Source organism: Lactuca saligna, chromosome 4 (genome assembly GCF_052625555.1).
Source record: "Lactuca saligna cultivar CGN05327 chromosome 4, ASM5262555v1, whole genome shotgun sequence".
NCBI classification, from domain to species: Eukaryota; Viridiplantae; Streptophyta; class Magnoliopsida; order Asterales; family Asteraceae; genus Lactuca; species Lactuca saligna.
Genome location: NC_136420.1, coordinates 282,352,565 through 282,496,743, shown reverse-complemented (window position 1 = coordinate 282,496,743; position 144,179 = coordinate 282,352,565). Strand labels below are relative to the sequence as shown.

At 35.8% G+C, this 144,179-nt stretch overlaps 2 protein-coding genes across 2 annotated transcripts; both read left to right on the top strand.

Annotated features, from left to right (window-relative positions):
• The first annotated feature begins 65,604 nt into the window (after positions 1-65,604).
• On the top strand, positions 65,605-66,030 carry LOC145040709 (uncharacterized). Its single transcript, XM_078988615.1, has one exon. The coding sequence runs from the start codon at positions 65,605-65,607 to the stop codon at positions 66,028-66,030; it is 426 nt and encodes a 141-aa protein (XP_078844741.1).
• A 1,111-nt stretch (positions 66,031-67,141) lies between these two features.
• Positions 67,142-68,152, top strand: LOC145043677 (tRNA-methyltransferase non-catalytic subunit trm6MTase subunit). Its single transcript, XM_078992398.1, has one exon. The coding sequence runs from the start codon at positions 67,255-67,257 to the stop codon at positions 67,987-67,989; it is 735 nt and encodes a 244-aa protein (XP_078848524.1). The 5' UTR covers positions 67,142-67,254; the 3' UTR covers positions 67,990-68,152.
• Positions 68,153-144,179: the final 76,027 nt, after the last annotated feature.

The following is a 144,179-nucleotide window of genomic DNA, read 5'->3' as shown; positions in this document are numbered from 1 at the left end:
TATTAAAACATTGAGAGGGTAAGCGGTGACACTTAGTGAGTTCAATAAAAGATACAATATAACGTTAATTCATATATATACTTCAATATGGCAGAAGTAAAGAGGAACAAGGAACAACAAAGGCATATGTGAATCATGTGACAAACTTTCCATATTAATCAATGACTTGGTTCAAAGATCTACAATCAATGGGACATCCCAATTTCCAAACTTGATATACATCAATAAAGTTTTGGCCCAAATGGCACATAAGACATATAATTTCTTATTAACATTTTGGTAGATTTCAGGCTTATAGCCCTATCTAACCATTTGCCAATACCATAGAATAGAAGTCATTCTCTTACGGAGACATGCTCTACATGGTCAGAGGCTACATACCAGTACCACCATGAATCTAAGTCCTTTCACTGATCACATGGTCAAAGTTATAAGTTTGCTATCATAAATAGCAGAAATAAAATAACACGGGAAAATAACCCGGAATAACACTGAAAAGCACATAGCACATATAGCACATAACATAAAATTGTACCTATATATTGAAACTCACATTGAAATAACCGGGCTCTGCAAAGGTAGAACTTCAAACCGTAAAGATAAATTTCTCGGGCTTCTCGGGCACTTCGGGGTGTGTTTCGGGTGTTAAAAATAATACCGGGGCTTCAGGGGATGTCAAAATAGTGAAAATATTGAAAAAGGGGTAAAAAGTAGCAATTTTCCAAAATTAATCGTGAAGGCTCGTAGCCTTCTATTTATAGGAGGAGAGATGTGAGGGTCGGCCGAAGGAAGGGAGAGTCATTGGACACGCGGCAGCGAGGGAGTGAGCCACGAAGCAACGTCGGATGCAAGACATGGAAGCGAACTCGGACACGAGGCACCTGGTGCGAGGCGCGTCGGACGAGCATTGGACCGCTGTTCGGACGAATCGGATGGCAATGCGTCATCGGCTGGGTCTTCGGCTCGGACACGTGGCGCACATGACTCACCGAAATCGGCCTTATCCTTGCGAGCTCAAATCTTCTAAAATCCATAACTTTCGCATACGGGCTCTGTTTTTGTCATTCTTTATATGCACGCGTAGGTAAAATTATGCTCTAAAACTTTCGTTTAGACTTTGTTGGCCAATTTTGAATTTAATTTTAATATTAATATTTTTAACTGACCGGGACAAAAAAATCCGTTAAAAATTCATAACTTCTTCATCCGACGTCCGTTTTTGTCAGACTTTTTACCGTTGTACTCCTTTTGACGAGACTTTTGATTCTCGTTTAGGTTGTGTCGGTTAAATATCGCTCGATCTTTATTTCGGGTTTTTAGCTGTCTATTGCTGTTCCGAAACCTAGAAAAACCATAACTTCCTCATACAAAGTCAGATTTAAAAGTTCTTTATATGAAAGTTTATTATTTTAACGAGTTCTACAACTTTCATTTAGATCACTAAGGCTAAAAATTAGTTTATCAGGAACTCACTTTTTACGCAACATAGTGTTTGTCGGTTTTATTGCGGATCTTCGATTGGTCATAACTTCTTCGTTATAACTCGGATTTCAACGAGGTTTTCGCCTATACTTTTCAAACGAGATTTTTTACAACTTTATATAATAAAATTTTAGTTATTTCATAGTTTATATTTTCGCTAAATTTCACTATTTGACATTTAAATGGAATCTCATAAGACTTCCAATACTTTTTGAATGAGTCTAAGCATAGGTTTACTTCATTTCTAGTAAAAACATCTGTTAGAACTCAATATTCAAATTCACATAATATTTTGGAATTTTATTCACTTTTATAATTTACAATACACGATAACTAAACGTGTATGTTACAATTTCTAGCTCAACTACAAGTGCACAACAATAAGAATGTCAACCAAACACGATAGGTTATCAACCTCAGGTCGCATGTTAGTGATAACTAAAAGGTTTATTATAGATTGACTCCTGAAACTCTCAATATCTATAATGTAACACCCCATTTATTAAATATATAAAATTAATGAATGTATAGTAGCCCTAAAATCACTAATTATATAGCAAGGTGTTGGTCTCGAGGATCAAATTGGCATAATTTAGAAGTTAGGGGTTGAAAGTGTAACTTCTGGATTGGGTTTGTAAATATTTATGAAGGTAGGGACTACTTGGTAAATTATTCGGACATAACTTGAAAGGATTTTGAAGACTTAGGGCAATTTGGGTAATTTCATATTTAATTTGAAAGAAAAAGAGGTGGAATGGTTGGATATGTCATAAGTGAGATATTGGGTGTTAAAAGGGTAACTTCTGAACTGGCTTTGCAAAGAAATTCGTAAATAGAGGGTTGTTTGTTAAGTATTGTACTTGATTTGAAAGGAATTTCAGAGGGAAGGGTTTAAATGGTAAAATAGAGGATGAATTTCAATGAGAAGGTGAAGGGACGACCATTTGTAACATTATGGAAATACGTTATATGGGGCTCGGGGTGTATAAACCCGTCACTCCCATCCAAACCCTAACCCTAGCTATGTTTTCCAGCCACCATCTACACCTCTTCAACTCCCGACGCTGCACCACCCTTACGCCACCCTTCACCATCTGTGCTGCCACAGTTTTTGGTGTCGGAAAGACTGCCATCTCTACCGTGAGTTGTTGTCACTGTCAACACCACTGCTATTGTTCCATTCCCTGATGCTGAGAACAGTCGAGAGAGGACTGCCATACGCGATGCTTTCCGCTACCGCCACCCTACTCCCTCTCGTTCTCTGATCTTTATATCCACTATCGGTGATGACGAGAACCGACAGATAGGACCGTCGTGGGAGCTAGGTCTGTTGTCTGCCTTCTTGTGTCTGTTGTCATCTATACGGTTCGTGCTAGCCACTCTGTTTTCCCTCTGCCATCATCTTCCACTGTTACATCACAAACCGCCGCTCTTCCCATCGTTGATGTCGATCCAAGCGCCGTTGTTGCCGTATGTTCCACCACTGTCGCCATCGGTCACCACAGGTGGGTGGTTTGGGTTTGTTTTTCGATCAAAGGATGAGTATCATGCTTCTACTACAGATGTACATACTGTGTGTGCCTAGTTTGGCTGGAAGTCGCAAGAACAGCCACCAACACCACCGCGAAGTGGTGGATACTACCATGCATCACCGTGTGTGTGTCTTAATGAGTGTGTGTGTGTGTGTGTGTGTGTTTATTAGAGACTTATTATAAAATGTAACTAGAAAATTGAATAATGAAAAGAAACTCTAACCACCACCGGCCGCCGTGTCGGGTGGTGGTGTTCCTTGTTGGTGTTTTAACTCGTTTGGGATGCTTGGACAAAATGGTCCTAATAAAACCCTAATAGGCCCAATGAAACCCTAATGGGCCTAGTGAATCCCTAATTGACCTAAAAGCCCAAACATGTGACTAATGGGCCTAGTGAAACCCTAATAGTTCTAGTGAAACCCTAATGGGCCTAATGAATCCTTATGGATCTAAGGACTTAACTTTTGGGCCTATTGGGATATGATTGGGTTGGAAACCCTAATTAGGTTTTAGAAAACCCTAATTTTGGAATCATGTGCTTGGACTTATCAGGACCCACATTTTGGGCCAGTGGAATTAGACTATGTATTAAGCCCAATCACACCATATGATTTATCTAGTAGAGTGGTGGACTTAATGGATTAAGTCCTTAATGGGTTAAGTGAGAAACACTTAACCCTAATTGTCATTTTATATGAAACCCTAATTTCACTTAGGCCTTGAGTTGGGCCTTTCCATTAGGGTTTGGTAATTGGAGTATTAATGGGTCATCCAAGAATAATCATATGGACTGGAATATGTTGATGGGCTTTAGGGCAATGCCTATATGAGGGTTTGGGCCTAATTTGGAAAATTGGACCATAAATGGACCAAAGTTTGGGCCTTTATGATTATGAGATATTGGGTCATTTGAAATGCCAAATGTTTGGACCAGACTAAATGGTTGTGCCTTAGAATAAGACCGTGTAAAGTTTTGGGCCTAATTTGGAAAATTGGGCCATATGTTGGGCTTTGATTAACAGTTGGACCTGTAGGCCTTTGGATTGGTGGAACTCATTAAGCTTCGTGCATACGGTTTTCAGTTTTGGTTTCAGGTACTTTGTTTTCAAAGGAAAGGAGTCGGCTCGATCGCAGGGCATCACACTACGTTTTCCACACATGAGATCTTTGGGATTACACTCAGATATTATTTCATGATAACATGTTTGACTATTAACACTTTGGTTTTGACATGTGATGTTGTTATGGATGTTTTATTTCTAATGCTTTTATAATAACTTATTTAAAAATGACATTTTTTGCTTCGAATTTTGGGATTTTACATAAAAGACTCCGACTAACTTCTTGACATATGAGTTTTCTCTCAACGGACATTCCTTGATGATCTTAAAACAAATATTCAAAAGTTCATGTAGATTCCCAACAAGAAAACACTTCATAGAATTGGTCTCAGTTTATCTTTTATTTTGACGAAAACATCACAACTCCAATTCTAAATGTGCTAAAGTAAGTAAAAATTATTACTCCACATTTCACGAGGTGTTATAAACCTACTTTGTATGAAATAAGTTTCAAGACACGACTTGTAGTAACTAGAGCATGGCCCTAAAACTTAATTGGAAATGAAGTATGACTCATCTCTTGAATGAACCATTTCAACAATATCTGACTCCTCTTCTTAGTCATATAACTACACTAAGATGTTCTTTGAGGATCAATTGTGATATATTTCCATAATCATTAAGATGGTCACAAAACATGATGCTAAAGTATTTCTCCTTTCCTTTTAGATTTGAGAAACTTTTATCTTTCTACCTAATTGATTCTTCAATTCATTACGCTACTCTTTGAATCTTTTCAAAGTATTAGAATTATGTTTAATCTTATAAACACCACCATATTTACTAAAACATTAGTAAATCATGACGAATAGAATTATCGTAGTTAGTGGTGAATCTTGATAGTCTATATCAACATGTACTAGATCCATCAATCTTCACTTGCCTCTCATAAGCATGGGATGAATGAATTGGTTATAATTTTCCAATGAACAAGATTCGCATACACTATACAATGTGAATTGTAGAACACCAAGTATCTGTCCAGTTGATAAGATTTCCTTTCACATGGTCAATTATGACAATACCACAAGTGATATCATACGAATCGAATCCACAATTAATACTAATATTATTAGAAATGTAATCAACACTTTCATACATTTTATTTTCAAGGAAGTATAAACTAATGCAACTAGATAAACCAAAATTTCATTTTTTATTGAAAATAAATGAAATATTGGAAATTGTCCTTACAACGCATAAAATGAAAAACTATGTTTCTAGACACCTCCTAAGAGTAATAGAAATCTATTAAATTTTCCTAACTCCTAAGTAGTAGCTCCAAATTCTAATCATTAAGACATGTGACTGAAGTCCATTTCTCATGATCAAATTTAGCTCACCTTGTTCAAGCTTCCTTGTTTTCTCTTAGCTTCATTAATACCATCAAAACATGATCATTGCATCATGTATTAAGACTCTATGCATAGGAACTTAATAATGTATGTACCTAAAATAGAGTCATTCAAATTGACTTTACCATCTCTGACATCTTTAAGGTACTTTGGGCAGCTTCGCAACCAATGTCCCTTCAATTGGCAGTAGAGACAAATGGAATCTTTGGGGTTGACATATGGAATGATCCTCGAAACATTTTTTCTCTTTACCATATGATCAAACGGTTTGACCTTGGATGACCGCTTTCCATTTGGAAGAGAAATCTTTTTAGACCACCATTGTCACCATTGTTAATGTCCATAGAAACCTTGGATTTAGACCCAATAAGCATCTATACTTTAGATGTGCTCTTAAGAATTTCTAATTTAGCAACAACTAACATTTGGGCCAGATCAGATCAATTAAGGTCATGCTGATATTCCTCATATAAAATTTATAAATGAATCGATCATATGACTTTGGAAGCGAAAAAAAATAACCAAATCAGTGGCTTGCTTCCTTGGGAAAACGCCATCCATTCCCCCTCTAATTTGTCAATTCACAATTTCCCTTTTCATAACATACGTACATGCAAAATTTTCATCTTGATGTTTAAAATCCAATAAGGTTTGAGTAGTTTTGTATATTTTATCTTGAGGAAAACGTGACATTGGGTGAGTCACTAGAGTAGGCGGTGGAAGATTTGAAGAGAGATGATATTCACTTCCATCATTTCCTAAGGAAGAGAAAACAATTTCACATTGACTTGAAATTGGAAGACAATCTCTTGAAGATGAGGAAAAACATTTCCATAAGAATTAGAAACACCATAATTTTACTATTTTTATCTTCATAAGAAATCTAAAGTGGGAATGGAGAGAATTCAAGTTGGTTGATTTTAATTCTTACTTATTAACCCAAAAATTAAATTAAGGTTAGGATCCATAACTTTGTTTCAAACTTTAAAGAGGGATGTCCTAATCAAATTTGAATCAATTTTAGGTAGGTAAGGCCTTTACTAATTTCAATCTTATGAAACTCCTAGATCTTTAGAGATTCATTGAAATTTATCAATGACATGTTTAATATTGGATTATGCTCTCACTTTTGTGACTAGGATGCCAAGGATCACAAACGGGATGTGAATAACCATGTAAACCCACTTGACAACCTCGATGTCATTTATCATCTTACATTGATATGTCGGTTAACCACGCACGGTTGATCAACAATGAAAATTTTCATGATTCTTATCATATCTCTTTATAGTCCCTATTAGTGTGTTAGTTAACCACACATGCTCCACTAATGACATATAAAGCATGATGTGAATTTTTCATGGATTAGCATACTTTTTATATTTTTTGTAAAGTAACTATGAGCAGGATTTTATAATGGACTGTTTAGTTTCTTTATATCTTTATACTTATTAATGATATTGTGCCCTATCAAATCAATTCGGCTAACTACCGTCCACCATACAAGAGAGTAGTGTGTGAGAATGGATACCTAATGTGGTCATTTTATATGCCGCTTCCTTTAACTCCCCTTATAGTGTGGTTTCGTGAATGAGACGTACTAGCGATTTGACTGACTTGTCTTATACATACAATATATTAAACTTTTAATTATATATAGTAGAAGGTATATTTTGAAACATTTAAAATCTACAAGGTTTAATCTTTGAATTATATAAATTAAAATTTTAATTTAATTAAATTTAAACCAATTTATGGATTTAATATTTGTCTTCTAATTAATCATTTAATTAAATTATAATAAGATCCATAAGGATAATATTAATTAATTTTATAATCCATAATCATTTAGTCAAATGATATTTCCTAACATTTAGCATTTTATTTAATTATCTTCTGTATGCAAAATTCGGATTTGGCATATATTAAAAGAGATAATTACCAAATAACAACAAATAAAACAAATTAGGCAAAAAAAATCCATAATACTAGAATTGGAAGTGCTCATGTTGTGAGAGGCAGATGCTCATGACGTGACAAACTGTTTTTCACAAAAATCGACTTTGTTCAATTCATCCATTATATAAACAACGTAAGACACACAAAGGCTATGATACCACTGATGGGTTTTATAAATTTCAATAATTATGTGCTTGTGGAGTTTCACTTAAAAATCAAGGGCAGATGCAACCTAAAGGATCTATGTCTTTAACACTTTGAATGTAACATGCTATGAACAACAAAATAATTTTAACCCTACTGAAAACTTAGTATAATAGAATACATTAACTAGAGTTACATATCTTTGATTTGTTGTTGTAAACAAATCACTTCAAACTCCTTAAAGAAAACCTTAGAAAGCAAGCACCTGAAATCCCGTGCATCTAATGTCTCACACCCAAAACCCTAGAAACCCTAGAATGAAAATGAGAGAGAGAAGAGACAAAGAATTTTCGTTCATATGATTCTTCGAAGGAGTCATACGAAAATTCTAGCCCAATGGGTCTTTATATAGCTGTTGGATATCCCTAAGAAACCCTAGATAATCACAACCCATAAATAGGTAATTATCTAGTTTCCTAATTATCTATTTGAAGCATTCTAGATAACCCTAATAGGGTATCAAAACTATCCAAGCATGCATGTTTCTAGAATCTCTCTCTTGTTCAATTACAAAGCAACCATTTTACAATTAATTAATCCCAATTGATCCAAAATTAATTCTAATCAATTAATAATTAATTTTAGTTAATTTCTTATTAATTTATTAACCATATAAATTAACAAATCAATTATATAACAATTGATCTCATGTTAATTTATTAATTACATAAAAAAAATTAACATATCAATTATCTATTTTCAATTTATATATTAAAAACATAACATATTAACAGATTATTTATCTTTCTTTCTCTTATTATCATTTCTAGCTATTTCATGTTATGAGGGAAACCCCAAAAGAACTTTGCTAATAATTCAAGATTATACTAATTTTGTTATTGGATTAGACACCTAATCCTATATATATATATATATATATATATATATATATATATATATATATATATATATGTATGTATGTATGTATATATAATGTGACTCAAATCTTCGGGAGGTCTTCTAGACTGTTGCTTCAGAAAAGATCTGAGGACACGGAGCAAAGCCATTAGAACTCCCCAGGGACTGTGTCCCGGTAACAAGCTTCATGATCAAGTTAGATCGGTTGGTAGATATGAGATGGTTCTCCCTAGTTGGAGAGAACCATATTTTGGTGATGGGGAAATGTATGGGCATGGTGGCTACAGGTGGAGAGTAGTGGAAAGAGCCCCATCTATAGAGGAGGGGCTATTCACTTTATAGGGGGAAATTTGGTCAATGGGAATTAGGTTAGGCCTTATGCCAGCCCAATTTAGGCCCAGCTAGCAAGGAGTTGGGAAAGGCCACCTAGAAGTGTCAGGCGAGGGTCGGGTGGCATGTACCAGACAAGACTGGCAGGCAGGCGCCCGACAAGGCTGGCAGGCATGCACCAGGAAAGGTTGGTGGGTGCACACCAGGAAAAGCTTGCAATGGACTATTAGGAAGGGCGAGTAGGAGAGCTTCAGACAAGGATGGCATGCAAGAGCTATTTGGTCCATGCTAATGGACCTAACATCATCAAGTCCCCCCCATCCGATGTGATTGGTATGCAACCAATCACATTGGACTAGACACTATTGCATAGTGTTAGCGGACAAGCGCCAGTGGAGGTTAGCACAACAGAGTTGTATACGCCATGCTAATAGACATAACATCATCAAGTCCCCCCAGTTCGATGTGATATGTATGAGACGAATCACATTGGCGTGGACACTACTACTATAGGTAGGGTATATATATATATATATATATATATATATATATATATATATATATATATATATATATATATATATATATATATATATATATATATAGCAAGGTTGTTTCCGCGAGCCAGGCAACAGAGTTGCTAAGGAATAAGCGGTGAGGCTATACGTAGGGAATATACAACGAGACTGTTGTCGAGAGCCAAACAATAGAGATGATGAGGGATAGGCAGTGAGGCTATTGGTCAGGGTTGCACAGCAAGACAGTTGCCGAAAAAAAGGCAACAAATATGTTGAGGGGTTGTAGGCAGTAGGATTGTTATAATGATAGTATTCTTGTTAAAAGGTAACCTTTCATAGTAATGTCAGAAACACCTTATTGATCATTTCAAGCACAGGAAAGCTATGTTGATTATAAGAGAAGAAACACCAAATATAGCACTAAGCTTGACATAAGCTTATGATGCACGACTTACAGTGCATGGAAATGCATGACTTATATCGTGCGAACTAGATTTGGGTTTAGAGCGTTGCGTGCAAAGGATCAAGCTTGGCATCCAGCGATCGTGAACACATCACGTGGGAGAGCATCAGGTGGAATAAATCAAGTTTGTCAGCCATCACTCATGAAAACATCATGCAGGAGAGCATCACGTGGAACAAATCAGGCTTAGCAGTAGGTGTTCGAGAAAGCATCACACATAATAGCATTGCATAGTACAGATCAGGCTTAGCAGCTAGCGATCATGAAGACATCATGCGGGAAAACATCACGTGGAATCATATAGGAAAAGGTTGCGAGCATCCGATCCTTGTTGGTGGAGTCGAGATAAGAAGCCAATCGACTCAAGGCAAAGTTTCTCAACCTTGAAGGCGGAGCTTGTCGATATAATGGAGTCAGGATGAGAAGTCAAACGACTCAAGGCAATGGTTCTAAACCTTTTAGGCGAAGCTTGCCGCTATAATGGAGTCAGGTCAAAAAGGCAAGCAACTCAAGGCAAAGGTTTTGAAACTTGCAGGTGGAGCTTGCCGCTATAACGGAGTCAGGATGAGAAGCTAAGCGACTTAAGGCAAAGGTTTTGAACCTTGTAGGCATAGCTTTCCGCTATAATGGAGTCGGGATGATAAGCCAAATGACTCAAGGCAAAGGTTATGAACCATGTAGGTGTAGCTTGCCGCTATAATGGAGTCGGGTTGAGAAGCCAGGCGACTCAAGGCAAAAGTAATGAACATTATGAACCTTTAGCAAAAGTAGGGGTAGCAGCTTGCAATCTATGTGCTTGGCCCAGGTGATCTGTTCGAGCTAAAGTGTAATGACACACGATGCTTTGTTGCATCATTAGTTGTAGTGATGTTTGATGCCTTAACTTTTTGGCGGTTTGTCGAGAGCTATGAAGTGAGGCTTCAAAGTTGGATAGTGGATTTACTGTTAAGAGGTGTGTAGCAGGACTGTTGTCAAGAGTTAAGCATTAAGGCCAATGAGGGCTAGGAAGTAAGGCTACTGGGAGTATTTCAACACAGCTACTAGGATGCACATAATGGCTACTGAGAGCTTGGTGGAGAGGCTGCTAAGAGTTGGGCAGTAAGGCTACCAAGAGTTGGTCAACATGGTTGTCGTCCGGAGTTAAACTACGAGGTTTCTCATTCAATCTAGAATACTAATGTCACCTTAGGAATGCACTATCATATACAATTTCATCTCATTATGAAGTTCAACACCTGTCTCAAATAGAAATAACACTTCTGCATGGTGTTGTGTCAACCCTTCTACTCCCCCTTTTTAGGAAAGGTGAAGAATTAGAACGATGAAAGTATGATATTGGCTTGTGCTTGCATATTTGGTCCTCATTCATTTATAAATGCCATTGTAAACAATAAAGTAAGTTATCAGCTTCGTAGTATGTAAAGAATAGTAAGATAAATAAATGATAATGGCATTTAAAGGGTATAAGCATGCAACTTTGGGATTTGTTCACAACCTGCGATTTTGTTTAAGCTTGTAAGGCAAACTACTTGTATATTAAATAAAATTCTTGAGTAGCATGCGATCAATAATTAAGCATCAAAGATGGCGAAACGGTTTGATTAATATGAAGGTTATTTTCCTGTTTAGGTATCAAAATATGGAGCATCCATTCATGTCGAAATAGATGTTGTAATGAAAAAGATTTTCTACAATGTATAGTAGGTTAGTATTTGTTACATAGATACCTCAACTCCTGATGGAAAATGCATGTCACGATTATAATAACAGAGTCTTAGTTAAATATTTTAGATTTACTGAATAGTAATATTATATAGATATATGGTATTGATTTACTTGATCAAAAGAGTGATAGGTAAACCTTGCATTCAGAATACGCCGATGTGTGTCTGATGTCAGTTTTTAGTTTGAGCCTTTTTATCACAATCATTTTTCGAAACTCCTCGCGAGTAGTAGTCGTACACTACTCTTCTTCCTCTTTTTCTTGAAGCGTCGAGTGGTCTAGGCTTCAATGCATCTTCTAATTTTGAATTTGTTGGGTAAAATGGCAGAATTCGAGCATCGCATGGTTGATTTTTCTTTTGCAAACTGAGCTCAAGTATCACATGTGTGGTCCACCCCTTTTTCTTATCAATTTTGGAGAAAACTGATATTGCCATATTTATACATATTTTTAGGCAATATTTATTTACAATTTTACTAATAATTTGGTTATTTGCATAAAATATTGGTACTTATAGGCTTATATTATATTTTGCAGCCAAATAGAAGCATTTTCGAAGAGAGGGATTAAAGTTGACAAAACATGGAACTTTGGAGGCTTGAAGGAAAGAAGAATAAAAAAACTCAGCAAACACGTACTCACGACGTGAGTAATTATTGGCTCACTATGTGAGTGGTGTATTCTAGAAGATATGCACCGAATGAAAGAAGAGTCCTTGTCGAATACGTTAATCTCGCACTCACGACGTGAGGCTTATTGGCTCACAACGTGAGATTTGAAAAATCGGAAATTATATAAACCTTTGTCCATTACGATTTAAAAAACTTTTTGGCTACTTGGAGGGTTCCAGGAGACGAATTTGAGAGGAGAAGAAGGTCTCGAATAAGGTTTTAACACCAAAGGAGAAGGAAGTTCTTAATTCGTTCTTTCGTTTGGTACTTTAATCATGTCTTTACTTTGATTTGTTCTAGTTTGATTTTGAGTATGAGTAGCTGAATTTAGTTACTCCTGTTTAGCTAGATGAAACTTTAACTTATGGTTTAGCTAATTTATTATGGATTTGATTAGTTGGTAGTAAGCTTGTGTTTGATTGTTAATTCCTAGCATGCTAATATTTGATTCTTTAGTTACTTGAATTCATGTTCTGTGTAGCTTAGTGCTAATTAACTTACATGAACTTGATACCTAGTAATTTAGTAAACACTAAATTGCTAGAGCTAGGATCAACCAAACCTTAGAAAAGTAATTGAAGTAATTAAATTTAGCTTTGTTAGAGAGCATATGTTATGACCATAATTATGTTTGCCTAATAAATCTTACATAGCTTATTCAAAACCATAACTAATTATGTGTTTGATTGTGTGACCATGCATAGTTTTATATGAATGAGTTCATTATTGGTAAATTTAGACCTAAATTACTAATATAATATTAAATTAGATAACCAACTTTGATAATCCATAATAGTTAGCTAACCAGAAAGAAGAAGTGGAATCGAACTAAACAGGAATATTTTTAGTATTGATTGAATTTGTGTTAAAGAATTAAGTTCATCTAAACTTTCACAATTAGATAAATTCCATTTCTTTGTTAATAATTAGGTTAATTTAGTAGTAGATAAATTAATTAGTCAAAACTGTTTCCTGTGATCGACACCCAACTTACCCGACTATTCTATAATTTGACTAGGTACACTTCCTAGGTGCAATTTAGTTAGTTAAGTTAGTTAGGTTATAAATATAAAATTAGGTGTAGCTATTTGCACGCATGAAAAACACAATTCAACAACCGTATCTCCCCCCTTCTTTTTTATGATTTGTCATAAGGATGCTAAAGATAAGAAGGACACCGGTGATTTGCGATGGAGAGCTCCTCGTCGAAGGGTGTTGACTATAAAGAGATCGGTAGAACGCGGCGGTGCAGATATGCTTAGTCACCGGCTAAAGATGTTTGGTGACTAGAGTTAACTCTGATAATGTTGAAAACATTAAAGTTGTCGTTTACAGAGGTTCTTGTAGCGAAGATGAAAAGGTCAAATAGCGGATAGAGAAGGTGTTAAATTGGAAGTGATGTTGCCAATGATGGTTTCCGACATCAAAGGAGCTATTGCTACCAATCGACGAGTGGGGAAGAAGATACATTTTGGAACTAGTGGTTGACAGGTAGTGGTTTGTATCTAGTCACCGATTGTGAATCAAGAAATCGAAGCCGGCGGGCACAATTGGAGATGCTTTGTTAGAGTTGTCACCTAGAGACAATCGGTGATGTCATAGATTCAGTTGTCGGTGTCGAACAGGAAGCAGGTGACCGGCAGTCTCTACTGGTGGCAGAAATAGAGGTCGTAGTCAGCGTGATCGGTATCTCAGAGGTGTCATGTTGGAGTCATCATCTGCCAACTTGAGGTGACATGTGATGGAATGGTTAAGGTTGTTGCAGGTGACTCGAGAAAAAGGGGGTTGACGATGTTGGTATGGTTCTAGTTGGCGTGGAAAAGAGAAGACAGGCGGCTGAGAGAGATTTAAGATGTGAAGCATGATTGCTTCTGACTGGAGAAATCCCAAAGAAAGCAGGTGTCGTGTTCCAAGAAGGGAATGAGTTAGTTGGGGCATATCTTGGTCTTGTCTTTTTCTGTCATCTCCATTTTTTCAAAATGTGGGACCTATATGCATTTTGATGTTATACCCTATGTAGATGGTAGATTAGTTGCTTTCACGTTTTTTGTCGGCTTTTGAGAGAAAAAAACAACTTGCATCATTCTTTTTTTTAAACCATTTGTTGAAAATAGGGAGTTGTAGAGTGATAGGGTAGGTACAAATTTTGATGTTGAGTTTCACGATTGATCTGATGTATCTTGTTAAAAGATAAACGATTTTTTGGTGGTTTTGTGAAATGTACATGTATCACATCATTGTTTAAAAAATGATGCGACTCAAATCTCCGAGAGGACTTCTAGATAGCTGCTTTAGCCAAGATCTGAAGACACATAACAAAGCCATTAGAACCATCCCAAGGACTGTGCCACGGAACCAGGTTCCAACTATCAAGTTAGATGGGTTGGTAGATATGAGATGATTCTTCTTAACCAGAGAGAACTATCTTGTAGTGATGGGGAAATGTATGGGCATGGTGGTTAAAGGTGGAGAGTAGTGGAAGACCCACCTCCCCTCCATGGAGGAGGTACTATTCATTTTATAGGGGATAGTTAGGTCAAAGGAAATTAGGTCAGGATTTGGGCCAGTCCACTTCAAGCCCAGCTAGCAAAGAGCTAGGCAAGGCTCCCCGAAGGGGCCAAACAAACAGCAAGTGCGATTGGGAGGCGCATACCAGACAAGGTTGGAAGCAGGTGCTAAAAAATGTTGGCAGGAACACACCAGGCAAGGTTGGCAGGCGTGCACCAGGAAAAGCTAACAAATAAGTGCCAGACAAGGCTAGCAAGATAACATCAAGCAACGTTGGCAAGGGATCGCCATACAGAACTGGCTGGAGAGCGCCAGCCAAGGCTGGCACGCTAGAGTTGTCTGGGCCATGCTAATGGACCTAAAATCATCAATATATATATATATATATATATATATATATATATATATATATATATATATAATAACTGTTTTGAGGGATTTTACAAAAAAAAAAAGTCGCACCAGTGAAATCAAGAGATGGGGCATGGTCAATGTTTAAAAAAAACAGTTTGAATCGGTTGGACTGAGAACCGGAGAAGAAAGCAGTTCAACTAGTATCGGTTTTATGTTTATTTCTAAAACGGAATAAAGGGTCTTATTTTCAGGAAAAAAAAACAGTTGAACCGGTTAAATTAAATAAAAAAAATAAAAAAAAATCATTTTGCATAACAAACTTTGGTGTTTTTTCACATCTATTTAAATTTCTTTAAATAAAAATAAATGATAAAAGTTATGAAGTTTTTTATTGCGTTTATATTCATCAAATCTATATTTTGTTTATGTATTATATTTCATTTTCGTGTTTATGTACATGGATTAATGTAAACTTCATGATTATTTGTTCTTAATGTATTTATATTTATCTACAACTTCTATTTGTGTGTGTATTTATATATAGAAAAATAAGAAAAAAAATAAAAATTATAAAAACCTACTGAACCGTCGATCAAACCAATTAAACCGATTGAATTGAAGCTGGAATCGATCACCATCTACCGGTTTTTCAAAAAAAAAAAAAAAACAATTTTTAAAATGAGAAATTAAATACAATCCTATCTTTTTTTCCTATGTATGATCATGCCTAGTTAAATAGTAAAATGTATAACATTTAATAATTATTTAATAAAATTTAATGATATTTTAAAATATTAATATAATACATTATATTAATATAATACATTATATCATTATATCATTAAAATATTAATATAATACATTATTTAATAAAATTTAATGATATTTTAAAATATTTTAAAATATTAATATAATACATTATATCATTAAAATGGATAGAAGAATTGATAGAAAAAAAAAATAATATATATTTAATTTCTCTTTTAAAATCATTGGATGGGATAACCTTCTAAAATTGGTCGTTTTCCCCGCTATGCACCCTCCATTCTATGGGACGATGTTTGGCTAGAGTGATACGCGAGGGACTTTATTTCCGTAAAATTAAAATATAAAAAAAAAATGTTAATTTATGAATGTGTGTGGTGTCAGGTCAGGGATGTTGGCGTGTTCCCTTAAATCCGTACTACAGTACTACTAGCTTTGCGTCAAACTTTCTTCCATTAATTCCCCCCTCTTCTTTATACAAGTTATATATTATTATCATTATTTATAAGTATTCACACTAAATTTACTTTTCTACAAACAACTAATTCATATAAAATATCAGTAATATTGGCTACGTTTTATAATATATTTATATATGGAAAAGTTCAATAAAGAACAATTATTATTTAAGGAACCAATGAACCTATTTAAAACGTCGAAATTTAAAGCGACTAAAGGTAAAAATGAAAGGTTGTAAATTATTATAATGGACGACACATGTATTGGATTATAACAAAACTCACTTATACTTGTGTGTCCATGTGCGTGCGATCAACGGTAAAATGAAGGGTTGTAAATTTTTTTCAATATTTAAGTTTTTTTTATATAAAAAAAAACTAATTATACCAAAAATATTAATTTTTTGTACTCTATTAATAAACATCAACACCGGTTAAAAAAAATCCTCGAACAGTGTAGATTCACACTGTGAATCTAAACTGTAAATATTTCAAATTTTAACATTCACACTGTGAATCTGATTTATTATTATACATAATGTGAATCTGAGAAAGTTTACAATGTGAATCTGAACAGGTTTACAATATAAATCTGAAAAAATTCACAATGTGAATCTAAACTGAAATATCGTTTTTTTTTTAATATGAATATGAATCTATGTTTAAAAAGTACAAAAAAAAAATATGAATTTTATATATTTATTAATTTTTTTCTATAAAAAATAGATATTAATTTTTTTCATTAAAGAAAATGAAGTGGGTTTTTTTCGAAAAAAAAAAGTTCGTTTTTTATATATCATCATGGATCTGTATGGAAAAATGACGAAAAATCGAGAACAACGGTATATTCGGTTTTTTTTTTATATATAAAAAACATGACCTAAAAAAAATTTAAACAAAAAAAAGTGGTGCGCTTATTTGTAAATGGTGGATTTTTTGGTATAAGTTGCTTCCAATGTAAAAGTGAACATTTATTTTCTTGGTCGTTGATCGTTATGAATTCAAATGCTCACGATTGGTTGTTTTGTTCATTGGTTAATTGTGATTCTCTATTGTACTCACCTCATTTATATATACATAATATTTTAGTTATCGAATGAATGATCAACAATGAACGATAATTTTTTAATAAACGTTGTTTTGTATCAAAGATTATATCTATTAACGTTGTTTTATATCAAAGATTCTATCAATATTGATTGTGTGGTTTTAGAAGCGTATAATTAGAAAATATACAAAGTTACCCAATTGGTTTCTAGCGTTATTTATAAAAAAAAAAAAAAAAAAAAAAAAAAAAAAAAAAAAATCATGTATTCCTTTTTATTTTTTTTAACAGTAGTGGGATTAAACACACCATACTAAAACCTAGCCGGGAAAATAAAAATGTCAAAACAAGAACATTAAGAAATAACAATATTTGGGTTTTGAAACTAACCCACCCAATTAATAGAAAACTCTGAACACCTACGATTAACCCGAAGATACGATCGAGTGACAATGTTGTTCGCCAATCTCCACTTTTTTTTGTAGCAAATAGGAAATTATTTCTACAATTCCAAATAACCGAACACCACTTCTAACCAATTTTTAAGAAACGTAATGTAAATACAAAGCCGAAAATGATGAAATCCAGTCTTCAAGAGAGGTCAAAACTGAAATAGAAAGATTTCAATATTATCTATACTAATAAATAAGTAGTTTTTTTATTATGTATCATTATATTAGATATTTTAATTAATATATTGACACTTGTTAATCTATTAGTTCTTTATTTTAAATTTATTAGACATCATCATTAATGTGATGTTATTTGTCAATGTATTTATTCTTTATTTTAAATTTTAAATTTATATTATTGTTTTCATTAATTCACAAATAAAAAATATCTAATATATATTAAAAAATAATTTTACATATTTATTTGAATCAACGATTATAATTTCATATAAGTAATAAAAACATCTCTAAATTAATAATTTATTTAAAAATTGATTAATAATTTTGAGTTTTACTATAAAAGTTTAATTAATTTATAACCGTGATTCCCACAGGTTTATATATATATATATATATATATATATATATATATATATATATATATATATATATATATATATATATATATATATAGATAGATAGATAGATAGAAAAACTCAGTAGAAAACTATAATTATTGGTTCTCGAACGAACCAAATATTTTTTTCAAGTTCTAGAGCTTATTCTTTATCGAAAAAAAATTAAAAATATCAAGAATTCATAACTTAACATTGTGAATGTTAAACATATTTTTCAGATTCACCGTGTGAACTTAAATTCACATCGAAAAAAAATTAAAAATATCAAAATCCATAACTTAACATTGTGAATGTTAAACATATTTTTTAGATTCACCGTGTGAATTTAGATTCACCGTGTGAATTTAGATTCACGTTGTGAATTTGATGAATTTTTTTTTTATCAAATTTGATATCATAAGAAAATGATACAAAGTTATGAATTTCTGTATTTTTAGTTTTTTTTTTTATAAAAAATAAGTTCTAAAAGTTGAAACAAATATTGGTTACTTGGTTAATTATGGTTCTCTATTGAACCTCACCCTATATATATATATATATATATATATATATGAGTAAATTACTGAAATCGTCCTTGTGGTTTTGTTAAAATTGCATATTTGGTCCCTAATTTTTATTTTGCACTCGGATCGTCCCTGTGATTTGATTTTGTTGCATTTTTCATCCTTGTGGTTTGGTCAAATTACATGTTTGGTCCCTAATTTTATGTATGTAAGGGACGAAAAACGCAACAAAATCAAACCACATGGACGAAAAATGCAACAAAATCAAACCACAGGGACGATCCGAGTGCAAAAGAAAAGTTAGGGACAAAATGTGCAATTTTAACCAAACCATAGGGACGATTTCAGTAATTTACTCTCTCTCTCTCTCTCTCTATATATATATATATATATATATATATATGTGTGTGTGTGTGTGTGTGTGTGTATTGAACAACAGAATGTATTAAAAAACTTGCCAAGGCTCTTGAACAAAGAAGTTACAAAAAATAGTTTAGAGGAGTTAGAGAAACATCATTGAGACCAATCAAGCAAATTGAAATTTAACTTATGATTAATCCAAGTGAAAACGAAAGATTGTATGTCATGCGTCATCTTCGGAGGGTTAACTCTCGTGTGCTTAAAGATAATTCGGTTGTTGGCTCTCGATATTAACCATAAAGTCAAATAAATAAAAGAACCTATTAAAAGAATCATGTAAAACTCCATATTTCAACCTAAAATAGTAAATTATTTTAGAACATCATCAAATCATAGTAACAAATTGTTACACCCCGATTTCCTAGGTGCGAAATTTGAGGGTTTCATGCATATTATACGACCTACTCGACGAGTTGGTTGCTCTAACTTGTCGTGTAGGAGTGGATCTGCCCGCGTGGATTTTAAAGCATACTCGACGAGTTCGAGGGCCCAACCTGAGGAGTTGAGGTTGTATAGTGAAAACCCTAATTTCCGGGTTTTACACCCTATTTAAAGAATCTATAAACCATTGTTGCCTTCCTGATCATCATTTCAACCAGTGAAAACCTTAGATCGAGCTTAGTACCTTCTTGTGTGTGTTTGAGAGCTTAAAAGGTTATTCTTGAGGAGTTTTGCAAAGAGACTTGAAGATTGAGAAGCTTGGATCAAGAAAAAGGTTGTAGATCCATCATCTCTTGTGAATTGACGACCAAAATGAGGTATAAAGCTAATACCTTGACTTCTTTATGCTTAGATCTTCTTTTGGGAGTGTTTATGACAAATTTTTGGGAAATTATGGAGTCACTCTCGGGTTTGAACTTGTCATAAGGACATGGTTTCAGATCTGGACTCCTCTAGGTCCCCATAGTTATAAAGTCATAAATTTTATCAAGCTTTGGTCCTTCTCCATACTCTAGACCTTTCTTGAGCTTAGTTTTGGGTGTTTTAACCTTATGAGGCCTTGCATGCATGTGAAGTTAGCAACTTTATGTGGTAACTTAATCCTAGGAGGTTGGATCTAAAGTTTGGAGCATTGGAATCGACTGGAATGAGCTTAATGTGGAATGTCTAAAGAACTCGATGAGTTGGGCATCCAACTCGACGAGTTGAGTCGGGTTTCCCGCTTTTTGGATTCCGAGTGAACTCGACGAGTTGGTTAGGGTTCTCCCCGATATTCTGGACTCTGTGTAAACTCGACGAATTGGCGAGACAACTCGACGAGTTGACTTGAATTTTCCCAACTTTTATGAGAACAGAAGGAACTCGACGAGTCGCATAAATGCACTCGACGAGTTGAGTCAACTGGGACTGTTGACTTGAGTGTTGACTTTTGTTGACTCTTTAGGGTTTTGGTCTAGCTATGAACTTTGGAGGCCATGAAGGGGTAAAATACTCTTTTCCCTTTTTCTAAGATTATTAGAGAGACTTAACCAACATTTGAGGATTTTTGGTATCAGATTCTAATTAGAGATATATATATATGAAATATGTTAGGCAGAGTCTAGACCAGTAGTTCGAGTGCAGGATATACTTGCTGTACTTTGCGAGGCGAGTCTTCTCACTATACTTACTTAAGTGGTAATACTGTATGAGTAGAGATTCTTATCTGGGTTATTGACCGGAGGGTCTTATGTTCTTATACCGAGTTATGTGATATTATGCATTCTGTCTTTGTGATTTATGTTATGTATTATCTGTGCCTTATTGAGTTAGGACCAGAGGGTCCAACCCAAGCTGTGAGATCGGATGGTCTTCACTAAGATACAAGACTGGAGGATCCAACCCGAGCTGTGAGACCGGAGGGTCTTCAGTGAGATACTATTGGATTAGTGTCTAAGCCCATAACTATATTTGGTATGTACTTGACTCGATTGTGCATGGTCCTTCTGGATTACCTTCACCAAAGCAACTTGACAAGGTTATTTAAGAGAGAGAGAGAGAGAGAGAGAGAGAGATAGAGAGAGAGAGAGAGATAGAGAGAGAGAGAGAAAGAGAAGATATTATGATTTATTAATATATTATAAGAATAATATATTAAAGGAGAAATCATATTATTTAATTAATATTGGTCATAAATTAATTAGGAATTAATTTGGTGACTAAAAGAGATTAATTGAATAAAGGAGCTTAAACTGTCAAATGTGTGATAGTTGAGTTTTGGGCTGGGAAACCTAATGGACTAAGGGGGAACGAAATTATTATGGGGATCCATCATATTTTCATCCATAGGCCTTATTCCAGAAGGTTTCAGGGGTTGCTTGGTGACTAAGTTGTCCATTAGGGTTTAGACTGAAACCCTAGCAGCCTACAGTATAAATAAAGACCCTTGCTTGCAATTTTCAGCACTTTTGACTCCAAGAGAAACCCTAGGGTCGATTTTAGCATCCTCCATCCTCTCTCCTAATTGCCTTCTTGCTTGTGTGGTGTTTGTGAGCCATTAGAGGAGTTACACTTGTGACTCTAAGCTCAATACCAAGAAGAATCAAAGGATTTCAAGCCAATTGAAAGAGGTAATCACTTAGATATGTTCTTATAGTGTTAATTTCGAATTATGCATGCTAGATCTAGGGTTACAAGTCTTGGATGAATTACATGTACAATAGAGAAGCCTAGATCCAAGCTTTAGGATTTTGCATGAGCACATAGGATGTTCTTTTGCATTAAAATCATCAGATACAAGACTGGAGGGGCCAACCCGAGCTGAGAGACCGAAGGTTCTTCACTAAGACACTTGACCGGAGGGTCTTTATTAAGATATAGCCATAAGAGGATAATTATTTGTTTGTGGTATTTTGGGAAATCACTAAGCTCCATGCTTACCGTGTTGAGTTTAATGTGTTTCAGGTACATCTGTTGATCCTGAGAAGGTGAAGGCATAATTGTACACATCTGTCGGCTTATGGAGATTTGAGGATTTTGGGACACTCTGATGTTGTTTTACAATAACTTACAATTTATGTGATGACTTGAATTTATGAGTAATATTTAAGAACTAAAAATGAAAATTTTGTTTTGAAATTTAAGGTGTTAGAATTTGGTATTAGAGCCTTGGTTTGAGGAATTCCGACACACTTTCGGGTATGCCTGGACTCAAACTTAGGAGTTGATAACTTTTCAAAAGAAAAGAACTTTTCATCACATTGTTTTCCAAGGAGAGTATAGAGTTTTGAAAGCGGAACTGAAGCTGTGTGTACAATCAGCCAGAGCCTGAGCGGTGATTTCCCAAAATACCCTTACTTGATCATGTATTGTTATTATTGATTTGATAGAACTGCATGCTAGTCTAGGGCTAGAGATCTGCTCAAAATTGCATGCTAGTGTGCCTGCTTAGGAGAGATGCCTTATTGTCTGTTATGTGAGCTAGTGGTGTTGTATATGTATGATTAGAGATCTCTGAGGAGTTGAGAGATAGGATTGCCTGAGTTCGATGATGCCTTTTGTGATGTGGATAAACCGGTTGGAGTTGTATACCAGAGTGGTTCATGTGTTGGCAGGGGTTCCTTGATGCCCGAATGCTACTTTCTTTGTGCTTTGTGGAGCTCACGAGTGATGTGAGTTAGCTAGAGTAGCTAATTGACATTGCGAGGAGTCCTTCAACAGCTGATGGTAGAGAAGTGTGAGAACCTAGGAGAGCCTAGGGAGTAATTTCAGTCTGATGAGTGCGTTGTTTAAAGGTGATTATTTGCTGGAGAGCGAGCATGTGGAATGGGATTGGTTGATCGAGAAGGTTAAGCAGCTACATAGGAAATCTGGGACGATCCGTGTGGAAAGTATGGGTAGATGTGGAAGGTAGTATGGGCCTGTGCTACTGAAAGCAAATGACCCATACTCAAAACAAGGAGAATTCTAGAGGTTTTAAGTAGCAGGATGAGGGAAAATAACATGGTTTGGGTACCATGATTCATAGATGAGTGTGTTTCGTCTTTACCGATTATCCCGCTGTGGTTTTCTAGGCTAAGAGTGGATATGGTGAATTATGGGGCCAGAGGGCCATGTCGGTCATGCTTAAATTGATTATACCTTGCGATAAAATTGAGTTTAGGCCTCGAAGGATTTAGCTGGTGAAGTGTCAGTTGGAGTTGCAGGGCTCAAATAGGAAGTTGATATATGATGCGTTGTAGAGGATTTCCGTCTGAGTTGAGTGATCGACCGATGGTTTGGGAAGGCAATTTCTATGACGATGATTATATTATTCCCATTTTCCATTTTGGAATGATGGGTGAGTGAGGAGAGATGGAAGCTTTCCACAACACCGATCAATTAGTAAAATGCCAAAATTACAATTAGATTTAACTAAGCTTTTATAAAATGCTTAATAAGATAACAACCACATAAACACATGATCACATAAGTTCAAGTTTTAAAAGTAAATAAAAAATATTGATTTCTAAGACATAAGACATTATATTTTGAAACTTTTAACCAATTGTAGCATCATTAGGACATTATACTTCGAAAAATATATGAGATCATATCTTATTCTATAAATTAAGAAAAAATGGGCTAAATGGAACAAAAACCAACATACTTTCATTAATTTGTTTATTATGACATCATACTTTCATTTCTTCCTATTACAACATTCTAATTTAAAATCTAACCAATTATTATAAGAATGTCATCCAAATACAAACTATATTGTCCCAATAATATAAAATTTGAAAAGTACAATGCTATAGTTGTGTAGATTTTTTAAACATAAGAACATGTTGCTATTTCTTGCATATTCCTTTAGTTTCTTACCTTTTCTTTCTTGAGTACGACCATGTAGAAAGGATTGCACCAACATATTACAGTTCAAATATATGTCAAAATTCAGATACTGATTACTAACTTGTAGTCTCTTTATAATCTAACAGTTACGTGCACCCAATTCCCATTTTCTCCTTTCACCAATACCTTAAGTATTGTAGTAACAAAATATAATTACAAAATAGTAGAACCAAACATAGATACATGAATACAATACATATTTGGTAAAGACACCTATAAAGATTTGTAACGCCACCAGAAACATTCTTTTTAGAGAAGTGTGACTCATCCAAATTTGACCACGACTTGAAAAGGTTACATGTAAGAATCTTGTGTTCGGACAAGCTTGAATTTAATATTAGAATATCGATTTTCCATGTGACAGCACATGCATCCCTTTACAGGGCCTACACGTATTGTCAATGACTGACCAACAGAGAAACCTTCGAGTATTTACCATCAGGGTGAGCCATTTCTTACATAGCTGTAGGTGTAACCATGATAGGCATTAAAATCTTGAAGAAATTGTTGTGGTCATATATTATCTTGCTTAAATCAATAAGTATATGTGTTTCAAACCTATTTTTGTATAAAAGAATTCAAGACTAATGATATAAGGATAGAACTAAATGAAGTGAAGAAATGACTTACAATATTTTTGACAAATCATTTCGATTTTCCATAAGATTCCATTGAGCTTCTGCACCCGATGCATAATAATCATAGATCATCTTGGGTAACTTTTATTTTTCAAGTGCTTCATATTCCATCACATTGGTAATCTCCATATTTGAAGCAAAAGAAAACTCGCTGAAAAATGAAGTATAAGGTCAATTTGGAGAAGTGTAACAATTTTTATTTCAACTTATCATTCATATATTAAATTTACAAAGTAAATATTACATGGAACAATACAGATAAAAAAATTAGTACCTCATGCTCTTGAATCAATCAACTATAACCCTTAATCAAAATCTTCAACCCTGTCAACATTTCAGCTATCACAACCAAAGCAGGCAGTGACGACTCTTGCTTCTCCTCCATAAAGCCGATAACAACGGTTAGCATAAATCTTGGATTTTTTTGTTTCAATGGTGTAGTTGATGGGGAAATTAATATCAATTTTGAGTTGAAATGAGTAAACGACCCCATTTGAAAGTGATAAATTGATTAATCATAATTTTTCTCGAAATTGAAATAGAAAAAAAAAATAGAAATAGTTGTGATCATAGTGAGATTCTTTAGTCTCTTGACTTTTCTAATTGCTTTTATGTCAGATAGAGCTTGCAAGTGCTTTCTCACTTGTATAGAAAATGCAAGAAAAATATAAATTATCATTTGTTACAAACAGGAAAATGGTATGTATGAAAATAAAATTTTCATTATTGACAAATTCGATTGAGTATTAACCAATGTAAATTTAAATCTATGTTGTAGAAGTTTCATTTGTCTTAAGCTATGGTCAGCGAAATCATTAAAATGGAAGAACTTGACACCTTTCTAGCAATGGCATAAAATAGGTTCTCAAAGGCATGCTCAACAAACATGAACCATTCTCCATATGAAACATGTAGCTGGTGATCTGTAGCAGATTTCAGTTTTCCTATAATCAATGACTCATATTTCATAGAAAAAGAACTCTATAAATATTCAACTTGACGCATACATTAATTAGAAACACATAACAAAGTTAAAACTTGCCATGTGTATATATTCAATAAGTGAATCCCTCCTTTTGTCACTTCCTATTTCTGATCGGTTCCATGCTTAGTCGACACTCTACAAGCTTTGCATCCCAGATGGTTTACTCCAACATTCTAACAGTTGAGCTTCTTCAACATTGAAACAATGCTCCTTTACTTTTATATGATAATTGCAACAGAAAAACCCAGAGTTAGTTACCTGAAAAAATTAAGTAACAACAGGGACTAAGAATAAAACATAAGAAACAAAAATGTTATCACACACCTCTCTATTGCATCTATCATCCTCATCGCTCTCCTTTTTTATTCCATTTCCCTGTAATCTTCAAGGCATTTTCTAAGGAAAGAACCAACACTCATAGTCCCTAATTTGTTCAATTTCACTGAAATGTAACTCTAAGAACTCAAAAAAGAAGTAGTAACCTGAGGATTAAGTGTGGTACGGTCATGCCATTCCCAGAAACAATCAACCAAATTGTCCAAAGTAATCAGAAACGTCAATCAATCTCGTAGTCATGGGTGATGAAGTTTCAGTTCACGTACTGTACTGATATGGAATTGGCAAAGGTCCAGAGGTAAATTGACAACTACAAAAAACTTTAGTCTTATTAGAATAAACCACAAACATGTAGTAGGTCCACAAAAATCTGATTAAAAAAAAATGAAATTACCTTTCTTTGATGTGACTGAGGAGTGATGAAGTAGAAAATCTTTATTCATCGGGTTTGAAGCAGATCCATTTTTGAAATCCTAACTTCATAAAATATATCATTTTATATGAACCCAGATATTAAAATGAATCATAGTTCACAATTAAATTCTTACTTGTTAGAAAACCGAGAAATTTTTCGGGGATTCAGACTCTTTAGATTCTTTGAAGTTTTCAAACGGGTTTGTGGTAGTAATGGAGTCGGAAAGACAAAAGGTGATCCCGAACAAAGGTGGAGGCAGTCAGTGACTCGTTGCTGGTAGGCAGTAGAGGGATATTAGGGAGGATGTACACATAACCAAACCTGTTGGAGGAGATATGACCAGAGTTGAGGACGGGACTGATGTTGGCAACTGCCTCCAATCAATTTAATGGAAAAAACAGAGCAATATGTTGCTGGTGGTGGTGCTTCGGCAAAGCACAGAGCAGCTGAGAAGCGGTGGAGGTAGCAAAGGGTAGAAGAAGGGAGGAGACTCAATTTGGGAAGGATAAAGTGTGCGGTGGTGGAAACATCGGGAAGTAAATTCTGAGAGCAAACTAAAGTAACCGAGAGATAGGCGGTGAAGAAGAATGACATTGATCTTAATTTGATTGGCTTACAGAGACGCTGAAAGGCAGATAGGACTAACACGTGTGTAGCTCTAATTTTAAAAATTGCCTAAAAGGACCTCCTAGAAAGAAAAGCAGAAAACAGACGAAATTCACCATACAAATATAAATAAGGGATCAATTTCGACAATTGCCTAGGAAGACATTTTTAACATATATATATATATATATATATATATATATATATATATATATATATATATATATATATATATATGGGTAAAGTGAATATACCTAACAACCTTATATAAGCTTAGGTACCTAACCACATTATAATACGCAATTTTGTATCATATTTGCATTGTAATCACCTAAAGTTCTTAAAATTCAACCTATAACTTGTTTGCTTCCAAAATCTTTGGACTTTCACCATTATCTTCCTTTAAATGACGTCTTTCTATCGGAGACCTCCTGGTGGGCTTCATATACTACCGTTACAAATCAAATGGTGTAGGAAGAATATAATGGTGAATATATGAAAATCTTGCAAGTAAATCAAGTTAAGGATTGAAGTTTAACAACCTTAGACGATTAGAATAGAAATATAATGCAAAACAATGTAGTATAATGTGGTTAGGTACCTAAGCTTATATAAGGTTGTTAGGTATATTCACTTTACCATATATATATATATATATATATATATATATATATATATATATATATATATATATATATATATATATATATATAGGGGATAGGGAATATACATTACAGCCCCACCTAAGCTTAGGTACTAAACCTCTCAAATATGTCGTTTTAACATGCTAAATATGTCAGGTTTGTTTCACTTGGTAAATATATCATCCTCCATAACATTTCTTTCTTTCTTTATTGTTTTACCATCTTTGTTTTCTTTCCTCAATTATTGTTTATTACTTCACCCAAGTAAACATTACTAAACCCTAAACCTAAACCCTAAACCCTAAATTTAAACCGTAAACCCTAACCCCTAAATCTAAACCCTAAACCCTAAACCTTAAACCCTAAACCCTAACCCTAAACCCTAAACTTAAACCTTAAACCCTAAACCCTAAACCCTAAACCCAAAACTCTATTGTGTCGATCTTCAATTTACATCTTGAAGTATTAACCGTGAATCCATTAACTGTAATCGTTATATAGTAAAACAATGTATTTTCAAGAGGTTTAGTACCTAAGCTTAGGTGGGACTGTAATGTATCTTTTATTTTCCCATATATATATATATATATATATATATATATATATATATATATATATATATATATATATATATATATATATATATATATATATATATATGACAAATTAAAAATTAACGGGAGAATCCTTATACAAATGAGATTTTAGTCGGTAAAAAATCTCGCCCAGTTGTAAGCGACTTTTTAAAAAAAATAACTTTTTAGTGGCTTTTTCTAAAATAAAATTATTTTCAACGGAGATTTTGAAAATTAAAAAATAATCTATTAAAATAATTTTTGTTTCCTTTAGGTGACTGATAAAATGAAATAACATTTACTTTTCTCGATATGAATACAATAATATATATATTATACAAAAAATAATATCCGAATTATAAGATCAAACATAAAATTTTATAACGTTCTAGTATAGATACAATAACATTAAAATAAAAATGAAAACAAAAACATTAAGATTATATTAGAATAATATTCTCATTGATAGGGTTATCTGAATTTGAAAGAAAAAATACCATAATATTAAATTAGAATTATAATTAATATAAAACAATACAAGTAACAAAACAATAAGATAATACTTTTCTTTAAACTCTATTATATAGATTAAATATATATATAAAATTCATAAAGATTATAAAAAAACATTTAGATAATTTTTTTTTCTGGATAAGGAATAAAATAACACAATAATATTACAGTATGAGAATTGTAAAACTCAAAAAACTCAAAAATATAAAATAAAACCGTATTATGTTTGCAAAAAGAAAAGAGACCATAATAATCATTTTTAATTTTCTTTTATCATAAAATAGCCACAAAAATTAAAAAAAGAACCCATATAGCCATAGTTTTCGTAGATGACCAGTTGTGGAATATATATATATATATATATATATATATATATATATATATATATATATATATATATATATATATATATATATATATATATATATATATATATATATATATATATAAAAGTAAGTTCATGCGAAAATATAAATATCCTATGAAAACGCGAAAACAGATTTTATCTTATGAAAATTAAACACATGTATTATAAAAAAATAATTTTATTAGCAATAAATTAAAGATAGTAAGTTTACATATATATATATATATATATATATATATATATATATATATATATATATATATATATATATAGTCACAAAGAACATGGTTTGGCATGCGGAATTAAAGTTTGCACAATTGAACATAGTGATTTGGATGTTCAAGAGATATATTGATTGTATACGGTGTTACAAAAAAATCTAGATCTAGACTACATAAATAACACACACTTGCACACTCAACTTTTACATCTCTCAAGCACACCTCTACAAGTGGACAAACTCACATTATATATAGGTATTTACATGTCTCTCTCACTCTCTATCTCTCATGTGTCAAAAGGCTAATACTCCACATGCCAGTGGGTTTTACAAAAGTCAAACATTTACAAAGTCAATCATGAATAACTTTGCATCCCAACATTCTCCCCCTCAAAGTTAGAAATGGATGATCCACTTCAAATCTTCCAAAGTTGAGCAACTACGTGGTTCGAGCCTTAAAGGTGACACATGTTGAAACGAACTTCAATATTCAATTCTTCCATGATTCTTCAATTTGGGCTCTAGGATGTGAGACCATACAATCCGAGCAGCAACGAATGACTAACTCCAAATAATCACCCAAAAGTTGCGCATAAAAACACACCCCAAAAATCTTCAATAAAACGAAACCCATTTCAAATACATCACTTCCAAACTTCCAATTGCATCATCTCGTGGCTTCAAAACTTCAAGATCACTGCGGTCTTCAAATTCGCGTAATATGAAAAATTCAAGTTCGAATTTCCATAAAAACTTCTCCCCCTTTTATAATCGAAATTTGATTATAAAACTCCAAGGAAAAAAACGTACTCTATGCAGAATTTTTCATGTCAAAACTCCCCCTTATCATGTGGCATAAACTTTGTGCTTCAATCCGGAAAATCCAAAAAATAATCAATTTTTAGCTTTATTCACGAATCGCCTTTGACAAAATTTCTCAAAAATGGGGAGAAATTGTCAATTTCAAAATTTACAGTGACCCGGTGCGCCCAAAACAACAATATATGTAAAACTCTCCCCTTTTTTCAAATCTGGGTAAAAAGCGTCAATTTGCATAAACTACAGGGGGCTGAAATACACTTTCTTCAATTTTCAGCAAAAAACAGTCATTTTTCAAATTTGGGTGCAAACTGCCAAAAGTTCGAAGTCTCAGGGACCATTTTCGAAAATTCTGCTCTTTGTGCTCAAATTATAGGAAGATTCCCCAAAATATACAAAGCTCCAATTTTTTTTTTTTGAATTTGGGTGAAAAGTGTCAAACATTCAAAACTTATGTTAATATTTGAAGTGTCAAAAATTTGAATGTTTAGGGGTCAAATTCGAAACTTTTTGCCATTTGTTCAATTTATACGAAATGTTGAACATTCATGCAAAGCATACGAAGCCTCACTAATGAACAGTAAAACTTCGTATGAATTCTCAATACACCCCCTTCGAATCTAAATCATAAACACCCTCTTCGAGTCTAAATCATAAACACCCCCTTCGTATATATTCAATTTCTAATCATTCTTTCACTTTAATTCTACTTCACCCTTCGAATCAAAATCAACAAATCATTCGTTCAAACTCCCAATATCAATCAATTTTGACTTTTAATACAACTGCTTCACCCTTCGAATCAAAATCACAAACACCCCTTCATACAACATTTTCAGTTCTTCTTTTCTTATAAATGAATTATCAACGATAACAACCGAGTTCATAGTTTTCGAACAGTGACTCCAAAATCTTTCCTGTTCGTTCTCTAACAATCAACACAACTCAGCTTCGACCATCTGTTCATCATCGATGCATCATAAAATTGACTTTGTTCTCAACCAAACCATTCGAACTCAGAATAACCCAAGTCGATTCCAATTCTTCGATTTTCAATTTAACCATTCAATCATCACACCTTAAATTGTCGGAAAAAAATGATTTCTCGTCTTTAAATCAAGAAATCGTTATAGATTCATCAATCATCAACATCAAGACCTAAACAATCATCAATACCCAATCAATTGTTCTTTGACTCCAATTCATCACTCAACATCGATTTCTAATCAAAAATCGATCTGCCTTAAAATATCTAATTCAATCGTATCCAGATTTGACATTTTCTTAGATTTATCAAAACACTCTTGAATCAAATACTTGATCATCACAAATCATAGTCGGAATCTTCTTTCCAGATCTCCATCAAAACCAAATAATAAATTGATTCAGACTCCAAAACAGATTTCGATTTTGACTTCTCAAAAATTAATTTGACTTTTAATCGACCTTGTAAATTGATACAAGAAGAAAAATCGAATAACAAATCGAAACTACAATCGATTATTAAGATATAAGAAAATTTGAACAATCGATAGAGAACAAAGCAGCTTATGGATACAATTATACAATGACAATCGTATGCATACAAGTTGAATGAAGAACATTCATATACTTTGACTAGATATTATTATTCGTTGGATATAAGATCAAAAACTGATGGTGGGCTCAAGAAATCACTGATAAAATATAACACTTTAAGTAATTGGACAGGATCTCAATTCAAAATAGATGAACAGTGTATTCGAATTTGGGCTAAAAAAATATATGAATAGTAACGAATCAAAGACTCGGCTAAATCTAGATTAAAATAAACAATTGTAAAATTAGAATCAAATCAAACAAACAAAATTGAGATTGGATCGGGCTTTGATCAACAAAAAATTTATTGGATCGTAACAAGTGGGTTTTTCAAAGAAAATTTGATCCAATGAGTCAAACGATCAAAAATCAAGTATGCAACGCATGAATTCAATGAGATTAAGAGAGATCATAGAGAGAGACTCACCAAATTTTCTCAAAGTGCACAAATGTTGCCAAACCGAGAATCGTTCTTCAAAAATCACATTGATCTTGAAGACCCTCTCTGATACCAATTGTAGTGACAAAGAACATGGTTTGGCATGCGGAATTAAAGTTTGCACAATTGAACATGGTGATCTGGGTGTTCAAGAGATGTATTGATTCTATATGGTGTTACAAAAAGGATCCAGATCTAGACTACATAAATAACACACACTTACACACTCAACTTTTGCATCTCTCAAGCACACCTCTACAAGTGGACAAACCCACCTTATATAGAGGTGTTGACATGTCTCTCTCTCTCACTCTCTATCTCTCATGTGTCAAAAGGCTAATACTCCACATGCAAGTGGGTTTTTCAAAAATCAAACATTTACAAAGTCAATCATGAATAACTTTGTACCCCAACATTCATATAGTACCAAAAAAGCTAACTACACTCCCACTAGCTCTGACATATTCGTAGGATGCATCTCCGCTTCTCGAAAAACCAAACTCTTTGACTTTCTCATCAAAACAAAGATTCCAGTTGCGAGATTCTTGTTTCAATCCATAAATGGATTTCTCAAGCTTGCACACTCTATCAGGGTACTTTGCATTGACAAAACCCTCTGAATGACTCATGTAAACATCTTCAGCCAACTATCCATTAAGGAAAGCGGTTTTGACATCCATTTACTATATTTCATAAGCATGAAATGCAGCAATGGATATCATAACCATAATAGACTTAATCTTCGCTAATGGTGAGAAGGTTTCATCATAGTCAACTCCCTGAGTTCAATTGAAACCCTTCATAACCAATCGCGCCTTATAAGTGTGCACTTTCTCATCCATTTCAGTCTTCTTTTTGAAGAACCATTTGCACCCGACTGTCTTACGACCCGGTACATTATCAACCAAGTTCCAAACTTGATTGCCATACATTGATTGAATCTCGTTGTCCATAGCCTCTTTCCATGTAGCGGACTCAGGGCCTGCCATGGCTTCCCTATAGCTGTTAGGTTCATCCAAATTTACCAGTGTACTATCACTGATAAATGTATCACCTTCCGTAGTAATATGGAAACCATAGTAATGCTTAAGAGGATTTTTAACTCTAGTGGAATGCCTCAGAGGTACAAACTCATCAATCGGTTCAACAGGAGTTTCCTCCTCAGGTTGATTCGTAGTGTCTGAGGTTCCTTCACCGCTTGACTCCTGAATTTATTCAAGGTCAATTGGCCTTCCACTGTTTCCTTGGCTTATAAATTCTGTCTCACGAAAGACTGCTCTCCTTGCCATAAAGACCGCATTTTCATTGGGTCTATAGAAAAGGTAACCAAAGGATTTATGTGGGTAGCCGATGAAAATACACCGCTCACTTCGAGGTTCGAGCTTATCGTGAGTCTCGCGCCTCAGGAAAGCCTCGCAACCCCAAATCTTGATGTGTTCTAAAGTGGGAACTTTCCCATTCCTCATCTCGTGAGGTGTTTTGGCAACCTTCTTTGTAGGGAGTAGATTAAGAATATGGGCAGCAATCTCTAATGCATACCCTCAAAATGAGATTGATAATGAAGCTCGACTCATCATGGAATGAACCATGTCTAATAAGGCTCGATTGCGCCTCTCAGCCACACCATTAAGTTGTGGTGTTCTGGGAGGTGTCAATTGTGAAACAATTCCACACTCCTTAAAATAGTCAAGGAACTCTATACTAAGATACTCTCCACCTCAATCGGATCAGAGCATCATAATGTTCCTGCCCAACTGATTCTCCACTTCCTATTTAAACTCTTTGAACTTTTCAATGGTTTCTGACTTATGCTTGATTAAGTAGACATAACCATATCTATTGTAATCATCAGTAAAGGTCACATAGAAACGGCTAGCATCCCTTATGGCACTTATGAAGGGTCCACACACATCTGTGTGTATGAGATCCAACAAACCTTCACTCCTAGCACAAGTACCGGTGAAGGGTGACTTTGTCATTTTTCCAAGCAAACAAGACTCGCAACTATCATCTGACTTTAAGTCAAATGATTCCAAGACTCCAGTCTTTTGGATTTGGCCTATGTGCCTCTTGTTAACATGTCCAAGACGACAATGCCACAAGGATGCTTTGTCCAAGCTAGTGGAAGAATCAATATGCAACACATTATTTCTGAGGTTATCTACAACCAACACAGTTTCATATACACCATCACAAGGTAATGCTTTAAAATAAAGAACATTATTATAAAAAGCATTAATACCACCACATTCATTATCAAATGAAAAAGTAAGTCCTTGTTTGTACACACCGTGAAAAGAAATAATATTTCTTGCCATTTCAGACGTGTAACAACATTTATTCAAATCTAATATTAACCCACTACTCAGCAACAATGAATAAACTCCAATCTTGGTGACAGGTGAAGCTTTCCTATTCCCCATGATCAAGTTTATCCTTTTATGCTCCACATCCTCACTTCTTCTTAGGCCCTGCAAATCAGAACATATATGAATACCGCAACCTGTATCAACAACCCAAGAAGTAGTATGTTGTGAGTTATTAGACAATATAGTGTAAATACTTGCATGGGTAGGTTTAACCTTCCCATCCTTAACATCTTGCAGGTACTTGGGGAAGTTTCGTTTCTAGTGCCCCTTATCATGACAATAGAAGCGTGCAACTTCTTTTGGGTTAGAAGAGGGAGTGGCAAAACCACCTTTGGTTCCACTCGAAGAGGAGCCATCAAGAGACTTTCCCGTGGTACCCTTCGAAAGGGTCTTCCTCTTTTTCCCTTTACATTGCCAAATTTACAGAACAGGGGCAGTGTTAGGAGGAGAAGTGGTAAAACCCGATTTACTTTTGAGACCACTTTCGGCGGTCTTCAAAAGTCCTTGAAGCTTGCTGAGTATGAACTACTCCTTGTTCATATGATAGGTCATTTAGAACTGATCATAACAAGTAGGTAAGGAGTGCAATATGATGTCTATAGCCAACTCCTCATGGAAGTTCACATTCAACTTCAACAAATGGTCCACAAACCTTTTCATTTTCTGCAAGTAGCCCGTGATGGATTCACCATCCTTCATTCGGGTTGTTATCATGGAAGATATGATTTCATACCTCTCTTGACGAACACTCTGATGGTTTCTATCCATCAGGTCCATGTGCATCTCAAAAGGGTAAAAGTCATCATAGTTTTTTTGGAGTTCAGCTGTCATTGTGTCCAACATGATACATGCCACCTTGGTAGCATCTCTCTTATAAGCCCTAAAGTCAACAATTTTTCTGTGCAATAGCAGTAGACTCATCGATCTCCTTCAGTTGCTTGTCGAGGAAATATTCCTTGTCCTCGAAACATGTAACCATCTTGATGTTCCTAATCCAATCATTGTGTCCAACATGATACATGCCACCTCGGCTAACAAACCTCCACCAGTCAAGGAAGCGGTGGGTGAGAGTGGACACCCATTAAGCTGTCATTTATAGGCAACAACCTTATACCACCCTTATAGACCGACTTCGTGAATAATGCCTACTAACAATAAGACTGACTTGATCTTATACATACATACATACATACATATATATATATATATATATATATATATATATATATATATATATATATATAAACTTATAATACTATAAAGCATAAGGGTTGAATTTTAACTTTTAAACTCTAGGGTTTGGAATTAAAGTGTGTGTAAGACTTTACAAATTCCAAAACTTGAGGACAAGTTTAGAAGCTATTTAAAACCTTTCATATCTATAACCTATGAGTCTTAATGGTTTTAAAGAAAAGGCTTTTGGAATTCCATAACATGAGGACAAGTTTATGGATTCCATTAATTGGCATTTAGATCAAGAATTACACTAACAGACAATTTGCAAATACTTATTATGATCTACCAAAACTCATAAGCATAAATATACATATCAAAAAATTTCAAGAATCACATAAACATCATTACCACATCAAAAACAGAATTTACAAGTCCAAAACAATTTAGGGTAATTATTCTAGTCTATTTCCAGCAACAAAACTCGAAAATCTGCACACAGGGCATCCTACTCGTTGAGTGCATGAACCTACTTGACGAGTAGGATGAAGTTTCACTTGGACTTGTCGAGTCCCCCCATGGACTCGGTGATTCCACTGAACAGTTAGCAAAATTTTGACTTTTTCAAGCAGTTTGCATCAAGTATAATGAAAACAAGCCTAGGCTCTGATACCACTGATGGGTTTTGAGCATTTTAACACTCCTGTGGTGTACATATAACCCTAGAAACCTTGGACCTATGTTTTCTCTATTATACACACAAATATGATTTTTCCAAGGTTCTCATCCTAATTAGCATATCATGGGGTGCTAGTAATATAAAACTTAGTAGGATGGCATACCTTTACTTATGGTTGATTACTTGGAGCTTCAAGAGCCTAGCACCAATAATATAGATGCCTCAAGTGGAATCATAAATCACCGAATCAACTTGGAAGACTTTGAGAGAGTATGAAGCACACAAGAAATCGGCCACCCTCTGTTCTTACATACACTAGTGCCATTTCATGTGCCAAATACCTCTTTATATAGTGTGGTGGATTAGGGTTACATCTATGCAAACCCTAATACCCATGACCTTTCATTTCCATGGGATCCATGGGTTAAAACTCTATGGACTATCCATGCAAGCTTAGCCCATCCTAAATAAACTATGGCCCATTCTATATATATATATATATATATATATATATATATATATATATATATATATATAAGAGTCCATATTTAATTAGTTTCTTTTGATCACTAAATTAATTCTAAATTAATTCTCGATCAATACTAATAATATGATTTCATAATAATATATTATAACTTATAATATATTAATAAATCATAAACATACTATTCTCAAAATATTATCCATACAAATTATTTCGGTGAAGTGCAACCTAAATGGACCATGTCGGGTCGGGTCAAGTACATACCAAATATAGTTACGGACTTAGACACCTTATCCAATAGTGGTATCGAGTTGCGAATCCTTTATTTCATGTCCTATTCAGAACTAAACCTCACAACCTCATTACACAATGTTTCTATCCTAGAAGCTCATACACATCAACAACGTGCAATCCAATAAAATTTACTATGGCGACATTGTCACCTTGTTAGCCAAAAGTGCATTAGTCAAGATCCCATATCCTGGTAATCATACCATTACCTGGTGATCCCTATCTCACCACAACGGTGTTGGAATCCATGAGGATGTTCCAGTAGGTGGATGGATGTCACAATTGAACCATTGGCCCAACCAACGATCCAAAACTCCTTATAACATCTAATAACCATATCACCATTGCATCTAATTCCCAACCAACCTTATTGATTGGGTAATATCCCACATCTTCATTCCATCTTACTCATCCGGAGAGGAGGATAATGTTGAGGATGATGATGATGAGGAAGATGAAGAAGAAGAAGAGGGTGAACCACAAAATCCTCCTCCAATGGGTGGAGCCAACTCATCCCATGATGTCGGATACCTACATTATCATTAGCAATAAATGGACTAATTCCAACCAATTAACACCCACTTTGACACATCCGGTTAATTCCTTAGCACCTACCAGCAGGACATCATGAATCTCACCCAAAATTTTGCCTCTTTCACCACCTGATATGATCGTGATCAAGAGAGGAAACACAATCATGAGGAGGATTTATGGGCTTGGACCCGTTCTCAACCCAGGTACTATCCGCCTCCTCCTTAGTAGGTTTTTTTCCCTCTCCAAGCATTGGGGACGATGCTTATATGCATGCTTGGGGAGGGGTAGTTTTGTACATTAGGATCCATCTTCATGTACTTCATTTGCATCATCAAAAAAAAATCAAAAAGATTTGAACTTTATTATTTTCATATTTTTTTCTTGCATTTAAATTTATAAAACGAAAAAAAAAATTCCTTCTACCTTAATTTTAAAGTTTTGCATCTCATTTATGCATTGCATAAAAAATATTTCAAAAAAATAAATAAATAAATAAAAGTAAAAAATAATAATTCAGAAAAGTTGATCCATCAATCATAAGAGGTGCGAATAGTTGACCGCCTTGAAGTCCAAACACTAAAAATGATAATAAATAAATAATAAATAAAATTTAAAATAAATAACTAAATAAAGAAATAAAATTACTCCTCACTTCAAATATCCCACATTGATAAACCCGAAAGCGTCCTCCTTGGCATCGGTGTTATGACTCAAAAATAGAGGGTATATGACTTTCCGTGTTGAATTATGGAATAACGGATGGTAAAACGGCTTTTGAAAGTATCGTGTTATTTAATACCTCATGCTTAACGGCAACTCTTGTTTGAAACAACCGGGCAACCGTCTTTAGAATCACTTTTGGGTAGACCTCTTGAAGGGGAATTTCATTGCATCCACCTGTTCACATGTCGTTTGAAGTATTGAGGTCTTGTTTGGCCATTGCACTGGCTAGGAAAAAATATATATAAGCAAATGATTCAAGAGCCAATAAAGCTAAAACTGAAGAAAGAATCCACAACCCAAGTCTTACACTAAAGAGATTCAGAAGCAAAGCAAGCCAAATCAAAAGATGGTAACTTGAAGAAGTAAAAGACAAAGTACAAGACAAATAAAAATAAAAAAATTCAAAAGAAAGCAACTTGAAGAAGCAAAATACAAAGTACAAGGAAAGCAAGTTAAAGAAGTCAAGTTGAATATTAAAGATGCGATCAACACAAGACCTCGGGTGGATGCAATTATTGGCACCTTAGGGAGTAAGCTTGAGATGGACATCATGCACTAGGATGAAATGCAAGGTTAATGCAACCTTGATTACACTGAAGGAGTTTTAGAAGTGATCCTTATTTAAATATATGATTCCCTCTCAGATAAAGTAACCTAATGATATCGTCATATTTATAAATATTTTAGGCAATATTTATTTACATTTTATTAATATTTTGGTTATTTTCATAGAATTATGGTACTTATAAGGATAAATTGTTATTTGCACCCAAAGTAGAAGCATTTTCGAAGCAAGGGACCTGATTGACAATAATTGTAACTTTGGAGACTTGAAGGCTTAAAAGACAAGAAAACCATGAAATTGCAATATTCACAACGTGAGTAATTTGATGTTCACGATGTGAGTGGAGTGTTCCAGAAGATATGCATCCGGGTGAAAGAGTCCATGCCGAATACACTTTTCCCTTATTCACGACGTGAGCCTTATCAGTTCACGACGTGAACTCGAAAAATAAGATATTATAATTTCTCTTGCTCATTACGACTTAAAAGACTTTTGGCTGGAGAAAAGGGTTTCAGAAGACGAATTTTAGCAGATGAAAAGTCTTAGAAAAAGGTTTTCAACACCAAAAGAGTAAAGGTTCATAATTAGTTTAATTGTTGATACTTGAACATGTCTTATACTTTGATTTGTTTTTGTTTGATTGTCGCTATGAGTAGCTGAATCTAGCTACTCTTGTTTAGCTAGATGAAGCTTCTGACTTATGGATTAGTTTATTAATAATGGATTTTCTTATTTGGTAAATTGCTTGTGTTTTGATTTGTTACTACCTAGCATGTTAATATTTGTTTCTTTAGTTACTTGAATTCATGTTCTGTGTAGCTTAATGACCATTAAACTGCATGAACTTGTTTACCTAGTGGGTTAGTGAACACTGAATTGCTAGAGCTAGGATCGACCAAAATCCTAGATAGTAAGTGAAGTAAATAAGTTTAGTTGTGCTAGAGAACATAAATTATAACCATAATTGTGTTTACATAATCTTATATAGCATATTCTTCATTATAACCAATTTTGTGTTTAATTGTGTGACCATGCATAGTTTTACATGAATAAGTTAATTATTGGTAAATTTAGACCTAAAATACTAATACAATATAAATTAGATAGCCAACTTTGATTATCCATAATTGTTAGCTAACCATAAAGAAGAAGTGGATTCGAACTAAAAAAGAGTGTTTTTAGTAATTGATTGAAATTGAATTAAGCTCGTCTGATCTTGAAAAATTAGATAAAAATCCTCATTTTGTTAGTAATTAGGTTAATTTAGGGATAAATAGATTAATTAGTTAGCACTGTTCCCTGTGATCGACACCCAACTTACCCAACTATTCTATAATTCGATTAGGTATACTAACTAAGTGCAATTTAGTTAGTAAGGAAGTTAGGTTATAAATATTAAAATCAGGTGTAGCTTATTGCACGCATCAAGTTTTTGATCGAGGTTGTCTACATTTTTAAAACCACTAAATCGGTGACTTTCGGTAACATCCAAACTTTCAAATGCATTAAGGTGTTTAACTTTGAGATTTGTGGGGTGACTCGGTGAGTTGTGAGTCCAACTCGTCGAGTAGAGTCGAGCTGTCCGAGTGACATTAATGAATGGACTCGATGAGTCAGAGAGTCGACTCTCCAAGTAGGTGTTGGGCAGGTTTGGGTCCTATTTAGAGGACCTTAAGCTACCCCAACAGCCTCCTTACATCTAGAGATAAACCCAAATTGCTTAGAGGGAGCTAAAAGAGAGAAGAGACATAATTATGGGTATGTTGTGACCTTTTGGGAGGAAGAAGTGGAGAGAATCAAAGCTTGGATCAAGAGGAGGCTTTGGATCCGGAGATTCTTCAAAGTTTTTCTTCAGTTGGAGGTAAAAAGATGCTAGCTTGACCATTTCCTGATGAGATCTTGTTTTAGGGAATTTTTAGGGTTTTCTTCCATCTATCTTGTGTCATGGAGTGATTTGTGCATGGCTTGAGGTTGGAGCCTCAGATCTGGACTATAAGTAGCCTTGTGAGTCCATAGACTTGAGCTTTATTGAGCTGGAGGAAAGCTCTTGTGCTTTTAGCCCTTGTTGGTGCATGTATTGGCTTTATGAGCCTTATAGGCCATGTATGAACGTCATTCTTGCAGCTTTAAGTGCTATTCGAACCTTAGGAGGATAGATCTGGAGTGTGGAGTTGTAGATTTACTTAAAACCGTATGATTGAGGATTTAGTTTGAATGGACTCGCTGAGTCAATGAGCCGACTCGACGAGTCGATGAGGGTTTGTCCCGATGAGCTTGATCATGCGATAACTCGGCGAGTTAGGGTCATCTCAACGAGCCGAGTTGGACCTGCACAAGAATTCTGAATAAATGAGTTGACTCGGTGAGTCACATGGGTGTACTCGGCGATTCGGGTCAAACATGGATTGTTGACTCAAGTTTGACTTTTGTTGACTTTAGGGTTTGGTCAACATGAGTGTTGGAGACCATGGAGGGGTAAAATCATCTTTTACCCAATTCAAGAGTTAGAGAGCGAACAATAAGATTTGGTTACTTAAAGTAGAGAATCGAGTATTAATTAGAGATATGTACCCTATGTGTTAGGCAGTGTCCAGTTCGAGGTTCGAGTTCGAGGTGTAATTGCTTGCTTGTTTGAAGGCGAGTCTTCTCACTATACTTACCATGAGTGGTATCTTTGTGTGACCGAGATGTTTTATGTGTTTATATTGAATACTGTGATATCCTGCATTATGTCTATGTGATTTATGTTGAATATTATAATGTGTTTACTGGGATAGGACCGGAGGGTCTCACTGTGTTATGGCCTCGAGTGGCTAATGAGCTATGTGTGGTATTTTGGGGAACTTACTAAGCTTCACGCTTACCGTGTTATGTGTTTCAGGTTTTTCTCAGGATCATGGGAAGGCACTGGCTTGATTGTACACACCAGTGAAAGAGTTATGTTTTGAAGATCCTGGATTTTTATCAAAAAGTTATGGAGTTGTGATTTGTAAATTAAATAAATAAGATTTTTGTGAAATATGTTATAAGAATTTTGCGATTTTAAATGTAAAATTTAGTTGAAAATTTACGGTGTTACAAGTTGGTATCAGAGCCTTGGTTTTAGGGATTCGGATGCACCTTCGGGTAAGTCTGGACTCAAACTGAGGATTTGAGAAAAGTTTTCAAAAAGAAAAGATTTTTATAAAATGGGTAAGAGTTTCTAAGAGAAAAACAAGGAGCAGTGTATACAATCAGCCAGAGCCCGAATGGTGGTATCCCAAAGTACCCTTAGTTAGCTGTGTTATGAGTTATTATTAAGATATTATTGATGCATGCTAGATGACAGGCTAGGTATTTCATATTTTAGGTCTAGAGTTGCCTGATTGGTGATGCCTTAGCCTAGGGATTTTGCTATCTGTGATGTGATTTGAGTATGTTCGGGGTAAGGGTATCCAACAGGAATATTTTAGAGGTAGAGATTTAAGTAGAGGAGTAATCTATGAGAGATACCTATATGAGCATTGGAGGAGACTAGTGAGAGAGTGGTTAGATATCCGTGTGGGGTAGAATTGCTTGAGTGTGGTGACACCTTTTGTGTGTGAGTAGAGCAAGTAGAGTTGTAACCTAGAGTGGTTTTACGTGTTGGTGGAAATTATTCAATACCCGAATGCTGCTTGCTTCGTGATTTGTGGAACTCTTGATGATGGGAGTCAGCTACTAAGTGAATATGATGGTATTTAGGAGGTAGATGGCTGGCATCCTAAGGTGTTCTTCAGCAGCTGATGGCAGAGAAGTGTGAGAACCAAGGGAGAGCCTAGGAGTGACCTTAGTTAGATGAGTACAGTGTTAGATGAAAATATTCGTTGGGGAACGACCAAGTTTATCAGGGTTGGTGATCGAAAAGGTTGGGTAGCTATTTAGGAAATCTGGGACGATCCGTGTAGAAATTATGGGTAGATGTGGCAGGTAGTATGGGCCCGTACTACTGAAAACAGAGGAATCGTACTCAAAACAGGGAATATTCCAGAGGTTCTAAGTAGTAGATTGAGAAGAGATAACATGGTTTGGGTACCATGATTCGTAGTAGATTGAGAGGAGATAACATGGTTAGGGTTCCATGATTCGCAGCAGATCAAGAGATTATCACATGGTTCGAGTACCATGATTCGTGGCGGTTAGTGCTTCGGGTTTTACCATTTATCCAGTGGGATTGATTAGTCTAGGATCAAATGTGATAGAGTGTGGGGTCTTAGGGCCATGTTGGACGAGTCTTAATAGATCATACCTTGAGAGGGAAATCGAGTTAGTTTCCAAGATATTTATAGTGAGATGCCAGCTGGAGTCACAAGACTCTGGGATGAGTAGAGATGGCACTTTATGGAGGATTACGATCTGACTTGAGTAATCGGCCGATAGTGGAGATGTCACTTTCTATGATCAACATTGTGTTATTTCTGTTTCCTGTGAGAAGCAGAAGAGATATTGAGCTTCCGGTTTTTGAGCTTAGAGATTAACCCTGTGGGGTAGCATTTGTTGCGATGTTTCACTAGAGTATCTAGGTAGTATGCCTGCCGCAAGGTAATATTATCTCATGCAAGGGTCATCAGTGGGGACAGAGATGGTTAAGAACAAGGATACACCCTATTTGATTATAGTAGGGCATATGTTATCAGTAGTGTCGCGTGAATAAGAGGAGTACATTGGGGCTGTGGCTCTCATTGTATATGATGGATATCGAGTGTAGGAGTGAGATCTCTACTCTTATGATAATTCTCATGATGGGATGTTGGTTGGGGAGTCGAAGGTGAGGAGGGTGATAGTTCATTGTTTTCAGACTGAGAGTCATGGCTACTATGGGATAGTTGAGATGTCCGGTAGTGTAACAACCCGATATTTCAGGTCAATATAATGTAACACCAACCAAATTTAGGTCAAAATTTAACCTTCCTAAAAGCTTATTTGGGTTGAATGAAGTGGTAGATACCATAACAGGGTTTTCGGAATATAGAGAACACTAAAAGGTTTTCGGAATATAGAGAACACTAAAATCCGAGTTATAACGAAGAAATTATGACCAATCAAAGATCCGTGACAATACCGGTAAGACATTGTTAAGCATAAAACGAGAAATTTCAATAAAATACTTTTTAGCGTTAGGTATCTAAATGAAAGTCGTAGATATCATTAAACTGTGAACATACATAAAAAGAACGCCGAAATCTGACTTCGTATGAGGAAGTTATGATTTTACGAAGTTTCTAACGTAGCAATAGACAACTAAAAACTCAAATTAGAGATCGAGCGATCTTTAGCTAACACAACCAAAACGAAAGTCGAAGAACCTGACCATAGCAATACAATAGTAAAAATACAGATCAAATCGGACGCTAGATGAAGAAGTTATGGATTTTTAACGGACTTTTCCAATCTCGGCCTGCTAAAAAGGTATTATTAAATATAAATTCAAAACTAGCTGATGGAGTCTAAATGAGAGTTGTAGAGTACAGTCTCACTTACATGTGGATATAAAGAATGCCAGAAACGGAGCACGTACACAAGAGTTACGGAATTTATAAGTTCTGTAAATCGAGTTACGCTCCACGTAAAGGGGTACGCCCAGTGTACTAGGTGATAAGGGTGTAGTCCCTTCGGCAGCAGACATCCCATCGTCCGTCAGGAGGCTGACGTACACTACACCCTGCGTAAGAGCGTACGCCCAGCATATGGAGGTGGTTCAGCCTCCTATAAAAGGGAGGCTAGGGTTCCGAGTTTCATGTTCAATTCTTCTCTTTTCCCGCGCTTTTGCTCTGCATTTTTTCCACTCGAAGCCATCCCGACACCCCGATTTTCATACTCAATATCAGAAGGAAGTTCTACACTCCCGAGATTTTCGAGAATTCAACTCTCACTAGTCGAAGTTCTGCTCAACTCTTCTCTCGACTACTTCAAAACAACCACTTCAATCATGTGAGTTCATACCCCCTTTTATACACCTTCAAATACTTTATAATGTACTTTTAATGCATTTCGGGGGAGAATACAAGTAAACACACGGTTGATCCCGAGTGAAAATGTGAAAACTCTTGTTATACTGTGCATGCATTAGATTTATACAAAATTCATAGTATCCAAGGTAGCCATCCTTGTTAAACCATTTTATGCATTCAAATAACTTATGATTTATGCTTTCTCAAACATTGTGAAAGAGGATAAACATTGCATACAAAACTATTATTTTAATACTGACTTAGTTGAGAATCCGTGAGGCGATTACATCTTCAATGCTACCTTTTCATTAAAAGGTACTACCTAAAGTCCTGTCTATTATAACCAGAGTCTCCTGTTTGGAGAGCGTGTCAAATGTGTATAGATCTATACGGGAAGTCATGATCCCGCGCCCTGACTGTTAGCTACAGTGCTTTGGGTAACAGTTTGTCATAACATTTCGACGCTTGAAGACCGTCGCCACAGACATATTTTGTTTAGTATGGTTATAAAACTCACCGGATAGACAATTATTATGGTATTCTGATTTTATGAATGAGTAGTTATTAAAACTATTCTTCATCTAACAAGTGCGATCTTCTTATAACTTTATTATATAAAACTATGCCTCAACCTTTTAAGCATTTCAGTTGCTTGTGATTTTTCAGTCTTGGACATTAGAGACTGCCTGTTACTTTAGGAAAATAAGGGATTTTCATGTATCCAAAACAATCAACTAATAGGAAAATAAGGGATTTTCCTGGTACAACTACTTACAATTCACAACACGAACATTCATATGCATTTCATACTTTTATAGGAAAATAAGGGATTTTCTTGGAAAACGCACAAACTTTGGAATGGTATACATTTTCTTAAAACCGCTTATGAACTCACCAACTTAATTGTTGACACTTTTTCTTTGAAATAACTTGTATTCTCATGGAACCGCTAAGCAGGTTTGGAAACCAACTTTTGGGATTAACGCTCTAGCGTTAATTACTTCTTTTGAAAGATGTTTATGTATTTATCTTTTGAACATGTAACAAATACAATTATGTAAACATTTTGAAACCTTATATATATATATATATATATATATATATATATATATATATATATATATATATATATATATGGTGGTGTGTACTTTCCTTACTATGAACTATTATGATACTCAATATGACGTCCTTCATCGTCAAAAACTTCCACCAATCCTTCGCTCCCAAGCGAAGCTGGTTCAGCGCGAACCGGACCCTCAGATGCACTGGACATGAACAGGTATAGAAGCATCCCTCATTATCAGAAACCCATCTCATCGCAGCAATCGGATCCTGCGTCCCATCAAACTCTGGTGGCTTCGTGTTGCTAAACTCCCCAAACAGCAACGAATCGCCACCGTGAGGTCTGGCAACAGCAACAGCTGCGGTAGCTGCAGAGGCTGCAACCTCAGTAACCACTACATATCTCTCTTCGAAAGTCTCAATCAGAGTGGTCTTAATAGACCCAAACATCTTTGGAATCTCAGCACGGATAGCAGCAACCACCTCCTCATGGATCATCTGGCGGAGCTCCTTATCGCTCATCCTACTAGTCCCTGGTCTGTGGTGTGTCCCACCCATGATGTGTCTAAAATACAACATAAAATATATCAGAGACTCGCTCGAACATACTCGTACTAGGCAACTCGACCCTACTCGTTCCCCGGTACCCCAAGGATTCTTACTTGGGATGCGCACTGCTCCGGTGTCTTCAGTAGTACGGGCCCAATACTACCGTCCACACTGCATCAGTATTCATCCCAAGTCCTCCTCCTAGGATCCCAAGTCCCAAGTACTCTACTCTCACTATGCATAGTCTACTCTCTAGCAGATCTCTCGTAGCTCCTCGTTGCTATCTACTCGCTCTCAAGCATCTCTTAGCAAAACCCCTAGGCTAAGGCATCACAAATTAGGCCACTCTAGTCCTAATAAGAATACCTAGCCTATTCTAGCATGCATATCATTTCATAACATATCTCATAACTCATAATGTAAGGGTATTTTGGGAAATCACCGTTCGGGCGCTGCCTGATCGTACACACTGCTCTGCTCTATTCTTAAAAAAATTACTCCTTGAGAAAATTTTGTGAATTTTATTTGAAAATCTCTCAAATCCTCAGTTTGAGTTCAGATACGCCCGAAGGTGCACCGAATCCCTCAAACCAAGGCTCTGATACCAACTTGTAACACCCAAAATTTTCAAACAATTTTTACATTTTCAAAAAACATACTTTCATTCATAAATATTATAAAAATGTCATTGTATCACATATCAACCATAGAAACACAACCCAAGATCATAATGCATAAAAACTCCTCATGTGTGTACTGATCATACCAGTGCCTTCCCGCGATCCTCACTGGTACCCGAAACACATAACACAACACTCTAAGCATAAATGCTTAGTGAGTTCCCCAAAATACCACATATAACACATATTAGCCACTCGAGGCTATAACTCTGTGGACCCTCTGGTCCTAACTCTGTGAACCTTCCGGTTCTAACTCTGTAAACTCTGGAACATACACAACATAAATCACATAGAAATAATGCAGTGCGTCACAAACACATAAATAGCATACAAGATACTCTGTCATATAACTCTAAATACCACTCTAGGTAAAGTATAGTGAGAAGACTCACCTCGGGTGACTCGGTAATCTTGAACTCTGTAAAAATCTGATCTAGCCTCCGCCTAATCATATGAAATAAATATTCTTAATCAATAGATCTCTCAAGGCTAGACTATTCCCTCTCTTAGTACTCTCAGAAGGGTAAAAGACCATTTTACCCATCTCGTGGCTCAAAGAACCTAAAGTTGACCAAACCCTAAAAGTCAACTCTTTGGGTTACGCTGTGCGTACCAAACATGTACGCTGGGCGTACCCGACATCCTCACAGAATCGGGGTATGCGACCCCTTACGCCGCGCGTACTGGGATTACGCCCCGCGTAACTCCCAGTTTCAGACTCTCTAGCTATTAGGGTCTTAAACAGTTAAGACACATGTCTAACTTTCATATATGACCATCCCTAAGCCTCTTAATCCATAAAGTTGGTGACTTTAAGCCTTTATATGGCTGAACAAGTCACTAACATCCATAACCTTCCATTCCCAACCCTAGAAAGCTCATAACTCAAGCATGACCCCATAACAATGACCAAGTTGGGATTTTTATGGATCTAAAACACAAATATCATTGAAATGGGACAGATCTAGGTTCATGGAGTCCATTACACTCATAAAGTCTCCACCTTTGGGACTTTTAACCCTAGAAATGGTCCATGCAACATCAAACCAAATAAAGAGGTAAGTTTTGAACTGTATACCTCTAGATGAAGCTCCTTCCTCTGAAGATCTCAGATCCAAACTTGCACTTCAAGCCCTAGCCTCCACAAGCTCCTCTCCTTCTTCTTCACTAACACACCAAGGCACTTTTAGCTCCAAAACACTCACACTCAAGCTAAGGACGATGGAAGGCTCTCTTATGGTTTCACTCTCTAATATGGAGGCTGAGAAATGAGCCTTAGCATCCCTTATATAGTTCACAAGCCAAATATTAGGGTTTGCATCTGGGCCCGCTACGCCTAGTGTAACCCTGGGTATGCCCAACGTACCCAGGCGAGTCCACGTCCAACTTAAGCGCAGGAGTACGCGCAACGTACGCCCCGGTATGCTCAGCATACTCATTTGCTACAAGAACTCACTCAAGGGACTAATATTGACAACTTGACAAAGGGAAAGGTTAAATAGCTTTACCTGGATTTTGGGATGTTACACTAGGTGGTTAGCCGTGAGGATAGTTTCGGCGGTTGGGAATTTCCAGTTTAATTTATGGGTTGTTATATGCACTTTGGGAAGGATAGAAGCTGATTAGGCAACCAACTTCAGGTTTGGTATGAGTATTCTTGCATGGGTTTTGAGCAATAGAGGAGGAAGTTTCGGATTGTCGTCAACGTGTTCTAAGTCATTGATGATTCCTCCATGTTTCAATTGAAAGTGGGAATATTCTAAAGATGCGAGTTGTGTGAAAGGAAGATCGGTTGTGGCATTCTGAAAGGATGCATTGTGGTATCTGAGTACGATGCCGTAAGTAGAGATAAATGCTTGAAACAAGACATTGTGAGGTTTTGTGATGGTGTACCGAGGTAATTGGATGGCAATTGGAGTAGCAAGTGACTATGGTTCCAGTGGGACCTATTTAGCTAATTGTCATCAAACGGAGTATCCATGAATGTGAATTGGAGCAAGAAAAAGTGTTGGTCACGATGGTTGTCATCAAGAGTGGTGATGCTTAACCTGGGTGTGTGTGTACCTATCTATGTTGAGCCGTGGAGTATCTGATAGTGAAATCAATGGGGGTGATGACTCGAGGAGCATATTAAGGGGGATAAGAGGGTGAGTGGATCCGAGTGGGAGTAATCACTTCGGATTATCTGGGGAAAACCATGGAGTGAGCCCATGATGAGTCAGTGAGAGAAAGAGTGTTGTGATACTACGGAGAGCCTTAGTGTTCACCAGTTTGCAAGAGAGTGTTGTGATACTACGGGGAGCCGTAGTGTTCACCAGTCAGCGGGAGAGTGTTGATACTCCAAGGATCCATAGTATGCATGAGTCAGTGAGAGAGTGTTGTAGGCCTACGTGGAGTTGTAGCCTTCACGGGAGTGAGAGGGAATGTTATGATACTACAGGGAGCCATAGTATTTGCTAGACATAGCATGATGTAGAAGAGTTTTTAGGCTTGGGTAGCCTTATTCTTTGAGTTTTGTGAAACTAGTGATCGGACAAGGGGGGAGACTGGGGTCTCCATATTTGCCGGGGATCGTTATTTTCTAAGTTAAGTTGTGCTTATCGCAATCGAGAGGAACTGGAGGATTGATGTATGCGTGGATTGCTGGTCATGGGTCATGAGTTGAGTGCTTCATTAGGATGAGTGGTTCCAATTCTATGTCGGACCGGACTCTCGAGTTTGAGTTGGCTTTGGTGGTGTATTGAGTAGGCGAATGAGATTCTGGATCCAGAGATGGGTTTCATTTTGAGCAGTATTGTGTGTCATCTAATGTCTTAGACCTAAGTAGGTCAATTCGTTTGTATGGGAAGGACCGCAAGACGTATGGAACTAATGAGTAGTAGACGCCAGAGGTCGAGGGTGAGACGATTTCATTTGGGATTATAGTATTCGCTTGGGGTAAAGCAAACTTCGTGACTTATGTGTCACAATGGGCCAAGATAGTTGTTGTGAGAAGGAAGTCAGTGAGATGTTTTGGGGCATGCAAAGGGTAACCTTTGGAGGTTTAAATGTAGGGTCGGGAGTTGACCTGGTGCTTAGTGTTGAGAGGGATATCTGAGAGGGAGTTGGTGTTGGATTAATGTCTAAGTCCATAACTATAATTGGTAAGACTTGACCCGACCCGACATGGTCCATTTGGGTTGCATACCATCATGCACTTGGATAGACTAAATGAGAGAAATAAGACACTTACGGTTATTAATATATTATAAGTTCTAATATATTAATAATAAGAATAATAAGATTATTTAATTAGTATTGATCAAGAATTAATCTAGGATTAATTAAGTGGTCAAAAGAAGACTAATTAAATATATGGGTTGATTGTGTAAATCATGCATACTTGTATAGTGGGCTAATGCTCCATGGATTAGCTAGTTGGGCCAAAACCCATATGATACTCCATGGATGCTCCATGGTGTATTTGAACCCATGGATCCAAGGAAATGGAAAGTCATGACAATTAGAGTTTACCCTAATTGTAACACTATATATAGATATTATTCTTGACCAAAATCGGCCACTAGTGAGAATAAGAGAGGGCTAGCCGATTTCATGAAGTGTAGAATTCTCTCTAAGTTATTCTAAGTGTTTTGATGATTGTGAACCATTTGAGGTGTCACACTTGGGGCACTAGGCACTCAAGCTTCATGAAGACAAGCACCATTAAAGAGGTATGTATTCTATCTTGTTATATTGATATTTTTGTATGCTAGATTAGGATAATAACTTGGATGTTCATATTTGTATGTATAATAGAGAAAACATAGATCCAAGGTATTTAGGGTTGCATGTACACTTAGGAGTGTTAGAATGCTCATAACCCAACAGTGGTATCAAAGCCTAGGCTTGTTTTCTTGTTATACTTGCAATAGAAGCTGAAAAATCGAAATTGGTGCTGTCAGCCCAGCAGACTCGCCGAGTCCATGAAGGGACTCGACGAGTCCAAGGCAAAATGCATCTAACTCGCCGAGTTATGTTCATGCACTCGACGAGTTGGACCCCAGACAGCATATTTTCGAGTTTTTTTGGCTAGAAATGGACTAGGAACATTACGCTAAGTTGTTTTTAAACTTATAAACTTGTTTTTTAATGTGGTAATGTTCATGCTAATCCATTTTCAAAGATAATTGTCAATAGATTTATGTTTTGTATTAGTTTAAAGGTTAGACTAATTACATAAAAAAGTTTGATTTGAATTATCTTGTTCTTATGAGTTGCTTAGATTAATAGAAAAGTTAATTGAAATAGTTGTTTTCAATCCATTTTAATCTAAGAGTTGAGTATAAAATGTGTTTGTGTAACTTGTCCTCAAATTACATGAAGAGTCACATTAAAGACTCATAAAACTCATAAAATTGGCAAAGGTTACAAAAAATGAAGAGTGTAGTTCTAATTAATTGGAGTTATGACTACATAATTTGTCCTCAAGTTATGGAGGACCAAGAGTCTCTTCATTAAATTAAAAAAAAATGTAACCTTAATTAATTCCATAAGTTATAAAAATAAAGAAAAGTTAATTCTTTTATTAGTTTAAAGTCTTCCATGAGTTATGGAACTTGAAGAGTTTTTGGATTAAAACTACTTTAAACACATAAGTTATGGAATTAATTAGTTTTGAATAGTTTCAAAACTTACCCTCAAGTTTTGGAATTTGTAAAGTTTTCTCATATGAATACTTTAATTCCAAGTTAGCCCTTAGAATTTTAAAAAGTTAAAATTCAACCCTTATACTTTATAATATTATAAGTTAATAATATATATATATATATATATATATATATATATATATGTATGTATAAGAGTAAAGTCGGTCTTACCGCTAGTACGCCTCATTCACGAAGCCGGTCTATAAGGTGGGTATAAGGTTGTTGCCTATAAAATGGCAACTTAATGGGTGTCCACTCTCACCCACCGCTTGCTTGATTGGTGGAGGGTCGTTAGCCGAACGGGTTTGACAGGACTATAATTCTCCCTTCATTAAAAGTATTAATGATAAATACTAAGTAACTAAACTCTTAATAATACCCAATCTTAGTTACTTAGGAAAATGTGAATAAGGTGCTAATCCATGAAATTACACTTTACACTTTGTCTAAGTCGTTAGTTGAGCGTGTGTGGTTAACCGGCACACTAACTTGGACTTAACAAGGTAGGTAAAGGGTGACTTAATATTTATCATAGTATCGATGGAGCGTGTGTGGTTAACCGGCACATCGATTGAGGGGTAATTTATTAAGGGTACCAAGTAATTTGCATGGTTACTTCACACCTTGTTTTGTGATCCTTGGCATCCCAGTCACAAAACCTGAAGGGCACACTCGAGATTGAAACATGCCATTGAACAGTTCAATGAATCTCAAAGATCTAGGAGTTTCAAAACCAATTAAAACCTAATAATACATTTCGTTTATCTTGGTGGAAATTGGTGAATCGTCATTCACCTACCTTCAAATATTTTATAGCTTGGATTACGGCATACCTCTTCTAAGTTATAAAATAGTTTGTTGGGTCCTAGCCTTAATATTTCATATTGGGTGTCATATTAAGGACTTTAAAATCAACTATCTTGAATATCTCCCAAAAAGATGTCTGGTTTAGACATTTATGATCCTCCCAAATCTCTTGAAACAAGCTTTTCTAAATGAAGATGATGTCCCATGGAAATCATACTTCTTTCACCTCCTCCAATTATTCTCCCTACCCCACAAGTTCTTTAAAAGTTTAAAGTCACTCGAGCCCTATTGGCAAGTAAAGGTCTTGGTGTGATCACATCTTGGAGATGTAGTCACATATTGACAAGCCGGGAGAGTTGGGTGTCAAAGTCTTGAGAAAGTTGGTGGTTCAATCACTTTCTAAGTCACATAGTGAGTTCCTTTGGGACACCTATGAAACAGACTATGACAAGACCCTTAATGATCTTATCTATTTGTTAAGATCAACTTCCTGAAACTTGATGGACATTAACAATAGTGACACTGGAAATACAGAAAAGGCATTCTCTTCCCAAGGAAAGGGATTGACAATAGTCAACTAGGTTGACCAAATGGTAAAGAGAAAAGCTAAGTTTGTGATAGTCCCGTGTACCATTATCAAAGGGTCCATATGTTTATATTGCCAAAGGAAAGGTCATTAGTTGTGAAGCTGCCAAATTTACCTAAGGATGTTAAAGTCAATAAGGTTGACTCTACTTCAGGTAAAGTCCACTATCTAACTCTGTTAAGTTTCTATTCTGAGATTCTTATTACATGATGTGACTGGGTCACATGGTAATGTTTTAACAATCAAAGAAAAGTAAAGGAACTTAAAGAAAGAATATGCTGAATCTGATCGCATAGATGGATTTCTATCGCGTAGTTTGAAAATCGGATTCTTGAGCTACTTCTTAGGAGTTATGAGATATTGCTAAGGAATAGATAACAACATGTTTTCATATGGATTGTAAGGATAAGTTTTTCCGCATAGTTTTAAAATAAAAGAAAATTTTTTATTTTAGTTATTTTAAAATATCCTTACAATGGCATTTGAGGAAAAATTGTTGCTTATATGATTCCATTAATAGCAAGAGTGGAAGTATGAAATTGATTCTTTCATTTGTGGTAATGTCTAAATTTATGAAATAAAGGAAAGATTCTCATCACTCAAGTCTTAATTGGACCGGAACTTGGAATCATGCAAGGTGTATAGCATGATGAATGAGAACTTTCAAGTATTGGAAAATTAAGACTAATTACTTATTCACATGGATGTGTGAGTCAAGTAATGGACTAAGGGATCGAGTACATAGTCATGTGCACTGATTAAGTCCACCACAAAAGATTAATAAGACTATTCGTCATAGTTTACTAAAGCTCAGTAAATATGATTATACTTACAAGCTTGAGTGTAACTCTGAGACATTGGAAAAGGTTCCAATGTAAGGCAGAGCGAATAAGAAGAATCAAATTAGGCAGAAGGATAAAAGTTTCTCAAATCTGAAAAGATGGGAGAGTACTTTAGTATCAGTTTTGTGATCATCTTAATGATTAAGAAACCATATCAAAATTTGTTCTCTAAGGAAGTCTTAGTGCATTCTTATGACTAAGAAGAAGGGGTCTTGAAATTGTTGAAATGGTTAAATCAAGAAGATGAGTCATACTTCGTTCCAATACAAGTCTTAGAGTCATACTCCAAGATTGTAATATGAGTGACATGTCTTAAAGAAGGTTTAAGAACACTTATCAAATGTAAGAGTAAAAGTTTTCTACTCTTGTACATTTGAAATTGGTAAGTTGTGATGTTTTGGATAAAACAAAGACCAACTTAGGCCAATTGTGTGAAGTGTTTGTCTTGGTTAGAATCCACACTATCTCTTGGATGTTTGACAAGCGAGTCTTATAGGTCAAGAGGACAGTGGGAGTCTTAAAGGTCTTGAAAGTCTCAAGAACTAATCAAGAATAAAACCTGAAGTTCTTCACTAGCACATGACTTGAGGTTTATAACCTATCGTGTTGACATATTCTGTGCCCATTTCAATCAAAGTTGGCTTTGCATATGAGTTTTTAGAATTCTCAATTAGTTGCACAACAACTTGGAAGCAATAGCAGGCCCTTGAGCTGCCAGGTGGCAAGAAATTAAGATTGAGTTCAATCCATAAGGTTTGGATTTGTCATTATCCTTGTCTTGTGACTATGGTTTTGACAATTCACATGGATAAGAACTCATACACCATTAAATCTAAGTGTCATAAGGTTTCTCTCCAATTCATGAAAATGATGGTGAGGAAACACTTTCACTAAGTAGATTTTAGCTAGATAGCAATTGTGATATTTGCATTCTCAAAGTCGTTAGTGGAGCGTGTGTGGTTTACCGGCACACTAACCTGGACTTGTGAGAAGTGGCAAAAAGCTCTAACCATTATGATTACGACATCCCTCTTCATAATTGTTTAGACACACAAGTGTGCAATCTAAGGGAAGGTGTATGATTTTGATAAAGTTTTATCAAAACAATCTAGTATCAGAAATCTGAACTTTGGTAAGAAAGTCAATAAAGTATTGATTTCTAGAAGTCGAGCTTTCTGGGTATATGTCAAAGCTAGTGGGAGCATAAGTGTTATGCTAATAATCATCATGTTAGTGGGAGCATGATAATTATGATAAGTATTGCAAGTTAGCAATGTTAATTATAGAAAACAAAAGTTTCAACTGGGAAAGAGTTGTTTTGCTATAATTAAGGGAGAGGAAATTATACTTCATCTCAAATCTATAAGCTTAGATCGTGAGGTTTTAATCATTTAGTCAAGGATATATATATGAATTTCATGTTGGAATGGCTCAACATAAGGAAATTCTGTATATGGGTCCATTATTTGCGTTCTAAAATTCGATTATGATTACGGCATCCCTTTTCATAATCTGAATTATGAGAACTTGGCAAATAGAAATGGAAATGTTATAGCAAAGGACTGGTTTAGTCTTTATGTAAGACATCATGAATCGTGTCCCATATGCTTCGGATATAGGATCGATTACATGTGCTATATTCATCCTTTCTAAAAGTTTCCAAATGCCTGGGGCATTAAGAAGTGAAAAAGGTTTAGAACTGGATATGACTAAAAGGATTGAACAATTGTCGAGGACAATCTAAGGTTTACCAAAGATTGGTTTCTCAAGGACAATTGGAAGTATAGTGATAATTCTGGAAGGACCATATTGACATAATCTGTAAGGAGGCAACTCTTGTTCAGAAGTGATAGTCAAAATGGAATCTGGAAATGTTTCAAAGTTAGAATTTTCAATCTGTGTAAGATTAAGGAAACTTAATGCAAGGAGGATGTTTCCAAGGAATTGATCTCCTTTGGAATACTCTGTAATGATTGTTGCTAAGTCTTTCTGACTTTGTGCATAAACATTACAAGAGGATCAATGCATATAAGTTTAGAATCTAACAGATTTCAGTAAATGACTTGAATTTGGAATCTTGCATTTGCAGTAAGGATTTGGGAGTGTGAAAAGAGAATCATTGAAGTTATGTTCAATTGATCTAGTTCACAAAGTAAAGATCATAGACAAACATAGTATGCATACTTGGTGTATGGCATGACTAGTGTTTAGAAAACATAGTGTACATGCTTGGACCATGGGACAACTATTGTTTTAAATTCAAGAATAAAGTTGATAGCTGAAACAGTATACAATGAATAATGTGTAATCATATGGTGATAAATAAACGGTGTTTTATTTATGTTCATAGGTTTTGATACCATATTGGATTCAATTATTATTGTGTTTCATTTTGCATGTTTTGACTTCCTGAATAAACTAGGTTATTCTTCCGGGATGACTAAGTTGTTCAAACCATCCACAGTCGGTCATATGTTGGAAGTAGATATGAATTAAGACTGTCATGGGTTGGCTTGTAGAGGTCTAAGGTGTTGGACAAATGGCTACAACACTTATGAGTGCTCATAAGTTCTGAGTATTGGATTCAACCCACGCTCATTGGAATCACTTCATGGGTTTTATCACGAGTGATCATGAGACGATAATATCTTATATTCTTCAAACCTAGAGATATGAGTTGTTACTATGAGTTGGTTGTACATTGATTGCACGAAACACATTGGTAACTCGATGTTATAAAACATGCCTTTGTGTATGATTCAACAAGTAGTAGAACAAGCCATATCAGTCGATGTTTATCCATTCCTTTTACCTTCGGGATAAAAGCGATATCTGTGGGCCCCTCGATGATTTGATGATGACAAATGGAAGTGCTCGGCCGGGCCAGGACTGATTTGATTTGTTCAATTAGTCAGTCGTCATAAATCGGAAATCGGGAAACAACAAATGGACAGAGAGACTGATTATAATCCATGTCTCAGTCCATATGATATCTAGAATGGAGGAATATATGATCCCTTATCTAATGGACAAGTCATTGACAAAGGTCAAGAGTTCGACAGAAGCTTTTGAGAGCTACGATTGCCAGTTGGTTCCTGAAGTCATACACAATAATAGAGACTGTTGGATTAATGTCTACGTCCATAACTATAATTGGTAAGACTTGACCCGACCCGGCATGGTCCATTTGGGTTGCATACCATCATGCACTTGGATAGACTAAATGAGAGAAATAAGACACTTACGGTTATTAATATATTATAAGTTCTAATATATTAATAATAAGAATAATAAGATTATTTAATTAGTATTGATCAAGAATTAATCTAGGATTAATTAAGTGATCAAAAGAAGACTAATTAAATATATGGGTTGATTGTGTAAATCATCCATACTTGTATAGTGGGCTAATGCTCCATGGATTATCTAGTTGGGCCAAAACCCATATGATACTCCATGGATGCTCCATGGTGTATTTGAACCCATGGATCCAAGGAAATGGAAAGTCATGACAATTAGAGTTTACCCTAATTGTAACACTATATATAGATATTATTCTTGACCAAAATCGGCCACTAGTGAGAATAAGAGAGGGCTAGCCGATTTCATGAAGTGTAGAATTCTCTCTAAGTTATTCTAAGTGTTTTGATGATTGTAAACCATTTGAGGTGTCACACTTGGGGCACTAGGCACTCAAGCTTCATGAAGACAAGCACCATTAAAGAGGTATGTATTCTATCTTGTTATATTGATATTTTTGTATGCTAGATTAGGATAATACCTTGGATGTTCATATTTGTATGTATAATAGAGAAAACATAGATCCAAGGTATTTAGGGTTGCATGTACACTTAGGAGTGTTAGAATGCTCATAACCCAATAGTTGGGGCTTATGATTGTTAGATGTCAGTGGATACTTCTGAGCAAGCATGATCATTTTCTTATGTCTGAGGTCAGGGTGTTGAGAGTTCTTTGTTCAGATGGGTTTCGATTGCAGTACAGTGGATGAGTGTCTGGTGTAATGTGACCTTTTCGTTCCTTGGAGTATATTATGGATCATTTAGTATGTCTGGTATGAGTGATCGGCAGCCAATTTTTGGGTTTTGACTTTTTCTATCAAGTCGTAATGAGGAAATTAGAGGGGCTGTGAGTTCTTTGGATCTATTCGAGGAGCGAATAACATGGTGATAGCTTGTGAGGGCGGTCTGGCAGTGAGGCAGGCCACTAGAGTTTCCAAATTCTGGAGAGTCAGAAGGGGTATCGTAGCGGCAGAAGGATATGTTTTTTTTAGGTTTCGAAGTTCCTATTCGGATTCAAGTGTCCATGGAGAAAGATAGTTGTGTGGCATGAGATCCTTTCGGTGGTGCTTCTTGGGTTATTAGGTTCGATCTATGTGTTATTGAGAAGCGATTTCGAGGGCAAAATCTAATTCAAGTGGGGGAGAATTGTAACATCCAGACTTTCAAGTGCATTAAGGTGTTTAACTTTGAGATTTGTGGAGTGACTCGGCGAGTTGTTAGTCCAAATCGTCGAGTAGAGTCGAGTTTTCCGCGTGACATTAACGAATGGACTCAACGAGTTAGAGAGTCAACTCGCTGAGAAGGTGTTGGGCAGAGAAACCCTAATTTCTTGGGGTTGGGTCCTATTTAAAGGACCTTAAGCCACCCCATCAGCCTCCTAACTTCTAGAGAGAAACCCTAATCGCTTAGAGGGAGCTAAAAGAGAGAATAGACATAATATTGGGCATGTTGTGACCTTTTGGGAGGAAGACGTAGAGAGCATCAAAGCCTGTATCAAGAGGAGGCTTTTGGATCCAGAGATTCTTCAGAGTTTTGCTTCAGTTGGAGGTAAAAAGATGCTAGCTTGACCATTTCCTGATGAGATATTTATTTAGGGAATTTTAGGTTTTTCTTCCATCTATCTTGTGTCATGGAGTGATTTGTACATGGCTTGAGGTTGGAACCTTAGATCTGGACTACAAGTGGCCTTGTGAGTCCATAGACTCGAGCTTTATTGAGCTGGAGGCAAGCTCTTGTGCATCTAGCCCTTGTTGGTGCATGTATTGGAATTATGAGCCTTATATGACATGTGTGAACGTAAAGCTTGCAACTTTACATGCTATTCGAGCCTAAGCAGGAAAGATATGGAGTGTGGAGTAGTAGATATGCTTAGAATCGTCTGATTGAGGATTTAGTTTGAATGGACTCGCCGAGTCAATGAGCTGACTCGACGAGTCGGTAAGGGCTTCTCCCGATGAGCTTTATCATACAATAACTCGACGAGTTGAGCTGGACCTTCACGAGAATTCTGAATAAACAAGTGGACTCGACGAGTCACATGGTTGCACTCGGCGAGTCGGTTCAAACATGGACTGTTGACTTGAGTTTGACTTTTGTTGACTTTTAGGTTTGGTCAACATGAGTATTGGAGACCATAGAGGGGTAAAATGGTCTTTTACCCAATCCAAGAGTTAGAGAGAGAAGAATAACATTCGGTTACTTAAAGTCGAGAATCGAGTATTTATTAGAGATATGTACCCTATGTGTCAGGCATTGGCTAGTTTGAGGTTCGAGTTCGAGGTGTAATTGATTGCTTGTTTCAAGGTGAGTCTTTTCACTATACTTACCATCAGTGGTATCTTAGTATGACTGAGATGTCTTATGTGTTTATATTGAGTACTTTGATATCCTGCATTATGTCTATGTGATTTATGTTGTGTATTATTCTGTGCTTATTGAGATAGGACCGAAGGGTCTACCCGAGTTATGGGACCAGAGGGTCCCATAGAGACACATTGATCGGAGGGTCTCACTGTGTTATGGCCTCGAGTGGCTAATGAGCTGTGTGTGGTATTTTAGGGACCTCACTAAGCTTCGTGCTTACCGTGCTATGTGTTATGAGTTTCAGGTTTTTCTCAGGATCGCGGGAAGGCACTAACTTAATTGTACACACCAGTGAAAGAGTTATGTTTGAAGATCCTAGATTTTAATCAAACAATTATGGAGTTGCGATTTGTAAATTAAATAAATGAGATTTTTGTGAAATATTTTATAAGAATTATGCAATTTTAAATGTAATTTTTAGTTGAAAATTTATGGTGTTACACTTTTACATGAAGACTTATGACCCTTTCACATTAAACTTCAGGATCATCATTGTCCTTTAAAGGAAAACGTCCAAGGTTTGACTCCGTTAAGACTTTCTTGAAGCGAGAACAATAAATGCACAATATTTTGTGTTTGGATAATTGACAATTACCTTTCATACCCCCTGGTGATAAAAGAAGCAATAATTATTAAACTTTGAACAAAAACAAAAATTTTGTTTTTATTTTGAAAGTTTCTTAATCTTATTTTTCCTAGTTTCTTTTGTACATATGCTATTTTCATTGTTTTTATCACATGCATTCATTCTTAGCTCCTTTAGGATCTTTCTGTCCCTTTTTGTTATCTGTTTCTCTTTTCCATCTTGAAATCATCATGTTTTGTCCGATTCTCGTTCTTTCTTGAGGACAAGAAAGGCCTAAGCTTGGGGAGATTTGTTAGGCATTTTGTGGAACCTTTTGCACACCCTTCTGTCTCGTTTACGCACCCATTTAGTGTAATTTATTTCATTTTTCATGCATTTCATTAAAAGTCATGTTACTCGCAACAATAACCTTTATTGCACATTTTTTTTATGGTTTTTTAGGTGATTCAGGGGTGGAAACGCGCTTTGGGAGGTGTCGGGAAGCACAGTGAAGGTTTCAGGATTATTGGACAGGAAACAAAAAGTGGGAAATTCAAGTTTTCACGTGGGAATAGAAACCCAACACGGGTCGTGTTGGGATTTCACTAAAAAAATGACCATGAGTCATGTTGACCAAGAATGGAACTATTGACCATACTGAACATGGATGATGTTGATTAACCTATATCAACACGGGCCTTGTTAGTCCACTTTTGCAAAATTGATCATCTTGCTTTGGAAGGAATCTCAATGGAAGAGGAACATTTTAAATTCAAAATGGGCTGTTTTGATTTACTTTATTTCAACACGGACCGTGTTCAGCCCAATAACTTCTTTTTGGCAGTTTTTCCTTTCTATTCTATCACGAGATTTTGGGCATTTTTTCACACACACTTCTTTTACACAGCTAGGGATAAAGGAAATTTGGAGCACTATTGCAAGGGTTTGATTGTAATCATTTGGAAACATTTTGTCTTTGGATTTGTAAGTCTTATTTATGGGTTACTTCCTCTTTCTATACTTATTGATTGTTCTAGCCATATGTAGCTAGAACCCTAATCTCTCTAAGTCTATGTATTGACTTTTTAGTGTTGATTTCAATCATCTATCTTAATGTTTACTTTAAACATCTATCTAGTGAATTTGATTTTTTATTAATTAAATGTTTGATTTTAATTGTAATTCTTATTGGCCATTTGAATTAGGATTAGGTCATTCAAGTTATCTTACTGCAAAATTTGTAATTATTTTGTGAATTGGACTACGTAACAAGCGTTAAACTGATTTCCAATGAATAAATTTAGTGTAAATCTTATTCTCACACTCTTACGCTCCCGAACTTGTGAGAAGTATTGGGTGTTAATGGGAACATTCACACCAAACCTAATGCAATCTTTCAATATAATTTTATGAGCTTGTTTAGGTTAGATTAGTGAAGTTAGGTTTAATCATAGAGCTTATTTTGGTTAATTAATGTTGTAAATGGAGAGTGTTAGAGCTTGTTAACACTTTCAAGTAATAATTTAGGTAGAATTGAGTGCATGTCATGTTATCTTTGAATCACATTGCTAGATTTCCATACATAGAGTTGGAGTCTTTCAAAAATTTTAAATTTATTTCCACTAGTTAATCTCTCTCTTGTGTCTTTAATCATTTACTTATATTATTGTTTACAACCCCCATCCCCCTTTTACTTTTGGTGACCAAAGTACATTACACAAAAAGGTATAAACTTTAGCAGTGTGTCTCTGTAGATCGACCGTGCTTATCTTGTAATACCTTTTAGCGCAATATAAAAATATTTTTTTGCAGTATATTGTACCCATATTATTTGTTTGGTTTGACACATCTAATAGATATAATCTATACTCACTAGTTTTACGCAATAGATTTAAACAAATAAACCTGTGAGTGCCTGCATCCTAAGGATCTAGGATTTTACAATAATAGCAATCTACGCTCAAAGTAACAAATTACTAAGATTTGGCTTTTCTCAAATAACCTTATGAGTGCATGCATCCTAAGTATATAGGATTTTACTATAATAGCAATCTACATTCAAAGTAAGAAATTACTAACATTTGGCTTTTCTTGATTTCTCAATTGAGATTTTGTGACAGCCACGCTTACAAATGATGACAAGGACCCAAACCTAAAATTTCGCTAGTGGAGTCACACCCAAAACACCAACTAGCACAAGGACCTTTAGGAGAGAGGCTAAAATCAAAAATCTCAATAACCTTATGAGGGTTATAGACTACATACATGAGAGAGAGAGAGAGAGAGAGAGAGAAGTGAGAGAAGAACGGTTTTGGATAGCAAAAAAAATCACTAGGATTTAACCGGTAATAGTCTATTATAATGTCCAGATTAATTTAAATCTACAAGGATAATCCTTATCTTTATTAAAATTAGTCCATAATTTTTAATATCTAGATAAAATCGATCCCTTCTTTATTATGGATGGTTCTATAATATTCTAATTAATTATTAAATGAATTATGCAATTTTTAACCTATTTAATTAATTAAAAATATTTAATTAATTCCAAAATAATTTCCAATTAATTTATTAATTCATAATAAATTAATAACTTATTTCTTATAATTCCTTATTTATTAATTGAGCTATGGTGGCAACCCAAAATGACCATAATATTTATTAGAAATATTACCAGTTAGTTAATAACATTAGATACTCAATCCAACACAAAACATTGGTTAAACTTTTAAATGAGTCAAATGATTTAATACTATAAAGAGTTTTGAAGGATTTAAAGATTATTTATAGGTTTTAAAGAAACTTACAACCTCTTTCAAGGATTAGAAACTTCAAATTTCTTTATTTGTATTGAAATCAAATCGAAGAATTAAATCATGAATTGAGAATTGGATTTTTATGTTGTCTAAACCATGGTTTCTAAGATCATTATTGATCATTAATGTCACAAAGTCATTAGTGGCTTATGACTTAATATAAATTATTTATATTTTTCATGTTTACATCCTTGGTTCCACGAGACATTAAGACATTTGGGTATTAAGACATGAATGAGTTTAGGACTATTTGAATATAATTAGAAGTTGTTAGGAATTATTGTATGGATATCTTTTTTTTAGGTTGGTTAGTGGTTAGTTGTTAGTATTACCAAGTTAATTAAATTCGTCAATGCCCAAAAATAAACACCTGATCTATTCTAAGAGGCAAAGCCTCTACCAAATGGGCTCACCTCATATTGGTTATTTTATGCATATCCAATCGTTAGTAAAGTTTGGAAACAAAGAGGTGTAAAATACACTGATCAAATGGGAGTTTGAGCACTGCACCATCTCAGTCTCAGTGGGCATTTAAGACGTTATACTAAGACATCCTAGCAGCTTAGTGAGGAGCTTGACATCTTAATGGGTGTCTTGTCCCACATGGCTTAACCCGAAGTATTTTCTTCTCATGGCTAAGTTAGAATGTGCTATGTCTTAGTGGGTGTCTTGTCCCATATGGCTTAACCCGAAGTACGGTCTTCTCATGGATAAGTTAGAATGTGATATGAGTGCAAAGGATGATATATAAGAAACAGATAAGAAAGAATTGATACTTGTCTTGTTAAGAATAAATTGGGCCCCAAAACCACCAACTAGGTCTAGTGAATAGCCTACCAGTAAAAATGTTAAATTTTAAAATATCGAATCATAAATTGGTTATTTTTATTATCCCTTTGTTTGTGTTCATGTATCTAAACCAGTTAAAAACTTCATTTAATAAGTATACGATAGATATAACAAGCATGATAACCACATATGTCTTTATTTGTAATATGAATCAATATATAACACATACGCATATGCCATAGTACAAATGGATATTAGGCCATCATGTATACTCACGGTGAATGCATCCGTGGTCTACATGGCCACGAACCACTATAGTGTACACCATCTAGGTGCTTAGTGGTAGTTAGTGGTCGTGGTGGATTGTGGTGCAAACCACAGAAGACCACATCCAATATATTTATTTCTCTATCTCTTTCTAACTTTCTCTACATCTCTCTACAATAATATATATATATATATATATATATATATATATATATATATATATATATAATTTTAAAAAAAATAATAAGAAGGTTATAATGGTGAGTATACCAATCTTTTTGACCTTGCGGTATGGGCCTAATAATGTCGTTATATCCGATGTGTACCATCAAAAATGGCATTGTAAGGGGGGGGGGGGGGACATTGCCTCTCACCCCTTCTCACTGTAGCTCGTTGCGGGTGCATCTCGTTGCCGTCTTAACCAAATGAAACGAATTGATTTCCACTTTTCCAACAATTAAACCATTGTCAACGGTCAAATTTAATTAAAAAATTTAACTTTAAAAAAATAATTACTTTTTTTTTATCTATAAATACATACTATCTATTTACAATTTTTTCACACAATTCCACTCTTTCTCTCTACAACTTCAATTATCTTCAAAAAAATTTTTGGATCATTTCAAATCATGTGATGATGGCAGTGACAATATATTCTTCAATACGATGTACCATTATTACACCAACGAGATGCTATAACCATTCCCAACCCCGCTACTAACAAGACATGTGCTGTTAAATAGAAATTGCGAGGAAGGACACGAATGTCTATATCGCGATTACTTTGCGGATAATTATGTATATGGGTTGAAGGGCTTTAAAAGAACATTTCGTTAGAGCGTGAATGTGTTCCTAATGATCAGCAACACCTTGGAAAGTCTGTATCATTTCTTTAAATCATAAATACAAATGTACTACATGTTTCTTTAATTTTAATACAAATATAGTATATATTTAAACCATAGTTAATGTATGTTTAGGTATATATTTTTTCAATTGAGACATAATGCTAGAGGTAGGCAGGAATTTACAATGTTGCAGAAATGTGTTGCGGCCATTCGTTTGATGGCTATAGGTGAGTCACCCGACACCATGGACTAATATATGAGAATGTCCGAAAGAACTGCACGAGAAACTTTGTATAGATTGTCAAAAGGTGTTGTTGGAATATTCTGATATGTATATTTGCGGAAACCTTCGTTGCATGATACACAAGAGCTTTATGTAGCACATGAAGAAACACATGGGTTTCCTAGAATGATTGTAAGCATTGATTCCATGCATTTGAAATGGAAAGCTTGTCCAGTATCACGGAAAGGGCAGTATGCAAGTGGTCATCATGGATCACCTTCGTTGGTTTTGGAGGTTGTTACTTCCCAAGATTTATGGATTTGGTATGTATTTTTCGGGGTTGTAGGTTCCAACAACGACGTCAACGTCCTTAATCAGTTGCCAATATTCAACGATCTTTTGAATGGAAAGGTTCCGGATGCTCATTTCACAGTGAATGGAAATGAATACAAATTCATGTATTGCCTTACAGATGGAATATATCCTCCGTATTCCACATTCGTGAATGCATTCCGACATCCGGTTGAAGAAAAAGATAAATTGTTCAAGCGAAGACAAGACGGATCACGTAAGGATGTGAAACGTGCTTTTAGAGTGCTAAAGGCGAAATGACACATAGTTGAACATGCGGCACGATCATTAGACTTAGAAACTCTATGATATATCATGTATGCATGTACCATAATGCATAACATGGTATTTGAAGATAAATAACGAAATATTGCACGCTATATCCTAACGGAGCCCACACACGTTAAATTTCAACCAGGTGCAACATAATATTTGCATAGAATCATTGACATTCAGGATGCAAATAAACACATACAACTTTGAAAGGACTTAACAAATTATATCTTCAACGGTAACGATAATAAATAGCGTTGTTTACGAAAAATAAAATATGTTTTTTTTTTGTATTATAATGTTTTTTTTTATTTATTATTTTGGATGTTATGTGTAATTTAAAAGCTATGTTATTTTTATTTTAAATATTATATTTTCTTTAGATATTATGTTTTATTTAAAATATACTTGTTTTAATAAAAAAACTACAAAAAAATTAAAAAAGAAATTAAAAAATGGAAAAAAGTTGGTGTTATAACATGTTCTTAACATAATGACCATTTTTTCACATTCTGTTATAACCTCAATAGTGATGCAACATATAAGATGACACGAAAATAATGTTATAACTAGTTGTATATATTATAATAGTGTTATACACAATGCTCTTAGTGGTTGTGTGTGGTTATGATGTGACACTTACTACTATAATAATTAGTGGTATGTATAATGGATAATCTTATAAATATATAACAAACACAATTTTTAACAACATTATGTGTGACTTTGTCACTAACAACTTGACAACAACCTTTTAAATATTTCATGTTCAAAGTAACCAAATGGTATATAACAAGTTACTTTTAATTTACAAAGAGTGTCACGGGACGTATTTGGATATCGTAGTTTACTAAAACTCTTACAAAAATAATATTCGTATACATTAATTATTCATATATTTGAACATACTATATTTTTCATATTATTCCCCAGTAGCATCAAGTTATCAAATAAAAGAAACAATTTCCCAAAATAATGAAAATAAAAAATATATTTGAACATATTCTTCTTTCACCCTTTTTGTTATTTCCCCCCTTTTTAAAGTAGTGTGGGCCCCGATTAGCCGTGCTCCACCATCTATAAAATCCCGCAATATTTACATCGTTTTAGAGAAATAGATCACACTTCACTTTCCTAATCTGTCGCCGGAAAATAAATCAGTAACCGGAGCTTTCTCTAATTCTTCAAATCGGAGCTCAAAATCAGAGTGAAATGGATATTTTTGATATCCATAACGTCAAGATGGAGAAAGCAAACGCGATGCAACGTTACCGGAGCTTCCGAAAAATAGCGAAATTGTTCCGGTTGATTGAGCTCTTTTTAGCGGTGGTTTTACTCTCGTGGATCTCAACTCGTCTGCCGTTCGTCGTAAGAGTATCCGGCGAGTACTTCCGGCAGCTTCTCTCAATCATCGTCAGCCCTCTCTTCATTTTTCTTGTCGGTAACGTGATTGTGTTAACTCTCGTTGTAAAATCCGGCCATCTCACCGGAGCTAATACCGCCGTGGATAATGCCGGAACTGATCTGTATGAAGACATCGTTAACAATGTAAGCGACGATGATCCTCCCGTTCTCAAACACGAAGAAATTGTTTATCAGGATAAACGAATCATATCTGAAGTAAACACTAAACCAATCACCGGCGAAATCAAAGTTAGTGAATCGTCGGCGAATTCCGTTCCAGATCTAGATCCTAAAATCTACCGGAGAAGCCAGTCTGAAAACCTAATGAAGACAGAGCCTTTTCAGGAGACGGAAATACTTAATTGGAAACTGAAGCGGTCGGAGACAGAGATAGGACGGCGGAAAGCTGATTCTCCGGTGGACAACGTCGTCGACGAGCTAAGCAATGAGGAGTTTCAGAAGAAGATCGAAGGATTCATCGCTAAACAAGTCAGGTTTCATCAAGAGGAAAAATTAGCAATTGTACCTCACAATTTAATCTGATAGTTTCCGTACAATTTTTTCGAGATAACGTCATTAGAGAAAAATCATAAATGCTTCTTTCATCATCCGAATTGATTCTCCATTTCTCCTACTCTATGTACAGTATTTCTACTATTATCCAGATTCGAAATATCACAAAAAGTTACTTCGATCTTTAGTTTTATATTTTTAATTTATCGAGAATGCATGGAGTCTTGATTTTACTTTGAAACATCGAAGTTCGTAATGTATAGGCTTTTTAGATTTTTCTCGTTTATCGAATGGAAAAAAGGTATATCGAAGCATGGAAATAGGATATTTAAATTATATGATTGAGTGGCTTTGGTCTTTTAGGTTAAAGCATTGAATGTGTTTACGATGAATATGAGTCTATAGACAACATATCTTCATGTTTAATTGTTTATGGAAGTAAAAAATGTGATAAACTGACTAGTGATTGTCTGACTGATGGATTCTCATGAAGTTTATTTTTTGTATTTATGTGTCAGTCGTGTTAATATGTTGTGCCGTTCATTTTTTGTTTTAATGTTTTAATAATTGGATTAGTTGAGGATTATTTGCCAATTTAGATGGTTCAAATTGAAAGTTAACGCCGCTTATCTTTTGTAAAACATGCCCTACATGTCTTGTCTTTGGATATATATATATATATATATATATATATATATATATATATATATATATATATATATATATATATATATATATATATATATATATATATATATATATATATATATATATATATATATAACAAAGTATAAGAGTTAGAATGTTAACTTTTAAAGTTCTAAGGGTTCGAACTAAGGTTTTAAAGTAACTTTACATTTCCAAAACATGAGGGTAAGTTTTGTAAGTTTCAAAACTTTTAAACTTTATAACTTATGAGTTAATAGTTTATTAAAATGAAGACTTTTCATTTTCATGTAACTTATTTGTTTCTTTAATGAAATTTAAAAGAGTAACTTTTGGTAATCCATAACCTGAGGATAAATTATGGATTTTATTAAACACATCAAGATCAAGAATTAAACTAACAAACTATTTGCAAATAATTCCTATGATCTACAAAACCCGTAAGTGTATGAACATTCATATCAACAATTTTAAGAATCATAAATAACATATACAAAACTTGAAATTTTGATAATAGCCATTGTAAATGGATTAGCATAACCATTACACCATCTAAAGCAAGTTTTATAAGACCAAAACAATTTAGGGTAATATTTCTAGTTCATTTACAGCAGCAAAAGTCGAAAATCTGCATTCAGGGCCTCCTACTCGTCGAATGCAAGAACCTACTCGACGAGGAGGATGAAATAACACATGGACTCATCGATACCCCCATGGACTTGGCGAGGTTACTTAGCAGAATGCATAAATCTTGAGTTTTTTTTTTCAATAATTTGCATCAAGTATAACGAAAACAAGCCTAGGCTCTGATACCACTGAAGGGTTTTAAGCATTTTAACACTCCTATGGTGTACATGCAACCCTAAAAACCTTGGAGCTATGTCTTACTAAGATACATGCAAATTTGATTTTCCAAGGTTCTTAACCTAACTAGCATGACATGGGGAACTTTAAAACATAAAAGCTAGTAAAAGAGCATACCTTTCTTGTTGCTTGGATTCCGTGAGAACCTTGTGAGCATAGCACCTCAAGTGTGATGCCTCAAATGTTTCACACAACACCACAACTCTTGGAATAACTTTGAGAGAATTATACTATCACTCAAAATCGGCTAGCCCTCTTGTTCTACACTTAGTGGGCGATTTTGCTAGCCATGGAGCTTCTTATATACCGCGTCACATCTAGGGTTACTCCATATAAACCCTAATGATTATGGCTTTTCATATTCCATGATCCATGGGTTCATAACCTCCATGGACTATCCATGGATAACTTTATGGGTTTTAGCCCAATTCAATAAACCATGGATCATTAGCTCACTATACAAGAATGGATGATTTACACAATCAACCACATATATTTAATTAGTCTCCTTTTGATCACCAAATTAGATCTAAATTATTTCTTGATCAATACTAATTAAATAATATTATTAATATATTAGAACTTATAATATATTAATAAATCTTAAGTGTCATTTCTCTCATTTAGTCTATCCAAGTGTTGGAATGCCATGCAACCCAAATTGACCATGCCAACCGGGTCAAGTACATCTCAAAAATAGTTATGAACTTAGAGACCTAATCCAATAGAAGATCCTTAGGAAATACATCGAGAAAATCCTAGATAATGGACACCATACACAATTCCTTCTTGCACTCATCTCAAGTTTCTGCAATATAAGCTAGGAACGCAAAACAACCCTGTTGTAGATATCTCTTGGCTCTCGAAGCTGAATAGAGATTCGGTCCATATGAAGCTCCTTCTCCAGGAATAACCAGTTCTCCCCTACTTGGGGTTTGAACTCTCACCAACTGTCGCTCGAAATCAATCCTTGCCCCCATTGGGTCCTAATCAATCATATCCCAATAATAACCTTCGATCCTCTCAATGGAATCAGTACCAAGTCAATAGAGTATCGAGATGCGAGAACATTACCCGAAATTGTTTGGATCAACGAACTTTGGGGACGAAGTGTAGTTCATATGGGGAATACGTGTAACACCTGTTCCAGGTATTGATTTATTTTTATAATTTTTAGGGTTTTTGTGCATGGACACGGCGAGTTGGGGCACTCCAACTCGTTGAGTAGAGACTATTAGTAGACGCGGGGTTTGGGTCCTACTCGACGAGTTGGAAGGCCCCGACTCGACGAGTAGGAGATGTGAAGAGAAACCCTAATTTTTAGGGTGTGCACCCTATTTAAAGAACTTATTGTGCCTCTTGTGGCATCCCTTATCACCCTAACATCCAGAGAAAACCCTAGACCGATCTTGAACCTTCTTGAGTGAGAGAAAGAGCCTTTGTGAGTGATTTTGGGGAATTTGTGAAGGATTCTAGAGCTTGAAGAGGAAGGAGCAAGAAGAGGAGCAGTAGATCCAACATCTACTCTGTCTTGGCCATCATTTTAAGGTATAAAGTCGTCACCATGATCTTTAGTTGATTAGATCTCTTTTCTTGGTAGTAAATGGCCATTATTAGTGCAAAATAGACTCAACCCTGGATCTAGACTTATCAGAAGAGTATGGTTTTAGATCTGGACCTCTCAAGGTCCCCAATGGCATAAATTTGCTCACTTTATGTAGCCTAGCCCTTTCCATGCACAAAAACCTTGTAAGAAGCCTACTTTTTGGGTTATGGCCTTGTAGGGCCTTGCATGCATGTAAAGTTTGCAACTTTATGTGGTATCTCACTAAGGGAGTGTGGATTTGGAGTTTGCGACCATAAATCTCACTAAAAATGGCTGAGCTTGTTAAGGACTGAAGGTACTCGTTGAGTCCCTTAGCTGAGTCGACAAGTTGGGGTAGGTTTTGCCCGTTTCTGGGTATTTGGATAAGTGCATCGAAGGATTAGGGTTTTGGTTCGTTAGATCCTAGTTTACTAGACATATGATGAACTCGACAAGTCAATAGGGTGACTTGACGAGTTGATGCGAGACTCAGTGGGATGGACTCGGAAGGAACTCGACAAGTTCATGGGTGCACTCGACGAGTCGAGGTTAACATGGACTGTTGACCTTGGTTGTTGACCAGGATTGGCTAGTGTTGACTTAGAGGGTAATTATGGGATTATGACAAGTTAATGGTTATAGGAAGTTGAGGAGGAGCAGTATGTGGGACATACCTGATTCTAGCTAGTTAGTTCAACATTTGAGATGTGAGTCTTCTCACCATATCAATAGGTCTAAGGCACCAAGGTCGGCCCATTTTTATGTTATGAGGATTGTTGATTGATTATGCGTTATGATAGTATGAAATTTGCATGGAAGACCACGTGGGGGTTCCTGTGGCATTTGGTATAAGACCTTGGAGGGTTTCCATGAAATCCTAGTATATCTGCTTGTATAGTTTGCATTATGTCGTGTTTGATAGTGAAGACCTTGTAGGGGTTCCTAAGGCAGGATTACCTTTTGGGGGTTCCCAAGGCAGGAAGACCATGTAGGGGTTCCCATGGAAGATAAGGCCACATGGGGGTTCCTATGACATTAGTTGTAAGACCCTGGAGGGTTTCCATGGCTTCCTTATATGTTGGATGAATGGGTTATGTGATATGTGTGGCTTTATAGCTAATATGACATGTGTTATGAGGTTTGTGTGTGGGGTATGCTCTGGGGGACTCACTAAGCAGTAGCTTACAGTTTGTGGATTTGTTTTAGGTACTTCTGAGCCCAAAGTCAAGGGCAAGGTTTGATGGTGCGGCGTGCACTCTCTCATCGCTATTTTGTGGGACACTCTGACAGTTTTAAATAAAGTTGTAATGATTGTGGCTTTGAAAACAATTATGTTGAGATTTCATGAATTATGGAAATGCGTTTGATTAATTAAAAATGAAAAAAAATCTTTTAAATTTTGGGTCGTTACAACATTAAAGATTAATCTTTGTGTTCTTATTCTATATATTATCTTTCATCATTCACTTGATTGAGATTCCGCACCATCAAGTGAATCTGATTGATACATCAAAGCATTTTGGGTCTTACATGTATTTTCTCATAAAACTGCTCAATGGAAGCGTTAAAAAATAACAAGTTTATCTTTAAGTTTATAACAAAACCAAACCATCTAGGATCTATTTATAGAAGTTAGAATGATATTAAAACAACCAAAAAGTTTTTTAGAATGACAACCTTTAAAGCCTTTGAACCCACTTGATTTTGGGGTGTTGATGAAGATAGAAAAATCAAACAGTATGATTTTCTTAACAAGTACCCACTATCAAGATTAAGGCACTTGGATAGTTCCTTATTGTATTCTTGAGTGTCTTAAAACTTTAAGTACTTAACTCAAATAATCACTAAAGGAGACAACTCAATGGAGCTTCTAATTCACGAAACTAGCTTTTATAGAGAGAAATGTGTAGGAAGAGAAGAATTTTTGTCCATAGTAGAGAAAGAGTTAAAAACTAGTCAAAAACTCATGCAAAAGCCTTCCTTTTATATTCCACGCAAAACATATATTTATATTATAATAAAAAAATATTGGTAGTCATTTAGAAGCATGGGGTGCATAAGAAGAAAGTTGACAAGAAACCTCTGTTCGTATAATAATAATTTAGGTCATGCCTTAAAAAAGACAAAAATTGTCTAACTAGTAAAGTAGAAGGATTATTTAAATTTTTTAAAATCAAAGTTTTTAAAATATAAATTATATTTAGGTAAAAGAAAAAAGGATTCAGCTAGTCCCAAACTTTATACATAACTTATTAAATCCTACCATATGATATAATAACTAGTTGTGCTCTCTTTTAATTATTATTTTTACAAAACAATAACTATTCCCTAACTAAATAGAAGAATTGAAATTATTTATTAACAATCATATTAATAATAAATATACAAAATGTACGAACTTGATAAATGTATGATCCTAGAGGATCATATATTGTTAGAAATATCACTTAATAATGATTATCGAACATATAGATTCAACACAAAAACCCAAAAGCAAATAAAAAATCCAATATTCTAAAACAACACATGGGATAAGGAGCCACAGAGAAGATGAAGAAAGTGATAATGACCAACGCCCTAAAACTTAGGTGGCTTTTCAAGCCATAACCAATAACTTAAATCACCAATTGTCGCCTTTCTTTGCAGTGATTGTATAACCCCCTCAACTTCTTTTCACACCCAATTTAACAATAAACGAACCATCAATATTCCTTTCATTCATGTGTTTACAACTGATTTTGTGGTAAAATAAACTTTAGAACCTCTGGTTGTGACAAAATATGAGAAAACTTTTAGGGATCTTAAGAATAAAAGGGTGAGAGTATCACTAGGAATATGTGTGAAGAGAACTATGAAACGGTTACACGGTGGAGAGAGACACACAGAGAGAGAGAGAGAGAGAGAGAGAGGTCTTTTATTATTTTTTAATGATGTAAATATATAAAGAATTTTATAAAATTAGAAAATAAATACACAAGGGTATTACACCAATTTCAATTTTTGGAGGGATTAAAACCACATACAAACATAATCAAATGGACCACCAATCCTAAAAAGTTACGGTTTAGACTAGAACTCGGAAAAAATGCATAACTTTTACAGTTTTGTCATATATATATATATATATATATATATATATATATATATATATATATATATATATATATATATATATATATATATATATAGACACACAGACACACACAAACATACACAAGACAAGTTCTTTTGAGAACCTAACTTTTGTGTGAACTTAAGAACTACTAATTCAAACATCATTTTTCAAAATCAAAACCGCAATGATTAATAAAATGTAGCTCCTAAGCTATATCTAGGCTCAAAAAAAAGATTTTTTTTACTAATGATATGTATGTATGTATGTATGTACGTATATATATATATATATATATATATATGTATATATATATATATATATATATATATATATATATATATATATATGAATTAGTAGACACATGTACTATGGACGCACATATGACTGCAGATTCATATATATGCATGCATATCTGCATCTGTAGTTAATATGATTTTGGATGAATAACATATTCAATTAAATAAAGTTTTTTTCAAAAAAGCAAATTTTAGGTGTCCATTCTCACCCACCGCTTCCTTAACTGGCGGAGGGTCGTTAGGTATGTATGTATGTATGTATGTATGTATGTATATATATATATATATATGTATATATATATATATATATATATATATATATATATATGAATTAGTAGACACATGTATTGTGGACGCACATATGACTGCAGATTCATATATATGCATGCATATCTGCATTTGTAGTTAATATGATTTTGGATCAATAACATATTCAATTAAATAAAGTTTTTTTCAAAAAAACAAATTTTAGGTGTCCACTCTCACCCACCGCTTCCTTAACTGGCGGAGGGTCGTTAGCCAAACGGGTAGGACAAAAACTTTAAATCCTCATTAAAAGTATGATGAATGTAAAGTAACTAAATGTTTTTAAAAAATTCTCAATCAAAGTTACTTTAAGAAAATGCGAATACGGTGCTAACCCATGAAATTACAATTTGCACTTTGCTTAAAGTCATTAGTGGAGCGTGTGTGGATAACCGACACACTAACTTGGACTTTACAAGGTAGGCAATGGGTGACTTAAGGTTTATCATAGGTCGGTGGAGCGTGTGTGGTTAACCGGCACATAGATTGAGTGATAAACATTAAGGGTACCAAGTAATTTGCATGGTTACTTCACACCTTGTTTTGTGATCCTCGGCATCCGAGTCACAAAACTTGAAGGGCACACTCGAGATTGAAACTTGCCATTGAAAAGTTCAATGAATCTCAAAGAATATAGGAGTTTCAAAACCAATTAAAACCTAAACATTTATTTTGTTTTTCATGGTGGGAATTGGTGAATCGTCATTCACCTACCTTCAAATATTTTATAGCTTGGATTACGGTATCCCTCTTCTAAGTTATAAAATATTGTGTTGGGTCGTAGCCTTAATATTACATTTGGGTGTTTTATTAAGGACTATCTTTCTATATAATCTAAACTTGTCTTTCTTCTTTTTCAGATGTCTTCAAACAATGCTGCTTTTGGCTCAAATCCTATCGGCTCCTTCTCTCTCATGAAATTTTGTAGGAGAATCATCTTTGATGGTTCCAACTTTATGGATTGGATCCAGAACATCTGGATGGTCACTCGTTACAAGGACAAGGATTATGTCCTCGACAAGGAGCTTAAGGAACTTGATGATTCATCTACGACTCCTGAGGAGATTGTTGAATTCCTGACTCATGAGAGAGATGCCATGAAAGTGGCATTTATCATGTTGGCCACGATGATAGCCGAGCTCCAAAAGTCCTATGAGGACTAATACCCTTTTGAGATGCACCAGGACTTGATGGATTGCTACCATCAAAGTGCTCACAAAGAGAGGTATGACATCATCTGCTCCATGATAACAACTCGGATGAAGGATGGTGAACTCATCACCGACCACTTGTATAAAATACATAGGTATGTGGACCGGTTGCTAAAGCTAAATGTGAACTTCCCTGAGGACTTGGCAATTAACATCATTTTGCACTGCTTACCTTCTTGTTTTGATCAATTCCGAATGACATACCACATGAAGAAGGAGGAAGTTACACTCAGCAAATTTCAAGGACTCTTGAAGACCACCGAAAATGGTCTTAAGGGTATGTCGGTTGTTACCACTCGTACTGCTACCACGACCCTTGTCTTAGCAATCGGGCAAGGCAAAGGGAAGAAGAGGAAGAACCCGTCGAAGGGTACCATGGGAAAGTCCCTTGAAGGTTCTTATTCAAGTGGAACCAAGAAAGGTTCTGTCACTCCTTCTACCAACCCTAAAGAGGTTGAATGCTTCTATTGCCATAAAAAGTTGCTCTGGAAGCGAAACTGCCGAATATATCTGCAAGATGTTAAGGATGGGAACGTGAAATTCCATGCAGGTATTTACACTATATTGTCTAATAACTCATCCCATTCTAATTCTTGGTTCCTTGATACCGGTTGTGGTATCATATTGGTTCTGATTTTCAAGGACTAAGAAGAAGTGAGGATGTGGAGCATGGGAAGATAAACTTAACCATGGGAAATAAGAAAGCATTACCTGTCACCAAGATTTGAGTTTATAATTTGTTTCTAAGTAGTGGGTTAACATTATATTTGAATAAATGTTGTTACTCGTCTGAAATGGCGAGAAATATTATTTCTTTTCATGATTTGTACAAACAAGGGTTAACCTTTTCTTTTGATAATGAATGTAGTGGTATTAATGCTTTCTTTAATAATGTTCTTTATTTTAAAACATTACCTTGTGATGGTGTGTATGAATCTGTGTCTGTTGTAGATAACCTAGGAAATAATGTGTTGTGTATTGATTCTTCCACTAACTTGGATAAAGAATCATTGTGGCATTATAGTCTTGGACATGTAAGCAAGAAACGCATAGGCCAACTCCAAAAGGTTGGAGTCTTGGAGTCATTTTAACTAAAGTCGGATGATATTTGTGAATCTTTTCTACTTTGAAAAATGACAAAATCACCCTTCACTGGTTCTTGTGCTACACACTGATGTCTGTGGACCCTTCAGAACCGTCACAAGGGATGATAACCCTTCTATGTGACTTTTACTGATGATTTTAGTAGATATGGATATGTCTACTTCATCAAGCATAAGTCGAAAACCTTTGAAAAGTTCAAAGAGTTTAATCAGGAAGTGGAGAATCAATTGGGAAGGAACATTAAGATTCTTCGATCCGATCGAGGGGGTGAGTATCTTAGTACGAAGTTTCTTGACTATCTTAAGGAATGTGGGATTGTCTCAAGATTGACACCTCCCAGGACACCACAACTAAATGGTGTGGATGAGAGGCGTAATCGAACCTTGTTGGACATCGTTCGTTCCATGGTGAGTCAAGCTTCACTACCAATCTCATTCTGGGGTTATGCCTTAGAGACTACCACCATATCCTTAATCTAGTCCCTACTAAGAAGGTTACCAAAACACTTCATAAGATGTGGACTGGTAAAGTTCCTAATCTGGACCACATCAAGATTTGGAGTTGCGAGGCTTTCGTGAGGCACGAGACTCACGATAAGCTCGAACCTCAAAGTAAGAGGTGTATTTTCATTGGCTACCCACAAAAATCCTTTGGTTACCTCTTCTACAGACCCAGTGATAATGTGGTCTTTGTAGCAAGGAGATGAGTCTTTCGATCAAGAGAGAGAGAGAGAGAGTGTGTGTGTGTGTGTGTGAGTTCATAAGCCAAGGACATAGTGGGAGGCAAATTCACCTTGAAGAAAGTCAAGAGTCAAGTGGTGAAGGAACCTCAAACCCTAGCAATCAACATGTGGAAGAAACTCTTGTTGATCTGACTGACAGGTCTATACCTCTGAGGCGTTCCACGAGAGTTGGTAATGCACCTGAGCATTACTGTGGTTTCTATGTCACTACAGAAGGTGATACACTTATCATTGATAACACATTGATTGATCTGGATGAACCTAACAGCTACACGGAAACCATGACAGGCCCTGACGCTGCTAAATGGAAAGAAGCTATGGATAGCGAGATACATTCCATGTATGACATTCAAGTTTGGAACTTGGTTGACAATGTACCAGGTCGTAAGACAGTTGGGTGCAAATGGATCTTCAAGAAGAAGACCGACATGGATGGTAATGTACACACTTATAAGGTGAAAGTGGTTGCAAAGGGCTATCTCAAACTCCGGGAGTTGATTATGATAAGACCTTTTCACCAGTAGCAAAGATTAAGTCTATTAGGGTTATGTTAGCCATTGCTGCATTTCATGATTATGAAATATGAAAAATGGATGTCAAAACCGCTTTCCTTAATGGAAATTTGGCTGAGGATGTGTACATGAGTCAGCCAAAGGGTTTTGTCAGCACACAGTACCCTAATATAGTGTGTAATCTTGAGAAATCCATCTATGGATTGAAACAAGCACCTTGCAAATGGAATCTTTGTCTCAATGAGAATGTCAAAGAGTTTGACTTTTCGAGGAGCGAAGATGAATGTTGTGTATATGTCAAGGCTAGTGGTAGTATAATTAGCTTTTTGGTATTATATGTGGATGACATACTACTGATGGGAAAGGACATCCCAACTTTGTAAAAAGTAAATCCTGGCTTGGGAAGTGTTTCAGTATGAAGGACCTTGGAGAAGCTGCCTATATCCTAGGGACGAGGATTTTGAGAGATAGGGGTAAAAGACTAATTGCACTTAGTCAGAGTACCTAGTTGGATAAGGTGCTAAATAGGTTCATCATGCAGAATTCCAAGAAATGAGAGTTACCGATCCAGATTAACGCCATATTGAGTTAGCTGAGATGAGTCGAGTACCATATGCTTCCGCTATACGCTCGATCATGTATGCTATGGCTTGTACTAGTCCTGATGTGGACTTCACATTGAGCATGGTCAGCAAATATCAGTGGAACCTTGGCAAGGCTCACTGGACTACGGTAAAAAACATTCTCAAGTACCTGCGGAAGACTAAGGACTAAGAACTGGGTCCTTACCCTTAATGGGAGTAATGACTTGAGAGTAGTAGGGTATAGTGATGCTAGCTTCCAGACTGATAGGGATAATTTCCATTCCCAGTTAGGCTAGGTCTTTACCTTAAACGAAGGAGAAATTACTTGGAAAAGTTCCAAGCAGGAGACAGTGGCTGATTCAACTTGCGATTCAGAGTATATGGCAGCAAGCGAGGCATCGAAGGAGGCTATATGGCTAAAGAACTTCATTGGAGACATTGGAGTAGTACCGGCTATAAAGGAGCCTATGGAAATTTTCTGTGATAGTGACAGTGCAATTGCCTTAGCCAAGGAACCAAGGGATCATGGGAGACCCAGACACATCGATAGAAAATATCATTTCATTAGACATCGAATAAAAGAAGGACTCTTTGTGGCAAATAGGGTATCATCGGATGAGAACCCAGTAGATCCCCTCACATAGGGATGAAGGACGATATTAGTTTTAGTAGTTAGATAGATTTGAAATTTGCAAAGTGTAATTGACATTTGATGATAAATAAAAGTTGTTGTTTATTTATAAGTATAAGTGTTGCTATTTTTTGTCAATCATTTACTATCATTTCATTTTGCATGTTTTGACTTCCAGAATAATTATGTTTTGGTATATCATATTATTCAAATTATCTACAGTCGGTCATATGTTAGAAGCATATATGAATCAAGACTGTCACGAGTTGGCTTGTAGATGTCTAATTTGTTGGACATAGCAAGAGTTGCTACCACACTCATGAGTGCTCATAAGTTCTCAGTATTGGATTCAACCCACGCTCACTTGTATCACTTCATGGAATTTATCTCGAGTGATCGTGAGACGGTAATATCATATAAGTCTTCAAACCTAGAGATATGAGTTATTGACTATGAGTTGGTTATACATTGATTATACGAAAACGCATTGGTAACTCGATGTTATAAAACATGCCTTTATGTATAATTCAACGAGTAGTAGAACAAGCATATGAGTTAAAGTTTATCTGTTCCTTCTTGGATTATCTAGGCCCATTGATGATTTTGTTTTGACCTATGTACCGGGCCCGGTCAAAACTAGATTGATGTGTTCGATTAAGTTCTATGTCAAACAAATCGAAAGTCGGGAAACAAACAGCTGGACAAAAAGTAAGATTTTGTTCCATGTATTTGTCCGAATGATATCTAGAACAGAGGATTATATGATAACTTTCCTTAAATGGCGTATCATCATCATCTCAGTTCCGAAAGCCCTTGAAAGAGTTACGATTGTTCATCGGTTCCTGAAGTCATTCTTGCAGTTATAGTTATTAGACTTATCCAAGTGGGAGACTGTTGGATTAGGTGTCTAAGTTCATAATTATTTCTAGAATGTACTTGACCCGGTTAGCATGGTCCATTTGGGTTGCATGGCATTGACACCTTTGGATAGACTAAATTAGAGAAAGGACACTTACGGATTATTAGTATATTATAAGTTATAATTTATTAATAATATTATTTAATTAGTATTGATCAAAGAATTAATTTGGAATTTATTAAGTGATCAAAAAGAGACTAATTAAATAAATGAGGTTGATTATGTAAATCATCGATTCTTGTATAGTGGGCTAATGATCCATGGTTTATATGAATTTGGCTAAACCCATAAGGTGCTCCATGGATAGTCCATGGGGAGTTATAAACCCATGGATCATGGAATATGGAAAGCCATGACAATTAGGGTTTACATGGTGTAACCCTACATGTGTCACAACTATATAAAGACCCCATGTCTAGGAAAATCGGCCACTACAAGCAAGTGTAAGAAGGCTATCCAAATTTTAAGTGTAAGTGAACTTCTCAAGGTTATTACAAGTGTTGTGTGAGAAATTTAAGGCATCACACTTGAGGTGCTAGCCTAACAAGGTTCTCAAGGAATCCAAACAACAAAAGGTATGTACTTCAACTAGCTATATTGTTTAAAATTTCCCTATGCCATGCTAGTTAGGTTATTATCCTTGGAAAATCAAATTTGCATGTTGCTTAGTCAAACATAGATCCATGGTTTCTAGGGTTTCATGTACAACTTAGGAGTCTTAGAATGCTCAAATCCCTTCAATTATCACCTAGAAGGTTGTCATCCTCATGAGTAATATGGAATCTATAGAACTCTGGTGGATGATGTTATCTATCATATCTACAATGTGGAAGTGGAAGAATATTAGATTCCTCAATAGCTTGCTCAACCTCTTATTCGGGTCTAGTGGCAACTTCAATTTCTTCATTGGTTCTAATGTTCATCTTTAGCTGTCTTGATTATCCCAGTAGCTCCATGATACTCTTCACCAAATCATTCATATAATAGTTCATAGTGAAATGCTTGTATGTATAGTCAAAGGGTTAAGAATGACATCGATAACCAACTATTCAGTGAATGGGAAGCCAAGACGTTCAAGTCTATCAAACTACCATTTCAGCTTTAGAACATAGGTACTTACATAACCACCCTCGTATTTTTTGCAACCTAAAATTGATTGCATCACAATGAATCTCATTCATTTGGTATGCCCCATGGTTCTTGCAACTATTTTGTAGTTTAGAAGATATGGTCGCCAACATCAAACATGAGACCTCGATCGAGTGATAGCAATGCTTTTTGTGTTGGCGGCTTCTTCTTCAGTAGCATCGTCAGGAAGCTCCTCTTCAAGACCTCTTCAAGATACCCATCCAAGACATACGCCTTCTTTTCGTACCTCATAATGATCCTCATGTTACAATTCTAATAAAGGTGGTTAGTACCAGTGAGCTAATATCACAAGAGGAGTGAGAGTAGTAAGAAGATTTATGAAGTCGTTGGTGCAGGAAGAAGACGAGTGTCATCAGAACAAGAAGACATTTATGAAGAAAAAGAAACACCATTAGTTTTTTCAAGAAATATTTTTATTATAATTACCCAACATCAAATTATTAATCAAAATGCTAGGATCAACATTTAGCTTCACAATGTAAAGTGGATTAGCCGAAAAATAAAAATGAAGTTATTTATGTTGACAAACTATTTTTGATCTCAATCTCTATGAGATTCCTAAAAAATGAAATTAATTGACTTATGTCTATAGCATGTTAATCTCTTATAATGGTCATTTGATAATCATGACTGGATTAGCCAAGGATCATGAATCCAAATAGTGAATCGGCCATGCGAAGTTACAATGAGATTCGACTCATGTAAAGCCTGAGAATCGCGATCAACATATATCTTTTTTTTTTTACTATACTCTTCTATTGATGAGTCGTTAAACCACACATGCTTACATCAAAAAGATTATACCAACATGATTAATTTCTCTGAGAATTATAAAAATGGGATTTTATTTATCACTTAGTAAGTTAATATTTTTAACATCTCACAATTGTCCTATCAAACCCTTTAGTTAACTCTACATTAAAAAGAAAGAAGGCGGTGCGGTAGCGAGCAATAGATGACACTTAAAAGCCAGTATACATTAGGAATCAAAGAGACCTCCTAGAACCTTCCTTATAGCAATCAAATTAGGTGAGCCTAGTCGTGGTATGACTAACAATCCAAATTTAGGAAACACGTGGGGACGTAATGTTTGTTTTAGTGTTATACATATAAATACAGTTTTACTATATATATACACACAAACATTTGGGTTTTACCTGTCTTTTAATTCTATTAACTAAAATATCAACAATAAAATTATAAGAGTCCTAATCTTTGTCTTTTAATTAGTCTTATATTTAAATCAAATTGACTTTATCTTTTTTTTATAAAGGATAATTTGTATGTTTTTAAAATCAAAAGGAATGAGCAACCAAAATAAAGAACTCATTTAGAAATATTTGGAAGTTCATGTTCCACGACGTGGGGAACGAGAAACTATGTCATGGCACACCGGAAACACACAAAATTTATTTTAGGGTTGTTAGCAGCATACCACAACGTGGCCAAGAGGAGACCGCAACGTGGTGATGATAGCAGTCATGATCCAATTTCAGCATTGACCGAGCCCACAACGTGGTGAAGGACCAGTCACGACATGGTGATGAAGGTGTCATGTCGTGGGAACTGCTTTTCGGGATTCTTTAGGGTTTTGAAGGTTCTGAACTTTGATAGCTGAAAGGTATTTTTCATTTGTTTCAAAACCGATTTGGAGCCCTCTTTATATAGGGTGATGATTTGGAACACTGATGATAATTACCAATTATAGTAATAGTTACCTATGGAATTCAAATCATTCTGCAATATTTCATATTTCTTATTTTTCTAACTAATTAATTAAACTATTGAATAATTAACAAGAGAAGTCCCTTATATAAATATCTTTTTATTTCTGCTTTATTTTGGTCTTGCGTGTAACCAAAAAGGGCACTACTATTTATAGTAATATTACCGGGCTTGTAATGGTTATGGGCACTAATCTCCATCTACTAGAACAAACAGTAAATAAATTTATCGTTTTACAAGAAATAGAAAATTAAGTGTGCATAAAAAGAAGTATATACAACTGTTCAACGAATGCTTAAAAACAACTTCGAAATGCTTAACAGATGCTAATAAAGACTTAACAACCACCCTTCACTCTTCCATCTTAATTGTTCATATAACCACCCATCACATCCCTTAGCAAAGTCTTGTTTGTCACCTAATAAGAAGATGCATTTTTGTAGCCTTATCTGCAACATTAGAGCGGTAAATTGAAATATATACCTGAGATTGAATCTCTAGATCTTTTGTTTGTTATTTCAGAATCTCAATGGAACCGTATTGTGTATCTATCTATCTATCTTTCTCTTTCTCTCTCTCTCTCTCAATATATATATATATACACACACACACACTGTAACGCCCGTAGATCCGGGCAAGTCAATTTAGAGGCAATATGGGTCGAAAACGACTTTTCGGCAAAAGATTATTTAGAATAAATAATTTTAACCAAGTTATAGTATATATCACAAGGTTTCCGTACATATAAAGAACGCCGAAATCTGAGTTATAACGAAGAAGTTATGGCCCATCGAAGTTTTACGGCAAAACCGACACGGCACCGGGAAGCGTAAAAAGTGAATTTATGATAGAAGACTTTTTAGCCTTCGTTATCTAAACCAAAGTCGTAGAGTATGTTAAAATGAGAAAATCCGTAAAAAGAACGCCCAAATCTGACTTCGTATGAGGAAGTTATGATTTTTCAAAGTTTCAGCTTAGTAGTGTACAACCCGAAACTCGAATTTTAGTTCGAGCGGTTTTTGGCTTACGCGACCTAAATGAGAGTTAAAGATCTCAATAATAGGAACTCAACAGTAAAAAGATGGACGAAAACGGAGTTCGTATGAAAGAGTTACGAATTCTTCGCGGTCATTTAACAGTCTAAACGCCTCCTACTGTTAAATTTATGATCGGTCGAGAATTAGCCGACGGAGCCAAAATGAAAGTTGTAGATATTATTTTTACCTACGCATGGATATAAAGAACGTCGAAAACAGAGATAGTATGAGATAGAAATAGACGAAGCTTAGTCGCTACTTTTCGAGCGCGACGAATTCGATACAGTTTTGTAAATCCGAAATAGAATGAGAATTAGCCAACGAGGTCTAAATGAGAGTTGAAGATCTCATTAATAGGAACTCAACGGTAAAAAGACAGACAAAAATGGAGCTCGTATGCGAAAGTTATGGACGAAGCTTAGTCCCTACTTTTCGAGCGCGGCGAATTTGATACAGTTTTGTAAATCCGAGATAGAATGAGAATTAGCTAACGAGGTCTAAACGAAAGTTGAAGATCTCATTAATAGGATCTCAACGGAAAAAAGACAGACAAAAATAGAGCTCATATGCAAAAGTTACGGACGAAGCTTAGAGACTACTTTACTATAAAACTCCTATAAATACAAGGGTGAACTCCTCATATTTTCTTCACACCATAAGCCTCTCTTTCTCTCTCTAACTTCTCTCTAGCCTCCCTAAACCCCTCCCAAGTCTACGGAACCTCCCTATCACGAGAAGAAAGCCCCGGAGCGCCCGACGGCTCCAAGAAGAAAAACTTTCGGCTCGGAAACGCTGCTCCAACGAAGCCCGGTTTTTAATAAAAACCCATTGTAAGTGAGTTATGCCTATACTATATTTAATATAGCTTTTATTTAATTATAGTAACATTATTAGGACCTTAAAATAATTATTTGGGCTATTATTATGAGTTATATTGAGTGTTATTTAATGCTTATATAATAGTAATAATAGCTAGACTATTAATTAATCGTGGTTAACATTAAAAACTAAACCCTAGTGGTATTGATACTAGGTTTTTTCGAGGAAAATTGTTTTGAGATAACGAAGTGCTGTCTGAGTTCGGAATCACCACCTAATCAGGTGAGTGCATAGTCCCTTTCATCTTACACATAGATATGAAGTATTTAATATAAACTACGTGCTATGTGTGCATATTATCTGAATACTTGCTGTCTATGTTGGATGAATGTTTTATACATGTTTTAAAGGATTTAAACTGTATACGTATTTTATATATACGAATATGTGGGGTATGATGATGGCTAGATAGATGATGAGAGATAGAAGATGACGTGAGTATACACTGGCAGCTATAGACTTAGTGCCTATGGGACAAACACCGGTAGCTATGGACTTAGTACATGTCAGACGTTGGTAGCTATGGATTTAGTACCTGTTAGAAATTGGTAGCTATGGACTTAGTACCTATTAGTTAGACGCTGGTAGCTATGGATTTAGTACCTGTAGGAATTGGTAGCTATGGACTTAGTACCTGTTGAACGCTGGTAGCTATGGATTTAGTACCCGATGAGTAGGATATAGCAGCTATGGAATTAGTGCTTTACGAACTAACATCGATAACTATGGATTTAGTGTCAGTCCTATAACCCTGGAAGTAAGGGACTTCGGAATAAACAAATGCAGGATAGACGACTCTTAGGTTAAATCCTCAAGAGTAAAGAAGATAACGGAGATGGGTAATGGGGTTAATTGTTTGATGATTAAACATAACAATTATATTATTGTGGGTTGAAAACCCTATGTACTCACCAGGTTTCCCAACCTGACCCACTCAGTTTATGTATATCACAGGTGTTGATATGAAGTCACTTTACACTGAGAGATTTAAAGAGATGTAGATCACTAGTGTAAATAAATGTAAGTTCTGTTTATGCTTATGTTTCTGTATTAACGATGACATCCCAAACGTTTTAAGATGAATAAAAATACGTTTCTTCGAAAATGTTTTAATAACGTATTTATCGTGTTTTTCTGGGAACAAATTCCGCAACCTTTTTATAAAATGAAGTACTCTGATTTTTATAAAGCATAAACAAAATCGGTCTTTTCTGGCCGTGATTTTGGGGATGTCACAGTTGGTATCAGAGCATTAGTTTAAGCGAACTAGGAATATGGATTTATTTCTAGACTTAAACTTAGAATTCTAAGCGATGATTGTCAGGTGTGAGCACTAGCTTATTTTAGGAATGATGCCTAAATTGCTTTTGTGTGCTAAATGCTTTGTGCATGATATGTTGTTATTTGTTCGGATCTATGGTCTGTTGCCGACCGGATCTGGAAGCCTTAATGTTTAGGATTCTAAGCGTTTAACTACGATATTAGAACTAGCATATAAACGTTTCGGGGTGATAAGGATGATTTAAGATGTCAATCCTAAATTAAGATCTAGATTCACCTTATTCGGTGTATAGATCAAGATGGCAAGAACCCGTAGCGGAAACGTAAACGCAAATGGGAACATGAACCAACCCCCAGTGGTTCAGCAAATACCTGTTGTACAAGAAGTTGCGCCTGATCCGGTCACCATGGCTGGAGTTCAAGCCATGATTCGGGCTATGTTGGCTGAACAAAGGGAAGAAATGAGACAAATGTTGAATAGGGACGAACCTACCATACATGTTGAACCGACAGAGCCAGTTCCTAAGCAATCAGAGGAAGGGAACTACAGCCGCCAAGTGAGTCAAGTAGGGACTCAAGGTGAGCAAAGGGATGGCCCTGAAGGGAGAAACAACAAGGATGGGCGGATATACAAGAATTTATTGGGTACGAAACCCCCAAGTCTCTCAGGAAGCCCGAAGCCGGTTGAGATTATGGATTGGATCTCTGAGATGGAGATGGTGTTTGAGAGCTGCAGCTGTAATGAGAAACAGAAGACTATCTTCGTAGTAAGACAGCTGAAAGCTGGAGTCTTGAGCTGGTGGAAGCTATTGGCAGATACGATGCCACGAGGAGAAGCCTTAACGATGTCGTGGGAAGAGTTTTTGGAGCAGTTGAAAATGCAGTACTGCTCGAAGGTAGATCTGATAGACCTAAACAACGAGTTTCAGAACCTGAAGAAACGGAAGATGAGTATTGACGAGTATGCCACCGCATTCACCGAAAGGATGAAGCTATTCCCCTACTTGGTGCCTACTGAACTCTCCAAGATTGATAGGTTTGCTAACGGACTGCCCATTGACTTTGGCCCAATGGTCAAAATGGCAACTACTTTGAAAGCAGCTGTTAGGGAAGCTAAGAACGTAGAGGCCCAGATAAGAGAAAAAGGTCTAGAAAAAGATAAAGTAGGAGAGAAGCGGAAGTTTGAAGGATCTTCGAGGCCGAATAAGGAAAGCAAATTCTCAAAGCTTGGAGGACCAGATGGAGGTGAAGCAAGATGGTGTGATAGATGCCAGAAGAAGCATGGTGGAAAGTGCAACGAAGAAGTGACTTGTTACAAGTGTGGGAGGACTGGTCACTATTCCAAAGACTGCACGCATAATGACAAAGTATGTTACGGATGTGGAGGCAAGGGGCACATGTCCAGAGACTGCCCAAGGAAAAATAAAGCAGGAAGACCAGAAACGCCACCAAGGCCATGGGCATTTCACATGATCCTTGACGAGGCAGAGAACCATGCAAGGAATCAAGAATGAGGACTTCTTACCCGAAGATCGGAATATGCAGTAGCCATAGTTTCGTACGATGTAGCCTAGTAGAGGCATAGTCTAGGGTGAACTTGAACACCTATGTAATAGTTTCGAGAAATAATGAAATCTTCGTTTTGTTATCTGGTGTGTGAAATTGTTGTGTGATTTGCTGCATGGTGACTTGGGAAACTGCGAGACGATACTTGGGACGAGTATGAGTAGGTGTGAATGGTAGTAGAGGCCTATACTACCGGAAGCACAAGACTCACACTTGGATCAGGGAAAGTCACAAGGATTACCAAGAAGCTAGTAACTGATTCTGTTTTTTTTTCAAGTATGCCATTACCATCGTTTCGATAATGACTAAAAAGATTGTTAATTTCCGACCCTAGTGGTCGTACCGAATTGAGTCCGACTACGATGAGTATGTTGCGTGGTTCAGGGAAGCAAGTTCGATGTAGCGTCCGACAAAAATCAAACAATTGAAATCAAAGCGATCAATAGAAGTATCGCGTTCGTTGTTAAAGAAGTTGGTAGCCAGAAACGCTACATGTTAAAGTGTGATTATATCACATTAGAACATGAAGGAAGGCATAGTCTATTTTAGAATTTAACTCTAAGAGACCTAAGTCTAAACGTGCATCACATGATGATAGGTCATAATTTGAAGTCTAGCCTGAGGTAGAGAGCAGGTGCACGATCGAGTACTGCTTACAGTCAATGAGTCTAAGAGATAGACTTGAAGGAATATAGAAGTTATAATTATTACCTAGGATGAAGAGATGACGTATGGAGTCATTATACGAGCCCTGTTTCGTTGATGATTCCGGGACGTAATCATCCTAAGGGGGAGATAATTGTAACGCCCGTAGATCCGGGCAAGTCAATTTAGATGCAATATGGGTCGAAAACGACTTTTCGGCAAAAGATTATTTAGAATAAATAATTTTAACCAAGTTATAGTATATGTCACAAGGTTTCCGTACATATAAAGAACGCCGAAACCTGAGTTATAACGAAGAAGTTATGGCCCGTCGAAGTTTTACGGCAAAACCGGCACGGCACCGGGAAGCGTAAAAAGTGAATTTATGATAGAAGAATTTTTAGCCTTCGTTATCTAAACCAAAGTCGTAGAGTATGTTAAAATGAGAAAATCCGTAAAAAGAACGCCCAAACCTGACTTCGTATGAGGAAGTTATGATTTTTCAAAGTTTCAGCTTAGTAGTGTACAGCCCGAAACTCGAATTTTAGTTCGAGCGGTTTTTGGCTTACGCGACCTAAATGAGAGTTAAAGATCTCAATAATAGGAACTCAACAGTAAAAAGATGGACAAAAACAGAGTTTGTATGAAAGAGTTACGAATTCTTCGCGGTCATTTAACAGTCTAAACGCCTCCTACTGTTAAATTTATGATCGGTCGAGAATTAGCCGACAGAGCCAAAATAAAAGTTGTAGATATTATTTTTACCTACGCATGGATATAAAGAACGTCGAAAATGGAGATAGTTTGAGATAGATATAGACGAAGCTTAGTCGCTACTTTTCGAGCGTGGTGAATTCGATACAGTTTTGTAAATCCGAAATAGATTGAGAATTAGCCAACAAGGTCTAAATGAGAGTTGAAGATCTCATTAATAGGAACTCAACGGTAAAAAGACAGACAAAAATGGAGCTCGTATGCGAAAGTTATGGACGAAGCTTAGTCCCTACTTTTCGAGCGCGGCGAATTCGATACAGTTTTGTAAATCCGAGATAGAATGAGAATTAGCTAACAAGGTCTAAACGAAAGTTGAAGATCTCATTAATAGGATCTCAACGGTAAAAAGACAGACAAAAACGGAGCTCGTATGCAAAAGTTACGAACGAAGCTTAGAGGCTACTTTACTATAAAACTCCTATAAATACAAGGGTGAACTCCTCATATTTTCTTCACACCATAAGCCTCTCTTTCTCTCTCTAACTTCTCTCTAGCCTCCCTAAACCCCTCCCAAGTCTACGGAACCTCCCTATCATGAGAAGAAAGCCCCGGAGCGCCTGACGGTTTCGAGAAGAAAAGCTTTCGGCTCGAAAGCGCTGCTCCAACGAAGCCCGTTTTTTAATAAAAACCCATTGTAAGTGAGTTATGCCTATACTATATTTAATATAGCTTTTACTTAATTATAGTAACATTATTAGGACCTTAAAATAATTATTTGGGCTATTATTATGAGTTATATTGAGTGTTATTTAACGCTTATATAATAGTAATAATAGCTAGACTATTAATTAGTCGTGGTTAACGTTAAAAACTCAACCCTAGTGGTATTGATACTAGGTTTTGTCGAGGAAAATTGTTTTGAGATAACGAAGTGCTGTCTGAGTTCGGAATCACCACCTAATCAGGTGACTGCATAGTCCCTTTCATCTTACACATAGATATGAAGTATTTAATATAAACTACGTGCTATGTGTGCATATTATCTGAATACTTGCTGTCTATGTTGGATGAATGTTTTATACATGTTTTAAAGGATTTAAACTGTATACGTATTTTATATATACGAATATGTGGGGTATGATGATGGCTAGATAGATGATGAGAGATAGAAGATGACGTGAGTATACACTGGCAGCTATAGACTTAGTGCCTATGGGACAAACACCGGTAGCTATGGACTTAGTACATGTCAGACGTTGGTAGCTATGGATTTAGTACCTGTTAGAAATTGGTAGCTATGGACTTAGTACCTATTAGTTAGACGCTGGTAGCTATGGATTTAGTACCTGTAGGAATTGGTAGCTATGGACTTAGTACCTGTTGAACGCTGGTAGCTATGGATTTAGTACCCGATGAGTAGGATATAGCAGCTATGGAATTAGTGCTTTACGAACTAACATCGGTAACTATGGATTTAGTGTCAGTCCTATAACCCTGGAAGTAAGGGACTTCGGAATAAACAAATGCAGGATAGACGACTCTTAGGTTAAATCCTCAAGAGTAAAGAAGATAACGGAGATGGGTAATGGGGTTAATTGTTTGATGATTAAACATAACAATTATATTATTGTGGGTTGAAAACCCTATGTACTCACCAGGTTTCCCAACCTGACCCACTCAGTTTATGTATATCACAGGTGTTGATATGAAGTCACTTTACACTGAGAGATTTAAAGAGATGTAGATCACTAGTTTAAATAAATGTAAGTTCTGTTTATGCTTATGTTTCTGTATTAACGATGACATCCCAAACGTTTTAAGATGAATAAAAATACGTTTCTTCGAAAATGTTTTAATAACGTATTTATCGTGTTTTTCTGGGAACAAATTCCGCAACCTTTTTATAAAATGAAGTACTCTGATTTTTATAAAGCATAAACAAAATCGGTCTTTTCTGGCCGTGATTTTGGGGATGTCACACACACACACACACACACATCAAAGGGCTTCTAGCCCAACAGTATTAGCTGTTACCCTCCCATCTTGAGGTCGAGGGTTCAAGTGTCATTATGGACAATGGTGGATTTAAGGACTAGATTAGATTTTCCATTCATATATATATATATATATATATATATATATATATATATATATATATATATATATATATATATATATATATATATATATATATATATAATTTCGCTGAAAAAATAAAGAAAAAAAAAACTCATTTCTTAGCTAATTTATATAAATACATAAGATTTTTATGCTTCAGATGTTACAAAAAAATATTCGATATCTCTAAGTATTTTTTTTGTATGTTTTTATGTTAGTTCTCGGGAGGGACATCCCCATATTTACGAGTATTTTAAAACTTTTTATTTATCCTTATTTAAAAACAAAGTTTATTTAAAAATGTGGAATTTTGTCCTGTAAAAGTATTTCCAAAGAATTTTTTTTCATTAATTTATAAAAGTCTGGGATGTCATAATTGATACAAAACATAAGGATCTATTAGTCTACATCTCCTCGATTCTCAAATGATTCATGTACCTTTGTACTCCCACCTGTGATACAAAGAAACTAAGTGGGACAGTTGGTGAGCACTGAGGATTTTTAACCCACAAAATATAGTTAATATGTTTAATTATCAAACAATTAACCCCTTTACCCATTCTCGTTTTCATATTTATTCTTTTCTAGAGAACTATCATAAGGGTTTATTATAGTCATCGTTAATGACCATATTATTTCAGGGATTTTTCCGCAATACGTGTCGGTAGTTTTTTTCTATTTTCATTCCTAAGGATCTGTAACAACGTAAATTTTCAAGCCAATTTCAATTTAAAAACACATTTATCACAGTAATAAAATCTCAAAATGTCACAATGTCTATCATCAAATCTCATAATCAAAATTGTATAAATCAAAATGGCATATGAATTATTATATGAACTATTACATCAAAGCCACCAACACGAAAAGCATCACTATCACTCGATCTTGAACAGGAGCTTCCTGACGATGCTACTGAAGAAGAAGCCGCCAACACGAAAAACATTGCTATCACTCGATCGAGGTCTCGTGTTTGATGTTGGCGACCATATCTTCTAAACTACAAAAGAGTTCCAAGAACCTTGGGTCATACCATATGAATGAAATTCATTGTGATGCAATCAGTTATAGGTTTCAAAAAATAGGAGGGTGGTTCTGTAAGTACCTATGTTCTAAAGCTAAAATGGTAGTTTGATAGACTTGAACGTCTTGGCTTCCCATTCACTCAAGAGTTGGTTATCGATGTCATTCTTAACCCTTTGACTATACATACAAGCATTTCACTATGAACTATTATATGAATGATTTGGTGAAGAGTATCATGGAGCTACTGGGATAATCAAGACAGCTAAAGATGAACATTAGAACCAGTAAAGAAACTGAAGTTCCCACTAGACCTGAATAAGAGGCAAAGCAAGTTATTGAGGATTTAATATTCTTCCACTTCCACCTTGTAGATATGAAAGATAACATCATCCACCAGAGTTCTATAGATTCCATATTACTCAAGAGGATGACAACCTTCTAGGTGATAATTGAAGGGTTTTGAGCATTCTAACACTTCTAAGGTGTACATGAAACCCTAGAAACTATGGATCTATGTTTTACTAAGATACATGCAAATTTGATTTCCAAGGTTATTAACCTAACTAGCATGGCATGGAGATCTTTTAAACATAGTAGCTAGTTGAGATACATACCTTTTGTTGTTTGGATTCCTTGAGAACTTTATGAGCCTAGCACCTCAAGTGTGATGCCTCAAATGTCTTACAAAACACCACAATACTTGGAATAACCTTGAGAGAAGTACAACTACACTTCAAAAAATCAGTTTGCCCTCTTACTTTTTTGTAGTTGCCTATTTTCCTAGACACGGGGCCTTTATATAGTTGTTACACAAGTAGGGTTACACCATGTAAACCTAAATTGCCAAAACTTTACATATTCCATGATCCATGGGTTTGTAACCTCCATGGATTATCCATAGAGCACCTTATGGGTTTTAACCCAATCCATACAAACCATGGATCATTAGCCCAACTATACATGAACAGATGATTTACACAATCAACCCCGTATATTTAGTTAGTCTATTATTGATCATTTAATTAATTTTAAATTAATTATTGATCAATTCTAATTAAAAAAATATTCTTAATATATTAGAACTTATAATATATTAATAAACCTTAAGTGCTATTTCTCTCATTTAGTCTATCCAAGTGTTGAAATGCCATGCAACCGAAATGGACCATGCTAACCAGGTCAAGTACATTCCAAAAATAGTTATGAACTTAGACACCTAATCTAGCAGTCTTCCACTTGGATAAGTATAATAACTATAACTGCAAGAATGACTTCAGGAACTGATCAACAATCGTAGATCTTTCAGGGTCTCACGGAACTGAGATGATGATGATACGCCATTTAAGATAAGTGATCATATAATTATCTGTACTAAATATCAATCAGACAAATATATGGAAAAAAATCTTACTTATTGTCCAATAATTTGTTCTGACTGGGCCCAGTATATAGGTCTGATTTGTTTGACATAGAATTAATCGAACACATCAATTTTGTTCTGACCGGGCCCAATACATAGGTCAAAACAAAATCATCGAGTGGCCCAGATATTGCTTCTAATCTAATAAGGTACAAATAAACTTCTATTCATATGCTTGCTCTGCTATTTGTTGAATTATACACAAAGGCACATTTTATAACATCGAGTTGCCAATGCGTTTTCATACAATCAATGTATAACCAACTCAAAGTCAACAACTCATATCTCTAGCTTTGAAGACTTATAAGATATTACAGTCTCACGATCACTGGAGATAAATTCCATGAAGTGATACAAGTGAGCGTGGGTTGAATCCAATACTCAAAACTTATGAGCACTCATGAGTGTTCTAGTACCTCTTGCTATGCCCAACAACTTAGACATCTACAAGCCAACTCACGAAAGTCTTGATTCATATCTACTTCCAACATATGACCGACTGTGGAGAATTTGAATAATATGATATACCAGAACATAATTATTCTGGAAGTCAAAACTTGCAAAATTGAAATGATAGTAAACGATTGACAAAAGATAGCAATACTTATACTTACAAATAAACATCAACTTTTATTTATCATCAAATGTCAATTACATTTTACAAAATTTCAAAGGTATCTAACTACTAAAACTAATATCATCCTTCAGCCCTATGCTCCTTGCATGCTGGAGATGCTTAACCCTACCCAGTCCCTTCGTGAGGGGATCTCCTGGGTTCTCATCTAATGATACACTCTTTTCCACAAGGATTCGTTCTTCTATTCGATGTATGATGAAATAATATTTTTTGTCGATGTGTATGGATCTCCCGTGATCTCTTGGCTAAGTCAACTGCGGTTTCACTATCACAGAAAATTTCCATAGGCTCCTTTATAGCTGGTACAACTCCAAGGTCTCCAATGAAGTTCTTTAGCCATATAGCCTCCTTCGCTACCTCGCTTTCCGCTATGTACTCTGAATCACAGGTTGAATAAGCCAATGTCTCCTGCTTGGAACTTTTCCAAGTAATCGCTCCTCCATTTAAGGTAAAGATTCAGCCTGACTGAGAGCGGAAATTATCCCTATCAGTCTGGAAGCTAGCATCACTATACCCTACTACTCTCAAGTCATCACTCCCACCGAGGGTAAGGACCCAGTCCTTAGTCCTCCAAAGGTACTTGAGAATGTTCTTTACCGTAGTCTAGTGAGCCTAGCCAGGATTCTCCTGATATATGCTAATCAATGCAAATGCCACATCAAGACGAGTACAAGTCATTGCATACATGATCGAGCCTACAATGGAAGCATATGGTACTTGAATCATCTCAGCTATCTCAGCCTCTTTACTGGGGTTTTGAGTCTTACTCAATATGGCATTACTTTGGATCGGTAACTCTCCTTTTTTCGATTATGCATGCTGAACCTATTTAGCACCTTATCCAAGTAAGTACTCTGACTAAGTCCAATTAGTCTTTTACTTATCCCTAGAATATAGGTAGCTTCTCCAAGGTCCTTCATAGAGACACATTTCCCAAGCCAGGACTTAACCTCATGCAAAGTTGGAATGTCATTTCCCATGAGTAGTATGTCATGCACATACAGTACCAAAAAGCTAATTATACTCCCACTAGCATTGACATATACACAACATTCATTTTTGCTCCTCGAAAAACCAAACTCTTTGACTTTCTCATCGAAACAAAGATTCCATATGCGAGGTGTTTGTTTCAATCCATAAATGGATTTCTCAAGCTTACACACTCTATTAGGGTAGTCTGTGCTGACAAAACACTCTGGATGACTCATGTATACATCCTCAGCAGACTTTCCATTAAGGAAAGCGGTTTTGACATAAATTTTCCATATTTCATAGTCATGAAATGCAGCAATGGCTAACATAACTCTAATAGATTTAATCTTTGCTATTGGTGAAAAGGTCTCGTCATAATCAACTGCTGGAGTTTGAGAAAAGCCCTTTGCAACCAGTCGCGCCTTATAAGTGTGTACATTACCATCCATGTCGGTCTTCTTCTTGAAGATCTAGTGGCACCCAACTGTCTTATGACATGGTACATTGTTAACCAAGTTCCAAACTTGATTGTCATACGTGGATTGTATCTCGTTGTGCATAGCCTCTTTCCATTTAGCAGCCTCAGGGCCTACCATGGCTTCAGTGTAGATGTTAGGTTCATCCAGACCAATCAGTGTGTTATCACCTTCCTTAGTAATATGGAAACCATATTACTAACTCTCATGGAACGCCTAAGAGGTACAAACTCATCAGTCGGATCAACAGGAGTTTCCTCCCCAGGTTGATTGCTAGGGTTTGAGGTTCTTTCACCACTTGACTCTTGAATTTCTTCAAGGTCAATTTGCCTCTCACTGTTTCCTTGGATTATGAACTCTCTCTTGCGAAAGACTCCCCTCCTTGCTACAAAGACCACATGATCATTGGGTCTGTAGAAGGGGTAACCAAAGGATTTACGTGGGTAACTGATGAAATACACCTCTCACTTCGGGCTTCGAGCTTATTGTTAGTCTCGCGCCTTATGAAAGCCTCGCAACCCCAAATATTGATGTGGTCTAGATTGCAAACTTTTTCTGTCCACATCTCATGAGGTATTTTGGCAACCTTTTTTGGTAGGGACTACATTAAGAATATGGATGGCAGTCTTTAAGGCATACCACCAAAATGAGATTGGTAGCGAAGATCAAATCATCATGGAAGGAACCACGTCCCACAAGGTTCGATTACGCCTCTTAGCCACACCATTAAGTTGTTGTGTCCTGGGAGGTGTCAATTGTGAGATAATCCCACATTCCTTAAGATAGTCAAGGAACTCTGTACTAAGATACTCACCACCTTGATCGGATCGAAACCTCTTAATGTTCCTGCCCAATTGATTCTTCACTTCTTGCTTAAACTCTTTGAACTTTTCAAAAGTTTCTGACTTATGCTTGATCAAGTTGACATATCCATATCTACTAAAATCATCAGTAAAAGTCACATAGAAGCGGTTCGCATCTCTTGTGGAGGTTCTGAAGGGTCCACACACATCAATGTGTACTAGATCCAAAAATCCTTGACCCATAGCACAAGAAATAGTGAAGGGTGATTTTGTCATTTTTCCAAGTAGAAACGATTCACAAATATTATCCGAATTTAGATCAAATGACTCCAAGACTCCATCCTTTTGGAGTTGGCCTATGTGTTTCTTGCTTACATGTCCAAGACGACAATGTCATAGTGATGCTTCATCCAACTTAGTGGAAGAATCAATACACAATACATTATTTCCTAGGTTATCTACAACCAACATAGCTTCATACACACCATAACAAGGTAATGCTTTAAAATAAAGAACATTATTAAAGAAAGCATTAATACTACCATATTCATTATCAAATAAAGGGTAAACCTTTGTTTATACAAAGAATGAAAGAAATAACATTCCTTTCCATTTCAAATGAGTAACAACATTTATTTAAATATAATGTTAACCCACTACTTAGCAACAAAGTATATACTCCAATCTTCATGACAGGTGACTCTTTCCTATTCCCCATGATTAAGCTTATCTTCCCATGCTCCACATCCTTACTTATTCTTAGTCCTTGCAAATCATAACAAATATTAATACCATAACTGGTATCAAGGACCCAAGAATTAGAATGGGGTGAGTTATTAGACAATATAGTGTATATACCTGCATGGTTGGGTTTTACTTTCCCATCCATCACATCTTGCAGATACTTTGGGCAGTTTCACTTCCAGTTCAACTTTTCGTGGCAATAGAAGCATTCAGCCTCTTTAGGGTTAGCAGAAGGAGTGACGAAAGATTTATTGGTTCCACTTGAAGAGGAGCCTTGAAGGGACTTTCCCTTGGTACCCTTCGAGGGGCTCTTCCTCTTCTTCCCTTTGCCTTTCCTGATTGCCAAGACAGGGGCCGTGGTAGGAGCAGGAGTGGTAACAACTGACTTACCCTTAAGACCACTTTCGGTGGTCTTCAAGAGTCCTTGAAGTTTGCTGAGTGTAACTTCCTCTTTGTTTATGTGGTATGTCATTCAGAATAGATCAAAACAAGAAGGTAAGGAGTGCAGAATGATGTCAATTTCCAACTCCTTAGAGAAGTTCACATTTAGCTTCAGCAACCGGTCAACATACCTTTTCATTTTATGTAAGTGGCCGGTGATGGGTTCACCATCCTTCATCTGGGTTGTTATCATGGAGCAGATGATGTCATACCTCTCTTGGCAAGAAATTTGATGGTAGCGGACCATCAAGTCCTGGTGCATCTCAAAAGGGTAATAGTCCTCATAGGACTTTTGGAGCTTGACTGTCATCGTGGCCAACAAGATACATGCCACTTTCGTGACATCTCTCTCATGAGTCTGAAAGTCAGCGATCTCCTCAGGAGTTGCAGGCGACTCATCAAGTTCCTTTAGCTCCTTGTAGATGACATATTCATTGTCCCAGTAACGAGTAACTGTCCTGATGTTCTGGATCCAATCCATAAAGTGGGAACCATCAAATATGACTCTCCCACAAAGGTTCATGAGAGAGAAGGAGCCACTAGGGTTTGAGCCAGAAGCAACATTGTTTGAAGACATCTAAAAAAGAAGAAGGACAAGTTTAGATTAGATATAAAGATAGTCATTAATAGTCATTAAGTCTTAATTGGTTTTGAAACTCCTAGGTTCTTTGAGATTCATTGAACTTTTCAATGGCATGTTTCAATCTCGAGTGTGTCCTTCAAGTTTTGTGACTGGGATTCCGAGGATCACAAAACAAGGTGTGGAGTAACCTTTCAAATTACTTGGTACCCTTAATGTTTATCACTCAATCGATGTGTCGGTTAACACAGGCGCTCCACCGACCTATGATAAACCATAAGCCACCCTTTTCCTAACTTGTTAAGTCCAAGTTAGTGTGCCGGTTAACCACACACGCTCCACTAACGACTTAACTAAAGTGCAAAGTGTAATTTCATGGGTTAGCACCTTATTCACATTTTCCTAAAGTAACTAATATTGAGAATTTATAAAAAAACTTTTAGTTACTTTAGTATCATTATACTTTTAATGAGGATTAAAGTCATTGTCCTACTCGTTCGGCTAACGACCCTCCACCAGTCAAAGAAGCCGTGGGTGAGAGTGGATACCTAAGTTGCCATTTAATAGGCAGCAACCTTATACCCCCTATAGACCGGCTTTGTGAATGAGACCTGCTAACGGTAAAATGGCATTTGTTGTAGTGACCGGTTCTCCTAGACATGGAGACTTTATATAGTTGTGACACATGTAGGGTTACACCACGTGAACCCTAATTTTCATGGCTTTCCATATTCCATGATCCATGGGTTTGTAACCTGCATGGACTATACATGGAGCACCTTATGCGTTTTAACCCAATCCATACAAACCATGGATCATTAGCCCAACTATACAAGAATAGATGATTTACACAATCAACCCCATATATTTAATTAGTCTCTTATTGATCACTTAATTAATTCTAAATTAATTCTTGATCAATGCTAATTAAATAATATTATTAGTATATTAGAACTTATAATATATTAATAAACCTTAAGTGATATTTCTCTCATTTAGTCTATCCAAGTGTTGCAATGCTACGCAACCCAAATGGACCATGCTAACCGGATCAGGTACATTCTAGAAATAGTTATGAACTTAGACACCTAATCCAACAATAATCAGCAACATAACTATCAGGAAGCCATGGTGAGCCCATAGGCTGCAGAGAGGAAATAGGTGATGGATATTGAGAATCAATGCATTTACAATAACCAAGCATGTAATTTAGCTAATCCTACATTTGAAGTTAAAATCATGGTTCTGTTGGATTAGGTGTCTAAGCCCATAACTATAATTGGTATGTACTTGATCTGATAGTAGCATGGTCCATTTAGGTTGCCTTCAGCAAAGCAACATGACTGGATAAGTTATGGAGAAAGAGGTTAATTATGATTTATTAATATGATATGTGAATAATATATTAAAAGAGAAATCATATTATTTACATAATATTGGTCAAGAATTAATTGAGAATTAATTTTTTGGTCAGAAGAGATAAAATTAATTAAGGGGACTTGTATTGTAACTATGTGATAATTGCTAAATGGGCTATGGATCCCTATGGATAGGGGTGGACAAAATCTTATGGATAGCCCATAAGGATTTCGTCCATGATAAGGATTCTGGAAGGATCTTATGGGCTGCTTAGAGCCTAAGCAACTGTGAACACTCGAAATTTCTATTTGTACAAACCCTACAGTCAAGCACTTCAATTAAAAGTCAAACTCATTTCTGCTAATTTTTAGCTCGGTTTAGTGTCCGTTTGGGTGCTTTAATATTAATTATTCAAGCGAACAAATAAAAGGAAGTATTTTTCTAGGATTATGGTGTAACAATAAAACAATTAACACCTTAAAATGGTTTTTACGGCCAAACTTGGGATGTTTGGGCCGTAAACTCCACTTAGGCCGTGAACGCATGCTTAAGGCATGAGTTTACTTCTAATTTCCTCACTTCTCACTTCCAAAATCAAGAACACCCACGATTCTCTCTAAATTATCATAACATCTTCCTTCCAATCTTCCAAAACATGTAAGTGTTTCTTCTCTTCATTTGTTTTTATAACACTTCACCTAGTAGTTATACATGAATTTGTTGGAATAGTGTCTAAGGCTACAACTATATTAGGCAAGTATTTGATCCGGTTGTGCATGGTCCTTTTGGGTTGCCTTCACCATAGCAACTTGATGGATGATTTGTTAAGAGAGAGTAAATATTATAAGAAATAATATTTGGTTATTTGATTAATATAAAGTCATAGATTAATTGGAATTAATTTGGTGACTTAAAGAGATTAATTAAATAAGAGGGTATAAACTGTCAATTGTTTGATAGTTACACTTTAGACTATAAATCCTTATCCATGATAGGATGGACGATTTCTAGGGCTTGGATAAGCCAAAATTGTCCATAGGGTTATCAAGGAAAGGATATGGATCAACTTAAAGTCTAAGTTATCCAATTAGGGTTAAAGCTGTAATCCTTAAGGAGTCTACAAGTATAAATAGGCCCATTGGTTGAGGGAATTCGAGTAATCACAACACACCATCTAAAGTAGAGATACTCTGGCCGAATTCCTCCCCTCTCCTCTCTCCTAAATCATCTTACTTGCTATTGGTGCTTGTAAGCCATTAGAGGAGTGACATTTGTGACTCTAGAAGCTCCAAGACAACAAGATCAACAAGGAATCCAAAGGTATGATTCTAGATTTATTTCAATGTTGTTATTTAACCTAATTAGCCATTAGAAGTCTTGGATTCAAAGCAAGTTTAATTAGAAAGCCTAGATCCGAGCATTAGGGTTTTTGCATGCGCACATAGGAAAGTTCTTATGGCTAAAACCCATCAGTGGTATCAGAGCCTAGCTTGGTTTTCTTTAAATTGTTGCTTGATTAACTGAAACAAACCTGCAAAATTCGATTTTTGGGTTTATGAGTCATGGACTCGGCGAGTTCCAAAGTGGACTCGGCGAGTAGGCCTGACTCGGCGAGTCCCTTTGTGTACTCGGCGAGTCTGGGCGTCAGGATTAGGCAAAACCGGGATTTTTTCATGTTTATCTTATGGAAACTTACCTTAATCATATTAGATCAACCCTAATCCTTTTTTTTTGATATATATGACTATAATCTTGATCTAATTAAATATATTTATCATCTAATAAAATATTTAATTTACTTATATGATAATTGATTAATTATTTTGATAATTATCTTTAAAGAAATCTTGGATAAATCAAATAAAGATAATTAGGATATTAATTGTTAATTGGAATTATTTGTTATTTGATCCTCCATGTTTTAAAATGTTTAAAACTTACCCTCAAGTTTTGAAATTTATATTTGTGATTAAAAGGTTTTAATTTAGACAACTTAAATTTCAAACCCTACGTTTTAAAAGGTTTAAAACACGACCTTATACTAATATGATATTACTTGAATAATATATATATGTATAACTAAATGCTAGTCTTACCGTTAGTAGGCCTCATTCACGAAGCCGATCTATAAGGTGGGTATAAGGTTGCGACCTATAAAATGGCGCTTAATGGGTGTACACTCACACCCACCGCTTGCTTGATTGGTGGAGGGTCGTTAGCCGAACGAGTAGGATAGGGCAACCTCATCCTCTCATTAAAAGTATAATAAGAAATACAAAGTAACTACACGTTTTAAAAATTTCCCAATCTTAGTTACTTTAGGAAAAGTGAATTGATGCAATCCCATGAAATTACACTTTGCACCCTTGCTAAGAAGTTAGTGGAGCGTGTGTGGTTTACCGGCACACTAATTGGGTCTTAGCAAAGGTGGCAAAGGGTGATTCATTGTTTATCATAGTTCGATGGAGCGTGTGTGGTTTACCGGCACATCGAATAGGTGATCGTTACAATGAAGGCACCATGTGAATTTGGATGGTAATTCACACCCGCTTTGTGATCCTCGGCATCCCAGTCACAAACAAGAGGGGCATATCGAGATTTAAACATGCCATTGAATAGTTCAATGAATCTCATCCGAACCTAGGAATTCTCAATACACTTAGGACTAATAGTCTAGGATTTGTAATGGAGAATTAGTGAATCGTCATTCACTTGCCTTCAATTTATTTTCATGTTAGATTACGGCATCCCTTTTCTAATATGTAAATGTTATTGTTGGATCCTAACCCTAATTTTTCTTATTGGGTGATAATTAGGGATTCTTATTCTAATCTATCTTTGTCCTTTCTATAGATGTCGAACACAAACAACGCTACTGCGAGTTCTTTCACGTTGATGAGCCTTCGCCAAAAGGTCACCTTCGATGGAACGGACTTTAGCGAATGGATAAGATACATTCGCACCATTGCTCGCTACGAGGATAAGGAGTATGTCCTCGATGAAAAGCTTGAGAAAATCAACCCCGAAATCGCTACTCCGGCTGAAATCACCGCTTTTGAGACTCATGAGCGAGATGCAACGAAGGTACATTGCATCATGATTGCCACCATGAACTCCGAATTCCAAAAGTCCTACGAGGACATGTATCCATACGAGATGCATCAAGACTTGTTGGAGAGATACCACCAAAACGCGAGACAAGAGCGTTATGAGATTTTCACTAACATGATCTCCGCTAAGATGGGTCATGGAGAATCTCTTACCGTGCACCTGCAAAAGATGCAAAGGTATGTCGATCGCCTTCGCAAGTTAAATGTTGACTTTGGGGAAGACTTAGCGATCGACATGGTGCTTCACTCTTTGCCTCCGATGTACAACCAATTTAGGATGACCTACCACATGAAGAAAGAGGAGGTCACCCTGAGCAAACTCCAAGGTCTTTTGAGAGTCACTGAGAGCAACTACAAAGACAAGTCTGTTGCACCTACTCCCAATCCGTCTGCTGCTCCTGTCTTGGCAATTGGTCAAGGAATGGGAAAGAAGAGGAAGGCTTCATCAAAGAACTATCTCAAGGTTAAAGCCCGAGATGGTGCCTCTTCTAGTGGGACCAAAGTTGATCCCTCTAAGCCCTATCCTAACCCGAAGGAGGCAGAGTGCCACCACTGCCACAAGATAGGACATTGGAAGAGAAGCTACCCAGAATACCTGCAAGCAATCAAAGAAGGAAAGATCAAGCCATATTTCGCAGGTATATACACAATTAAATCTAACGATTCTAACCATGCTATTTCTTGGGTTCTTGACACTAGTTGTGGTTATCACATTTGTTCAAATGTGCAGGGAGTAAGAAGAAGTAGGGATGTGGAGCAAGGAAGGATCAATCTAATCATGGGGAACAGAAGATCGTCGCCTGTTACCAAGATTGGAGTGTATTCTTTAGTGCTTAGGAATAATTTATGTTTAGATTTGAACAATTGTTGCTATTCGCCAGAAATGGCTAGAAACATCATTTCATTTCATGGTTTATATAGACAAGGATTTAGATTTTCTTTTAATAATGAGAATGGTTCTATTATGGCTTATCTAAATAGTGTCTTTTACTTTGAAGCTATACCATGTAATGGAATATATGAAACTGTTATGATTGTTGATAACTTAGGAAATGATGTTTTGAATATTGATTCTGCCACTAGTTTGGATAAAGCATCCTTGTGGCATTGCCATCTTGGACATGTCAACAAGAAACGCATAGCCCAACTCCAAAAGGATAGAGTGTTGGAGTCATTCGACCTTAGGGAAGATGACACATGCGAGTCTTGTTTACTTGGGAAGATGACTAAGTCACCCTTCACTAATACTTGTGAAAGGGGTGAGGGGCTATTGGACCTAATACATACCGATGTATGTGGACCCTTTAGATCAACCACGAAGGATGGGAACCGCTTCTATGTGACTTTTACTAATGATTCTAGTAGATATGGGTATATCTATTTAATCAAGCAAAAGTCAAAAACCTTTGAAAACTTCAAAGAGTTCAAGAATGAAGTGGAGAATCAATTAGGCAGGAAAACAAAATGCTTCGATCCGATCGAGGAGGAGAGTACCTAAGTCTTGAATTCCATGATTATCTCAAGGAGTGTTGAATAGTTTCGCAATTGACGCCTCCTAGGACACCGCAGTTGAATGGTGTGGCAGAAAGGCGTAATCGAACCTTATTGGATATGGTTCTCTCTATGATGAGTCGTGCTTCACTACCTATCTTCTTTTGGGGGTATGCCTTAGAGACTGCCGTCCATATCCTTAACCGAGTCCCTACTAAGAAGGTTGCCAAAACACCTCACGAGATGTGGACGGGGAAAACTCCCTCGTTGGCACATATCAAGGTTTGGGGTTGTGAGGCTTTCGTAAGACGAGATACTCACGACAAGCTTGAACCTCGAAGTGAGCGATGTATTTTCATCGACTACCCGCATACATCCTTTGGATATCTCTTCTATAGACCGAAAGACAATGTTGTCTTTGTTGCGAGGAGAGGAGTTTTCCAAGAGCGAGAACTCATAAGCTAAGGAGACTGTGGGAGGCAAATCGAACTTGAAGAGATTCAAGAGTCGATAGATGAAGGAACCTCTACCACTGGCATTCAACCCGAGGAGGAAACTCCGGTTGAAACGATTGACGAATCCTTACCTCTTAGATGTTCCGATAGAGTTAGAGTTCATCCCCAGTTTTATGGTTTTCATATTACTACCGAAGGGGACACGTATATTAGTGATGGTACACTAATAAATCTTGATAAACCTAATAGCTATAAGGAAGCCATGGCAGGCCCGGAGTCTGCGAAATGGAAAGAGGCAATGGATAGCGAGATCCAATCCATGTACGATAACCAAGTTTGGAATTTGGTTGATTATGTGCCCGGACGTAAGACCGTTGGGTGCAAGTGGATCTTCAAGAAGAAGACCAACGTGGATGGAAACGTACACACGTATAAAGCGCGATTGGTTGCGAAGGGATTTACTCAAACTCCCGGAGTTGACTATGAAGAGACCTTCTCACCAGTTGCGAAGATTAAATCTATTAGAGTGATGCTAGCAATTGCCGCATTTCATGATTATGAGATTTGGCAAATGGATGTCAAGACCGCCTTCCTTACCGGAAAGTTGGCTGAGGATGTTTACATGGCTCAGCCAGAGGGGTTTGTGAATCCGAAGAATCCAAATAGAGTGTGTAAGCTTGAGAAGTCCATTTATGGACTTAAGCAAGCGTCTCGCAGATGGAATCTTTGCTTCGATGAGAAAGTCAAAGAGTTTGGATTTGTACGAAGCAAAGACGAATCTTGTGTATATGTCAAAGCCAGTGGGAGTATAGTAAGCTTCCTCGTTCTATATGTCGATGACATATTACTCATAGGAAACGACATCCCGACTCTGCAGGAAGTCAAGTCCTGGCTCGGGAAGTGTTTCGCTATGAAGGACCTCGGAGAGGCTTCTTACATTTTGGGAATAAGGATAGTAAGAGAAAGAAGTAAGAGACTAATTGGACTTAGTCAGAATACTTACTTAGAGAAGGTACTAAAACGTTTTAGTATGGAAAACTCAAAGAAGGGAGAACTACCGATACAAGGAAATGCCAAGTTGAGTAAGACTCAAAGTCCGAGTACCGAAGCCGAAATAGCAGAAATGAGTCGAATACCATATGCTTCCGCAGTTGGCTCAATCATGTACGCTATGACTTGTACTCTCCCTGATGTAGCCTTCGCTTTGAACATGGTTAGCAGATATCAAGGGAACCCTGGCAAAGAACATTGGATTGCAGTGAAGAACATCCTTAAGTACCTTCGGAGGACGAAAGAATGGTGTTTAGTCCTTGGAGGGAGTGATGACTTGAAGGTGCGAGGGTATAGTGATGCAAGTTTTCAGACCGATAGGGACAACTACCGTTCACAGTCGGGCTGGGTCTTTACCCTCAACGGAGGAGCAGTAACTTGGAAGAGTTCCAAGCAAGAAACCGTAGCTGATTCAACGTGCGAATCAGAGTACACCGCAGTGAGCGAAGCGTCGAAGGAGGCAATATGGCTAAAGAACTTCATTGGTGATCTTGGAGTTGTGCCGGCCATAAAGGAGCCCATGGAGATTTTCTGTGATAACGAAGGTGCGGTTGCCTTGACCAAGGAACCGAGGGATCATGGTAGATCTCGACATATCGACAGAAAATATCACTTCATTAGACATCATGTAGAAGAAGGACAACTCATAGTTAAGAGGATATCATCAGAGGATAACCCAGTAGATCCGCTTACGAAGGGACTGAGTAGGGTTAAGCACTTGCAGCATGCTAGGAGTATTGGGCTGAAGGATGATATTAGTATAGATTAGATAGTATTTAGAAACGTATAATAGATAAATGTAATTAACATTTGATGATTGAATAAAGGAGTATTATTTATAAGTAAAGTTACTGTCATATGTTAATTGTTTAACTATTGTTTCACTTTGCATGTTTTGACTTCCAGAATAATTGAGTTTATTAGGAATAATCGAATTATTCAAATTGTCCACAATCGTTCATATGTTGGAAGTAGATATGAATGAAGATTGTCATGAAATGGTGTGTAGATTTTCTAAATGGTGTTAGACATAGCAAGGGTTGCTGCAACATTCATGAGTGCTTATGAACTGGTTTTGAGCATTGGAACAAACCCGCGCTTGCTGGAATCACTTTATGGAATACTTTATAAAAGGTGATCGCAAGACGGTAATATCATAGAGTCTTAAAACCTAGATATATGGTTTATTATTTGTTAATTGATTGTACATTGATAATGCGAAAACACATCAGTAACTTGGTGTTATAAAACGCATTGTTGTGTATAGTTGGTTAATGAATAAGTAAATGCATATAAGTCGAAGTTTATCTGTAAATTTTATCCTAAGAGGGTAGAAGAGATATCTTGGCCACTCGATGATTTGATTTGACTTATGTGCCGGGCCCGGTCAGAACTGAATTGATGTGTTTGATTAAGTTCTATGTCGAATAAATCGGAGATCGAGAAATCAAATGCTAGACTAACGATTCCATAGGATTGTCAGCTTGATATCTAACAGAGGACTGTACGATCCCTTATCTAAAGGACAAGATTGATTAGATCAGAGTTTGATAGCGTCTTTGAGAGCTACGATTGCAAACCGAATTGTACTTGTATAGTTACTAGACTTATCCAAGTGGGAGACTGTTGGAATAGTGTCTAAGGCTGCAACTATATTAGGCAAGTATTTGATCCGGTTGTGCATGGTCCTTTTGGGTTGCCTTCACCATAGCAACTTGATGGATGATTTGTTAAGAGAGAGTAAATATTATAAGAAATAATATTTGGTTATTTGATTAATATAAAGTCATAGATTAATTGGAATTAATTTGGTGACTTAAAGAGATTAATTAAATAAGAGGGTATAAACTGTCAATTGTTTGATAGTTACACTTTAGACTATAAATCCTTATCCATGATAGGATGGACGATTTCTAGGGCTTGGATAAGCCAAAATCGTCCATAGGGTTATCAAGGAAAGGATATGGATCAACTTAAAGTCTAAGTTATCCAATTAGGGTTAAAGCTGTAATCCTTAAGGAGTCTACAAGTATAAATAGGCCCATTGGGTGAGGGAATTCGAGTAATCACAACACACCATCTAAAGTAGAGATACTCTGGCCGAATTCCTCCCCTCTCCTCTCTCCTAAATCATCTTACTTGCTATTGGTGCTTGTAAGCCATTAGAGGAGTGACATTTGTGACTCTAGAAGCTCCAAGACAACAAGATCAACAAGGAATCCAAAGGTATGATTCTAGATTTTTTCAATATTGTTATTTAACCTAATTAGCCATTAGAAGTCTTGGATTCAAAGCATGTTTAATTAGAAAGCCTAGATCCGAGCATTAGGGTTTTTTCATGCGCACATAGGAAAGTTCTTATGGCTAAAACCCATCAGAATTCATCCATGAAGGGTTCTCTTTTTCATAGATCTTCAAGTGTTCTTTAAAACACCAAGAACACCAAGAACACACACTAGTGTTCTTGGACCTTAAACACTCTTATATGCTTCATATATGTAAGTAAACTCATCTTAACTATTTATATGCTTAGACTACTTGTTAATCCATTGAAAAAAAAATCATGAATGCCCATGAGCATATGGGTTTACGGCCAAGGCAATCTCCTTGGGCTGTAAACATCATTAAGTGTTGCATATGTGCCACCATTACTTCCTAGGGCTTGGATATTGGACTAGAACCCTTCATACTTGAGCTATAGACCTTAAAATTCAAAATGGTAGGAATTACCATGGGTTTACGACCGTAAACCTACTAGGGCCGTAGAACCTAGGCCGTAAACTGCATGGGAGTTGGTCCTTGGGTCGTGAACTCTAAAGCAATGCCTTACACCCCTTTGATGCAACCCTATTACCCTCTAACACTTAAACCAAAGGGTTTTCCACGTTTTACGATATTTATACTTGCTTGATTGGTGTTATAATCATTAATTAGATACATATATATGTCTTTATATGTTAAATAGGATCATTGTGTGTGTTCAAGTCTTCACTTGACACCTAACACCTTGTCCAACTCTTCCAACCAAAGCACTCACTACATGTGAGTTTATACCCCTTAATCAACCTTTTGAATGATTTTAAATGCTTCTTTAAGGGGGGAATACAAGTTGAATATCATAGTTATCATATCAATCACATGTGATTAATAACTATCAAACGTATGGATTTACTATACTTTCAAACTGTTTTACTAAACAAATGACTTCAAACTCCTTATCAAACTCTTTTACATGTTAAAATCTTTACTAAACTAACTTTTATGTATCAAACCTTTTGTATTACAACTTTCAAACTTATTTATTGTTAAAACCATTTTTATTACATATATGGTTATACAAGTAAGGATTGAAGTACTTAGGACTTCCAACTCAATTTATTTCATGTTCCTTGCTTGGTTGTGGACTTAGAGTACCCTATTGTTTGTCCAAGTGTTGTTGGATCCTTAGTTATATATTATGTATATATGTATAGATATCAAGACTTTTATGTCAGTTCAATACATTCAGTCATACGAACGATTCTACTAGTAACTATAACAGGTATAGTTAGGGATATACTACTCATTACCACTAGTTCATTGAAGCATACAAATAGTCAGTTCATTCATGAGTCAATACTTACTAGTATGAGAAAGTATACAACTATACTATGATGAGAAACTATACAACGATACTATTATAAGAAACAATACAACGATACTATGATGAGAAACTTTACATTCACTACACTAGTACATACATTACATATACAAGTATACTATAACATAAATGTTAATCACTGTTTCAGGGCATGTCTTCACTGCCATGGCCCGATTTGTAACCAGAATCTTCTAGAGGGAGAGCGTGAGTTTGCATATAGATCTGTATCAGATTGACTATCCTGCACCTTGCTGCTAGCTACAGTGGGATCTGCAGGTCTTAGGGTGCCAAACGTCATTACTTCCGACATCTTACATTGTCGTGTTCGTAGTCGATAGTATGGTACAATTAATCACATAAATACCTTGATATAAATCCGGTTTAAGGTAGTTAGTACAACAATACTTACTATAATACAACACTACACTACTACGTTAATTTACCCTTTGCATTTATTTTTTGATCATTTCACATAAACAATATTGTATAAACTATAATTTGATAATGATAGTTATACTTAGAAAAAGTATACACTTTTACAAGAAACCAACATAAAAAATAGTCGTGCCTTGGTAGAAGGCTACTTTAAGTAGAAATATAGGATTTTCTAGGAGTTTCAAGGACTTCACCGACTGCAAGACAAAGTCCTTCAAAGGGACTGGTGGAGTCATTTCCCTCTCGCAACCGTTCGAAAAGATGGAGTCAATCTTCAAGATCTGCTCCTCTCCAGCACGGAGCAAGGTCAAGTTTGTTGCTTGCACCTTTGAGGAGAGATCCCTGACGTGGTGGAATAGCCATGTCAAGTCACTAACTCTCATAGTGGCAAATGATTTGGTGATATGGGCTGGGATACCCGGAAAGACCTCATGATTGAGGAGTACTGCCTGCGGGGAAAAATCCAGAAGCTAGAATAGGAGCTATGGAGCCTAACCATGAAGGGCTCCGACATAGTTTCCTATACCGCCAGATTCAGCGAGCTGGTGGCTCTGTGTACCAGCATGGTTCCCACGGAGGGAAGGAAGATAGAGAGGTATATCTGGGGGGTTGTTGCTGCTAATCCAGGGCAATGTGTTAGCTTCAAACCTTACTACCTTCGATAGTGCCAAGCGATTGGCACAGCGGCTCATTGACCATGGAGCCCGTACCCCGTCAACAACAACAACCCTAGCCATCTCAGAACCCTCCAAAGCCGCTGACATCAAGCGGAAATTCTGGAGAAGCAGAAGGTCGTGGCGGTTCATGCTACGATAGTACCTGCCACTGCTACTCTGATAAGGAAGTACGCTAGAAGTTTGTCAAAGTGCAACAAATGTAACTTCCACCACAACGGTCCCTGCCGGGAAATATAGTACGTTAACTGCAATAGGAAAGGACACACAACCCGTTTCTGCAAGGCTCTGGCAAGGCCGATCACCCAAGTCCCCGATGCTGGTGTGGGCCAGGCTTGCTACGGTTGTGGCGAGGGGGGCACTACAAAAGGAACTGCCCGAAGGCAGGGAATACGGGTGGAGTGGGAAGAGTTTTGGCTATAGACCACGAGGAAGCGGTTGTCGACCCTCCAGTGGTCACTGGTACATTTATCCTTGATAACTCTTATGCATGCATATTGTCTGATAGTGGAACGGATAGAAGCTTCATGAATCATAAATTTGGTCGCCTTCTTAAATAAAAACCACGCACACTTAAGGAACCATTCACTGTAGAAATGGCTAACGGGAAAACTGAGAGCACTAGCAGTATATTCATAGGATGTACCCTGACTTTAGATAGTCATACCTTCACAATCGACCTCATGTCGGTATCAATTAAAAGTTTTGACATCATAATCGGCATGGATTGGTTAGGTCTCCATCGCGCTGACATCATGTGCTACGAGAAAGCTGTTCGCCTTAGTCTTCCGTCTAACAAAAATCTTATCATTTACGGCGACAAACTCGAGACGAGTCTTCATAGCATCTCAAGTATTCAATCACAGAAGTACTTAAGAAAGGAATATCGTGCGTTCCTATCTCACGTTGTCGATACGAGCCTAGAAATGAAAGACTTGAAGAACATTCCTGTAGTGCACGATTTTCCCAACGTCTTTCCAGAAGAACAACCAGGATTTCCTCCATAATGACAAGTCGAGTTCAGAATCGACTTAGTCCCAGGAGCTACCCCAGTAGCCAAATCACCCTACCGATTAGAACCAGCTGAGACGCAAGAACTATCTACTCAACTTAATGAATTGCTCAGCAAGGGCTTCATCAGACCTAGCTTCTCGCCATGGGGAGCACCGGTCTTGTTTGTTAATAAGAAAGACGGATCATTACATATGTGTATCGACTACAGAGAACTAAACAAACTCATGATCAAGAATCGTTACACTCTACCTCTCATTGATGATTTATTTGACCATCTGCAAGGGCCAAGTTACTTTTCTAAGATTGATCTAAGATCCGAATATCACCAGTTACGAGTGCTAAAGGAGGATGTTCCGAAGACAGCCTTCTGAACTCGTTACGGACACTACGAGTTCGTGGTGATGCCATTCAGATTGACCAATGTGCCCACAATATTCGTGGACTTAATGAATAGAGTGTGTCGTCCTTACTTGGATCAATTTGTCATCGTCTTCATTAATGACATACTGATCTACTAACGAAGTAAGGAGGAACATAAAGATCATCCGCGACAAGTCTTAGGAACCTTACCATCAGAGAAACTCTATGCGAAGTTCTCTAAATGTGAATTTTGGATCCGAAGACTTGAATTCTTAGGACACGTGTTTAGCGCAGAAGGAATCCACGTGGAACTTTCCAAAATTAAAGCCATTGAGAACTGGTTAGCACAGAAGACGCCTACAAAAATTTCTCAATTTCTATGTCTCGCTGGCTACTACCACAGATTCATACAGAACTTCTCTCGGATCGCGAAACCTCTGAAAACAATGACCCAGAAGGGTGTGGCCTTTGACTGGGAATAGAAACAGGAAAAAGAGTTTCAAATTCTAAAGTGAGCCTTAAGCACTGCACTGATACTATCCCTCCCCGAAGGGATAGAAGACTTCATTGTATACTACGATGCATCCAACCAGGGGCTCGGCTGTGTTCTGATACAACGAGGTAAGGTCATTGCCTATGCCTCGAGATAGCTGAAGACACACGAAGTCAACTACACCACACATGATCTTGAGCTGGGAGCAGTTGTGTTTTTCCTAAAGATCTGGAGACACTATCTGTATGGTACGAAAAACACTATCTTTACAGACCACAAGATTTTACAACACATATTTGACCATAAGGAGCTCAACATGAGACAACGATGGTGGATCGAGCTACTTAATGACTACGAATGTGAAATTCGTTATCATCCGGGTAAAGCCAACTTAGTAGCAAACGCCCTAAGTCGGAAAGAATATTCTGGTCGAAGGGTCAAATCATTGACCATGGCTATCCATTCTCACCTGTCCACACAAATAAAGGAGGCTCAACTCGATGCCTTGAAACCTGAAAACATGGCAGGTGAATCGCTTAGAGGAATGGATAAGAACTTGGAAGTCAAGGGTGGCAGAGCCTTATATCTCATTGAACGGATCTGGACACCGAAACCCAGTGGCTTCAGAGATTTGGTCATGACCGAAGCACATACCACTCGATATTCCATCCACCTAGGTTCAGATAAGATTGATCTGGATCTTAAAAAGTTATACTGGTGGCCTAACATGAAAGCAGAGATTGCTACCTTCGTGAGTAAATGCCTTGCTTACACTAAGGTCAAGGTTGAATACCAGAAACCCTCTGGTTTACTACAGCAACCGGAGATACCAGAATGGCAGTGGGAGCGGATCACTATGGGCTTCATAACCAAGTTTCCCAAGACAATGGGTGGACTTGATACCATTTGGGTCATCATCGATAGATTTACCACGTCCGCAGATTTCTTGCGTATCAAAGAAACTAACAAGATGGATAAACTTACAAGAACATACATTCAGGAGATCGTACGACTGCATGGTGTTCCTATATCCATTATCTCTGATAGTGATAGTAGATTCACTTCGAGGTTCTGGCAGTCACTACAAAGTTCCTTAGGAACAAGGCTAGACATGAGTACAACCTACCATCCTCAAACCGACGGGCAAGGTGAGAGAACCATTCAAACACTGGAAGATATGTTGTGAGCTTGTGTGATCGACTTTGGGAAGGCATGGGATACTTATTTACCCCTTGTCTAGTTTTCCTACAACAATAGTTACCACACGAGCATCAAGGCTTCTCCATTTGAAGCCCTCTATGGCCGAAAGTGCAGATCCCCTCTATGCTGAGCTGACGTGTGTGACACCCAATTAGCTAAGGGGCGAGTTCCTGACAGCACTCTCACAGATTCGTGAACGATTAAAAGCCTCTAGAGACTGACAGAAGAGCTACACAGATAAACGAAGGAAACATTTGGAATTCCAGGTGGGAGACCACATTCTTTTGAAAGTCTCACCATGGAAGGGCTTGATACGCTTAGGAAAGCAAGGGAAGCTCAATCCAAGATACATAGGGCCTTTCGAAATTCTTGCTAGAATCGGCCTTGTAGCTTACAAACTCAACCTACCCTACAAACTTAGTAACGTACATTCTACTTTCCACGTCTCGAATTTGAAAAAGTGCCTATCCGACGAGACTCTTGTAATCCCACTCGACGAGATCGAGATCTACGAGAGCCTCAACTTCGTAGAAGAACCAATAGAGATCATGGACCGAGAGGTCAAGCAAATGAAGCAAAGTTATATCCCGATAGTGAAGGTTCGCTAGAATGCCAAGCGAGGACCGGAATTCACTTGGGAGCGCGAGAATCAAATGAAACTGAAATATCCACATATTTTCGCTTAGTTATTTGTAACTAGTTATTGCTTAAACTCTAATTTCGGGACGAAATTCCCTCTAATGGGGGGATGATGTGACAACCTGAAATTTCTATTTGTACAAACCCTATAGTCAAGCACTTCAATTAAAAGTCAAACTCATTTCTGCTAATTTTTAGCTCGGTTTAGTGTCCGTTTGGCTGTTTTAATATTAATTCTTCAAGCGAACAAATAAAAGGAAGTATTTTTCTAGGATGATGGTGTAACAATAAAACAATTAACACCTTCACATGGTGTTTACAGCCAATCATGGGAAGTTTGGGCCGTAAACTCCACTTAGGCCGTGAACTCATGCTTAAGGCATGAGTTTACTCCTCATTTCCTCACTTCTCACTTCCAAGCTCAAGAACACACACAATTATCTCTCAAGTATCATAACGTCTTCCTTCCAATCTTCCAAAAATGTGAGTGTTTCTTCTCTTGATTTGTTGTTATAACACTTCATCTAGTAGTTATACATGATTTCATCCATGAAATCTTCTCTTTTTCATAGATCTTCAAGTGTTCTTCAAAACACCAAGAACACACACTAGTGTTCTTGGACCTTAAACACTCTCACAAGCTTCCTATAAGTACATTCCTTTTAACTTGTTATATGGTTAGATTACTTGTTAAACCATTAAAAAACACTAAGAATGCCCAAGAAGATATGGGTTTACGGCCAAGGAAATCTCCTTGGGCCGTAAACACCATTAAGTGTTGCATATGTGCCACCATTACTTCCTAGGGCTTGGATATTGGACTACAACTCTTCATGCTTGAGCTATAGACCTTAATCTTCAAAATGGTAGGAGTTACCATGGGTTTACGGCCGTAAACCCACTACGGTTGTAAACTCTAGGCTGTAAACTCCATGGGAGTTGGTCCTTGGGCCATGAACTCTAAAGCAATGCCTTACACCCCTATGATGCAACCCTATGACCCTCTAACACTTAAACTAAAGTGTTTTCCACGTTTCAGGGTGTTTATACTTGCTTAATTGAGGTTATAATCAGTAATTATATATATATATATATATATATATATATATATATATATATATATATATGTCTTTATATGTTAAATAGGATCATTATGTGTGTTCAAGTCTTCACTTTACACCTAGAACCTTGTCCATCACTTCCATCCAAACCACTCACTACAAGTGAGTTCATACCCCTTAATCAACCTTTTTTTTATTTTAAATGCTTTTATAGCGGGGGAATACAAGTTGAATATCATAGTTATTATATCAATCACATGTGACTAATAACTATTAAACATATAGATTTACTATACTTTCAAACTGTTTTACTAAACAAATGACTTCAAACTCCTTATCAAACTCTTTTACATGTTAAACTGTTTACTAAACTCACTTTTATGTATCAAACCTTTTTTATTACAGCTTTCAAACTTATTTATTATTAAAACCATGTCTATTACATATATAGTTATATAAGTAAGGATTGAAGGACTTAGGACTGCCAACTCACTTTATTTCTTGTTCCTTGTTTGGTTGTGGATTTAGAGTACCCTGTGGTTTTTCTGAGTGTCATTGGATCCTTAGTTATATATTATGTATATATGTATAGATATAAAGACTTTTATCGCAATTCAATACAGTCAGTCATACAAACAATTCTACTAGTAACTATAATAGGTATAGTTAGGGATATACTACTCATTACTACTAGTTCAATGAAGCATACAAAAAGTCAGTTCATTCATGAGTCAATACTTACTAGTATGAGAAACTATACAAGTATACTATGATGAGAAACTATACAACGATACTATTATGAGAACCTATACAACGATACTATGATGAGAAACAATACATTCACTACACTAGTACATACATTACATATACAAGTATATTATAACATAAATGTGAACCACTGTTTTGGGGCATGTCTTCACTGCCATGGTCCGATTTGTAACCAGAATTTCCTGGAGGGAGAGTGTAAGTTTGCTTATCAATCTATACTGGATTGACTATCCTACACCTTGCTGCTAGCTACAGTGGGACCTACAGGTCTTCGGGTGCTAAATGTCATTACTTCCGACGTCTTACATCATCATGCTCATAGACAACAGTATGTTACAATTAAGCACATAAATACCCTGATATAAATCCGGTTTAAGGTAGTTAGTAAAACAGTAGTTACTATAATACAACACTACAGTACTACATTAATTTACCATTTGCATTTATTTTGTGATCATTTCACTTAAACAATAATGTATAAACTATAATTTGGTAATGATAGTTACACTTGGGAAAATTATACACTTTTACAAGAAACAAACATACAAAACAGTCGTGCCTTGGTAGAATGCTACTTTTAGTAGAAAATATAGGATTTTCTAGGAGTTACAAACATTTATGAACATTTACAAACATTCACATGCTTTTACTACAAACGTTTATAAACTCATATTTCAAACACTGTTATAAACATTTTGATGCAAACAATGACACTAAAATAATTATGAACTCACCATCTTTAAACTGATAAACTCTTTCAAAATAACTTGTATTCTCAGGTCATCAGTAGATAAATACCGATGCCAACTTTTGAGAAGATGGAGCGCATTCAAGACTCATCTTATATTTTGATTTACATTTTTGTTGTCATATGATATATAGAACACACCTGCATTAAATTATATTATTAATGCAATGGATGATGTTGTTTGCTTGTTTACTATTATTCTGTGTTGTAATATTGTACATGACGTCCTCCACCCCTGAACATTTCTACCGTTTTGGTTTTGGGGTGTGACAGCAACTAGATTAATAATATAATGAATTATAAAGTAACTAAATGTTTACATGAATTCCCAATCTTAGTTACTTTAGGAAAAATATGAAAATGTATGCCATTCCATGAAATTGCACTTTGCACCTTGCCAAGTCGTTAGTGGAGCGTTTGTGGTTAAAGAACACACTAATTTGGGACTAGAAAAGGTGGCAAAGGGTAGCTCGTGTTTATCATAGATCAATTGAGCATGTGTGGTTAACTGACACATTGATTAGGTGATAGATGACATCGAGAGTAACAAGCATATTTGCATGGTTATTCACACCTTGTTTGTGATCATCGGTATCCCAGTAACAAACTTGAAGGGCATAATCAAGATTTAAACATGCCATTGAAAAGTTAAATGAACCTCAAAAGAATCTAGGAATTTCAATTCATTTAAAACTTAATATTATTTTTCGTTTTTCATGATGGAAATTGGTAAATCATCATTTACCTACCTTCAAACTTTTTGAAATTAGATTATGGCATCCCTTTTCTGAATTGTAAATAATTGTGTTGGGTCCTAGCCCTAATATTTCATTTGGGTGTTAAATTGGGGACTCTCATCTAATCTAAACTTTGTCTCTTTTCTTTTTCAGATGTCTAACTCAAACAACAAAGCTTCTGACTCAACTCTTTCTGGCTCATTCTAACTCATGAACTTGTGTGGGACGGTGATATTTGATGGATCCAATTTTAATGATTGGATTCACAAAATTCGCATGGTCACCTGTGACGAGGACAAAGAGTATGTTCTCGATAAGGAGCTAAAGGAAATTAACCACAATACTACTACTCTCGAGGAAATTGTTGCATACGAATCTCATGGGAGAGATGCTACGAAGGTTCATTGCATCATTCTCGTAACAAGGACAGTTGAACTCCGAAAGTCCTACGAGGAATACTATCCATTCCAGATGCACCAAGATTTGATGGAAATGTACCATCAATGTGCTAGGCAGGAAAGTTACGAAATCATCGTTGCGATGATCACTACCAAAATGAAGGATGGAGGGTCCATCACGGTTGACTTTTAGAAAATGCAAATATTTGTGGACCATTGCTGAAGTTGAATGTCAACTTCAACGAGGATCTGGCCGTAGATATCATTCTACACTCGTTGCCTCATTGTTACAACCAGTTTCATATGACCTAACATATGAACATGGAGGAGGTCACTCTGAGCAAGCTTCAAGGCATGCTAAGGACTGCTGAGAGTAGTCTAAAAGGAAAATTTGATGCATCTACTTCTAATACTGATGCCCTTATCTTGGCTACTGGGAAAGGAAAAGGGAAGAAGAGGAAGGCTCCTTCTAAGAGCCACAAGGTAAAGTCCCTCGATGGAACGATTGCTAGTGGAACCAAAGGTGGTCTTGCTACTTTGTCTTCCAACCCGAAGGATGCAAAGTGCTTCTACTGCCACAACAAAAGGCATTGGAAACAACGTTGCTCGAAGTATCTGCAAGACATCAAGGATCGGATGATAAAGCCGACCTTCATAGGTATTTATACTATTCAATCTAATAACGCATCACCTGCTATTTCTTGGGTCCTTGATATAGGATGTGGTTTTCACATTTTTTTAACTATAGCTTCTAAGAAGAAGTAGGGATGTGGAGCATGAGAAGATGAACTTTATCATGGGGAATAGGAAAGTGTCATTTGTCACCAAGATTAGAGTTTATTCTTTAGTTCTTAGTAGTGGACTAGGTTTAGATTTGAATAATTATTTCTATTCAGCAAAAATGACATGAAAAAATATTTCTTTTCATGGTTTATATAAACAAGGTTTTATATTTTCATTTAACAATGAAATTGGTTCGATCAATGCTTTCTTGAATGGTACTTTCTATTTTGAAGCATTGCCTTGTAATGGAATATATCAAACCGTGATGGTTGTAAATAACTTAGGAAATAATGTGTTGCATATCGATTCGTCTAATGGTTTGAACAAAGCATGATTGTGGCATTGTCATCTTTGATATGTCAACAACAAGTGGATAGCCAAACTACGAAAATATGGAGTGTTGGAGTCATTTGCCTTAGGGAGGATGACGTGTGCAAGTCTTGTTTACTTGGAAAGATGACCAAGTCACCCTTCACTGGTACTTATGAAATGGGTGAGGGTTTATTGGATCTCATACATACCGATGTATGTGTTGGATTAGGTGTCTATGTTCATAATTATTTTTGGAATGTACTTGTCCCGGTTGGTATGGTCCATTTTGGTTACATGGCATTGCAACACTTGGATAGACTAAATGAGAGAAAGGACATTCAGGGATTATTAATATATTATAATGTCTAATATATTAATAATATAATTTAATTGGTATTGATAATTAATTTGGAATTAATTAAGTGATCAAAAAGAGACTAATTAAATATTTGGGGTTGATTGTGTAAATCATCCTTTCTTGTATAGTGGGCTAATGATCCATGGTTTATATGAATGGGGCTAAACCCATAAGGTGCTCCATGGATAGTCTATGGGAGTTATAATCCATGGATCATGGAATATGGAAAGCCATGACAATTAGGGTTTACATGGTGTAACCCTACTTGTGACACAACTATATAAAGACCCCAAGTCTAGCTAAATCGAAAACTACAAGCAAGTACCAGAGAGCTAGCCGAATTTTGAGTGTTAGTGAACTTCTCTCAAGGTTATTCCAAGTGTTGTGGTGTTATTTGAGACATTTGAGGCATCACACATGAGGTGTTAGGCTCACAAGGTTCTCAAGGAATCCAAACAATAAAAGGTATCTACTTCAACTAGCTATTATGTTTAAAAGTTCCCCATGCCGTTCTAGTTAGGTTAAGAACCATGGAAAATCAAATTTGCATGTGTCTTAGTAAAACATAGATCCAAGGTTTCTAGGGTTGCATGTACACCTTAGGAGTGTTAGAATGCTCAAACCCCTTCAGTTGTATCAGAGCCTATACTTGTTTACTTGATACTTGATGCAAACTGGTTAAGAAACTCGACAAAACTGTTTTCTGCCTGAGTGAACTCGCCAAGTCCATGGGGGGACTTGACGAGTCCATGCCTATATTCAACCAACTCACCGAGTCAGTTGATGCACTCAATGAGTTGGCTTGTCAGAGTGTAGTTGTTTGACTTTTGTTGCTGGAAATGGACTAGAAACATTACCCTAAACTATATTGGTGTTATAAAACTTGTTTTAGATGGTGTAATGGTTATGCTAATCCATTTTCAATGGCTAATATCAAAATTTCAAGTTTTATATGGTTTATTTATGATTCTTGAAATTGTTGATATGAAAATTCATGAACTTATGAGTTTAGAAGATCATAGGAATTATTTGTAACTTGCTTGTTAGATTAATTCTTGATCTTGATGTGTTTTAATGGAATCCATAATTTGTCCTCAAGTTATTGATTACCAAAAGTCACTCTTTTAAAAGGCCATTAAAGAAACACATAGGTTACATAAAATGAAAACTCTCTCATTTTAATAAACCATTAACTCATAAGTTATGAAATATGAAAAGTTTTGAAAGTTATAAAACTTTCGCTCAAGTTTTGGAACAAGTAAAGTCACTTTAAAAAACTTTAGTTCCAACCCCTAGGATTTTTAAAGTTAAAATACAACCCTTATTCTTTATAATATTGTAAGTTAATTATATATATATATATATATATATATATATATATATATATATATGTGTGTGTGTGTGTGTGTGTGTGTATATATATACATGTGTGTGTGTGTATATATATATATATATATATATATATATATATATATATATATATATATATATATATATATATATATAAGAACAAGTCCTTTTACCGTTAGTGGGCCTCATTCACGAAGGCGGTCTATAAGAGAGGGGGGTATAAGGTTGATGCCTATAAAATAGAAGCCTAATGGGTGTCCACTCTCACTCACCGCTTCCTTGACTGGTGGAGGGTCATTAGCTGAACAGGTAGGATAATGACTTTAATCCTCATTAAAAGTTTGATGATTATAAAGTAACTAAATGTTTTTATAAATTCCCAATCTTGGTTACTTTAGGAAAATGTGAATAAGGTGCTAACCCATGAAATTACATTGTGCACTTTGCTTAAGTTGTTAGTGGAGCGTGTGTGGTTAATAGGCACACTAACCTGGACTGAAAAAGGTAGGCAAAGGGTGGCTTAGGGTTTATCATAGGTAGGTGGAGCGCGTGTGGTTAACCGGCACATCGATTGAGTGATAACAATAAGGGTACCAAGTAATTTGCATGGTTACTTCACACCTTGTTTTGTGATCCTCGGCATCCCAGTCACAAAACTTGAAGGTCACACTCGAGATTGAAACATGCCTTTGAAAATTGCAATGAATCTTAAAGAATCTAGTTGTTTCAAAACCAATTAAAACCTAATAATTTATTTCATTTTTCATGGTGGAAATTGGTGAATCGTCATTCACCTACCTTCAAATATTTTATAGCTTGGATTACAACATCACTGTTCTAAGTTATAAAATATTGTGTTGGGTCCTAGCCTTAATATTACATTTGGGTGTTTTACTAAGGACTATCTTTATATCTAATCAAAACTTATCTTTCTTCTTTTCAGATGTCTTCCAACAATGATACTTCTGGCTCAAACCCTACCGACTCCTTCTCTATCATGAACCTTTGTGGGAGAGTCATCTTCGATGATTCCAACTTTATGGATTGGATCCGCAATTGACATCATTTTGCACTCGTTACCTTCTTGTTTTGAACAATTTCGAATGACATACCACATGAACAAGGAGGAAGTTACACTCAGCAAACTTCAAGGACTCGTGAAGACCTCCGAAAGTGGTCTTATGGGTAAATCGGTTGTTACCACTCATACTCCTACCGCAACCCCAGTCTTGGCAATTGGTCAAGGCAACGGGAAGGAGAGGAAGAGACCTTCGAAGTGTACAAAGGAATAGTCCCTTGATGGCTCTTCTTCAAGTGGAACCAAGAAAGGTTCTATCACTCCTTCTGCTAACCTTATAAAGGCTGAATGCTTCTATTGCCATGAAAAGTTGCACTAGAAGCAAAACTGCCCAAAGTATCTGCAAGATGTCAAGGATGGGAAAGTGAAACCCAACCATGCAGGTATTTACACTATATTGTCTAATAACTCACCCCATTCAAATTCTTGGGTCCTTGATACCGGTTCTGGTATTCATATTTGTTCTGATTTGCAGGGACTAAGAAGAAGTGAGGATGTGGAGCATGGGAAGATAAGCTTAACCATGGGCAATAGGAAAGCTTCACCTGTAACCAAGATTGAAGTTTATACTTTATTGCTAAGTAGTGGGTTTACATTAGGTTTGAATAAATGTTGTTACTCGTCTGAAATGGCGAGAAATATTATTTCTTTTCATGCTTTGTATAAACAAGGGTTTACCTTTTCTTTTGATAATGAATATGGTGGTATTAATGTTTTCTTTAATAATGTTCTTTATTTTAAAGCATTACGTTGTGATGGTGTGTATGAAGTTGTGTCGGTTGTAGATAACCTAGGAAATAATGTGTTGTGTATTGATTCTTCCACTAACTTGGATAAATCATCTTTGTGGCAATGACGTCTTGAACTTGTAAGTAAGAAACATGTAGGCCAACTATAAAAGGATGGAGTCTTGGAGTCATTTGACCTAAAGTCAGATGATAGTTGTGAATCTTGTCTACTTGGAAAAATGAAAAAATCACCCTTCACTAGTTCTTATGCTAGGGGTGAAGGTTTTTTGGATCTGTTACATATTGATGTGTGTGGACTTTCAGAACCACCACAAGGGATGCTAACTAGTTCTATGTGACTTTTACTGATGATTATAGTAGCTATGGATATGTCTACTTACTCAAGCATAAGTCAGAAACCTTTGAAAAGTTCAAAGAGTTTAAGCAGGAAGTAGAGAATCAATTGAAAAGGAACATCAAGATGCTCCGATCCGATCAAGGTGGTAAGTATCTTAGTACATAGTTCCTTGACTATCTTAAGGAATGTGGGATTGTCTCATAATTGACACCTCTCAGGACACCACAGCTTAATGATGTGGCTGAGAGGCGAAATCGAACATTGTTGGACATGGTTTGCTCCATGATGATTCGAGCTTTGCTACCAATCTCATTTTGGGGGTATGCCATAGAGACTATGAAATATGGCAAATGGATGTCAAAGCTGCTTTCCTTAATGGAAAGTTGGCTGAGGATGTTCACATGAGTCAACCAGAGGGTTTTGTCAGTACAGAGTACCCCTAATAGAGTGTGTAAGCTCGAGAAATCCATCTATGGATTGAAACAAGCGCTTAGCAAATGAAATCTTTGTTTCGATGATAAAGTCAAAGAGTTTGGATTTTTCAGGAACGAAGATGAATCTTGTGTATATATCAAGGCTGGTGAGAGTATAGTTAGCTTTTAGGTATTGTATGTGGAGGACATACTACTCGTGGGAATGACATCCCAACTTTATAGGAAGTAAAGTCCTGGCTTGGGAAGTGTTTCGCTATGAAGAACATTGGAGAAGCTGCCTATATCCTAATGATAAGAATTTTGAGAGACAGGAGTAAAAGACTAATTGGACTTAGTCAGAGTACCTACTTGGATAAGGTTATGAATAGGTTCGGCATGAAGAATTCCAAGAAAGGAGAGTTACTGATCCAGAGTAATGCCAGATTGAGTAAGACTCAGTGCCCGCGTATAGAGGTTGAGATAGCTGAGATGAGTCGAGTACCGTATGCTTCCATTGTAGGCTCGATCATGTATGCAATGACTTGTACTCATCTTGATGTGGCATTCGCATTGAGTATGATTAACATATATTAAGGGAATCCTGGCAAGGCTCACTAGACTGCGGTAAAGAACATTCTCAAGTACCTTCGGAGGACTAAGGATTGGGCGCTTACCCTCGGTGGGAGTGATGACTTGAGAGTAGTAAGCTATAGTGATGCTAGCTTCCAGAATGATAGGGATAATTTCTGCTCTCAGTCAGGTTGAGTCTTTACCTTAAATGGAGGAGCAATTACATGGAAAAGTTCCAAGCAAGAGACACTGGCTGATTCAACCTGCGAATCAGAGTATATAGCGGAAAGAGAGGTAGCAAAGGAGGCTATATGGATAAAGAACTTCATTGGAGACCTTGGAGTTGTACCAGCTATAAAGGAGCCTATGGAAATTTTCTGTGATAGTGAAAGTGTAGTCGCCTTAGCCAAGGAACCAAGGGATCACGGGAGATCCATACACATCGACAAAAATATCATACACATCGAATAGAAGAAGGACTCCTCGTGGAAAAGAGGGTATCATCAGATGAGAACCCAGCAGATCCCCTCACGAAGGGACTGGGTAGGGTTGAGCATCTCCAGCATGCGAGGCACATACGGCTGAAGGATGATATTAGTTTTAGTAGTTAGATAGTTTTGAAATTTGTAAAATTTAATTGACATTTGATGATAAATAAAAGTTGTTGTTTATTTATAAGTATAAGTGTTGCTATCTTTTGTCAATCGTTTACTATCATTACATTTTGCATATTTTGACTTCCAGAATAATTATGTTATGGTATATCATATTATTCAAATTCTCCACAGTCGGTCATATGTTGGAAGTTGATATGAATCAAGACTGTTATGAGTTGGCTTGTGGATGTATAAGTTGTTGGACATAGCAAGAGTTGCTAAGACACTAATGAGTGCTCATAAGTTCTGAGTATTGGATTCAACCCATGCTCACTTGAATCACTTCATGGAATTTATCTTGAGTGACCGTGAGACGGTAATATCATATAACTCTTCAAACCTATAGATGTGAGTTGTTGACTATGATTTGGTTATACATTGATTGTACGAAAACGCATTGGTAGCTCGATGTTATAAAACATGTCTTTGTGTATAATTCAAAGTTTATCTGTTCCTTCTTGGATTAGAAGCGATATCTGGGCCCCCTCTATGATTTTGTTTTGACGTATGTACCAAGCCCGGTTAGAACTAAATTGATATGCTCGATGAAGTTCTATCTCAAACAAATTAGAAATCGGGAAACAAACTGTTGGACAGTAAGTAAGACTCCGTTCCATGTATTTGTCTGGTTGATATGTAGAATAGAGAATTATATGATCACTTATCTTAAATGGCATATCATCATCATCTCAGTTCTGCAAGAACTTGAAAGAGCTACAATTGCTGATCGGTTCCCAAATTCATTCTTACAGTTATACTTATCAGACTTATCCAATTGGGAGACTGTTGGATTAGGTGTCTAAGTTCATAACTATTTCTGGAATGTACTTGACCCCGTTGGTATGGTCAATTTGGATTGCATGGCATTGCTAAACTTGGATAGACACTTAAGGATTATTAATATAGTATAAGTTCTAATATATTAATAATATTATTTAATTAATATTCATCAAAGAATTAATTAAGTGATCAAAAAGAGTCTAATTAAATATTTAGCGTTGATTGTGTAAATCATCTATTCTTGTATAGTGGGCTAATGATCCATGGTTTATATGCATTGGGCTAAACCCATAAGGTGCTCCATGGATAGTCCATTGGAGTTATAAACCCATGGATCATGGAATATGGAAAGCCATGAAAATTAGGGTTTACATGGTGTAACCCTACTTGTGACACAACTATATAAAGACCCCGGGTCTAGCAAAATCGACAACTACAAGAAAGTATAAGAGGGCTAGCTGAATTTTGAGTGTTAGTGAACTTCTCTCAAGGTTATTCGAAGTGTTGTGGTGTTGTGTGAGACATTTAAGGCATCACACTTGGGGTGCTAGGCTCACAAGGTTCTCAAGGAATCCAAACAACAAAAGTTATGTACTTCAACTAGCTATTATGTTTAAAAGTTCCCCATGCCATGATAGTTAGGTTAAGAACCTTGGAAACTCAAATTCGCATGTATCTTAGTAAAACATAGATCCAACGTTTCTAAGGTTGCATGTACACCTTAGGAGGAAACAGTTATTGAATGGATTGACGAGTTACTACCTATTAGATGTTCTAGGAGAGCTAGTGTGCCACCAGTATTATATGGTTTCTATATAAATGTTGAGGGTCATACATTTATTAATGATAGTACACTAATAAATTTGGATGAACCTAACAACTACAAGGAAGCCATGGCAGGCCCGGAGTCTGTGAGATGAAAAGAGGCTATGGACAACGAGATTCAGTCCGTGTATGACAATCAAGCTTGGAACTTAGTTGACAATGTGCTTAGTCGTAAGAAGGTCAATTGAAAATGGATCTTTAAGAAGAACACCAACATGGATGGGAGAGTACCCACATATAAGGCATGATTGGTTATGAAGGGCTTTACTCAAACTCCCAGAGTTGACTATGATGGATGAAATATGGAAGGTGGATGTGGAAACTGCTTTCCTTAATGAGAAGTTGGCTGAAGATGTTTACATGAGTCAGACAGATGGTTTTGTCGATGCGAAGTACCCTAATAGAGTGTGTAAGGTTGATAAATCCTTCTATGGATTAAAACAAGTGTCTCATAGATGGAATCTTTGTTTCATTGAGAAAGTCAAAGAATTTGGTTTCTGGAGAAGCGAGGATGAGTCATGTGCATATGTCAAAGCCAATGGGAGTACAGTTAGCTTTCTCGTATTATATAGTGGATGACATATTTCTCATAGGAAAAAAGATCCCAACCTTGCAGGAGGTTAAGTGTTGGCTTGGGAAGTGCTTCGCTATGAAAGGCCTCGGAGAAGCTACTTATATTCTACGGATCAAGATATTGAGAAATAGGAGTAAGAGAATAATAGGACTTAGTCAAAGTACTTACTTGGATAAAGTTTTGAAACGTTTTAGCATGGAAAATTCCAAGAAAGGGGAGTTCCCAATCCAAAGCAATACCAAGTTGAGTAAGAATCAAAGTATGAGTACCGATGATAAGATAACATAGATGAGCAGAGTACCTTATGCTTCCGTTGTTGGATTAATCATGTATGCTATGACATGTACTCACCCTGATGTGACTTCTCCTTGAGCATGGTCAGAAGATATCAAAGGAACCTTGGTAAAGCACATTGGACCGCAGTTAAGAACATTCTTAAGTACCTACGAAGGACTAAGGAATGGTTACTTATCCTCGGTGGGTGTGGTGACTTGAGAGTGTGAGAGTATAGTGACGCTAGTTTTCAGACCGACCGAGATAATTTCCGCTCTCAATCAGGTTAAGTCTTTACCTTAAATGGAGGAGCAGTGACTTGGAAAAGTTCCAAGCAGGATACCGTAGTTGATTCAATATGTGAATCAGAGTACATAGCCGCGAGCGAAACGTCAAAGGTGGAAATATGGCTTAAGAACTTCATTGGAGACCTTGGAGTTGTACCGGCCATAAAGGAGCCTATGGAAATTTTCTATGATAACGAGGGTGTGGTCGCCTTAACGAAGGAACGAAGGGATCATGGTTGATCCAGGTACATCAATAGAAAATATCACTTTATTAGACATTGGGTAGAAGAGGGACTCCTCGTAGTTAAGAGGGTATCATCATAGGATAACCCAACAGATCCCCTTATGAAGGGACTGAGTAGGGTTAAGCACTTGCTGCATGCTAGGAGTATTGGCCCGAAGGAGGATATTAGTTTTAGTGATTAGATAGCTTTTAGAAACTTGTAATAGATAAATTGTAATTAACACTTGATGATTAAATAAAGGAGTTTTATTTATAAGTAAAGTTATTGTCTTGTGTGAATTATTAACTATTGTTTCACTTTGCATGTTTTGACTTCCTAAATAGTAATATTATTTAAACTATCCACATTCGATCATATGTTGGAAGTAAGAATGAAAGAAAACTGTTATGAATTGGCTTGTAGACAGTCTTAAGTGTTTAGACATAGCAAAGGTTTGTTGCAATGTTCATGAGTGCTCCTTAAATAAGATTTGAGTATTGGATTAAACCCACGCTCACATGAATCACTTCATTGAATTTAATCACGAGTAATTGTGAGACGGTAATATCATATAATCTTTAAACCTAGATATATGAGTTGTTGTTTACGAGTATGTTGTGTATTGATAATGCATAAACACATCAGTAACTTGATGTTATAAAACACATTGTTGTGTACGATGTGATGAGTAAATATTACAAGCATATAAGTCGAAGTTTATCTGTCCCTTTTATCCTAAGCGATTAAAAGCGATATCTTGGGCCCCTCGATGATTTGGTTTGACTTATGTGTCGGGCTCGGTCAGGACTAAGTTGATGTGTTCAATTAAGTTCTACGTCAGACTAATTTCCATGTATTTTTCCACATGATATCGTGAGAACGGAAGATTATATGATCTCTTATCTAAAGGATGTGTCAAAGTTCGACAACGACTTTTGAGAGCTACGATTTCTAATCGGATTTTGAAGTCGTAATTTTATTTATAGTTATCAGACTTATCCATGTGGGAGACTATCGGATTAGGTGTCTAAACCCATAACTATAATTGGTGTGTACTTGAACTGATAGTAGCATGGTCCTTTTAGGTTGCCTTCACCAAAGCAACTTGACTGGATGAATTATGGAGAAAGAGGTTAATTATGATTTATTAATACGTTATGTGAATACTAAATTAAAAGATAAATCATATTATTTAATTAATATTGGTCATGAATTAATTTAGAATTAAATTTTTGGTCAAAAGAGATTAATTAAATTAAGGGGACCGATATTGTAATTATGTGATAATTGCTAAATGGGCTAAGGATCCCTATGGATAGGGATTGATGAAATGTTATGCATAGCCCATAAGGATTTCCTCCATGATAAGGATTCTGGAAGGATGTTATGGGCTGCTTAGAGCCTAAGGAACCATATTAGGTTTTTGAATGAAACCCTAATTCTTCAGCTATATAAGGAACCCGTTGGCATCATATTTTCAGCTATCAGAAACCCTAGAAGGATCTTAGAGTGGATTTTGAGCCTCCTCCATTCTCTCATATTCTCTAACTTGCTTGTTGGTGTTTGTGATCGATTAGACGTATTACCCTTGTGATACAAAATCTCTCGAAGGTTAAAGATCAAGCTACAATTAAAAGGTAACATCCTAACTTTGTTTTAGTTATGATTTTTGATTTTATGTAAACTACATTATGGTTTACAAGCTTTGGATGATTATTACATGTACATTTAGAAAAACTAGATCCAAAGCTTTAAGGTTTGCATGTGCATCATAGGATTGTTGTTATGCTCAAAACCCATCAGGTTCGTCTGTGATGACTCATGCTACACTTCCAACTAGTTTACGAGTTTATGATATTGAAACCACTGATTATATTCCAAACATTGTACAACTTAAGAAAGTTGAAATGACATAATTCAATGTGGAAACAGACACATCCATATATTTCATGAATTAAGCTTTGGGGTTTTGAGCCTCGCATTTATCGAGAATCGCTCGATAAACTTAAACCCATATTTGAAAGGTGAAACATCATTGGCTATTCCAAAGATTCTTTTGGATACTTGTACAACAAGCCTATTGAGACAAGATTTTTTTTCTCATAGGGCAGTCTTTTGTGAGAAAAGGCTAATATATTAAAAAATTGTAGGAGCCCAATTAATCTTGATGAAATTCAAGAGTCAACCAATGAAGAACCAGAAGTTAAAACAAGACCCAACAAGAGGTTGAACAACCTTTTAAGGAATCTAATATATAGTTCCACCTCCACCTCGCATATCTGATAGAGAACATTGTCCACAAGAGTTCTATGGATTCCATATTACTCAAGAGGATGACAACTTGCTAGGTGATAATGAGTCGTACAACTATCAGGAAGATTTGGAAAGCCCATATGATGAAAAACGGAAAAAGGAGATGGAAAACAGGATTTAGTCCATGTATAATAACCAAGTATGGAACTTGGTTGATCCTACACCCGACTTTAAAACCATTAGGTGTAGATGGGTCTTCAAGAAGAAGACTGACATGGATGGAAAGTAAATACTTATAAAGCTCGACTGGTTGAGAAGGGTTATACTCATACTCAAGGAATTGATGATGAGGAAACTTTCTCAACAGTAGACATCATTAAGTTTATTAGGATACTACTTGCCATAGCTGCATTTCATGACTATAAAATATGGCAAATGGATGTAAAAACTACTTTCCTTAATGGGAAATTGACTAACGATGTTTATATGGCTCAGTCAGAAGGTTATGTATATTGCAAGTCTCTTAATATGGTATGAAAGCTTGAAACATATATTTATGGCTTTAAAAATGAACCTTACAGGTGGAACATCTGTTTTGATGATAAAATCAAGGAGTTTGGTTTCCTAAGAAATGAAGATGAGTAGTGTGTGTATGTTAGATCTATTGGGAGAGTAGTTGTCTTCCTTGGCTTATCTGTCGATGACATACTTATAATAGAAAACAACTTCTCAACATTGAATAGTGTAAAATCTTGGCTTGTTAAGAGGTTTATCATGAAGGACTTGGGAAAAGATGCTTACATACTTGGTATTAAGATCTATAGGGATAGATCTAGGCAACTAATAAGACTTTGCCAAAATACATACTTAAATAAAATCTTGAAGAAAATCAACGTGGAAGAATCTAAGAAGGGGTTTGTATGAATGCAACATGGTACGTTTTTGAGTAAAACCCAATGTCTTGGTACTAGTGAAGAACTGGATAGAATGAGTCGAGTCCTCTATGCCTCGACTATAGGATCAATCATGTTCACCACAATATGTAAGTGGCCAGATGTTTCATATGTCGTTAGTATGATGAGGCGTTATCAAGCCAATCCTGGTGAAAGTCATTGCACTGCAGTTAAGAATATTCTGTAGTATCTTAATAGGATTAAAGTTATGTTCTTGGTATATGCTGGCAAAGAAGATCTAAGCGTCAAATGATATGCGGATGAAAGTTTCCAAACTGGGAGGAATAATTTTACATCACAGTCTAATTTTGTATTCATGTTGAATAGAGGAGTAGTAACTTGGAGAAGTCCCAAGAAAGAGACTATAGCAGACTTAAATACATATTCATAGTATATTACGACCAACGAAGCAACCAAGGAAGCAGTGTGGCTGAAGAAGTTCATAATTGATTTAGGTTTTGTTCCTCAAATAGCTGAACCTATTGAGATCTTATGTGAAAACGAGGGCGTAGTTGACTTAGCTAGAGAACCTCAAGATCATAAGTGCACAAGACATATATAGAGAAAGTTCCATTATATAAGCAGGGTACCATCAAAAGATAATCTAGTTGATCTGCTCAGTAAACCATTGTCACGAATCAAGCATGATGCTCATACTTGTTTTATTGGCATTAGATTTATTAGTGAATTGGTTTGTTTTCACAATTTGTAGTTTGATTATTTGGAACATTTTTAGATATTATAATTTTGGTGATTATTAATAATAAGTTGTTATGCTCGTTCATATTATTCGTGTTCCAAGTTTTTCATATTTAGAACCACATCCAAAATAATATTTTGTTATTCAAACTTCCACCATTAGTCGTACTATTGCGAGATAGTAGTGAATCAAGATTTTCATAGTAATGGTATATAGTTCATAGGGATTAACATTGCAAAGCCCTACGATAAATACTAAAAATTACTTGAAAATGGAGATTATAAATATTGGAGTAACCATGCTTAATGATTACTCCACGAATCATGTTACGAGTAAGTTAAGACGAATATATTTATTATTCTTCATATGGATATACATGACGTTTTTTTTCTACAATCAATTGTACCTTGGTCTTTCCCCAACGTTAACCGTAACATGCATCCATACAGGGGTTGACTAGATATTACATGAGGAATAGTATTGACCTATGTACTCAAAGTTTATTTGATCCTTTTGTTGAGTTTTGAGCATCCTAAGACTCCTAAGTGTAAATGCAACCCTAAATACCTTAGATCTATGTTTTCTCTATTATACATGCAAATATGAATATTCCAAGGTATTACCCTATCTAGCATACAATGTTTTGATACTTGGGTAATAAAACAGGTTAGAATAAATACCTCTTGATGTAGTTTGACTCCATGATGCCCGAGAGCCTAGTGCCCCAAGTGTGACACCTCAAATGGTTCACACAACATCATCAACACTTGGAATAACCATGAGAAGATGACACTTCATGCTTAAATCGGCTAGCCCTCATATATCTATCACTAGTGCCAATTTCTTGAGCCAAAGGGGTCATTATATAGTGTGCACATTAGGGTTACACCATGTAACCCATGAATTTACCCATTCCTTATGCTCCATGGGTTTTAAACTCCATGGAGTATCCATGGTTCACCACATGGGTTAATCCAACATAAGGAATCATGGATCATAAGCCCACATATATAAGAATGAATGGTTTACACAATCAATCCCCATATATTTAATTAGTCTCGTTTTAATCACTAAATTAGGTCCAAATTAATTCTTGATCAATACTAATTAAATAACATGATATCATATTAATATATTACAACTTATAATATATTAATATGTCACAAATGTCTTCTTCTCATAAATGGTCTATCTAAATGTTCCGATGCCATGCAACCCAAATGGACCATGCCGAGTCGGGTCAAGTACATACCAATTATAGTTATGGATTTAGACACTAATCCAACAGTATCCCACTTGGATAAGTCTAAAACTATTATTGAGTATGACTTTAAGAACCAACTGGCAATCATAGCTCTCAAAAGCTGATGTCGAACCCTGACCTTGTTGATGAACTCTGACCTTTGTCAATGACTTGTCCATTAGATAAGGGATCATATATTCCTCCATTGTAGATATCATATAGACTGAGACATGGATTATAAATCATTCTCTTTGTCCATTTGTTGTTTCCCGATTTCCGATTTATGATGACTGACTGATTGAACACATGAAATCAGTCCTTGCTTGGCCAAGCACTCACATGTGTCATCATTAAATCATCGAGGGGCCCACAAATATCAATTTTATCCCGAAGGTAAAAGGAATGGATAAATTTCGACTCATATGGCTTGTTCTACTGCTTGTTGAATCATACATAAAGGCATGTTTTATAACATCGAGTTACCAATGCGTTTTCGTGCGATCAATGTATAACCAACTCATAGTAACAACTCATATCTCAAGGTTTGAAGAATATAAGATATTATCGTCTCATGATCACTCATGTGATAAAATCCATGAAGTGATTCCAATGAGCGTGGGTTGAATCCAATACTCAGAACTTATGAGCACTCATGAGTGTTGTAGCACCACTTTGTCCAACATTTTAGACCTATACAAGTCAACCCATGACACTCTTGATTCATATCTACTTCCAACATATGACCGAATGTGGATGGTTTGAATAACTTAGTCATTCAGGAAGAACAACCTACTTATTCTGGAAGTCAAAACATGCAAAATGAAACACAAAAATAATTCAATCCAATATGGTCTCAGAACTTATGAATGTAAATAAAACATTTTTTATTTATCACCAGATTGGTTACACATTACTCATTGCATACTATTTCAAACTATCAACTTGATAGTTGAATTAAAACAATAGTTGTCCCATGCTCTAAGCAGGTACACTATGTTTTTCTAAACTCTAGTCATGCCATACACCTAGTATGCATACTAAATTTGTCTATGATCTTCTACTTTGTGAAATAGATTGATTGAACATAATTTCAATGATTCTCCTTTCATACTCCCGAATCCTTACCACAAATAAAGGAATTCCAAATTCATGCCATTTACCGAAATCTATTAGATTCTAAACTTATATGCATTGATCCTCTTGTAATGATTATGCACAAAGTCACAAAGACTTGACAACAAACATTACAAAGCATTCCAAAGGAAATCAACTCCTTGGAAACATCCTTCTTGCATTAAGTTTCCTAAAATTACACAGATTTATTGAACAACATCCACTTTCCCTTATTCCCATTTTGACTATCAGCTCTAAACAAGAGTTGCCTCTTTTCAGAATATGTCAATATGGTCCTTCCAAAATTAACATTATACTTCCAACTGTCCCTGAGCAACCAATCTTTGGTAAACCTTAGATTGTCCTCGACAATTGCTTAATCATTTTAGTCATATCCAATTCTATACCTTTTCCCTTCTTAATGCCCCATGCATTTGGAAAATTTTAGAAATGATGAATATTATAGCACATTTAATCGATCCTATATCCGAAGCATATGGGACACGATTTTGCTATAATATTTCTATTTGCCAAGTTCGCATAATTCGGATTATGAAAAACGATGCCGTAATCATAATCGAATTTTAGAACGCAAATAATAGACCCATATATAGAATTTCCTTATGTTGAGCCATTATATCCTTGACTAAAGATGATTAAAACCTCAATCTAAGCTTTTAGAATTGAAAAGAAGTACAATTTCCTCTCCCTTAATTATAGCAAAACAACTTTTTCCCAATTGAAACCTTCTGTTTTCTATAATTAACATTGCTAACTTGCTCCCTCTAACATGATGATTATTAGCATAACACATATGGTCCCACTAGCTTTGACATGTACTCAGAAATCAGCTGGACTTCTAGAAATCAATACTATATTGACTTTCATACCAAATTAATTTAAGACTTCTGATACGAGATGCTTTGATAAAAGTTTATCAAAATCATACACCTTTCTTTAGATAGCACACATGTGTGTCTAAAAAATTTTAGAACTATGAAAAGGGATGTCATAATCATAGTCTCAATTGTTTAGATCTTTTCTATCTGCTTCAAATCTACTTGGTGGAAGTGTTTCCTCACCATCATTTTCATGAATCAGAGAGAAACCTTATGACCCTTAGAGTTTATGGTGTATGTGTTCTTATCCATGTGAATTGTCAAAACTATAGTCATATGACAAGGATAAAGACAAATCCAAACTCATATGGACTGAACTCAATCTTAATTTCTTGCCACCTGGCAGCTCAAGGGTCTGCCATTACTTCCAAGTTGTTATGCAACCAATTGAGAACTCTCAGAACTCATATGCAAAGACAACTTTAACTGGAATGGGCATAGAAACAGAAATATGTCAACACGATTGGTTATAAACCTCACATCATGTGCTAATGTTAAACTACAAGTTTTTATTCTTGATTAGATCTTGAAATTCTTCCAGGATCTTTAAGACTCCCACTATCCTCTTGACACATAAGACTGTTGGATTCTTTATCAAGATAAACACTTCACACAATTGGTCTTAGTTGGTCTTTGTTTTATCTAAAACATCACAACTTACCAATTTCAAATGTACAAGAGTAGGATACTTCTACTCTGTCATTTGACTAGTGTTAAGAAACCTTCCTTTAAGATATGTCACTCAAGTTACAATCTTGGATTATGACTCTAAGAATTGTTTTTAGAACGAAGCATTACTCATCTTCTTGATTTAATCATTTCTAAATCATTAAGACGATCACAAAATATGATGCTAAAGTAATCTCCCATCTTTTCAGATTTGAGAAACTTTTATCTTTATGCCTAAGTTGTTTCTTCTCTTTTGTTCTGCCATACATCAAAACTTTTCCAATGTGTTCAGAACTATACTTTAAACTTGTAAGTATAACCATATTTACTAGGCTTTAGTAAGTCATGACGAATAGTCTTATCGATCTTTTGTGGTGGACCTGACCAGTGCACAAGAGTGTGTACTTGATCACTTAGTCCTTCACTTGATTCACTTAAACATGTGAACAAGGAATTAGTCTTAATTTTCCAAAGATGAAAATTCTCATTCATCATACAACTTGCATGATTCCAAGTTTCTATACAACCGAAACTTGGGTGATGAGAATCTTTCTTTATTTGGTAAATTTAGACACTACCACAGATGAAAGAATCAAATCCACTTTCCAATATTGCTGTCAATGGAATCATATAAACAACAATTTTTCACAAATGCCATTGTAAGGATACTTAGAATAAATAAAACCAAAAATTTTATTTTAAAACTATGCGGAAAACTTATCCTTACAATGCAAAAGCATATGAAAAACTTGTTGTTATCTATTCCTAAGCAATATTACATAACTCCTAAGTAACAGCTCAAAATTCTTATCACCGAACCATGCGATCGAAATCCATCTTCGCGATCAGAATCAACATATACTTCCTTCTTCACATTTTCTTTGATTCGTAAAACATCAATATGTGACCCAGTCACATCATGTAATAAGAATCTCAGAATAGAAACTTAACAGAGTTTGATAGTGGACTTTACCTGAAGATCTTTCAGGTAAATTTGGCAGCTTCGTAACCAATGCCCCTTACCATGTACCATTGTCAATGTCCATGGAAGTTTGGGAAGTTGATCTTCTAATCAAATTTTCTTTACTAGTCCTCCTAATCATTGCTGATTTAGAAGCACCAAGCAAATAGATAAGGTCATTAAGGGTCATGTCACAGTCTCTTCCCTAGTAGTCCCAAAGGAACTCACTATGTGACATAGAAAGTGATTGAACATCCAAATTTCTCAAGACTTTGACACCCAACTCTTTCGGCTTGTCAATATGTGACTTTATCTCCAAGATGTGAGCACACATAGACTTTGCTTGCCAATAGGGCTTGAGTGACCTTGAACTTGTGGGTTAGGGAGAATAATTGGAGGAGATGGAGGAAGTGAAGTTCCAAGAGATTTGGGAAGAGCATAGATATCTAAATTAAACATCTTTGGGGAGATATTCAAGATAGTTGATTTAAATTCCTTAATATAAGACCCAATATGAAATATTAAGGCTAGCACCCAACACAATATTTTATAACTTGGAAGAGGGATGATGTAATCCAAGCTATAGAATATTTGAAGGTATGTGAATGCCGATTTCACCAATTTCCACCATGAAAAACAAAATAATTTAATAGGTTTTTATTTGAAACTCCTAGATCTTTTGAGATTCATTGGAATGTTCAATGGCATGTTTAATCTTGAGTGTGCCCTTCATGTTTTGTGACTGGGATGCCGAGGATCACAAAACAAGGTGTGATGTAACCATGCAAATTACTTGGTACTCTTAAGTGTTTACCCCTCAATCGATGTGCCGGTTAACCACACACGCTTCATCAATACTATGATAAACATTAAGTTACCCTCTGCCTACCTTGTTAAATACAAGTTAGTGTGCCGGTTAATTACACACACTCCAGTAACCGACTTAAACAAAGTGCAAAATGTAATTTCATGGATTAACACCTTATTCACATTTTCCTAAAGTAACTAAGATTGGGAATTATAAAAAAAACATTTAGCTATTTTATATTTATCATTAATACTTTTAGTGAAGGGAGAATTATAATCCTACCTGTTCGGCTAACGACCCTCCACCAATCAAGGAAGCGGTGGGTGAGAGTGGACACCCATTAGACTGCCATTTTATAGGCAGTAACCTTATACCCCCTTATAGACCGGTTCGTGAATGAGACCTACTAATGGTAAGACGACTTACTCTGGTACATATATATATATATATATATATATATATATATATATATATATATATATATATATTGTTAACTTATAATATTATAAATTATAAAGGTTGAATTTTAACTTTTAAAATTCTAAGTGCTTAACTTAGGATTAAAGTATTCATGGAAAAACTTTACAAATTTCAAAACTTGAGGGCAAAATTTTGAAACTATTCAAAACTTTTCATTTCATAACTTATAAGTTTAATGGTTCATTAAAATGAAGGCTCTTCATTTTTTATGTAACCTCTTATTCTTTAATAACCCTTTTAAAGAAGTGACTCTTAAACATTCATAACTTGAGGACAAGTTATGGAGTCATAATACTATTTAATGAAAAAGACTCTTCACTTTTTATGTAACCTATGACACTTTTATGAGTTTTAAGATTCATAAATGTGGCCTTTTATGTAACTTGAGGACAAGTTACAAAAAAACACGTTTTATGAACTACCTATAGATTAATTAGGATTGAAAACAACTAAAACACAATTTTTTTTCCATTAATTTAAACTAACTCATAAATCAAGGAAACATAGAAGTTTTGGTAATCCAAAACTTATGGAGTTAAATGCTTGTTTTATGATGAAACTTTTCATGTTCCATAACTTAAGAATAAGTTATGAAATTCTTTTAAAACATTAACACCAAATTTTGTAAGTCCATAAAAACTTTAAATCAAATTTTTTAAAACCTCTTCATATACATAACTTATGGAGGTTTAAAAAAAACTCTTTAGATCAAACTTTTAAAACTAATAAAATAATCATATCATTTTATCTTTTACGAAATTTGACCTAATTCAACTCATATAGCAAATGATTCAAATTTTACGAATAATTAGTTTTTCACAAAAACAAGTAATTATCTTAAATAAAACATCATGTTTTTTTTTTTCCTTTTTTTCCAACTTTGAAAATAAAACATTTGCATCAATATAACAGAAAACAACCCATGACTCTGATACAATTGTTGGGTTTTGAGCATTCTAACACTCCTAAGTGTACATGCAACCCAAAATACATTGGATCTATGTTTTCTATATTATACATGAAAATATGAATATTCCAAGGTATTACCTTATCTAGCATACAATGTTTTGATACTTGGGTAATATAACAAGTTAGAATACATACCTCTTGATGAAGTTTGACTTCATGATGCTTGAGAGCCTAGTGCCCCAAGTGTGACACCTCAAATAGTTCATACAACATCATCAACACTTGGAATAGCCATGAGAAGAAGACACTTCATTCTCAAATCGGCTAGCCCTCACATATCTATCACTAGTGTCAATTTCTTGAACCAAATGGGTCCTTATATAGTGTGCACATTAGGGTTACACCATGTAACCCATGACTTTACCCATTCCTTATGCTCCATGGGTTTTAACCTCCATGGATTATCCATGGGTCACCACATGGGTTAAACCTAACATAAGGAATCATGGATCATAAGCCCACATATATAAGAATGAATGGTTTACACAATCAATCCCCATATATTTAATTAGTATCTTTTTGATCACTAAATTAAGCCCAAATTAAGTCTTGATCAATACTAATTAAATAACATGATATTAATATATTAGAACTTATAATATATTAATATGTCACAAATGTCTTCTTCTCATAAACTGTCTATCCAAATGTTCCGATGCCATGAAACCCAAATGGACCATGCCGAGTCGGGTCAAGTACATACCAATTATAGTTATGGACTTAGACACTAATCCAACACCTTTTGCTAAGAATGTAGAAGTAGACATCTCTGGGTCCCTCTTTGATTTGTTGTTGACAACAAATGCTTGGCAAAGCTAAGACTAAGTTGATTTGGTTTGATGGTCAGTCTGAAGATCACCACAAGTTGGTGTTGGGAAACATATTTTTGAACCACAATATTGATACTAGATCCATGTCTCTAGTTCATAATAGGATATCATGAAGATCAAAGGATTCTGAAATTAATAGTTTTAGGGTTGTTTATAACAAACTTGTTATAAGTACAATAGTTGCATTGGAATACCACTAATTTTTGTCTCTAATAATTATTACATCGGTCCATTATTGATTTAAAGGCAAGTCGGAGCTGATGGAGATTAGTTCCCATAGCCATAACAAGTCTAGTAATATAACTATAAATAGCAGTCTCCTTTTAGGTTACACACAATAACAACATAAAACATAACTAAAAAGATATTTATATGGGGGACTTGTCTTTTATCTAACTAACATTTAAATTAATTAATTAGAAAATAAATGAATATAGAATATTCCATAATGATTTGATTTCCACATATAATTAATATTATATTTGGTAATTATCTTAAGGTTTTCAAATCATCACTCCGTATAAAGAGGGCTCCAAATATGGTTTTGAAAAAAGTGAAAAATACCTTTCAGTTTACAAAATTCAGAACCCTCAAAACCCTAATGAATCCTAAAGTGCATTTCCCATGAGGTTTCACCTTGATCACCACGTCATGGTCAGTTGCAGAATCGAGATTTCGATTTTCCTTACAGATCACAGTTTGAGGATTTCTTAGATATGCTTCTATTTTTCTTATTGGGTGCAATTACATAAGAGAAAATCTCCTTTAGGTTCTTTAGTCCAATCAATTAGCTCATCAAAAGAAAAAACCCACCAAGAAAACAAAGTTATGATTTTACCTATTATGCTCTATAAGTTAGATGGATTGTTGAGTTAGATATGTTGTTTCATGTCTATTAGATCAAAACTGTTGTTTCTGTTACCCATTGTTTTGGTCTTTGACTAGGCTCAAAACCCATAACTAATAACATATTTGTATGTTTTTAGTGGATTTTCAACTATTTATATGGGATCTTATTGGATGGTGGAAGAAGAAATCAGGTACCAAACAATCACAATGCGGATATCCGTCCTCTATGGTTGGAAAAAATATAATTTAGTTCCATAATGTTTAGTGTTATCTCTTGGTTGTACATGAAAACCAAATTGCCATTTATGACTACTTGTTGGAGTGCTTGAGATTAGTAAATACTAAATACATAGATATCATAACTAGTCACCTCCAATATAATATCTTTCTACTTCAATATCAAGTGCAACGTACTCATGCAATGGGTTTCTCATATTTACTGGAGTGCCTTATGTGATGAGAAGTAATGGTGAAGATAGGGATCTTTTGCATAAAACTATGGAGGAATCAAAGCTATATACAGGTGATATCTCCTAAGATGGGAAAACATATAACAACATATATATTTTTTTAATTGGGTGTTTAGTCTCATATCATATGGGTTTTTAGGTTTGTAGCATATCTTGCAACTATAGAAATAATGTCCAAACAATTCCTTGGAGCATTCTCTGGATATGTACTAGAAGTAGTGAAAAAGTACCATAATTTTGAGTTTCTAACCATGTTAAGTTAAATTTAATTATATTAGAAAGTATATTATTATATTGATATAAAATAATGGTTATGAAGGCAGGATTATGGGACCCTCAGGTGAGGTCGGAATCAAATATCGAATACTCTTTCACCGATAAACCCTTACAACCTTAATCATCGACCCCAAACTTTGTATTTCTACTCGTGTATAGTTGGTTTTTTTTATTGAATTTCTTTTGTTGTTCACCCTTTTCCAAGTTTTAATTTGCTTATATACTTTCTAGGAAAACCATTCAAACATCGCTTTGAAGGTGTTCAATGAAATAAATCAGATGTTTATGCTTATAACACACTCATGGAACCTTACATTTCATCTGTTAATTCCTTTCTAAAATATCATTGTTTTTAGTAAAGTACATTGTGAATATTGGTAGCCTAGTAAAATACGTGGTTATCGGGTAGATTTTTTGAAGTACAAATGTAAATAAGTTAGTGGGGGCCAGAATTTGGAGCCATTTCTCTTATTTCACATTAGCTTTGGCACAAGAGTTCTATATGTGTGTAATCTAAACTTTTTGTGTGCTTGAAATAAACTATTGAATAGTATTTTTTTTCTATCATTATAGAGGATGAAGGTAAAGAGATGTAGTATTAGGTTGTATTGTTGATGAGTTGCTTTGGATCTATAATAGTAAATATGAAGACTTCTTGTAATGATTTATCAAATTGTTGGTGCCTTTATACTTTCTATATGTAAATGTGAATGTTAATGATGTATTTAATTTATTAATTTAAGTTGTTTAGATGTAAATTGGTTAATACTTGGCATATAAATCATTTTAAACTGTTCAACAATAGTCATGAATACAAGAAAAATTATGATTGAAAGTACACAATAGTCACGATTTAATTTATTATGTATTACTAAAAGTCAATAATTGATAAATGAAAAATCCTGTGACTAAAAGTACTTTGTGATCATGGTTTAGTACATTACGTGTCATTAAAAGTCAACAATAGTCATGACAGAAGAAAAACTGTTTGAGAAATAGTAATTTATGGTCACGGTTTAATATATTACGTGTCACTAAAAGTCAAAAATAGTCGTGAAGAATGAAAAAATATGTGACTAATAGTAGTTTATGATCACAATTTAATATATTATCTGCCATTAAAAGTCAATAGTTATGACTAATGAATTTTTTTGACAAATAGTAGTTTATGGTCAATTGGTCACGGGTTAATTTATTATGTATCACTAAAAGTCATTAATAGTCATGAAAACAAAATAACATGTGATGAAAAGTAGTTTATGACCATTTTTATCAAAAAATTATTGAAAAAAAAAAAATACAAAAATTGCTACCTTATGGTTGTGAGTTTCACATATAGCAATGGTTTTTATGGGTAATAGTTACCACAACTAAACATCACCTTAACTTATTACCAATGAAACAACCTTTTTTTACATATTGAATGAAAAAACCGTTATAAAAATGTCTATAGTGATGGGTTTTTATGTGGCAAAACATCATTTTTTTACCATTTTAAGCCTAATCGTTTTTACAAACCGGTCTCATTTAGAACCAAAGAGACATCCTTAAACATCTCTTATAGTATCAAATTGGGTGAACCTATTTATGGTTCAATGAAAACCTCTCTTCTAAACATGTGAGGGAACATGTTTGTAATAATCTTATACATACAATAATATTATTATAATATGTAGGCACATTTAAACATTTTAAATTTGATCTTTACCTTTTAAGTATTCAAATTTAATTCCCTAAATAAATAATACACAAAATTAAATATTAACATTCAAATTCTAATTTAAACAATATTCAAAAATTAATTAAATATTCATATTTTAATTGTTATTTAAATAATATTTAGAATTAATCTTAACTTGAATATTCAAATTTAAATAATTTAAGTAATATTTGGATTTGTCCATATAAATATTCAGATTTAAACCCATTTAAGTAATATCTAAAACAAGAGACATTATCCTTATATTAAAATAAATAAATAAAAATAAATAAATAAATAAAAATAAATAAATAAATAAAAACTCATAACTCAAAATCACAGGAATGCACCGCGTCCAACGATTAATAAGTTTCCAGATTTTGATTTGTTTTTAAGTAGTGCTCATAATTCAAACCTAAAGGCTCTGATACTATTGTTGAGTTTTTATACATCTATACACACTAGATTAGGGCAACGGAGTAATCAAAACAATCCCTATGTGTATATGCACGATAGGATTTAGGTTTTACTAATCATACAAACCTATTTTGAATCTAACTAAAGAAAGGTAATCACTAGCTTCTTGATCTTTTGATTGATATATGTGATCGATAACTCTTTCAAAGGATGAAGGACTCAAAGGGAAATCCTTCTAATGTAGTAAGACCCAAGACTCCAAGAAACATATAAGAATAACCCTATGAAGGATAAGTTGAAAATTTCATAATCGTAGAGAGTGATTACAATTTTCGAACCCATGGAGATATGGGAGAGAGGGAAAAAAATTGTAACGCTCAAAACGCGATCCCTAGCAACATATTTATAGACATCAACTTGAACCTTAAGCTGAGAAGATTCTTAAGGATAATCAATACCCTTATCAAAGCATACCATATACTAGGATATCTCCTAGATTTCACACACCTCCTCTTCAAAGAGGCTTCTATAATATTCCAATTAATCTCTAGGGATTAATTTATATTCAAGTCTTTTTAGATAACTAAAACTATTTAATTAATTCCAAAATAATTTCTAATTAATTTATTAATTCAGAATTTGTTTTTTTCTCCATTTCTTTATTGTTATATGTGTCATGAGG

Excerpts from the sequence above, each read along its gene's own strand:
- LOC145040709 (XM_078988615.1), top strand. The coding sequence starts at position 65,605 with ATGATTGTAAGCATTGATTCCATGCATTTGAAATGGAAAGCTTGTCCA.
- LOC145043677 (XM_078992398.1), top strand. The coding sequence starts at position 67,255 with ATGGATATTTTTGATATCCATAACGTCAAGATGGAGAAAGCAAACGCG.